Source organism: Rattus norvegicus, chromosome 5, assembly GCF_036323735.1.
Source record: "Rattus norvegicus strain BN/NHsdMcwi chromosome 5, GRCr8, whole genome shotgun sequence".
Classification (NCBI taxonomy): Eukaryota; Metazoa; Chordata; class Mammalia; order Rodentia; family Muridae; genus Rattus; species Rattus norvegicus.
Genome location: NC_086023.1, coordinates 35,913,999 through 36,058,177, shown reverse-complemented (window position 1 = coordinate 36,058,177; position 144,179 = coordinate 35,913,999).

Here is a 144,179-nt window from a genome sequence, read left to right as displayed (position 1 = left end):
TCTTCATTTCTGCCTTTCTTCACGTTTAGCTTCTTTGAGTCTGATGAGAGTAGCATGCATATCCTGTATTTTATGACAAATATCCACTAAAGAAGTGATTATATACCAAGCATTTCTTTTTGGACCTGGGTTACATTACTCAGGATGATATTCTCAAAATCCATCCATTTGCCTGCCAAATTCATTATGCCCTCATTTTTTCCCTCCATCTTTATTAACTTGGGTATTTCTTATTTACATTTCAATTGTTATTCCCTTTCCTGGTTTCCTGGCCAACCTAACCTCTTCCCCTCCCCTTCTCTATGGGTGTTCCCCTCCCCATCCTCCCCCGATTACTGCCCTCACCCCAACAATCACGTTCACTGGGGGTTCAGTCTTAGCAGGACCCAGGGCTTCCCCTTCCACTGGTGCTCTTACTAGGATATTCATTGCTACCTATGAGGTCAGAGTCCAGGGTCAGTCCATGTATAGTCTTTAGTTAGTGGCTTAGTCCCTGGAAGCTCTGGTTGGCATTGTTGTGCATATGGGTTATCAGGCTCCTTCAAACTCTTTCAGTCCTTTCTCTGAATCCTTCAACAGAAGTCCTATTCTCAGTTCAGTGGTTTAATGATGGCATTCACCTATGTATTTGCTGTATTCTGCTGTGTCCCTCAGGAGAGATATACATCCAGTTCCTGTCCACCTGCGCTTCTTTGCTTCATCCATCTTATCTAGTTTGGTGGCTGTATATGTATTGGCCACATGTGGGGCAGGCTCTGAGTGTGTGTTCCTTCTCCCTCTGTTCTAAACTTTGCCTCGCTATTCCCTCCCAAGGGTATTCTTTTTCCCCTTTTAAAGAAGGAATGAAGAATTTGCATTTTGGTCATCCTTTTTGAGTTTCATGTGTTCTGTGCATCTAGGGTAATTTGAGCATTTGGGCTAATAGCCACTTATTAATGAGTGCATACCATGTCTGTTTTTCTGTGATTGGGTTAGCTCACTCAGGATGATATTTTCCAGTTCCAACCATTTGCCTACGAATTTCATAAAATCATTGTTTTTGATAGCTGAGTAGTATTCCATTGTGTAGATGTACTACATTTTCTGTATCCATTCCTCTGTTGAAGGGCATCTGGGTTCTTTCCAGCTTCTGGCTATTATAAATAAGGCTACGATGAACATAGTAGAGCACGTGTCTTTGTTATATGTTGGGGCATCTTTTGGGTATATGCCCAACAGAGGTATAGCTGGATCCTCAGGTAATTCAATGTAGAATTTTCTGAGGAACCTCCAGATTGATTTCCAGAATGGTTGTACCAGTCTGCAATCCCACCAACAGTGGAGGAGTGTTCCTCTTTCTCCACATTCTCTCCAGCATCTGCTGTCACCTAAGTTTTTGATCTTAGCCATTCTGACTGGTGTGAGGTGGAATATCAGGGTTGTTTTTATTTACATTTCCGTTATGACTAAAGATGTTGAACATTTCTTTAGGTGCTTTGCAGCCATTTGACATTCCTCACCTGTGAATACCTTATTTAGCTCTGAACCCCATTTTTTAATAGGGTTATTTGCCTCACTGCAGTCTACCTTCATGTGTTCTTTGTATATTTTGGATATAAGCCCTCTATCAGTTATAGGATTGGTAAAGATGTTTTGCCAATCTGTTGGGTGCTGTTTTGTCCTAACGACAGTGTCCTTTGCCTTACAGAATTTTGCAATTTTATGAGATCCCATTTGTCGATTCCAGATCTTAAAGCATAAGCCATTGGTGTTTTTTTTTTTTTTTTCAGGAAATTTTCTCCAGTGCCCATGTGTTCAAGATTCTTCCCCACTTTTTTTCTATTAGTTTGAGTGTTTCTGGTTTGATGTGGAAGTCCTTGATCCACTTGGACTTAAGCTTTGTACAGGGTGATAAGCATGGATCGATTTGCATTCTTCTACCTGCTGACCTCCAGTTGAACGAGCACCATTTGCTGAAATGATGTCTTTTTTCCAATGGATGGTTTTGTCTCCTTTGTCAAAAATCAAGTGCCCATAGGTGTGTGGGTTCATTTCTGGGTCTTCCATTCTGTTCCATTGGTCTATCTGTCTGTCTCTGTACCAATACCATACAGTTTTTATCACTATTGCTCTGTAATACTGCTTGAGTTCAGGGATAGTGATTCTCCCGGAAGCCCTTTTATTGTTGAGGATAGTTTTATCTATCCTGGGTTTTTTGTTATTCCAGATGAATTTGTAAATTCATACCACATTTTCTATATCTATTCTTCAGTTGAGGGTCATTTAATTTGTTTGCAGTGGCTGGTTATTACAAAAATAGTTGGTATGAACATAGTTGAGCAAGTATCTTTGTGGATTAGTGGAGCAAATTTTTGATATATGCCCAAGAGTTTTATTCCTATGTCTTGAGGTAGAACTAGTCTCCGTTTTCTGAAAAACTGCCAAATTGATTTCCCAATTGTTTTTGAGTTTGCACTCCCACCAGCAGGGAAAGACTCTTCCTTTTGCTCTACCTCCTTGCCTGCCTTTGCTACCTCTTGAGGTTTTGATCTTAGCCACTCTGATGGGTACAAGATGGATCTTCAAAGTTGTTTTGTTTTGCATTCCTCTAATGACTAAGGACTTTGAACAGTTCTTTATGTGATTCGTGGACATTTGATACTCCTCTGTAGAGAATTTTCTGTTTCTGTGTCCCATTTTTTTAACTGGGTTATTGGAGTTATTGGAGTTTAACTTCTCAACTCTTTATAAAATTTGAATATTTGTCCTAAATGAGATGTAGGGACATAATGTCTTCAATTTCTTCCTTAAGGGATTTGATGTTGTAGTCATATAGATCTTTTACATATTTAGTTAGATTTATCGCAAGATACTTTATGTTATTCATAGTTATTGTAAAGTGGGTTGTTTCCCTAAGTGTTTTCTCAGCCAGTTTATCATTCATATAAAGGATGACTAGTAATCGCTTCTTGACCTTTTGGCTAAGATCAAGTGTAAGGATGACTAGTGATTTCTGTGAGTTAATTTGTATCCAATCACATTGTGGATGGTGCTTATCTGATAGTAGAATTTTTGGGTGATGAGTACACTATCATAGTATCAGCACGTATCCATAGTCTCTTAATGTCAATGTATTCTGATACTAAATATCAGATGAGTTCTATTAACTTAAACTTTACCTCTCAAATGAATTTCTTTTGACAAAGGCAAGTCAGTGGTATCATATTATAAGCTCCTCAATAGTGTCCTGTATTTCATTCCTTTTTATATTTTTCAAAATGTTACAATTCTGTTTTCTTTATGATATATTAAAATACTTTCTTTCATATCCCAACTGTTAAGAAATGAACTTTCACATGACTATAGTTGATGTATAAGTCATCTTAAAATCTCATGTGATTTTAATCTTTATAAACTTGATTGGAAATGGAATTAACTTAGGTAGAGAAACACAATTTCGGCATGTTTATGATAGGCTTTTAGAGAGAATAACAGACAGGGAAAGACTGCTCTGAGTTTGGGAGAGCCATCTGTGGTCTGTTTGGTCTGATGGAGGAAAAAATCAGAAAGCCAATAGGGTACCAATACATTCTTTGTCTTTATGTTTGAACTCACTTATGATGTCATCAAGTTTGTTCCATGCTTTCTAGGCCTGATCAACTGAACTCTGATAGCATCCACCAAAGAAACATTCTCTGTGCGCTGACTGCACATGCAATGATAAAGGAAACTAACATCCTTCATATTCCTTCAGTAACTGCCTAGTTTTTCACTGTTTCAATCAAAATTGGAATAAAAGTTCTTTGTTTTTATTTTTTGTAACTTCTGACTTTCTGTTTATCTTAATCCCATGAGATTTTTTTCCCATAAGACTCAAATTAAAAAGTGACTTTCAAGATCAAAGTTTAGTGCTGAAATCTCAATTCTGTGTTACTTTACTCCTTTGTAGAATCTGATATAGACTAGACTCTCCCCAAAATGCTAACTTCCACTGCTCTTTTCTTACGTTGACTTACACTGACATGCTGATTTTCCTCATACCTTATTATTTACAAAGTCTACTTCACTAACTCCACTTTTACAGAACCTGTGTGCTCTAGCACTCTGCATTTTCCTTTTCTAAGCCTACTTACAAATTATGTAACCTATTGTGTCATGACTCAAATTACAACTTACATTTGGAGAACTCTTTTCATTTCCTAAGAATTCATTAGCAACCCCTTATTTTTAGATTTAAATAATCAAACTACCTTCTAAATCTTCCTCCTAGCATTTAGTCTTCTATTGCACTGAGCCATTTTTTTTCAATTCCTCAATTCTGGAATAGCCATTGATGTCTCACTTCCCCTTAAAAGAAGAACATTATTTCTTAACAGATATGTCAGAGTGGCAAAATTTAAACAGATTATCTCAAGGTCTTTCATCAAAAAGTATTTAAAGTAGGATTCATTGGTCTTTGAATTCAATAATACTACAAAAGTTCCATTGTAGGAAAAGATATTCAATTGTCTGTATACATATGCTAGCCTAATAACTTAAATGTAATAGGCATTTAATAATATTAATCAAGAAATTATTTGGACAAATAGCATCTATCAATATATAACATTGCTTAAATTAAAAACATGCAGACTTATCCTTATTACCTGCTATTGCCTATTACATATCACCTGTCAATAATGTTTCATACATTATCACGAAATTTGAAATCCACCTTTCAAGCATTTTACTAATTTCTTAAATTCTCTTGTCTTCTTTAAAATGAGATCTGATAAAGCACATAACCCCATTCTTGACTGTTTGACTCAGTAACTCAGTGCTAGTCTCTTCTCATGTCATCTTCAAAATAAGATCACAATGCCATTTTGATGCTCTTCAAATCGAGTACTAGAAATGATGATATAGATCTCTAAGTAGAGCTTAGATTTTAAATTTACAATATAATAAGTTTTGGTTGCATACATGCTGTTACATTTTAAATGTTTTAAAAAATATGTGTACAATAAATTTTGATCATATTTTTCTCCTCCAAGTCCTCCCAAATTCTCGCCACCTCTCAGCACACTCAACTTCAAGATGGCATTCTCTTAAAAAGAAAAAGGTTTATAAATTTTATGGTCATTTTGGCTGATATTTAAGAACACTCGACATTAAAAATGTAGGATTTGCAAAAAGTATAGTCTGACTAATTGGTGTTAATTGCTGTGTGTATAGGCTAGAAAAATAAAGTCTAGTCTGGATAATTTATGAGCAAAATCATAAAATATGCTCCCTAATATGAAGCAAAATACATCACATTCTAAATTGTATTTTAGAATTATACTTGAAACCAGCGCCAACTTTGAGGTGCGGCATGTCGCAGCTCTCTACACAGCATGACTATGAAAGTTTTGAATTTTGCCAATAATCTCTTTGAGATTTTATATAGTTAAAAAGATATTTTTTCTTTTTTTTTTTTTACATTTTTGCTTGAACAAACCTCTGAACTTTTTTCTAATGAATAAATTAGGAAAGATACCTGGCATTTTGGTGGGAGTTAAAAAAATGGCAGTTCACTTGAAAACAAGATGCCTAAAAACGGGGCCAAGAGCTTTATCAATATGATGAAAAGACTCAAAAGGATTCATTTATTCTACCCCTAAAGTAGGTTAAAGAGGTAAAACATTTCTTTCCTAACAGTTCAAATAATTTTAAAATGTAAAATAAAATTGACTGTTAATTCTAAATGCTCTGCCTACCCCAAGAAGAAAAATATTCAAGTGAACTCTTTCTTTTTTTCTGAAAAGTATTTGTAAATCTGACGGCCCTTGCCTTTGTTTTATTCTATTCACAATAGGAACTAGCCTATGGCAATATTATGAAGATATACATTTATGCCAGAGAACTGTGCTGGGAGAAACATCTAGAATAGCAAATGAACTTGAAAGGAAAAACAAAAGAAAACTTTGAGAGATTTACTTGTTGAGATACTAAATTTTATATCCCATTAAGAAAAAAATCAGTGATTTTCTTAGATTGTAAAGACATGCCTAAACATGGTGATTCCTAAAATGACCTATGAACAATTTTTAAAATAGAATTTCTAATGGGATAAGGGGACAGCTTCGTGAATAAAGTTGTCTAACAAGAATAAGAATCTAAGATAAATATCTATGAACCATATAAATATGCTAGGTGTGGTTATATGCATCCACAACTATTTTCAACATGAAGTTATGACTCAATACAAATGTGCTAAAGGGTACAAAGACAAATGTCACCGGAGAGATTAAAATCATATGATAGATTAAAAAGATAATTTAAAAGCGATATGATAAACAAGAAGAAAACAGACTTTACAAATATGAAGAAATTGAGCCATATAAATCAGAGAAATAATTATGGATATAATTTGGTGAAATTAAAAACAACATTTCCTTAGCCATTTTTGAACTGTTATAAAATAGTAAAAACCACCAATACAATACAAATATATAGTATTAGACCTAAATGTATTTTGGTTTCATTTATAAACCTGTAATGAAAACAAATGTGAAGTAAATATAATTATCATGTTCATAATTATTAAATACTCCCTTATGTATTTGATCATATGATACCTATCTATCCTTCATATGATAGATTTATGTGTATTTATTGAAACTCAGATTTGATGGTGGAAGTAGAATCTAAGAATCACTTTGATTATCTCTATGCTACAAGGTAAATATGGAACAAAATTCTACAACACCCTGACATGACAAAGATATGCTTTTTGTATCATCTGAGCACTCAGTCTCTGTCTCAGACAAAGTAAAGGTTTTGTTTATTTGTTTTTATTTTGTTTTGTGTTTTTTGTTTTTGTTTTTGTTTTGTTTTTAACAGGGTTTCCCTGTGAATTTCTCTAAATTCTTCCTGGTTGTTAGAGTAAGGCCAACACCTAATTTCCTGAAAAGCTGTCCATGAAAAACTAAGCATTAATAAACCAACAAAGAGCTGAAACAACAACCAAAAAAAAAGAAGAAAGAAAAACAAAAACAAACAAAAAAGACAGAAAAACCAAACCCTTACATGATTCTAATTATTTTGTTTTTAGCAAAATATCTGTAAACAATTCTTTATCTCGTGTGGCACAGAGAGTCAGAGTTTATCTATCCACTACTCTGTGATTAACTATTCTTTCTTTAATAGAGAAAGAAACCTCACAATCTACCTAAAAATGTTTTGTTCCTCCACTTGTCATCCCAAGCTTCAGTAGATGTGTCCTTTGGTCTTTTCTAATCTCATCAAGGTCTGCAGTGTGTGCTGCCAATAAAGTTGTATCCCAGAAAGCCAGACTTTAACCCCAGACAGTTAAGCTGGGGGTAATCTGGCTCAGAGCTTGCATTATTTGTCAATTTCCTTGGCTCTTTTGAAGTGTGTAAAATTTTTAATACGGTTTCCTCAGAGACACATGAACACCATGTATTTGGTCTTTTTCAGGTGGACATTTTTTTTTCATCTTGTACCAGTGATAAATGAATACTTAGCCAAAGAAGTTTGATTTCCCTATTGTGGTGTATTAAATGATCCTTGTATTGAGATCTATCAATAAACACAGTTGAAAAGTATATTTGTTAGTATAATTTACAATATCTTTCCACATTTATATTTATGTAACGTAAGCTTTGTAAAAGCTGAGAGATTTGGATTTAGAGGAGTAACTCAATGGTTAAAGCAGTAGATGTTCTTGAAGAGGACAAAACTTAGATTGCCAGTAACATTATGAGTGCTGACACATCTGTCAGTCCAGTTCCTGGGATATTACATCCTTTTATGGCCTGTGTGGGCACCAGGTGTGTGTGGCAGATGTGCAAACATTAATGCAGGAAAAACTCAAATAAAAAAACTAAAAATAAGTAAAATATTAAACTGCTAAAATATTTAGCAATATGTAATTAGTAATTGATGGTTGGTCATCAGATAAAATTGTAGGCATGTCCAAGGTCTATCTTGCAAGGACACAGGTACTCTAGGAGAGCTATGAAAACACAAAAGCTCATAAACTTACTGGGCTGTTTGTTTGCTTTGTTTTTGTTTTTGAAATTTCCTTATCTCGGAAATCTTCTTATGCTTACAGGATTATGTGTTTTTTCCAGCATGAAGTATTTAAATGAAACTATTGTGATAAGCTATCATATTTTCTTCCCCTAATAATTCTCATGCCACTAAGGGTCATCTAACATCACACAAAAAGAAGTTCATCACTACCAAGTTCATTCTTATAGGTTTTAGCCATGCCAAGAAGCCACATGCTGTTGTTTAAGCGTGGGTTTGGTATATCTTGTAACGATTCTTTTGTCAAATTTGATGTCTATTGTGATGACTCAGAGTGTGACCCTACTATCAGTACAGAGTAGAAGTGGATTTAGGGAGCAGCTTATTAGATGACATGGTAGAGCTCTCTGGCTATTGTGTTTTGTGATGGATAGTTTTAATTGTTAAATTGACACAATCTAAAATTGTGTAGGAAAGTTTCAGTAAGGGTTTATCTAAATTATGTTGCCTGGCAGTTTCTTTGGAGAATTAGCTTGATTAAATTCATTGAAGTTGGAAAATCTATCTACCGTGGGTGGTACTATTCCATAGATAAGGGAACATGTATGCCTCCAATCTTTCTGATTATTACTCTGTATAGGACTAGCTCTTTCAAGTCCCTGTTACTTCAATTTCTTCCAAATAATTAACTGTAACTTGGAATTGCAATCTAAAATAACCCCTTTCAACCTGCTACATTTTTTTAGGCTCCATTATCATAGCAACAGACAAAAAGGTAAGAGGGGACGTAGTGCCTCACACTGACTTATGACTTTGTCAGCAAGAAGATCACCTCAGGAAGGCCCTTAGCTTTGTGTCTATACAGGAAAAAAACTATGCTTCTTTTCTTGAAAATGTATAAAAAGGCAAAGAAAAATGAGAGAATAGCCTCTTTCACTTTGAGGAATTACCCATCTCTGCTTCTCTTGTAGTCTGTATATAACCTGTCTTCATAAAAACAGAAAATAAGCTTGATTAATATCTTGAAATCTACACTTTACTTCTTAAAGTAAAAGTGTATTAGAGATTTTGTGTATTTGAAGTTTACATGTCTACAACTTCTTATGGCAGTAAAAAAAACTTTTTATTCAACTTCATGGAAATGTAAAATGATATTGGTAATGTAAAGAAACATTAGCTAGCCATCTTAAAAAAGAGTGAATGTGATTGTTGAGGGGAGGACAGCAATGGGGGGAGGGTGGGGGGGAACACCCATAAGGAAGGGGAGGGGGGATTAGGGGATGTTTGCCCGGAAATCGGGAAAGGGAACAACATTCGAAATGTAAATAAGAAATACTCAAGTTAATTAAAAAAAAAGACACATTTTAATCCAAACTGTAAATTGCATTGACATTTGTTTCTTTTCCAGTGATTTCGGTTGCCTATCAGGCATCAGCACCAGATAGAGGTACTTGTAGGGAAAAAAAGAAGAAGAGCTTTGGATTTTGCAGTGAATTAAAAGAATGTTCAGAGCAATAGTAAGAAACACTTTGTCCATGAAACAGCATCACTGATGAAGAGGGACAACTCCTTAAGTAGCATTTGTCAGTCCTCTCATTTTCCAAAGTGATTACAGCTCTGTGTTGTGAGAAGCAATCAACCACTGCTACTTAACTTTTGTCTGTTTGTTCATACAAACACAATAGGAAAAGGTAAGAAGAATTGCCTAGAATGGTGGATACATTCCCTGTATTAATCCATGTATTCTAATGGAGTCAGAAAAAAATGTTAGGTTTTTATTGGAAAACCTACTTGTCGCCCATAAGACACATTTTCTTTATTTTTTGATAAATATTTTGACATAATGGCAGCATAGCAGTGCATTCCTGAAAAAGAACTTGCTTTTGGAAATAACAGGCATTAGACAAACTTAGGACAAAATAGGATTGCACAGTTATTCACATTTATATGAATGTGAGCCCAACAAACAAATGCAAAGAACTGTATTGCTTTAACAAAATTACACAGGTCAAACTACAGGATAGATTCCTAACATAACAAAAGTATGCAACATCAGCATCACAGAGTAAGAGTAAGAGTAAGTTATTAGAAATGAGCTTGCTTGGTGCAAGGGATGTATTGAATATAGACAGTTTGGGGTTATATACATCAAAGCTACTTATTTTCCACTTTTGACCACTTGTGGTTCTTTGTAATGGTCTCCATTTTCTGCATTTTTTCATTTTATGTGGGAATAAGGGTAATTGCTTGGAATGCAGTTAAATATACTGGTGTGGGAAGGCTGCGGGGGTAGAGTCTTCTCTATGTTCCATAACTTCACCAGCCATAGTAGTTGGCTATGTTTATAGAACCAAGTATATAAGTTGTCTCTAGTGGGAAGGCCTAAGTTCAATTAGACAACTGTTGGTACTGCTAGAATATAACTGTCAGTAAATCATTTTTCTTTAGTATGTCTTGTGATTTTAGTCATTAATGTGGTTCCTGGGTACCACAACTGGTAGGATCATTAATTACTTTTCCCTCATGGCAGCTTCTATTACCACCTTATAGTACTATGCATGCTAGCCTTTGAGGAAGAGGCTTCAGGGTCAGTTCCCGCTTGATTCTGCCATCTTCTGTGTCAAAACTACCTAGTAACAATATGGACTTAACTTCAAATTTTGGCTCTGGCGATACCCCATGTTGTTTTACATGACTCTTAATGATTTCTTTAAGTTCATGAATTTTTTTTTAAAGCAAATGTCTTGATTTTGTAATTAATGATTCTTGGAGAGGTTGTTGTACAGATAAGTTACAACTTTTTATTTTTAGTACTTCCATTTGTGTTTTCTGAAAGTGTTTGATACATACTGGTTTGTAATTATGGGTGGGCAAGGAAAGATCAGGTACTGAGAACAACTAGACTATTTTGTCTCTTCTACCTACTCTTTTCTCTCTCACTTTCTTGCTTACTCTCTTACTTGCTCCCCTTCTCTCTCCTCTCTACTTTTCATCTTAGACTTTATTCTAAAAATAAAAACATTCTTTTTATTGGATATTTTATAATATTTACACTTGAAATGTCATTCTCTTTGTTCCCTCTCCCATACCATTCCCCCATCCCCCTCCACCTGCTTCTATGAAGATGCTCCCACTCCCACCTCAACATACTGGCATTCCTCTACACTTCAGAAACGAGCCTTCATAGGACAAAGAGCTTCTCACATTGATGCCAGACAATGCCATATTCTGCTACATTGTGGCTCAGGTCATGGGTCCGTCTGTGTGTACTCATTGGTTGTTAGTTTATTCCCTGGGAGTTCTGGGGGTTCTGGTTGGTTGATATTTTTGTTCTTTCTATGGAGTATGCAAACCCCTTTGACTCCTTCAGTCTTTTCTTTAACTCCTCCATTTGTGTCCCCATGCTTAGTCCAATTGTTAGCTGCAAGCATCCTGATCTGTATCAGTAAGGCTCTGGAAGAGCCTCTTGAGAGAAATCCATAACAGGCTCCGGTCAGCAAGCAATTGTCGGCATCAGCAATAGTGACTGGGTTTGGTGCTTACATATGAAATGGATCCCCAGGTAGGTCAGTCTCTGGATGACCATTTCTCCAGTCCCTGATCCACACTTTGTCTCCATATTTCTTCCTGTGATTATTTTGTTCTCTTTTGTAAGAAGTACTAAAGCACCTACATTTTGGTATTCCTTCTTCTTGAGCTTTATATGATCTGTGAATTGTTTCTTGGGTATTCCGAGCATTTTAGACATTCTAATCTAAACAGATTTGCACAATTTATCTGAACTTATATTCATTCCCTCTCATTCCTAACTAAATTGTACCCCAATCCATATTTGTGAGAAGTCTTCTGTTAAACAGTATTTATTATTCTAGTACTAGAAGATGACATAGCCCATGTTTGCCCCAAATTCACACAATGGTTCAGAGAAGTGTCTTTCCCCAAGGGACAATATAGATCTGGATGTCTCATCCCTAGTTGTTCTTTGATGAGAAATTGCAGTTTTCTGCCCATTTATGGTCAGAGTCACTATGAATGGACCAATTCCAGGTTTCTATGTAACATCTCGGATCAGTTTATTCACCAGGATGTGTCAAAAGTCAGACACAGCCTATAAAATATCATTAATATTGGACAGAAACAAAGCCTATTGCTATAGTCTGTCTGTTGTTGAGGTGAGCTCATGATCCAAGATGGTAGTAGTCAGATATAAGAGCTGTAAGCCTGAATGGGAAGCTGATAAACTGAGACTATCTTTATGTCTTCCCCTAGAGCTAGAGTTGTTCTAGTTCTGTCCACAGGCAGGCCTAGATATAGTAGCCACAAAGATTGGACCAGCGTTGGACATCAGCAATCTTATGATAAGATACAGAACAAAGATTTGTAGTCATTACTCTGCCTTCCCTCTTGTGAGTGTGATCTTAAACTATGTGATGCTAACTGAGGTTTGAAAAATCTTGATGAAATCAGGTCATAGCTACCTGTACTGAGTCTCGTGTGAAGGTAGTTTGTTTGGTGCTTGGGTAGGTATTCAAATTGGTTTCTATGGAGAAATATCTCCATAGCGTCTTGTCAGCTGTTGGTTCTGCCAAGTAACACTTAGTTTTTCAGTAAGTTGGAAAAACATATTGAATATCTCTTGACATAAATATGATCAGTATTATTTTAAATACAAATTGCAGAGATTATAGAGAACATATATTAAACATTTATACTCAAAGAAAAACCAAACAAAAATCCGCAGTTGTATACTGTGTACTTCATTTCCTTTATGGTATACAAACAATAAATGAAGGATGATCATCTGGAGCCTATAATATGAAAGAAAGCAAAGCAAAGCAACAGCAACACAGTGCTTATCTTTTAAAGGGTATCATTGGAAAATTTAACATTTAGACAAATCAGTTTGGCATATTAAACATAGTCTTTATTGAACTGCATGACACTATTGTATAGTAAATTAAATGTGAAGAATTTTCTACAATTTGAATTAAAATGACATTGTAAAATTACTAATGATTTCAACAAATTTGTCAAACTACCACTGTCTACACCATTAGCCACTAAAATTCATACACTGAACATATTGAGTAAATAAACTCCTCTTTCTTTTCACTATAAATACCGGAGCAGAGGAACAAATGGAAAATCTTGAGTCTTAGAAAAGGACACCAGAAATTAATTAAACTTCCAAGCTTTAATTCATGTCAATGTGCCTTATATATTATAATTATTGAATTAAAAATTGAGTTCTTCATTATCTTTGAAGTAGTATGTAGAAATGGGGAACTACTTATGTGAATCCTTAAGATGAAGACATTATTCATAGTACTTCCGAATACAGTTTGACTTCCCATAAAAGAAAAACAAACTTGCATAAGGATGCATTTCAACAGATTTTATACTCCAAATTCACACAGACCTTATGAACTACACATTTAAAATCATGCCTGCTACTAAAAAGCAGGCTTTCTAATTCATTAACGGTCTCACTTGGATTAATGTCCTATCTTCGCGTCCTCACTCCTCATTTTGGAAAATCATTTTCTGTACTCCAGAACTGTTCTTCCAGTGATTATTACCAAGTTCAATTACATAGTCTGAAGCTCTGTGTAAACAGCCCACACCATTTCTTATGAAGTCGACTCAAAGAACTTTCTGATGTGTGGACGTACTATTTGAATTAGCCTCAGAACTTGACTGGCTTTGCGCTGTATCCCTCATGCTTTCAGTATCAGAGAGAATATTTCTTGTCAGTTTTAAGGGGAAATAGAGTTTCAGAATGAAAGAGTGAGGAAAAAAGAACCCGTGGCATTCAGGATTCGAGGCTGTCTTATACGTGGGCTGCCTCAGACATTCATAGAAGTTGAAGGAGAAATTGGCCTTTCACACTCCAAACTGTCTGTTTCCTATTAAGTTTCTGCTTCTTCATCTCCTTTTCTGTTGTTTATGCCTCTGAAGTTTCTTCTTGGAAGCCACTGATGTGGTGGTAAGGGTAGAAACTTGCTTTAAGCACTCATCATACAAATTAAATTTTAAGTAAAAGCAATTGGTACGACTGCTGAGTAAGTCCTTCCTGTAGATTGCTCAGACACTGCAAAATTGCCTGCTGACTTACTCCATGGGCCAGAGATGCCAGTGGCCTGATAGCCAATAGTATCTATCATAGGTGACATTTATAGTAGAGAATTCTGTGCAGTGGTGCCAAAAGCACACATCAACCTCAAACAGGCTATTCAGGATGAGATGATATATTAAATTGCATGCTGTAGTTTCAATTGAAAAACGAGCGTCTTGGGGAAAATAAAACATCCCCGAAAATCCAGATTCAGGGGAAAGAAAATTGGGAAAGTAACAAAGTGTTTTTTATTTTGATGAAATAAGTATGTGGAAAATGCATAAAGATGACATGTGTCGACTCCTGAAATATAAAGCGTAGCAACTTTTGAATTCTTTCTTAGACACAAGGTATCTATGGTATCGTCTCTATTTTATAAGTGAGGAAACAGAGGCTTAGAGAACATCAAGGATAAAAACAGCCATTAAAAGGGTTCACTCACACACAGAACATGCATTAGTTCAGAACTGGAAATGCATTTCTTTTATGATTTTATACACTTAAAGAATGATGTTTAGACGTCAAATTTCTCACTTTTGAATAATGCCTTCTAGGAGAAAAGAACTAAATACACAATACGATTTACAGGCTCTCAGGGAGTATTCTAATGCCACACAGCTCCCTTTTCTCCAGTGTCTGTACCTATCGGCAATGTGGAAATGACCTGCAGTAGACTTAGTAGAGCATATGCGTTGACAAAATTATGAACTATTGAAACTGCAAGTGCTCTGATAATTTTTCCAGCCTTACTCCATCCCTTCACCTAAAATGGTTCCAGAGTCAATCCATCTTATTATATAACACACTTAAAACTTCAGTTTTGGGCTTAAAGATAGAAATCCAGTTTCCAATTTTTAATTTAATTTACTTTTTTTTTTTTACTTATTCACTTTGCATCACACTCACTGCCCCATCACCCCCTCCCACAATCCTTCCCTCTCTCCCTCCCATTCTCATCTGAGCAGGTGGTGCCCTCTGGCTAAAGTTTGACACATGTACATGTCATAATTTCAAAACAACTTTTTAAGTTTTAATTTAATTTTATGATTTTTTACTTATTCACTTTACATAAGCTCACTGCCTCCCATTCCGTATCACACCCTCCTCTTCTCTGAGCAGGTGGGAATCCCCCATCCTTGGAACTTCCAGTCTCTATGAGGCTAGGTGCTTGTTGTCCCAATAAGCCCAGCTGGAAGAACATATCTCACAGGAAACAGCTCTTGAGATAGCTCCCATTACAACTGTTGGGGACATGAAGACCAAACATATATCTGCTATATATGTGCGGGAGGCCTGTGTCCAGGCCATGTATATTTTATGGTTGGTGGTCCAGACTTTGAGAGCCTGAGGGGCCAGGTTAATTGATACTGTTGCTCTTCCTGTGGAATTCCTATCCTCTTTTGGGCCTGCAATCCTTCCTCCGATTCTTCTATAATAGTTTCCAAGCTCCATCCATGGTTTTGCTGTGGGTGTCTGTATCTGTCTAAGGCAGCTGCTTGGTAGCAGATGTTAGTCATAAAATGAAGTACCATACTACATTCCACAGATCCAAAGAAGCTAAACGAGAAGGAAGTCACAAGTGAGGATGTTTAAATCTCACATAGAATGGGGAATAAAATAGTTATAAGAAGTTATAAGAAGTAAATGTAGGAAGGGAACTGGGAGGGAGGGGGAGAGGAATAGACAGGGTTTCAGGATCATGGGTGGGGAAGGACAGGAGAGATGGGTAGAGGGCCATGAGAAAGAGTGGAAATTTACAACTGATGAAGGTGAGGAAGTGAGAGACATCTCCACAGTGCATCCGAGACATGGAATAAGGGAGGTGTCTAAGAATCAATGGGGATGTCCTTAGCTATGACTCACTACATTGGGGAGACGGAACTTGAAGAGGGCAAACCCCCTAGCCAGATAGAATCTTAGTGGAGGAATAGAGACACCAACCTGCCTACAAAACTTTCAACCGAACATTTATCCTGACTACAAGAAATGCAGGCACATAGATGGAACAGTGACTCAGGGAATGGTAAACCACAAAAAACCCAAATTGCGATCCATTCCATAGGCAAGCACCAATCCCTGACAAGCATGTTTTCCTTTGAAATACTCCACTGAGCAGCTGATTCAGAGACAGTTTTCGTTTTTTTAAATGATTTTATTTTTGGATATTTTATATATTTATATTTCAAATATATCTCCCTTCCCCCTCTCCCATATCCCCATTCCCTTTACCTCCCCCTGCTTCTATGAGGATGCTCCCATTCCTACTCTCCCACTCCAACCTCTACATTGGGGAAACAAGCCTTCACAGGACCAAGGATTTTCGTCCCATTGATGCTGGACAGTCCTGTCCCCTACCACATATGTGACTAGTGTCATGGGTCATTCCATGTGTACTCATTGGTTGGTGGTTTAGTCCCTGAAAACTCTGGTGGGGTTTGGTTGGTTGATATTGTTGCAAACCCCTCCATTCATTCTCACTTTTATTTATTTTGTAGAGGAGCACACTGTTGCTGTCTTCAGACACACCAGAAGAGGTCATTCTCACTTTTACCTTTGATTTATAATATTTGCCTTTCTTATCAGATATTTAGAATTTATTGTCTTAGGCCAATAGATGAATATTTTAGCAAATGTATTAATGTTGTGAAAACATTACAGTTCTGATCAGGAAGTGTCCAGAAATAGTTACTATGAGAGATGTATTGATGTGACCTTAGTAACACGTAATATAAGGTAGCTGCAAAAAAAAAATCATTTAATGTCATATCTGCATTACAGGGAACCTGAGTATGTTTTAGCTGTGGTTTCACTGTATCTAGGTTATAAGTAATAAAATCAGAACCAGAGAGTGACTCCTAATCTTTATTATTAGAAAGAACTACTCAAGTACATTTTGAAGTAGATTTCTTCACACCACACCTCAAATACACCTAAACTTCCGGAGCTGTACACTAGAGTTGAATATTTCCAAATTGCCTGGACTGTTACGTATCTGTTTCTGTTTAAACATTCAAACTAAAGGATGCTATAGAAATTCCAAATTGTGGGCATCTGAAAATGCATTCAAATGTATTTCAGGGAATTCAGTGATGAGTAAATATAAATATGAACATTTAGGATCTCAATGAGCTTAATGAAACTAGAAGAAAAAAATACTCTGGAAAAGGAAATATAATTTCCATGTTTTCTAGTGTAGAAGAGTTTCACTTTCTGCCATTGCAAGTAATAGGTAGGAAGGGCTTAAAAAATATCACCATCATATTACATAGAAATGTGGAGATACAATACTAAATGACAAACCAAAATCAAAACAGTAGCAGCAAAATAAAAGTAAGGCCTGGATCCTGCTGATATATGATCTAACAAGGTTCATGTTAACCTTACATGAGCTGAGGGAAGCATTCTTATTTAGAAATAAAGCCTTTGTAATTGATGCCATATATTACAGTAGAGCTTTGGAAATCCTGTTTCATTTTATGTTATATGATTGATTAAATGGCTAAGATGGCTTCTAAATTTCATTTTGGTGTATTGTTTTATGAATATCTTATAACAGGCTCATGTAAAGTAGAAATGCAATTATTTCACTGAAGAGATGCCTTAGTGCTTTGTTGAGGATATGAATTTGCTTGCCCCTATCTGTGTTTGGCAGTTTACAAATACCTATTTACCTATTACCTTCAGCTCCATAGGATTTGCTGCCCTCTTCTGTTCTCCAAGATCAATCTCACAATTCTGTATAAACACACACACACACACACACACACACACACACACACACACACACGCACACACAAGCAAGCACATATGGACGCACATATGCAAGAGAGAGGGAGGGGGGAAGCGAGAGGGAGGGGGAAGGGAGAGGGAGTGACGGAGAGGGAGGAGGGGTGGAATAGGGATCAGAAAAGACAGAGAAATATTAAGACATATTTAAAAAAACAATTTACCTCCATTTTAACAGGAATATATCAAATGATTTCAGTTTTGCAAGATCTGTCAATACTGAGTGATAAAACTTAATCATGTCTACATTAACTGTGTAAGACCAGAGATTTTGGATGTTTTCAGAGCGTAAAATTGATATGTGATTCTAAGAAAATCATTGATTTAAGATTTCAGTTCCTAAATTTAAATTAAAAGCTTCCTTTGCATCTTAATTGGCCAACGTCTCATCTTAGCCTGGTTGGAAATCAAAACAGAAAATTAAAACTTGGGTGGGCTCTGTTTGGAACTTGACTACTAGAGTTAGCTTTGGCCTAGAATAGGAAAAATATAGCATGGATGTTTGAAGATAAAGCAGGAGATGAAGTCACATTCCATCCAAGCTTGTCTACACTATTGAGACAAGAACATTCTGAAGTCCTCACTCAGACTGACTGATTTAAAGCCTGGAAGGTAGGAAACCCTGTGCTTGACAGACCCCAGTCAAATAAGTGACGAGAACCCGCTCTGACCTCCAAACATCCAGGATGCAGAGAAAAATTATAAGCAAAACAATTTTAAGCTATAAAATACAGTGCTTAAAACATTGTACAAAATTTATGCCAAGAAGAAACAAAAATGAAGGTCTTTATCTATTTAATATTTGAAACCACATTACTTCTTCCACAAGAAACATAGGTCATAATATCTCAATATTTTTTTTTTCGGAGCTGGGGACCGAACCCAGGGCCTTGCGCTTCCTAGGCAAGCGCTCTACCACTGAGCTAAATCCCCAACCCCTCAATATTTTTTTAATAATGAACTGGAGGTAGAGGGGCAATTTGGGCATGCCTTTAGGTTGTGTTAACTTTGGTGAACAGACAGAAAGTATGAACAAGAATCATAACTTTGTTTCGAGATCAGTGTATTTTACATAGAAAATTTGCTTTACTTATAGTTTCTCACTAAAATTGTATTTTGTAATTTCTTCTAAAACCTCTTCTAATTTTTATAATATAAAAAAATGTGAGGTTACTTTAATATGACTGTTCAGAGGCAATTGCCCTTGGTGACTTATGCAAAGTACTTCTCATGACATTCTTCCTGTGACTTGAGACAATTCCTTGCACTGGGATTCATTTAAAATAAAGAAAGTGAACTAAGCACATATATGCATTAATCCCTTCTTTTGGCCACATGTTATGGATATGATGTGACCAGATTGCCCAAACTCCAACCACTGTGACTTCCTCTCTATGATGGGCCTGTTATTATTGGTTGATAAAACAAACTCTTTTTCATTTATTTGAATTATGTAAATAACAACAACAGAAAAAGGAAAGAAAATCACAACTTTAATCTTTCATGGCTTATTAGAAATCTACAACCTGAATGGTCTTACATTTTCATGAACACTACAAAGTTAATTTACCTAATGCATGACTCACATATTCTCTGCAAAAGCATTTATTTTAAAGTCAAGTAAACAAAATTCCACAAAAAACTTTGAGATTCATTTTCTGCATATCCTTTTAAATTGTCAGAGGTTGAGGTGTTAAATACAGTTTTTTCTGTTGTCTTCCATTCATCCTTTAAAGATGTTTTCCACACATCTGCTGGCACTGAGTTTCAGTCAGTAGACAACACAATGAGGAATTTATTTACTAGCTCTTTAGGATTTGTTCAGATTAATCTTCTGATCTGTAAGGTTTTCCTAATACAAATGGGCTATATGCCTTTAGTGCATAAGAAGAATCATCTTTTAAAAAATTGCTTTATTGAATATTTTATACAGTATGCTTTATGTTTCCCAGTTTGACACCTATTCCCAGATCTTCCTTTTGTCCTTACCCATTAAATTCCTCTCTCCTCCCTATCTATCACTCTTCATATTCTTTTCTCTTTTCTGTCCCTCTCTCCCCCTCTCTCAAAACAAAACAACTGTAAAAAAATAACAACAAAAAGGGAACTTCAAAATAAACAAAAAAAAAGATGAAAAATGCTAAGGCAAAGAAACAAAAGGCAACAAAAACAAACGAACAAACAAAAAGGATTTTATTTTTGTTGGTCAGCTCGTGTTGGTCCTGGGCATCAGGTCTATCCTTGAGTGTGATTGACATATCCAGTACAGGTCTATTGGGGAAACTGATTTTAACTCTCCCTGCAGGTATCAAATTGTAGATAGACTCTTCATTAAAGGTGGAATTTTGTGTCTAGTCCTCTTTTCTGTGCTGATTTTGTCTAGTTTTATCCTGTGTAGACATTTTGCCTGCTGCCATAGATCTCTGTGAGTTCATATATGCATCAGTCCTGTTGACCATCAATCATTTAGTTTACAGTGAGTATAGTGACTTTTTTGTTCTCTCCTTTTAAATGTTTTTTTTTTAAACCCTAGAGGTCTCTAGTACAATAGAAGTTTTGGAAGGTATATTTTGAGCAGGGTCAAATCTCCTTGTACTATACAGAGTACATAATACAGTCTGGTATTTTTGCTACATGTTAGCTGTGGTATATATTTCTGCAATGGCTACATCTGATACCATGAGGAGAGCATTCCTTGGTCACTATATCTCAGCTTTAAAGACAATGGATGGTACATGTGCATTTCTATATTTGTTAGCATTCTATTTATTTCTTAGTGGCTAATTCTATGCTAGTCAAATTCCCATTTGGAGTTAATTATTCTTAATGTTAAACCTCATTTAAAGTACTCTATTCTTAAGGGGCTTAGATTGTTTCAGTCAATAAATCTGAGAATGGAGGAATACAGTGCAGCGATTGCATACAATGTACTCTAATGAGCATTAATGTGAGCAAAGCACTGCTACAAAGGAACAAAGACACATGCACACACATACTATTGAAAAGAATCAAGACCAAGATACAAAAGAATCAGGCTATTTTACTCTGCTTTTCTGATTTCTAATGCATCTCAATATTAGTTATTGCTATAGTAGTAAAAATAATTTTTGTGGGCACAAGGACACAGGGAATTTCTGAATGGTAAGAGTACTCTTAAACAATATCTCAGTGACAGCCATTCACTGATGTCCAGATTCTGCAGAATACATCAGTTCTATTTGATAGCAGCTTTCCTAAGAGGTGGAGGTGAGAAGAAAAACACTGGGTTCAGTAACAAAGAAAGGATGGAAACTGACGAAGCAGAGGAGAAAGAGAGGAAGTGCTGAGTTCATTCTTGATGACCCAACTCTAAGTGTGTAATGAACACAGCTGTATAGGGCTATACACAGAGCTGAAAATAGAGCTTTGCAATATATCACTGTAATTATAGTATCAAGGAAATTAATGAATGTGGTAGATGGTAGAAGAGGGGATGGAGAGAAGGAGGGAAGAAGAAGAAAAAGAAGGGGAGAGAGAGATAGAGGCAGAGGCAGAGAGCTCTGTGGCTATGTGTTATTGTAGTTTTGTAAATGTTTAATATTAATAGTGGGATTCTATCCCATCTTAAATAATTCAATTCCAGATAAAAAACAAAAACCTTTTATATCATAATAAGCCTTAATTAGCACTAGAGTTGGGCAGATATCTACCCTTCATGCTATTATGTCTACTTGCTATTGGTTATTTGGACTATGCTATTGACTACTGCTAATAACCCCTTGATATGGCTTGCCATTTTTTTTCCTGGGCTGTGCTTAAAGTAACAGACCTCTATGGCCAGTTCTCAGGATCTTCTCTATACTTTGTCTCTCCTTCCTCTTGGTCCTAACTCCAACTCCAAATCCTAGAAACTACGTACCTTCCTTCTGCCCAGCTATATCCTATAGGCATCTTTATTCAACCAATAGTTTTAAATTAAGGAGAAATATCGTATAGCATCACATTGTATAAGTGAAAAATTCCTAGTCACTGGGGCAAATAGACCATGGTGATGGCAGTATTGAGATTACAGTATGTAGCAACAGATCAAACCTTCATAGGTAGAAGGGAGAAGACTGAAGAAGAGCATGGAAGGGAGAGAGGGAGAGAGAAAGCAAGAAGGAAAGAGAGAAGGAAAAAGGGAGAGGGAAAGAGGGAGAAAGAAAGGGAGCTAGTTTGTTCTTTATCTATGTTGTGCTGTACTTGTACTAGCAGGAGGAAATAAAAGTCAGTAGAGGATGCACCACTGAACTGATCAGTAGAATACCCAGACAGGATTGTTGGGATCTGTAGTCCATTCAGATGCCATGAAATTCTCTTCTTTCCACTGGACTAGAGCAGGTGTAAGAAATCATTAAAAATAGGCACATGCTAAAGACAGTACAAATGGTTCACAGTTATAAATCTATCATTTATGGAAAGAGAGGAACAAGGACCAGGCAGCCTCAGTTATGTGGGGAGTGATAAACCAGGCAATTGGAATACATAAGAGCATAGTGGGTCACTAAAAGCAATGGCCTCCTACAGCTCTAACTTTGGGATACCAGGAGAGAATGCCAGAAATTGCTCTGCAGGATGACTGTGGCCAAGGAAGAGAATCTTTGAATTAGAACTCATTTTCATCCTCAGTGGGAGGATGGGGGGTCGGGAGACAAGTAGATGCCCTATCCTCTGTTTAGGGACAGAAGTTCGGGCACATCACACTTGGGTTGTGGAGCACAGAAAGTTCAACCTTGATGAGCAGATACCCATCTAAAAATCCAGAAGCAAAAGCAAGGTAATACTGATTTTACCCAGCTGTCGCTCATTTGTCTCTTTTTATACTTTTATTTAATATTCAATTTTAGCTTATGGCTTTTGTCCGACTTGATTTGTTTCCTTTTCTTATCTTTATTTTTTTGTGTGTGTGTGTGTGGGGGGGGGAGAATCTCCTAAAGAACTCAGAACACAAGTTGAACTGGCAACTGGAATTCTCACTGTCTAAGGATGTCGGAAGAGTTTCAGGTTTTCAATTTTAATTTACTTAAAATAAAAAAGTGGTTATTATCAAAATTAGGAACAATGTAGTGGGATTAGTTATTATATTTTATAAACTGTTTTGCTGATGCACATCCCTGATACTCCTCTTGATTCTTCTCTTGTAGGGAGTGGTTAAAGATGGCTCCGACATCCAGTGGTCGTTAGTGATAAACACCTGCAATGTGCATGTGTTGGCATTTCTCTGGCAGTTATCAGACTGGAGTGATATTCATGCTAATAAGGTATTTCATACTCCACCAATCCCCAGAGGACAAGTTTACAGCCACAGCCTGCCTTGTATATAAGGTAAGTGCCTTTGTTCCCCGGGGTCCCTGTATCAAGAATGAGGTATTCCTGCAATAAAGGCTGTTGAGAAGAATCCAACGGTGTTGCGTCTTCCTTGCTGGTCAATGTGGGCGCTTCATTCTCTCAATTTTATTTAGCCAGAAAAAGGAATGAAATTTTAACATTTCCTGAAAAATAGATTGAACAAGAGGTCACTCTCCTCTTTATACCTCACTTTTGCTTCTGGATTTTGAGGCAGACATCCTCTTATGTTGGCTGAATATTAAGATGATGTCACTTTCTGAAATGCTAAGTGAAATAACTTATATCAAAAGGCAAATGTCATATAATTCTTTTCACCTGTTGGTGCTTAGAAGGGAATGAATGGGAGGACGTGGTGGTTCATTTGACCAAAATATATAAGAGACCTGAAAGAAAATATATTTTTTAAGCCCATTACCTTGTTCAATGGGTATACACCAATTCAAATTTACTAAACATAATTTTAGCCTTACAGGGATGGTAATTGTGATAGGAAGACATATATTTGTGAAATGCTTCACATTAAACCTTTCTTAATGTATATGCTCATTTTGATAAAAAACAGAATATGGGAGAAATCTATAGACAATAATATGATGCCTCGAAACTATTACTAAAAATTAATACCAAAAAACAATTTCCATGGACTATTACTGAATATCCAAATAATTTAAAGGAAATTATAATTTATAGTCACATAATTTAAAGAGAAAAATCAGATAAAATCCAATACCTCTGTTATGAACACCATACACATCAATAAGAATTTTTCAGTGCCAATTACCTAAATTAAACCAACTTTATTCAAGGTAGATATGCATGCTGTTCATTGATGCAGACTTTCTCTCAACTGTTATATGGACTCAGAGAAATTTTAAAATAAAATCAAGAGGGTTTTGTGAAATTTGATGTGCAAATTTGACTTTCTAGTATTGGCCATTACACTATTTCTATTCCCACATTACAGTCAGAACTTTCTGCTTTCTTATCAGGTTGAAATGTTTATGTCTTCCATTAATATCTGGCCAAAACTGTCTCTGCCTAGTAACTCAGCAGAGCCTACTCATGGAACTCTATGAAAATTGATGTTTACTACTTCTGAAACTGAATAAGCAAAACAGTGGCTGCCTGGACTTCTCTTTCTCCACTTCTCTTTCTTCTTTCATTTTTAAAGATTTATTCAATGTGTACATTGTAGATTCCAGAAGAGGACATCAGATCCCATTACAGATGGTTGTGAGCTATTATGTGGTTGCTGGGAATTGAACTCAAGAACTTTGGAAAAACAGTCAGTGCCCTTAACAGCTGAGCAATCTCTCCAGCCCCTTCTCTTCCTCTTTACTCTGCTCTTTCTCAGAACTGTTTCTGGAGTAAAGCTAATTAAAAGTGAGCAAAATAATTACATGTATAGATCATAATTTTTATTTATAACCTGTATCGTTTATTCTGGTGATGCATTATAATGAAAATCTGACTCTCTATGTTTTATACAGTTTCTTTTGATACATATATGAAATTTATATATAGATTAATACATATTAATTTTATAAATATATGCAAATTAGATACATCTTGTATATATATGTATATATATATATATATATATATATATATATCAATTGACTGGTGTGCCCTCGTGGAGGGTTTTTTTTTAACAGTATATTATCTTGGTTTTGTATCTTTTCAAAACCAAGTATTCCCTAGTTTTCTATTTCTAACTTTCATTATATTGCTAACCCCCTCTTCCTTCATTTTCTTTCTTTATACTATAATTATGAATGAAACTGCCCCAACCAAGAAATTAAACCATGGAATACCTGTATTATCTCAGATGTGCTCCAAATAACGTTTCCTATATTTTTGTTAAATTTTAAAAATGACTAATCATACTCAAGTCTGCCCTGGCTCTGGTTGAGACAAGAGCTCTGCCTCAATCTTTTCTTTCCTTTATTTTTCCTAACTGAACTTCATTTTGAAGACCCTACATTAGCAGCCCATCAACTTACAAATTGTTCTACCTACAACATGTGTTAGGGTTGTAGTGGCACAGAACTTGTAGGAGTGACCAACCTATGACTGGGTCAACTGGAGACTATACTAGTAGAAAGAGTCCTTGCCTGACGCTACCTGGAAAGCCAAGAATCAGAGGCAGGCTAGTTCAGTGGCCTAAGATAAAGTCAATGAATTCATCCCTAATGGTATTTCGCTGTACTTGTAGAATGGAGCTTAACATAATCGTAATCAGAAAGGCTCCCCTCAGCAGCTAATGGAAGCAGATGCAGAGACCCACAGCCCAACATTAGGTAGGGAGCTCGAGGACTTCTGCGGAAGATGGTGATGAAAAAGTAGGAGCTAGAAGTGTTAAGGATATCATAAGCAAAGCCATGGAATCAACTAGCCAAGCATCATAGGGACTCACAGTGACTGAGCCAAATATTGGGGAGCCACCATGCGCCTGACCTAAGTTCTCAGCATATATGTTGTAGTTGGGTAGCTTGGTTTCTTGTAAGATACCTAAGAGTGGGAGTGAGGACTGTTTATGATACTCTAGCCTGCTTTTAGGACCTATTTCTTCTTTCTATGTTGCCCTGTGCAGTCTTAGTATGAGGAAATGTGCCTAGTTTTATTGCTGCAAGTTTTGTTCGTGTCCCCGGGAAGCCTGCTTTTTCTGAAGAGAAATGGGGGAGGAGTGGATCTGGAGGAGTGCAGAGCTTGATGGGGAGGATGGACTGGGAAAAGAGGATGGACAGGAAACTGCAGTCTGGAGGTGATATTCAAAAGAGGACTAAATAAAAGCAAATGTGAAAAATACATTATTTTTTTTAAATCCTACATTAATTTTCATTCTTGCTCTTCATCACATATTGATTATATTCTATTCTAGCATTACAGCAACATTATTATCATCAAGGTCAGTAAAGACAATGAATTATTTTTCTAGTTTAGCACATTTAATTTTCAGTTATTTACAACGCATCTAGATACTTTTCTTTGAAATACCATTTAGGCTAATGGCTAAATTTTAGCAGTATACTGCTTGCCTGGGTTCAATCTAAGAATTAAAAGTAAATAAGTAAATCCATTCACAAATAAACCTTTTCTTCAGAAAGAATAAGACAATGAAGTTTTTGGTTTTTGTCAGCCCCACGGTGACTTGGATGAAGTGATCTCTCAATATTCTTCTCTCCTTTCTTCTATAAAAATCACTAAATACTAAACCATCTGGTGTCATTTTCTTCACATTTTTTTCAGACTTATTTGCCTTAGTAGTTATTTATGTTTCCATGGAAGTATCGATTCCTTGGCCAATTTACATGAGAATATATGGTATATTGCACTCAAAATTTAACTCAGGGTTCAAATACTAAAAATGTTATTATCTGACACAGATATGATATTAAATGTTCTTACTATGGTATGCCAGATTAAAATACAATAGCTAAGGAACGTTTGTTAGTCAAAACTGATTTATGACAATCAGTCATGTGAAAAATGGTTAGGCCTATCATCAGCAAATATTAATCTCAATTTAAATAGCCAGTAAATGATAATACATCAATCATAATTGTTAAAACAAAATGTATTTCTTTTCTATGGGTTACAAGCTACTCATTTAATATCTGTAGTAGTAACTAAATTCTATTTATGAAAAGACTATTATCCAATTGTATAACCCAGAATTATACATTATGTGTGTTCAATTTATATTATCTAAAATGTTTATATCTCATCTTGAGAGCTGTGTATTCCTTGGTCCCTATATCACATTTCTAAGGACAGTAGCTACTTTTTGTTATGCACACTTCTATTTTTGTGAGCATTTCACGTATTTCTTAGTAGCTAATTCTTTGCTAGCCTAATTCCAATCCAGAGTTAATTATCTATATGGTGAACTACAAATGAGATTAGTTCACATATACATATAGTTATGATGACACCATTCCAAGTTTATTACTAATGAATTGAACTCTTACAACAGTTCCATAAGGAAGATGTTATTAATGTGATGATCCTTTCTTCAGATATTTTTATTCCTATGGTAGAGTCTCTTCAGTAGAAACTTCCAATGACCTTTCACTGTTTGCCATAATTTGCTCCATTGAAAAATCTCTTAAGCTGGCAGGATTTGTTCCCCATCATAAATCCCTATTTGGAATGTACAGAAATGCTTGACATTTGCATTCTCTGAACTGTAAGAATAAACTTAAAATGGAATGCACTGTGAAATACATAGTTCATACTTCACAACTCATAAACAAAATGGCATGTAAGTAGATAAGGACAGATATGATATGGGGTCCAGGCAAATAGCTTATATGTTTTGTTTTAGCAAAGAAGAAAAATAGAGGGTTTGCTTTCTATTGTTCCGTAACTTTCACCAGTTATTTTGTGCATGCAGAAGTCAGGTTATTACTTAAAAGAATCATGAAGTAAAAGAGATCAAAGCTAGACTATATTGAAAGAATTAAGTTTCAGGCAAAAGGTAACTGGAACATACTGCCCCATAGAGAGAGAGAATTCTGGATCCAATTCTTCAGAAGAAAAATGTTAAATTTTTTCCTATTTTTCCAATATTATATATTCAATATACTTTGAGAAGATGGAGAATTTTTATATAAGCAACTATATATAGATATAGATATAGATATAGATATAGATATAGATATAGATATAGATATAGATATAGATATAGATATAGATATAGATATAGATATAGATATAGATATAGATAGATATAGATATAGATATAGATATAGATATAGATATAGATATAGATATAGATATAGATATAGATATAGATATAGATATAGATAGATATAGATATAGATATAGATATAGATATAGATATAGATATAGATATAGATATAGATATAGATATAGATATAGATATAGATATAGATATAGATATAGATATAGATATAGATATAGATATAGATATAGATATAGATATGTGTGTACACATCCACACATTTTAAATATATTCATGTATGTGTATGTATATAGCAATTAGACAATGATAAGTAATAAAACTGGAAGATCAATATTAGCAACATACAGATTTACATAAAAGTTCTGAAAATTGTCAATAGTCTGGTATACCCTACTACTCAACTCCCTTTTGTTAACCTATTAAATAAGTTTGGCCAATTTACCACAACTAACAAACCAATATCAATATGATATTATTGGCTGAATTAAGGTCCTTAGTCATATTCACTTGTGTTTTCCTAATGTCTTTTCCTTTCTATTTGAGGATCCCAGGAAGTATGTTATTTTATGTTCATCATCATTCCTTAGCAGACTCTGACAGCATCCCAGAGTATAGATGACTTTGGTGAAATCAAAGTTTTGATGAGTTTGGTTGAATATTCTTTAGACTAGCTATCACTATGAGTTTCTATGATACTTATCTCCAGAGGGTTAATGGGTTTCTAGAAAAACACCACAGATGGAAATTTCTCATATAATACCAAGGCTATAGCGTCAAGATATCAGCACCATTGATGCTTACTGTGATACCCTGCTTGCAGTAGAAGGCTTTAGGCCCCTCCACTATAAAGGTGAATTCTTGCCCTTTTTATATTGTACAATTCAAAATTAATTAATCTTTGAAGACTATACATGAACTTTCCCACTTCTTTTCCATTTTTGGGAGTTTATGTAAAACATTTGCAATTTTTGCATGTAATATCTTTGTTATTCATTTATGTAGGTATTTTCATGAATTTAGAGTCATTTGGAAACATTGTTATGCCATGACTATCTTGATTTGAGTGAACCAGGACAACTGTTGGTAAGAATTATCCATCATTTATTGTCAGGATTAGCTTTGGCATCTAGTCCCTGTAATTCCTTATCTCTTTCCCAGGTTATCATGTTTATTATAATAATGAATTCAGGTGAATGGACAAATTTGGGCCATAGTAATTAATCTTTATTTTTTACATGTTGATTAAAAAATATTTGATGCACACCTGTCAGTGTATCTGGGACACAATGATCAAGGTCGAATAGGGCATTTGCATTTTCATTTGGTAAATGGTTTAACTCCATTTTGAATAAATTTTTAAGAAGTGGTAAAATATTAGTTTGGGCCTACTTTTAAAAAGTATGTGACTCAGGGAAAGTCTTTGGAAGGTGGAAGCAGAAAGATCCCAGGTTCAAGATTATTTTCAGTTGCATACCATACTGAAATTTAACCTGGTACACAAGAGAAAAACAAAACAAAACAAAAAATGTTAAAAAAACAAACAAACAAGACAATAACAACAATGACAACAAAAACCCAGAAGAATTTAGGATTATTGTGAGGCCTAAAAGAAGTACATCAAATTCTTCCCATTGAGCAGAGTAATTTGTCTTCAGCTAAACATAGTGGTACCGAAGACAGCAGTGTCTTCCTCAGTTGAAATATCAATGAGCTGTGATTTTGCCTCAGATTAGAATTAAAAATAATCTTTCCTCACAGTAATATTTCAGATCAGTTTGCACAGGATACCTATAGCAAGATAATGATGCTTTTCAACATGTTCTAATTGGAGACTGTGTCTGAAAGGTAATCACTTTACCCATGTCTTCATTGGAAATAATCACCTAATGAAAACCTTCCTCTCCCTATAACAGGACTTTCATGTAGAGCATCTTCTATAGACAGGATTTGGACATCTCCACTGAACCTCAAAGATGTAGAGTATTATATAACTCTGACACACAATCTGCTGTTTATTTTAACTACAAGAATCAACTAAGTACTCTTTATTTTCCAATATATGCACAATAAAAAATAAGTCAACTGAAAAAGCATTATTATTATTTTAATTCAAAATGCTTCTTATAGGTAAAATTTTGGACAAAATCCAAGTATACAATGTTAGTGACAAATCTATGTAAATTAAGAACAAATTTGATAACCTTTTTCTACATGCTTGAAGCCATGCAAATTAAAACACTGTATATCATTTGTGTATACTATAACAAATAATACACTTCAGTTCTTCTAAAGTGTTGAGGGATGGAAGAGGGAGTGTTTGGAAAGCACTCTATTTAACTAGGAATGACTTGTACCCCTGAATTTTTAATTTGGCATTGGGTTGAAGACATAGTCTCAATCTTCTAAATTTTCTCCTCCTGAAATACAAACTCTGCTTCTTGAGCAAGGAAAAATAATGTTAACTCCAGAATGATTATTCTTGGTTTTTAAGTTCTTCTTCACAAGTAGACCTCAGTGTCGGAATGGGTTTTCCAAACACTTATCGTTTGTATTTACCTGGAATGTATCTTTTTCTACATGGAATGTGAATGATGAGAAATGCTAGATGCTTGTCCTACACAGACAGCAGGGCTCTGGACTGGAAGCTGAACCAAGCTTCTTTCTTGCCCATACCCATTTTCTTACTTACATTCCCCAGGTTTCCTTGAATCAGCGAATCTTCTCGTTTCTTCATTAACTGTGTTAGCCTGCCCTCCTCCTCTGAACCAGTGACCTGAGCAGACATTGGGAGCTGGCTCTGCACCCAATCCTGCAACACTCAGAAGAAGCTGATCTCAAGAAGTTAGACTGCAGGGAGACAACTAACCCTATTAAAAGTGGGGTTCAGAGCTTAACAAAGAATTCCCAGCTAAGGAATGCCAAATGGCTGAGAAACACCTAAAGAAATGTTAAAACATCTTTAGTCATAAGGGAAATGCAAATCAAAACAACCCTGAGATTTCACCTCACACCAGTGAGAATGGCTAAAATCAAAAACTCAGGTGAAAGCAAATGCTGGCGAGGATGTGGAGAAAGAGGAACACTCCTCCATTGTTGGTGGGATTGCAGACTGGTACAATCATTCTGGAAATCAATCTGGAGGTTCCTCAGAAAATTAGATATTGAACTGAGGACCCAGCTATACCTCTCTTGGAAATATACCCAAAAGATGCCCCAACATATAACAAAGACACATGCTCCACTATGTTCATAGCAGCCTTATTTATAATAGCATGAAACTGGAAAGAACCCAGATGCCCTTCAACAGAGGAATGGATTCAGAAAATGTGGTACATCTACACAATGGAATATTACTCAGCTATCAAAAACAATGACTTTATGAAATTCATAGGCAAATGGATGGAACTGGAAAATATCATCCTGAGTGAGCTAACCCAATCACAGAAAAACACACATGGTATGCACTCATTGATAAGTGGCTATTAGCCCAAATGCTTGAATTACCCTAGAGGCATAGAACACATGAAATTCAGGAAGGATGACCAAAATGTGAATGCTTCATTCCTTCTTTAAAAGGGGAACAAGAATACCCTTGGCAGGGTATAGGGAGGCAAATTTTAGAACAGAGGCAGAAGGAACACCCATTCAGAGCCTGCCCCACATGTGGCTCATACTTATACAGTCACTCAATTAGATAAGATGGATGAAGCAAAGGCGTGAAGGCCGACAGGAACCGGATGTAGATCTCTCCTGAGAGACACAGCCAGAATACTGCAAATAGATAGGCAAATGCCAGCAGCAAACTACTGAACTGAGAATGGGACCCCCGTTGAAGAAATCTTAGAAAGGATTGAGAGAGTTTGAAGGGGCTTCAGACCCCTTATGAACAACAATGCCAACCAACCATAGCTTCCAGGACTAAGCCACTACCCAAAGAGTATACATGGACTGACCCTGGGCTCCAACCTCATAAGTAGCAATGAATAGCCTAGTAAGAGCACCAGTGGAAGGGGAAGCCCTTAGTCCTGCCAAGACTGAACCCCCAGTGAACAGGATTGTTGGGGGGAGGGTGGTAATGGGGGGAGGATGGGGAGCGGAACACCCATATAGAAGGGGATGGGGAGGGGTTAGGGGGATGATTGCCCTGAAACCGGGAAAGGGAATAACATTCGAAATGTAAATAAGAAATAGTCAAATTAATAAAAAAAATTTAAGAAACAACATTGCATAAAAATTCTTGCTTTTTGTGGATGGATGAAGAATAAGTCACAGTCCACTCATCACAGGGGAAGCAGTTGTAAGTGAAGATAAGCACAATTGTGGAGGCTCCTAGATAGAAGCCGACTGTTTGATAGAGAACACGTAGTGTGGCAGAATAACACAGTCTTACAGAGGCAATTCAAGTAGTTAGGTCAAGGGGGCAGACTATAATTCACAGATTAAGCATGGCATGCCAACTGACTCTTCATGGGTTTGAAGTAATAGTTTTTATATTTTAAGTTCTCAGAAAAAAGAATAGTACTTCATGAAATAGGCAAGTTCCACATATTTCAAATTTGAGTGTGCTTATTACAGTTTTACTAGAGAATGCTTATTGTTTGTTTATGGATTTTTTGTTATGTTGTGACTTATCTGTAACACTTTACTGAACGACCTAAATTGTTAACTATTCCTCTTTTTAAAGGGAAGCCTTTCTACCCTCAATTTAGCAAATTCATGTCACTAAGGAGAATGAATTTGAATTAAATGAATTATGTTTATTTTAAATTATATGTATGTATTTCTGTCTCTTTCTCTGTCTCTGTCTGTCTCTGTCTGTCTCTCTCTTTCTCTCTCTCTCTCTCTCTCTCTCTCTCTCTCTCTCTCTCTCTCTCTGTGTGTGTGTGTGTCACAACATGTGTTTGGATGCCTATGAAAAGCAGGAGAAGCTATCAGTTCCAGGAGGCTCAAGCTACCTAACATGGTTTCAGGAACGGCCAGGAAGCTCCTTTAGCCATGAAGCCATCTTTCAAATCTCTGCATTGGTTTTAAATTCAGTGAGAAATTTCTATGTATATTTAAGCAGGTGAGTGTCTAATTTTTCCATGTAGAATTCAACTGTAAGAGGTCAATAAAGCAAATGTAGAGATTAATTAGAGGTCAAATGTGATAATGGTGTAATAAAACTAAGACATAGCACTGATTTATAAGAGTGTAGAACATCGTTGAGAAACATGAGAAGCCAAACCTGGGAGATTTGGAAGACTGAACTCATGAGCACTCAAGTGGATCCATCCACCAAGGTGTAAGAATTATAAATAATGAATACTTCTTGATTTGGGTGGAATAGTCAGAGAACTGTTGTTAAATTTATTCATAACTGATAGATGGGTGAGACATTTTATTTAGGACATATGAGAAGTAGAAAATTTCAATTAGGACACATATGAATAGGGCTTGGCTATACACCAAGTAAGCAATTACTAATATAAGTTTAGATTCTAGACAAATAATTTGAAGATCTGTTATGAATGTTTGAACTATGAGCACAGAACTTATGTCTAGTCTTGTGAAAGTCAAGAAAATCCCATCTAGGCAGAGTAGGATCAATGAAAGAGAAAATCCAAAAACAGGTCAGTATTTCATAGACCTTAAACTGATAATCATTGCAAATGAAATTAGGTATCAGTAACTGTAGAGCAAACTATTTGTCCATATTTATATCTGTGAGGTATAACATGTTTTGACTTGTTATCTGAGATAGGATCATTAAATAGCTCAGCTGTGCTAGAGCTCACTCAGTGTAGTCCTGAACTACATATCTGCATGCCTCTGCCTCCCAAATGCTGGAATTAAAGGCATGTACCACTATACCTGGCTAGTATCAGGGTTTTTTTGTTTGTTTGTTTTGTGTGTGTGTGTGTGTGTGTGTGTGTGTGTTTCAGTTTTTTCTTACAGAAGTTATGATTATTGATATTTACTTTAATCATTATATCTACATTGCATTTATCCTGTAAGATATGTATTTATATGTGTTTAACATGTAAGACGTGTTTACTTTTTTTCTTCCCTTGTATTTATCCTGTAAGATACATATTTACATTTATTTAACAAGTAAGACATTTTTTTCTTTTTTCTTCCATTCTTCTTCCTCTGGTAGGTGACACATGTATAAAGAGCCTCAATCTCATGGGAGATAGGTAATAAATAGTATCTTTGGGAAGGGAAAGTTGTGCCCTTGGGTAAAGCCCCTGAGGTCTAGATAGAAAAGTCTAGAGAAAGTTCAAATCGATGGCTCATCCTATCAGTGGCTTGTCTTGCTCAGAAGTACAATACCTCAGAAGACTGGGGCAGAAGGGAAGGGTCAGGGACCTAGCTACACTGAAGAATGGGATACCTGGTCAAGACTGAAGGTTGTAATGAAAATGAATGTTTAAGGAGTCCTGTGAATTTTGACCTTACTGGAGATGAGCTGGGATGCCAGAATTCATCTTGATTAGTTAGGCAGATGAGAATATTGGCCATTTAAGTCACACTTTTAATATAGTTTCAGGGTTCATATTGATTGGATATCAGAAAGAGACAGCACTCTCCTGCCTTAGGTCTCTACAGTGTGGGAGTCAAGGTCATATTTTAGAAACAGAAATGAAAGAGCACTTTCCCTGCATTCTTCAAGCATTTATATAGCTGAAGGTGGCAGACAGCTTTGCTAGTATTCTACATTTCAAATTGTTCCTTTAGTTTTGAGAATTTCACTCATTAGCACAATATCATTTCCCCCTCATTTTGCCCTTCATCACTCTCAATTTCCTTTTATCCAACACATCTCCCGAATTCATACTTTTTACCACAGAAAGCACTAGTTCCAGTTAGCAGTGCTGATATATGCTTGAGAGTGAGGCCATCCATTAAAGTATGGGAAACTTTCCAGTAGCCACAACTTCAAGAAGAAATAATTCCTCATTCTCAAATAACTAACCAATTCTAATAGCTCCTAAGTATGACATGTTTCTTAGAAACCATCCACTTTACCTTTGCTAGGATTTTGCCTGCCTTGATCTTTTTTATTTCTTGGAGTCAGCCACAGGTGCTGTGAGATAGTAATTGTGATAATTTTGTCATATCCAGAAGACAGCGTTTCACAGCACTTTTTCCAGTCCTCTTGTTCTTACATTCTATAAGTTTTCTCTTTCATGGTGACTTCTGAGTTTGGTGTTAGCAGGGTTAATGTAAATGTCCAGTTTAGGACTGAGAACTCAGTCTCTTGTTCTCCAAACTTGGACCAAGTATATCTCTCTGTTGAGTATACCTACTGCAAAAAGAAGTTTCTTTGATCAAGACTGAAAACAAACCAAGTCGTGGTTACATGCATATTTAGAAGGTAATTACTTAGCATGACTATTTAGTACCATACCATTAGCAGGTCCTAATGTTTTGTTTATGATTTGCCAGTCAGGGCCTTTTGGCTAGGATTATAGTATTATGACCCGTCCAGCAGGTCCAGTTACTTAGGGTCCCGAAGAGGCGCTACCTGAGGGTCAAAGTGGGGAGAAAAGAAGAAGACCAAGCAAGGTTCTGTTGTCAAGGTCTAATTTATTGAGAGGAATGTACAGCATTTAAAGCTCTGAAGCAGGAATTGAAGCAGGAACTGAAGCTAAGGGTGGGGGAGTACTGAGAAGTGCCCAAGGATATAAGGTGAATCACTAAACTGCAAGATATTCTCCTTAAACAAAGGGGCAACAGTCTTCCGGGGACATATTCTTTGAAAAGGTCGAGCCCTTCTCAGGAATCTGCTCAGGGCAGGACACTAGCTTTGCTCAGGCTGAAAAATCCTGTGATTGTTCCCTGAATCTTCCTGGGAGAGACTTTTGTCCAACAATCTCATAATCTTACAGCAGCCATCTTAGGGGTGAGCATCTGTGGCCATACAGCCCAGAGTCATGTGACCACCTTGAGCTATACAGTCACAAAATGGCCAGGTCCAAATCCAATACGGCTCCCTACAGTATTCGATATTATATTCTTTTGTGGAGCAGGCTCTACATACAATCAAAACATAGTTAGATATCCCAGCATCTTGACTGTTAGGTTTGAATTGAAGCAAATGGAGTCTAGTACTAAGAAGACCATTGATGCCTCTTTTTTCTAAATAGTTGCATAATACCACAGAAACCTGTAAGATCTAGGCAGCAAGTAAGAAGTTTCACACTATTTTTGAGATTGGGATTTGTCTCTCTATGTCCTTGTCTTACTTTGTTTTTGTTTTTCAACTTGATATAAACTAGAGGTATCTGGGAAAAAGACCCTCAGTTGAGAGAATGTGTTCATCTAATGGCATGTAGGCAGGTCTGCAGGACATTTCCATGATTAATAAATGACATGTTGGGTCTAGCTCATGGAAAGCAGTACATCTCTTGCAAAGTTGTCCTTACTTTTATAAAAAAAGAAAATAGAGAGAAAAAAGAAAAAGAAAGAAGAAAGAAAGAGAATAACAACAACAGCAGCAGCAGCAGCAACAAAACAGATAAAGCAAGCCATAGGGATCAAGTCAAAAGGCAGCACTCTTCCATGTCCTCTGTTTTAGTTCCTGACTCCAGGTTTCTGTCCTACTTGAGTTCCTACTTTTACTTCCCTCAATGATGGAATGTTACCTGGAAGTGTAAGAAAAACAAATGACTTCTTCTCCAGGTTCCTCTTGATCATGTTGCTGTAGCCTAGCAAAAGAAATCTTAACTAAGACAAAAAATGGTGCAAAGAGTGGAGGATTGCTATGACAAGCCTGACAATGATTTTCGAAAGATTGTGGAAGAATCTTTGGAACTTTGGGTTGGAAAAGACAGTCTCTTTTTGAGAGCCAGAGGTCTGTACAAAAGATGGAGGAGTGGGGAGTGAACTTTGGAAGAAGCTTTGGAAGTGTTGAAGGGACTGAACATATTTTAGATTATAAACATATAAACATTATAAACATATTTTAGATTATAAAATTTAAAAGTTATAATTCTTATATTGCTATGCTTAAATTACTATCATGTTATTGAGTTAAGAAAGAAAATGTCATAATATAGTACTGATGTCTTTGTGTATCATCAAGTTGATGAAATTAGCAAGGACTTATTTGTCCTTTCCTTCTTTCTTTTTCTTTTTTTCTGTCCCCTCTCTTGCATGCCAACTAACATAATCAAGAGTCATTTGATTGTTTGGCAAAAGAAACATCTTACTGAGAAAATACCTACATTCACATTCTATGCTGGCAAATTTGTGGGACATTTTCTTGATTAAAGACTGATAAAAGCAGACACAGCCCATGAGAAGTGGTACAACCTCTAAGCCAGTGATCCTGGATTATGTAAAAAAGAAAAAAAATCCAGGGATATTAAGCCAGTAAGCAGCACCCCTCCAGGGCCACTCTTTCAGGTCCTCCCATGCTTGAGTTTCTGCTCTGAATTTTCTCAGTGATGAGCTGTTTCTATCAAGTATAAAGTGAAGTAACTTTTCTTCTCCATGTTCATCTTGTTATAGTATTTTATTTCAGCAAACAATAGAAAACCTAACTAACACAGTTTTATAACAAGTGTAGTATCATCAGCAATAGAGACTTACCATATATTTATGGACCTTAGTCAAGGCTAATGACAATAACTTGCATTTCTTTAGAGATCACTTATGTCTCTTTAAACAGTAACTAATAATGTGTATCCATTGGCTTGTTATGATACGCTTTTAATATAGTAGCTCCTTTCTTCTTGGTACAAGATTGTCTACTTCATGAAGAGTATTTCTACTTGAACTCTTTTTTTTTAAAGTTGATTACCTAAATTTTCTTGCTAGCTACTTGCTGATCCATTTACAATAACTAAAATATGGGATTAATTTTAATCCAGAAGCTGAATGATAAGAAAGCTAAAAACTGGGATATAAATTAGCTGTAGAAATAGGAACAATACTAAGCTTGTAGGCAATTAGCTGAGTCTGGAAAAAAATATACTGACTTAGGTGATTCAGGCCCCGGACTAATACTCTATGTTCTCTTTCATATGTTAGTCCTAGATTCAAAAATTGTGTTTTGTGTATTTAATTTGGAGCAAACATAGAAAGTAGAAAAATAGACAGGCCCTATCTTACTTAAGGTTACTATTGCAGTGACAAAACACCATGACAAAAAGAAACTTGGGGAAGGACGAGTTTCAGTGTTCATCTCTGAAAGAAGTCCGGACAGGAAATCAATCAGGGCAGAACCTGGAAGGATGAGTGATGCTGAGAACATAGAGAAGATCTGCTTACTGTCTTGTTCTTCATGACTTGCTCAGTCAGCCTTCTTATAGAACCTAGGACCATCATCCGAGGAATAACACTACTTATAATAGGCTATACCCTCTTCCATCAATAAGTAATCATGGCAATCCTATGACTAGTTCATGTAGCAGTGTTTGTGAAGTTAAAGTTCTTTCCTTTTAGAAAACTGTAGCTTGAAAAAGGACATAAGCACAGGGCCATTTTCAGGAGAAGATTAAGGGAAGTGGAGATATGTGACAGGTAAAATAAAAGTTGTTGCTCTGGGCTATAAGGCGTAGGCATGGAGAAATATAGAAGGATGGATCAAGTTAGGATGTGAAGGAGAAACCACCAAAAATGAAAGGATCTTACAACTTTAAGAATATTAGAGAGATGGTAGGAAATACATGAAACAAAAGAGCGTGAAGTTCTGAGGGTTAAAGGATTAAACATGAGAATGGTGGGCTGATAGTTATAGTAATTCACACTACGTAGGTTAGCCAAGACTAATTTTATATGGCAAATCTTAATAGAGTCCCAGTAGTTAGTATGCATGCTATATTCTTTAATTTAAAAATGTATTTCAAAATAGGCCTCATAATGCTTCTTCCTGATTTTTTAAAATATGATCTGGAAGTAATTGAGGGCAAACAAAACTTTAAATGTATGATGCTGAAGTAAACTTATTTCAAAACAGACTTTTTAGAGAAACAAAGATTAATGAGTGAAAATCATTTAGCAGATACTTCTGATGCTGCTTTTCTCTACTATGACTCAGCCGCACTGGCTGCTAGGGTAGGTGCTTTTTCTCTTGCCTTCAGCCCCACTCCTTCAAGATTGCTCAAGACAAGGATGGAGATTTTAGAAAGTGAGGTTGCTTGTATCTTCATTTCCCCTTTTGCCTACTTTCTGCTATTCTGGAGCTAGTACTTGGCCTTTTCAAAGATACAGTTTGTTTACCCATAATCCACTATTCACCTTAATGAAATTTCTCTAGTAAGAAACACTATGTGGGTTCCTTATCATCTGCTCTCTTCCCACACTGTATCTACCTAATGTAGATGCTATTTTTTTTGCAGTATTCTCACCTTGTCCTAAATTCATAAAATGTAAAAGACATTTTTTCATAGTTGTTAAGTTGATGACAAAGCTTTGTTCTTTACCCTCTCTTTGGCTATTTCTGTTACAATAATTGGTTGGTTGCAAATTAGCATGGAGACTAAAAATAGACTCATTTGACAGGCAGTACCTGTGGTAGAGAATACTGTCAGTTTGACAGGATATAGAATCACATGGGAGATGGGCCTTTAGGCATGCTGATGGGGAATTATCTTGATTGTCTTAATTAATAGGGGAAATTCCACTTTAATTGAATGTGTCTGGTTGTGGCAGGGAGGCATCCTATCAACAGAAATCATGTATTGTATAAACTGGAGAGAGTGATGCACACATTCATTACTCTTCTTTCAACTGCATTTATTTGTAATGTGATGAATTTACTTCCTTTGTCCCTGACTTCAATGTCATGATGGACTGAGCCATGGGTGTGATAAAATAACACTTCCTTTCTTAAGCTCTTTTCCTTAGGGAGTTTCTTCATGGTAACCGAAAACACACTGAATCAGTGCCATGATTTTAAGAATAGAGAGAAAATGCTGGGCGATGGCCAAGAAGAAGCTTCTGGAAAATAGACTACCTGCATTTGTGTCACAACTACAGTTGCAGAAATTTGTGTAACTTCAAAAACCAATCTATAAAAACTGTATGTGCCTCTGTTACTTTTCCCTGCACAAGGGCATTAAAAAGGACATCTAAATTAAAATACTGTATCTTGCACTTAAATTAGCACCTGAATGGAAGTAGTATATGTGTTTTTAAATATTCCATTAATGTTTTTATAATTACCATCTATTATTTTTAAATGTTTATTATATATATATATATTTTTGAGTATGTATGAATGTATATAGGCATAAATGTGTCTGTGCAATGGCATGCATTTGGAGGCAGACAACAACTCTAAGAGTAAGTTCTCTCCTTTCATCATGTGGGTGTAGGTGATTGTACTCAGGTGTCAGACTTGGCAACTCGTGCCTTTAAGAGTAGAGCCATCTTGCTGAGCCTAAATATATTTTTAACTGAAACATATAGTTGTTCCTTCTGTCTTCATTTACTATTCCAGTTCCTCTAACCGAACTGTTGTGTGTTCCTAATAAGGGGCCATATTTTATTTTCATTTTCCACAGTACTTGCAATAATGTGTTTCATGTTATTGACAATTCATAACTGTTTGCAATATTAAAATGAGTGGACCAGTCTGTAATGTAAAAGTAACTTTTATTCGCCAGGTGTAATTGTCATCTTGGAGTCTTACTGCCAAACAAGGATACCCTTTCTAGGTCTTTCTAAACTCTAGTTGTCTGACTCAACTCAGTTGTTGTGGCTCAAACTCCTCTCTAAGCCTACTGATTCAATCTGGCTTCTCAGCATCTCACTGAAATTCTCTGCTTGGTCTCAAACTAACTCTGACAATTAGTTCAACTCTTCTGGATCCTTCTTATTTTCTGGCTTCAAATGTCTCTGTTGAACTGCACTGAACTGCATGAACTCACAAATGAATAAACTCGACTCCACTGCCCTTCACATGCTGCACTGATGCCAACTGCATGACTCTCTCTTTCTGGTCTGAAATAGTTTTACTTTTTTGTACATTCTCATGAGAGTTGGTTGTATCCTATCTTTGATTCATTCTGTCAAATATTTCTCTGATTTTTCACTTTGTCTGTCCCTCAATTAGATGTCATCTTCAAACAAGGCTCCTTGTTTCTAAAAACTAATATCATCTTCAAGAAGTGTACAAAGGATGTGTCTGTATTCTAGTCAGATGGATTAAAGATGTGTGTCATGTCTGTATTCCAAGTGAATCATATAAATCCAGGTCATGAATGTGATCCCTTGCCAGAGCAGCCATGTTACTGGATCTCTAGGTGGGTTAAGTGCTTGCAATTCAATCATGACATCAGTTTGGTTAATAGAATTCATAAAATACTGGAAGTATTAGCATAGATTGTAATCCCATGCTCCTATGACAAGATAGATGGAGAAAAGTTGAATCCACTGAAATTCAAGGCAAGCTAGCCCAATACACACAACTTGGATGAAAAAGACTCTATCTCGCAATAAGATGGAAGGTAAATAGTGATTGACATCCCAGCTTGTACTCTGTGTTACCTCAGTTACACACATGAACATGTATTGCACACACCGCATCATGTCACATCAAATGGCATCTCATAGTCACACACACTAAATACAATAAATATTGGAGGCTATGAGGAAAGAACAATCTTTATATACTTTAGTGAGGATTTAAGTTAGCGCAATCGAAGACCCAGAAATGAACCCACACACCTATGGGCACCTGATTTTTGACAAAGGAACCAAAACCATCCAATAGAAGAAAGATAGCATTTTCAGCAAACGGTGCTGGTTCAACTGGAGGTCAACATGTAGAAGAATGCAGATCGATCCATGCTTATCACCCTGTACAAAGCTTAAGTCCAAGTGGATCAAGGACCTCCACATCAAACCTGATACACTCAAACTAATAGAAGAAAAACTAGGGCAGCATCTCGAACACATGGGCACTGGAAAAAATTTCCAGAACAAAACACCAATGGCTTATGCTCTAAGATCAAGAATCGACAAATGGGATCTCATAAAACTGCAAAGCTTCTGTAAGGCAAAGGACACTGTGGTTAGGACAAAAGAGCAAGCAACAGATTGGGAAAAGATCTTTACCAATCCTACAACAGATAGAGGCCTTATATCCAAAATATACAAAGAACTCAAGAAGTTAGACCGCAGGGAGTCAAATAACCCTATTAAAAAATGGGGTTCAGAACTAAACAAAGAATTCACAGCTGATGAATGACGAATGGCTGAGAAACACCTAAAGAAATGTTCAACATCTTTAGTCATAAGGGAAATGCAAATCAAAAAACCCTGAGATTTCACCTCACACCAGTGAGAATGGCTAAGATCAAAAACTCGGGTGACAACAAATGCTGGCTAGGATGTGGAGAAAGAGGAACACTCCTCCATTGTTGGTGGGATTGCAGACTGGTAAAACCATTCTGGAAATCAGTCTGGAGGTTCCTCAGAAAATTGGACATTGAACTGCCTGAGGATCCAGCTATACCTCTCTTGGGCATATACCCACAAGGTTCCCCAACATATAAAAAAGACACGTGCTCCACTATGTTCATAGCAGCCTTATTTATAGTAGCCAGAAGCTGGAAAGAACCCAGATGCCCTTCACCAGAGGAATGGATACAGAAAATGTGGTACATCTACACAATGGAATATTACTCAGCTATCAAAAATAATGCCTTTATGAAATTGATAGGCAAATGGTTGGAACTGGAAAATTTCATCCTGAGTGAGGTAACCCAATCACAGAAAAACACACATGGTATGCACTCATTGATAAGTGGCTATTAGCCCAAATGCTTGAATTACCCTAGATGCCTAGAACAAATGAAACTCAAGACGGATGATCAAAATGTGAATGCTTCACTCCTTCTTTAAAAGGGGGAACAAGAATACCCTTGGCAGGGAATAGAGAGGCAAAGATTAAAACAGAGACAGAAGGAACACCCATTCAGAGCCTGCCCCACATGTGGCCCACACATATACAGCCACCCAATTAGACAAAGTGGATGAAGCAAAGAAGTGCAGGCCGACAGGAGCCGGATGTAGATCTCTCCTGAGAGACACAGCCAGAATACAGCAAATACAGAGGTGAATGTCAGCAGCAAACCACTGAACTTAGAATAGGACCCCTGTTGAAGGAATCAGAGAAAGAACTGGAAGAGCTTGAAGGGGCTCAAGACCCCTTATGAACAACAATGGCAAGCAACTAGAGCTTCCAGGGACTAAGCCACTACCTAAAGAGTATACATGGACTGACCCTGGACTCTGACCTCATAGGTAGCAATGAATATTCTAGTAAGATCTCCAGTGGAAGGGGAAGCCCTTGGTCCTGCTAAGACTGAACCCCCAGTGAATGTGATTTTTGGGGGGAGGGTGGCAATGGGGGGAGGGTGGGGAGGGGAACACCCATAAAGAAGGGGAGGGGGAGGGATTAGGGGGATGTTTGCCCTGAAACCGGGAAAGGGAATAACCTTCGAAATGTAAATAAGAAATACTCAAGTTAATAAAAAAAAAATAAGAACAGAAAAACAGTATGAAGATCACCCATAAACCTAAAATAGAACTAGGTTTTGGTCCAGCAACCCCAGTATCAAGACTTCATCCAAAGTAAATAAAATGCTTATGTCAGTGACACATCTGAATTTCCACATTTATGGCTTCAGTACTCACAGTAGTCAAGAAAAGGGAATAAAAATAAATGCAAATTTTGAAAAGATGAAGAAAAATAATAGACACAATGCAATACTGTTCAGCTTCAAAGAAGAATTCAAGCTTGCAATAGAGGCAGCATTCAAAGGTTAGAAATTATGTATATAATTCTAGAAAAATATAGAGACAGAGTACATTAATCCTATTCATATGTTTATTATAACTTTTAATTAATATATGAAACATCAAAATTGGAAATGCTATTAGGGTATTATATAGTATATATTCAGTATATATGAAATATATAAATTTTACAATATATAAAATGTAAAAAACATACCTGTTTTCTTAATCTATATCAAGATCCAGCTATAACACTCACTCTCAAACATATACCCAAAACATTCTATATCTTGCTACAGGGATACTTGATTATCCATGTTCATTGCTGTGCTATTTATTATAGTCATGAATTGGAAACAAGTTATATATCCATCAACTGATTAATTGATGAAAAAGTGGCACATTTATACAATGGAATTAAGGTGTTAAGAAAAATGAAATTATAAAAATTTTCAATAAATCGATGGAGTTAGAAGCAATCATTCTGACTGAGATGATTCCAAGTTAAATAGGAAAAGATGCAGATCGATGTAAAAGCAAGAGGGTTAATTTCCGGGCATGTCAGTGTCAAGCCACAATCAGTCCGTCGAGGTGAGTGACTAGAATGTGACCCGAATGGCTATTACAAGTAGTTCTTACACTTTTTAGGACCATAAGTTACAACAGCAAGGTTACAGTTCGAATTTATTAGCTAAGCATATTGACCTGTAAAATCTATTGACTAGCAAGAACGGGCAGATCATAACACACATTTAAACTCTACCTGTGACTTTCCACAGGGTCAGGTGACTATCAGTCTGTATATTCCGAGAATGTTTTACTCAAGAATGTTCCTGTGGGTGGAGAATGGAACTTTGCCTAGCCTTGCCCCTAAGTGGGTGGGTGTAAGGCTGGCAAAAGCCTTTAGGGTCCTTCAGTTTAGGGTCCTGCATGGTTTCTCTTATATGTGGGTATTAACTTTTAAGCTTCCAATGTGTTTAAATCTGAATAACCACAAGAGTTATGGAGCTAGTAAGGGATGGGGCCAATGAGGAATCTTCCAAGGAATGGGAAAAGAGTCCAGTGTTATAAAAAGACGAGGGAGGAACTTGAATAGGAGAATTAAATAGGAAAGGAATGAGAAAGCAGGGTAAAGGTGAAAAAATGGCAGAAAAACAATAAAGTCATTTGAAAAGCCATATGAAGACGTTCTACTGAAGAACTTTTATAAAATACACGTAAATGAATTAAGTTTAAATGGAGTCACAATAAAAAAATGGGAGACAATGCTACCACTAGACATTTTATGCCACATTTTCTCCTAAGCAATGAAGTAAAGTCTCCATTTCCAAGAATGAATTATATCGCATGGAGCCTATGATCAAAGGGGCCCATGGAACTAGTGCCCTGAATATCACAGGGTATGAATGCCAAAAGTATTGGTTACTTTCCACAACCCAAGAGTGACCAAGCCAGCTCACTTAATGAACAGGTGCTCTAGGCAGGAGAAAGGATTAAAAAGAAAAAAAAATGCAATTAGACAACATTACAGCATGATTCCTGACAGTTTCTGAGGCGGAAATGAGTTTATTTTTTTCCAGTCTGCTTTTATACCAATTTAAGTACATGCAAAGTATTATCTGGGTAAATGAACAAGCAAGCAAAAAACAAAATCCCTTAAACACCTTTCTTGTTGCTAGTCAGAATGATCAAGACAAAAGAAAAGTTACACATGTCTCCACTAAGCCTGCTCTGAGCTTTGCATTAACTTAAATGTAAATGTTGTTAACCAGAGCCTATTTCCTGAATCCTAGCCCAAAGTCAAATTCCCTGCCTTGAGCTTACTTCTTTTGTTCTGGACCAATGGGTGGGTGCTCAGTAAGCACTTTACTGCCTTGTAGCTTTATTAGACAAGCTCTGCAATATGTTGAAAATTGTTGAGACATTTTATAGGAGATAGAGAAGGAGATGACAAAATAAAGTTAGTAAAGATAAATTATCTAGCACAGGAGAGTATAAGTGTATGATAATGTTTTGTGTGAGTTGTGAAACACATTGAGGACTCATTATCGAAATCATTACATCTAGCAGAATATGGAGTCTCTTGCCTGTTGATAATTACCAAAACTTACAGATATTACATTGACCAGATTTTTCACTGCCATGACAAAATACCTGATGTAAATAGCTTAAGGAAGAAAGGATTTATTAAATAATTTTAGAGGTGGTTTTGAATTGTCACTTAGCTACACTATTTCTGTGTCCTGGGGAAATAGAAAATCATGGTGGTAGAACATCAGGTATAGAGTAGCTCACTTCATGACAGCTGAAAAATAGAGAATAGCAATACTAACAAACACTAATTATGTGCTTACCTTATCCATGCCTATGGCCCAGGAGGTAGTACCTAAACCATAATGAGAATAGACCATTACATTTTCTTTCATTCTCTGTGAAAATGTTATTATAAACATACCTAAAGTATGTTATTATAGACATACTTTAATAATTTTCTAAGTATCTTTCAATTTATTTCAAACGGCAGTTAAAATTTTCTCTCATATGTCCACCTTTAAATTTAACAGCCAAATACATATCCTAAACTATAACTTTCTTGCTTTGTCACTAAATGACTAATAATTACTTTTCAGTGCAAAATTCATGTTCTCAAAGTACTCATTCTTAACAATTCAACAGTTCAAAACTCACATTCTAGAATCTCCTATGAGTTTTAAAAGAAGCCTTCAGTGTGACTTCCTATTTCAACAAAACAGTGAGAAATGTATTCTTTAACATACAGTAGTTTAAACATTAAATTTCTATTCTAAAAGGGAGAAATTTGGAGATGGAAAGGAGGGTTGGGACCAGAGCAAGATCAAACCTTGCATGGTAAAATTTATAGCTTGTATTTTCATATCTAGTATCTATGTTTTGAAAACAAACTGTTGGGTTACTTGGCAATAGGGTCAGATCATCTAGTTATTTGGGTAACCAGAAACAATCGCAACAGACTGCACTGTTTCAGGTGCCTCTAGAGCCTCTCTAACCAGTAATTCCTAAGGAAGAAACCCATATTTACAACTGATATTTTCATTTAATTACAAGTTTCTGAACACAGAATTGTTTACTCTAGAGAAACCCTTCTATTCAAACTCCTTCTAAAGTACTGTCAACTAAATTCCAAACTAATAGGGCTTCCTAATGATTATTTCTACATTCCCAGCTTTAGTTCACCCACAGTCTGCCTCTGTTTTCTTCCTATCTTAAAATTATAGCTCCTAGCATCTAATAAGTGTCCACACTTTTGTTTATCTGACATGTTTTTCACTATCCATTCTTATTGTATTTTTTATTTGGATTACAAAATCATAGGTTCCTACGTAGCTTCTTTATGAATGAACACTTCCTCTAGTCCCTGTTTTCTCCATACCAATTGGTCAAATGAATTTAAATGTTTATACATGCCTGCAGTGGGTATTCTTGGCTAGTTCATGAAGTATCTTAAGGGCATCTTTCCTTCTGTCCCATGATTTCTATTTAATGAGATTACTGTTTTTATAAGTCACAAGTTCTTTAGCTCCAATAAGATACATGCTTCTTTTCTGAACAAAGTTTTCATAACATTTCTGTTTTTTGTTTGTTTGTTTGTTTTGTTTTGTTTTGTTTTTACTATAAGTCTTGTTGTCAGTATAACAAAAACAGCCATGCCACGGGCTGTATATGAGTTGCCTTTACCTTTTCCTTGACTGAATAAGTGCCTGTAAGTCCTCTATGCAGAATCTCAGAACATAATGAACTTTAGAAAAGTCTTTGTCTCATTGAAATGTTATGGTCTCACCAATAGTGTAGGGAGCCATATTGGATTTGGGCCTAGCTGCTTTTTGACTGCATGGCTCAAAGTGGCTAGGTGACTCTGGGCTGTTTGACCACAGATATTCATCCTGAAGATGACTGCCATAAGTCTTAAGATTGTTGGACAGAGGCCTCTCCCATGAATTTATGGCACAGGAAGATACATTCAAGGGATGCCTCAGCTCAAGCAGATACCAGTTATCTCCTGAGTCAACACCGGGTGTCTACCACCTGACCTCATCGTCTACTGCCTAACCTCTTTGCCTCCAGCTATCACTGCCTATATCCTCATCTCCCCCTCCTCTGTGTTTCACAAAGGACACTCCCCCTACCTGAAAGCCTTAAAAGCTGTAACGTTCACCCCAATAAACAAGACCTTGACAATAGAATCTTGCTTGGTCTCCTTCTTCTCTCGCCCCTCATTAGGCACAAGGGTAGCGCCCCTTCGGAACTCTGAATAACTGGGTCCCCGCTGGCGGGGGCACAATAGTCTCCATGTTTTTCTAAGCCTATTCCTTCCATGTTTATTGAATGAAATGGAATGAACTTATTTTTGTTTCGCTAATTCACTTATCTCATTGCAACTTCAGAAAAACTTTATTAGACTCTTTAAAATCACCAAAAATATTAACAGTTGACTTATAGTTATTCACGTTCAGATATTTATATAAGTAGTTAATTGAACATTTCTTGTGAAGAATTGTTCCAGTTAGATTTTGCAGTTTACAAAGTAAAAATATGGTTTAATTTTCTTAATTGTTTTGAAACAATGTTAGATTAGTCTTGAACTCAAAGCAATTCCCTTCTGTTTTCTAAGTGCCGGGTTTAAAAGTAGGCACCAGCATGCCAGATTCTCTCATCTGTTCAAATTGTTACAAGGGATGGTTTGATGACTCAGTGGCTAAAGTCACATGTCATGCCACCAAACCTAACTTGAGTTTAACTACCATGGTAGTTACATCACATGGTAGAAGGAGAGAACCTCCTCTGGAGTCCTTTGAGCCTCACATGTATGCTGGAGGATGAACGTATGTAAAAACATGTACATATAATAATCATAAAAAATACATTTTGTAAAAGGAATTCTCAAGATTGACATATGTATAAAATATTATTCACTGTGGAATAACTGAACAGTACATATTATAAAATAAATTATATATCACAAGTTATTTATATTTAAAGATATTTATCTGAACCTTATAATTCCTATTTGTGTCTATTTGCTGTTGGCTCTTTCATAGCTCTCATTCCTTGTAGCTTTCCATGTACTTCCCTATTACATAGTGTAGGATGAAGTATCATTCCACACCATGAAGGTGCTTTCTTGTGAGGCTACTTCACAATCATAAACATCTTTCAAAAGAAATATGTTTTTTTTTAATTTCTGAATTAGAGTAATTTTAAACATTTCTTTAGCTTATAATTGAGCTTCTGTGAGAAGGAATCGCTTCACTCTTACTCTTTGTAACCCTTTCTCAATGATTTTTTGGAAGTAGTTGAACAGTCTAGCTTTTAAATCTTACAAATTTTCCAAATAACAAGCTGTGCACAGCTGGTGTGAAATGATTACTTTTTAGATCCTTAATGTTGTCTCATTTTGAAGAACTGTTTTGTTGCTAAAAAAATATAATGACTCACTTTCTAAATTAAACTTAGTTATTTCAATGGCTACGAAGAAAGTCTGTTGAAGGTCATCATCATTCTGTTCTCTTCCATAGCTCCGGTGTGTCCTCCATTATTTTATCCTTTGCATCTACACATGGTCTTCCAATACTTTTCTTCACTCCAGACAAAGATTTGTTTTCTTTTCTAAAGCATATTCAGGTGCCTGAAAAACTTCCTTAAACAAAATGGGTTATAAAACCTACTCACAGCACACAACTTCTGTAAGTCCCTTTAGCTCATTGAAACTTTATGAGTGAGAGGTTGCACCCTGCAAGAACTCTTGGGAAGTGTGCTCTCAAGAGATCTCAGAGAACTCCACTCTTCTTTTTTTCTCTTGGTGTCACTACTGTTTCCCTCTGTGTCTTGATGTCATTTTGGACTGTCTCCATCCCCTCTCTCCAGCAAGTAGAAATTTTAGACACACTATGTATTCCTCCTGTGGGAAATTAGATTACTGTACATCCAAAAGCCATGACCAAGTGACAATAGACTGAAATCCTCCAAACCATGTGCAGAGATTAATGTTTTTTCTTTTTAAGTTGATTATGTCAGATATTTTGTGACAGGGTTGGAAAGTTGACCAACATGTACAAAGATACTCAGCAACTCTATTTAAAATAGTCCCGAACTAAACTCTATGTACATTGACTGTTATCTATACTGGTTCCATTAATATATTATAATATATCTATAAATCCCTGTCTATATTTGCTTTCTAAATTGTTTTGCAATGACAATTTGTTCCCTCTATCAGTCTGTCTGCTGCTTTTCCTATTATAAATAAAGAGTCATCTTGATAGATATTTGTTTCTGAGTGAAATAGAGTTACATTACTGTACAACTATTTACAGAAGTTGTTCTTTTGGGAAAACTCTTTGTGTATGTGTGTGTGTGTGTGTGTGTGTGTTTATGTATGTATGTATAAAACATAGATAAGAAAATTTGCATATATATGCATGCATAAAAACACAGATAATAAAATTCGTAGTTATCAATACCTTACTATTCTGTAAGTGAAGTATTATTCAAGTTACCTAGTATATTCTTCAGCTTTCCATTCTGAGCCTGTGGTTGATGATCATTTCTCACCTTTGTCTTAAGTATTACGGGATTTGAGAATCCTACCTAAAACAATTGTAGTAAATCAAATAAAAAAGGACCAATAGACTTGTTATTAATAGATGATCAAAGTTAGGAAAAATTGAGTATCTTTGAAACTGTTATTCAATATTTTAAAAGTCCAAGTATGCATACAAAGTCAGTATTTATTGAATAACTTTTTGATTTGTATTCAATATAAAGCAAATAGGTTTGGAGTTTGGAAAAGAAATTGTCATGTCCATCTTACATTATTAGATAAAACTGTTTTAACTAATGATTTTGTATTTTCTACAATAATGAAGCTTGACTCTATATATGTACTTTTAAAAACACAAATTAAAAATTGTTACTTTATAGTGTTGCCAACATAATGGAGATAAAATAATGTATATTTTTATTTAAAAATATCTATATATTTATCAGTTTTTGAAAAACATAGTATGGCTCAGATTTGGTAAAATGACAAGGTGCATCATTAATATGCAATAATCAGTAACCTTCCTACATACTGATGACAAACATACTGAGAAAGAGATCAGACAAACATGGCTTAATTTACGTATATTAATATATAAAATACATAAATTATATATATTAATGAGGTACAATTTAATGTTTAATGCATTTATATATTGCAGAATGTTTAAATGAGGTCAAGTATATATAACATCTACTTTAACTTTTCATTCTCCTTTGAAATTTCTTGAATAAATGTCTTATACTTCTTAGATATAAAGGATTATTTACCAGAATGTAGATATACATTGTCAAAATTTCATATATTGTCAATAACTGTTCTATTTTCTTAGGAAAAATAATTGAAAATTACTTCTTAGCACAGAGATGTTAATAAATTTACTTATCAAGTTGATTTTGTTTTCAGAGTTCCCTGAGTAAAATTTATATGACAAAAATATTCTGAGGAACACATCTTATTATTTTGGAAGGAATCTCATATTGGATAAAACAGTAACACATTTAGTTAAAGCCATTACCTACATTACAATGTTCCTATTACACAGGAGTCAGCTCTTGTGGCTCATACCCCTAAGCCTAGCATTTGGGAAGCTAAAATGGGATATTTCAATGTGTTCAATGAGTTTTAGGTTATTTTTGGTACATAGTGACGTTCTAGCCACTCTGTGCTTTAGAGTGAGTCTCTGTCTCAGAAAATCAGTATGAAGGGCATTTGTACTCATATTTTTGCTGTTTGCTGCTGGGTTTCATTATAGCCTCTTCATTTTTAAAGCTCTCTCTCTTTCTCTCTCTCTCTCTCTCTCTCTCTTTGTGTGTATGTGTGTGTGTTGAAGTGCACGTGTGTGTGTATGCAGAGTGCATATATGTGTGTGTGTGAGGAATGTGCATATAGAGAACAAAGGGAGATAAAGTGTATCCAGCTCAATTTCTTTCCTTATTCCCTTGGTACAGAATCTTACTCAGCCTGATTCTAGGAACGTACCTAAAAAGCCCGTTGGCCTTCTTTCTTTGTCCTGTGTCTTAGTTATGTTTTTCTTGCTGTGAATAGACCATGACCAAGACAACTCTTATAAAGGAAAACATTTAATTGGGGATGGCTTACTGTTTTAGTGGTTCTGTCCATTATCTTTGTTACTGAAAACATGTCATTATGAAGGCAGACATAGTACTGGAGGAGTTGTAAGTTCTACATCTTAATTTGAAGGCAGCCAGTATAAGACTATCTTCTTCAGTCAGCCAGAAGGAGGGTATGGATAACTCTTGGCCAGACTTGAGCATATACATGAGATCTCAAAGCCCCTCCTCCACAGTGACATACTTTCTCTAACAAGGCTAAACCTCCCTCAGTAAAGCTCCACCTCTAATGGTGCCACTTCTCATGGGCCAAGCATATTCAAATCACCACATCCTCCATATTCAGCACTGTAGGTAGAAGCATGCTTACCCATGTCCAGCTTACTAAAAAGGTTCTGGCAATTTGAACTTAGAAGCTCATACTTATACAGCAAGTGCTTTTAATCTCTGAGCTATATTCTCATCCTCTTCTCAAACATTTTAAATCAAGTATATACTTTTTAAAGTTATCCTTCCTAGTCATTTTTTAAATAAATTACAGCAACATAAAACTCCTAAACTGTTTCTCAGGAAATGGATATAAAAAATGACAGTGTTTATGTATAACTATCTTTCTCCAATCTTACATGCACATTCCAATATGGTAGGGCAGATTACATTCCATTCTGTACACGCTTAGATACACTGAATTAGTGCATTGTTTTTATTATATTTCTGCGGATTAAAGCAAACAAAACCCTGGGCATGGTAGTTGAATCTTGTGCCACTTAGCATATCTCCAATTGTTGTTGTTGTTTAATCACACTATGTTTGTTGAATGTAATTTGGGAAAGAGAATGCAAACATACATTGGTGTCATACATGAGTTACTGTATAGAATTTCTGGTTATGCTATTCACTCTTCTTCAACTCTAGCTACATATTATATGTTTAGCATATTCAACATTTATCTTAAATTTTCTTATTTTATACTTTTATATGTGTGTTTTAACATTGTGCTTTTAATATCTTTATTTTAATATTTTTAAATTTCATTTTGTTAATAATAATCCACCCATTCTAATCTCAATTTTAGGTTTTCTCACATTTGTTTATTTCTAAATATTATTGTATTCCAACTCTATATTCCAGTGTTAAGAGAATTTCTTCATTAATTTTAGTTATATTTTACTTAATTTATGTTTTCAATTACTGCAACAAATCTCAATAGCATGTTAGCCTAATCTCAAAGAAATTTTAAACTTCTGCTCATTCTACCTCCTGGAAATCTCCTTTCTACTATGAGTTTATTATAATCATATCTCATATGCATTTTTGTATAGTTGAATTGATATTTTTAATAATTATGAGTATTATTACATGTTTATTTGTGATTATCAGATGCACTACTCATATTTTTATTTTGTTTGAGTAATTTGGAGTTACAGAAGAATATGATGCCCAGGAGTCTGTCAGTTTTTATCCACTGGAGAGCTTTCAATCTTGATTTTCTAAGACATACTTTGAAGGTTGACTATTTTTTAAAAAATGGTTATTTTATTTATTTAACATTTCAAATGTTTTCCCCCTTCCCAAGTTCCCCTCCACAAACCACTTCCCCCTACTTCTATGAGGGTGATTCCCCCACACCCACTTCTACCTCAATGTCCTAGGATTCCCCTATTCTGGGACATTGAGCCTTCATCAAACCAATGCCCTCCCCTCCCATTGATGCCAGATAAGGCAATCCCCTGCTTCATATGCAACTGGAGTCATAGGTCTCTACATGTGTAGTCTTTGGTTGGTAGTTTAGTCCCTGGGAGCTCTGTGTGTCGGGGGGTGTCTTGTTGGTTGATATTGTTTTTCTTCCTATGGGATTGCAAACCCTTTCAGCTCTTTCAGTCATTCCCATAACACTTCCATTGGAGTCCCTGTGCTCAGGTCGGCTGCAAGCATCTGTATCTGTATTGTTCAGGCTCTGGCATAGCCTCTCAGGAGATCGCTATCTCAGGCTCCTTCCAACAAATAATTCTTGGTATCAGCAGTAATGTCTGGTTTGGTGTCTGCATATGGTATACTTCTGGGGTAATCACCATCCTTGACCTCAAGCTATACTACAGATCAATAGTTATAACTGCATGGTGTTGGTATAAAGACAGATAGATAGATCAATGGAATAGAATTGAAGACCCAGAATTAAACCCACACATCTATGGTCACCTGATGGCCAAAGAAGCCAAAACCATCCAGTGGGAAAAATACAGTATATTCAAAAAATGGTGCTAGCTCGAGTGGTAGTTGGCTCGTAGAAGAATGCAAATCAATCCATTCTTATCTCCTTGTACAAAGTTCCAGCCCAAGTGTTTAAGGACCTCCGTACCAGATATATTGAATCTATTCAAAAATGAAAGTGGGAAAGAACCTTTAACTCATCAGCACAGGGGGAAATTTTTTGAACAGAACACCAATGGCCCAGGCTGTAATATTAAGTATAGATAAATGGGATCTCATAAAATTAAAAAGCTTCTGTAAGGCAAAGGACACTGTCATCAGGACAAAACAGCAATCTAGAGATTGGGAAAAGATCTTTACCAATCCTATATCCTAGAGAGGGCTAATATCCAAAGAAAGTGGACTCAGGAAGTTGAATTCCAAAGAAACAAGTAACTATACTTCAAAAATGAGGTACAGAACTAAACAAAAATTCAGAGAGAAGCACTGAAAGAAATGTTCAATATCCATAGTATCAGGGAAATTCAAACCAAAATCACCCTGAGATTCCACCTCATACCGATCAGAATGGCTAAATCAAAAACTGAGGTTGGCAATCTTAAATTAAATCTTACTTTAGTATAAAATATGACTTGATTTTGCTGTTATTTCTCTAATTACTTTTCCTATTTTATGTTACTACAGTTAACATGATCATCTGAGTGACAAATTCACTCACTACTACTTGTTAGTTGACTTTTTTTCCTTTTTTTTCTTTATTAACTTGAGTATTTCTTATTTACATTTCGATTGTTATTCCCCTTCCCGGTTTCCAGGCCAACATCCTCCTAACCCCTCCCATCCCCTTCTATATGGGCTTCCCCTCCCCATCCTCCCCATCCTCCCCTCATTACCACCCTCCCTCCAACAATCACGTTCACTGAGGGTTCAGTCTTGGCAGGACCAAGGGCTTTGCCTTCTACTGGTGCTCTTACTAGGCTATTCATTGCTACCTATGAGGTTAGAGTCCAGGGTCAGTCCATGTATAGTCTTTGGGTAGCAGCTTATTCCCTGGAAGCTCTGGTTGGTTGGCATTGTTGTTCATGTGGGGTCTGGAGCCCCTTCAAGCTCTTCCAGTCCTTTCTCTGATTCCTTCAACGGGGGTCCCATTCTCAGTTCAGTGGTTTGCTGCTGGCATTCTTAGACCTCAGTATCATTGAGGTTCCAGCTGGAGGAAGGAGAACAAGAGAACACCAACTGGGCAGAAAGAAGTCAAAGTACAATTATTTAGAAATAATACAATATTCTTACAGAAGCAATCTCAAAGATTCTACAAGGAATGATAAACACCTTCATAATGTAAGACTGGAAAGGAATCTTAACTACTGGGAGGAATCACTCCCCTCACTATGTGAGACAAAAGAACAGACTTCGATGGAATCACGAGAGGTTTATTTTCCAGCCACTCGACACAAGGGGTTGATTGAAAGTCTAAACAGAAATGAGAAATGAACTAAAAAACAAATCATGCAAGTCTCATCCTTTGCAATTGCCAAAATAATATAAAATACTATGATGTAACTCTATCCAAGCAAGTGAAAGATGTATATAACAAAAACATCAAGTCTTTGAAGAAAGAAATTGGAGAAGACATCAGAAGATGCAAATATCTTTCTTGCTCATAGATAGTGAAGCTTACTTAGCATAGTGAAGATGACCATCTTACCAAAAACAATCTACAGATTAATCTCACTACAATCCCCATAAAAATTCCAACATAATTCTTACAGAACCCTGAAAGAAAACATTCAACATCAAAAAAAAAAAGGCAGAGAATAGTTAGAGCAATATTGTATAATAATCCTTCACTGGTATCACAGTCATTGATTTCAAGCTGTACTACAAAGCTGGTAATAAAGAAACAAACAAACAAAGAAAAAATCCAACTCTGTATGCTATTGACATCAAAACAGACAGGTTGATCAATGAAATTGAACCTAAGATATAGATGTAAATCCACATATCTATGTATACCTGTTTTTTGATAAAGAAGCCAGAAATACACAGTGGGAAAAAATAAGGCACTTTCACCAAATGGATGTCAATATATAAAGATGCAAATAGATCTATATTTTCCCTGTGAACAAAACTCAAGTCTGAGTAGATAAAAGACATCAACATAAAACCAGATATATTGAACCTAGTAGAATACAAAGTGGGAAATAGTATTGAACATATTGTCAGAGGAGACAATTTCTTGCACTGAGCACTATAAGTGTTGGCACTAAGAATCAGAATCAATAAATGGGATTTCATGAAACTTAAAATTGCAGCACAATAAGATAGCAGCTGTCAGGTCTCACATGTCCTTCCTGGGGACAGGATGACATGGTTCATGTGCCTGGGATTGGACCACTGGGTGTGGGCCTCCATGACTGTCAATGGCTGCTGTAGGTGTAGGGCTTATTTGTGTAATAGTGAACATATTTTATGTTCTTCCTTTGAGGAATGTCCTCCCTGTTAATGTTAATGACTCCATGATGATCAGAGACAATTGGAATCTGGAAGGCGAAGGTATGGCTTATGTCTCAGCAAATGGTACAAGCTGGGACCTTCAGGACAGCCCTTAAGACTGTGAGAAAGAATTCTAAAAACATAAAATGTTAAAAAATATATAATTTCTCAACTGTGCAAAAAAATAAAGGTGATATGTGAATTATATGAGGGGCTTCAAGAATCTAAAAGAATAAAAGCAGCTAACTTGTTAGAAAGATACTAAGGAAGGAGATATGGAGATTTAGGGAGTGGTCATAGAAGGAGGTTCCACCAAGTTGAGCTTTTCTGCTTATGCTTATAAAGGCAGAAAGATTTCTGAGCTCAAGGTCAGCCTAGGATAGAGCAAGCTTAAGCCCAGGTGTGGTCAGAATTGTAATTTCAGGACAGGGTCTCACTCTGCTAGTTTATCCTCTGATTAACAGAGGCAGACTGATTTCTGTATTTGTTTGCAATGTTAAAAGAAAGTGAGTGCTTGCTGTCTCCTAAGAAGTAAGTGGCTAGGGTCATGGGATGCTGCTGCATAGAATAATCAAAAGGGGAACCTGAAGTAAATGACTGGATTGATGTGTAAAGTAAAAGACTGGGCTTATGATCTGCAAGAAATGAGTTATCCAGAGAATTTTTAGGAGAGCACAGAACAGCTTGGAGAACTGTCTTGAGCAGAAAATAGAGATCACCAGAGAAAGCAGATTAGAGAGGAAGAAAGCAGAACAGGGAGAAAGTAGGCTGGATAATTCTCTCTAGCAGAACTTAGGCTGCCAGGATTTGACCTTGAATCATTTGTTTATCACAGCTCCCAGATGCTGCTTCTAGATACCTCTCCCTCAAAACCCCTCTTTGAGCTGAGGCTGGTCCTTTACAGGGAGCTTACAAAATTAGAAAAGATTTGTAATAGCTCCACATCTGTCAGAGGGATAATATACAAAATAAATAAAGAACTCAATAAAGTAGGCATCAAGAAATCAAATAATTCCAATTTAAATATTGGGCACAGGCCTTCTCATTTTCATCTGAGCTTGGGAGCTAACCCTGTGTTCAGTGCTATGTACACCAATCCGACCTAGAGAAAGTTTCTTCCCCAGGCATGTTGACATACCCAAGCTCACAGGTAAAATGAAGGACCCTAGGGGTTTTCACCAGTCTTACACTCATCCACCTCAGGTCAAGGCTAGGCCAAGTTCCATTGTCCACTCACAATTCTCAGGAGGAGGATGAACTTTCTTGAAAAATGGCATAATTTACTGATTTATAGTCAGTTACCTGACCCTCTGTTTCCAGATAGAGTTTGAATACATGTCATAATTGCTCATGCTTGATAGCCATTAGATTCAAAGGTCCATATGGTTAGCCAATAAGTTTTTTTTTCATCTTTATTAACTTGGGTATTTCTTATTTACATTTCAATTGTTACTCCCTTTCCTGGTTTCTGGGCCAACATCCCCCTATCTCTTCCCCCTCCCCTTCTCTACGAGTGTTCCCCTCCCCCCATTACCACCCACGCCCCAACAATCACTTTCACTGGGGGTTCAGTCTTGGCAGGACCAAGGGCTTCCCCTTCCACTGGTGCTCTTATTCGGCTATTCATTGCTACCTATGAGGTTGGAGCCCAGGGTCAGTCCATGTATATAGTCTTTGGGTAGTGGCTTAGTCCCTGGAAGCTCTGGTTGCTTGGCATTGTTGTTCATATGGGGTCTCGAGCCCCTTCAAGCTCTTTCAGTCCTTTCTCTGATTCCTTCAACGGGGGTCCCATTCTTAGTTCAGTGGTTTGCTGCTGGCATTCGCCTATGTGTTTGCTGTATTCTGGCTGTGTCTCTCAGGAGAGATCTACATCCCGTTCCTGTCGGGTTGCACTTCTTTGCTTCATCCATCTTGTCTAATTGGGTGGCTGTATATGTGTGGGCCACATGTGGGGCAGGCTCTGAATGGGTGTTCCTTCTGCCTCTGTTTTAATCTTTGCCTCCCTATTCTCTGCCAAGGGTATTCTTGTTCCCCGTTTAAAGGAGTGAAACATTCACATTTTGATCATCCGTCTTGAGTTTCATGTGTTCTGTGCATCTGGGGTAATACAAGTATTTGAGCTAATATCCACTTATCAATGAGTGCATACCATGTGTGTTTTTCTGTTATTGGGTTAGCTCACTCAGGATGATATTTTCCAGTTCCATCCATTTGCCTATGAATTTCATAAAGTCATTGTTTTTGATAGCTGAGTAATATTCCATTGTGTAGATCTACCACATTTTCTGAATCCATTCCTCTCTTGAAGGGCATCTGGGTTCTTTCTAGCTTCTGGCTATTATAAATAAGGCTGCTATGAACATAGTGGAGCATGTGTCTTTGTTATATGTTGGGGCATCTTTTGGGTATATGCCCAAGAGAGGAATAGCTGGGTCCTCAGGGAGTTCAATGTCCAACTTTCTGAGGAACCTCCAGACTGATTTCCAGAATGGTTGTACCAGTCTGCAATCCCAGCAACAATGGAGGAGTGTTCCTCTTTCTCCACATCCTCGCAGTATCTGCTGTCAACTGAGTTTTTGATCTTAGCCATTCTCACTGGTGTGAGGTGAAATCTCAGGGTTTTTTTGATTTGCATTTCCCTTATGACTAAAAATGTTCAACATTTCTTCAGGTGTTTCCCAGTCATTTGGCATTCCTCAGCTGTGAATTCTTTGTTCAGCTCTGAACCCCATTTTTAGTAGGGTTATTTGTCTCCCTGCAGTCCAACTTCTTGAGTTCTTTGTATATTTTGGATATAAGCCCTCTATCAGTTGTAGGATTGGTAAATATCTTTCCCAATCTTTTGGTTGCTATTTTGTCCTAACAACAGTATCATTTGCCTTACAGAAGCTTTGCAGTTTTATGAGATCCCATTTGTTGATTCTTGATCTTAGAGCATAAGCCATTGGTATTTTGTTCAGGAAATTTTCTCCAGTGCCCATATGTTCTAGATTCTTCCCCACTTTTTCTTTTATTAGTTTGGGTGTATCTGGTTCGATGTGGAGGTCCTTGATCCACTTGGATGTAAGCTTTGTACAGGGTGATAAGCATGGATTGATCTGCATTCTTCTACATGCTGACCTCCAGTTGAACCAGCACCATTTGCTGAAAATGCTATCTTTTTTCCATTTGATGGTTTTGGCTCCTTTGTCAAAAATCAAGTGACCATAGGTGTGTGAGTTTATTTCTGGGTCTTCAATTCTATTCCACTGGTCTATCTGTCTGTCTCTTTACCAATACCATGCAGTTTTTATCAGATTGCTCTGTAATACTGCTTGAGTTCAGGGATAGTGCTTCCCCCAGAAGTCCTTTTATTGTTGAGGTTAGTTTTAGGTATTCTGGGTTTTTGTTATTCCAGGTGAATTTGCGAATTGTTCTGTCTAACTGTCTGAAGAATTGGAAGCCAATAAGTTTAAACTACAACCTTGCTGATGCAATCTGTATCCCTAAAAAGTATAAAAACTACTTGTTATAGCTATTCAGGGTCACCTTCTCATCATTCCCCATGAGGGTCTGATTGAGGGTTGACCTAGACATTCAGGAAAATAAACATCTTGTATTTGCGTCAAACTCCATTTTCTCATCTCACTTGGAGGGTGGGTGTCTCCTGCAAGTTAAGACTCACTTCCAGCCTTACATTTTGTGCAGTGGATGAGAAGCCAGACCCCCTATGAAGTCCCAAGGAATGGTGGTCAGAGAAACAGCTCGAGCTTGATGTCAGGTACCTCAGTGGTCTATATCCATGTTGTCTGTATTTATGTTGTCTGTCTTGATTTCATCTTGTTTGGGAACTTCTGCAAGTCTTAGAGAGCCTCTGTTCTAGTGCTGTCATTTCGGCTTTAATGTCATGACTGAGGGGAGTCTAGAAAACACTTCAGGCCCCCCTAGAGAGAATCAGGAGGACTCAGCTACTTTTGGAACCTATTAGACCCAATACAGGTGTGAACGATCTGAGTCACCTAATTACCTAGTTTAATTGCCCGGGCACATGGCTAGGGCAAACTATCTGTGTGTTGATTATGCTTCTCTGCATTTTTGCACTTGGACTTGGACTGACGTTATTTTTGGACATGGGCCAGAGTAAATATACCCCATTAAACATCCTAGTTAGCTGGAAGAATGTTAGGGAAAGAGGACAAAACTCGTCAGTTGTAATAAAGAAGGGCAGGTTAGTTACTCTTTGCTCCTCTGAATGGCCCACCTTTGAAGTAGGGTGGCCACCCATAGCGATCCTTGATTTGTAGGTGATCAAAGAAGTAAAGGAAAGTCTTTAGGCCAGGATCCCTTGGGCACCTAGACCAAGTGCCCTATATAGTTCCCTGGAATGATCTAGTGGAGGACCTCTCTCCACCTTAGATAAAAGACCTTTTGTCTCTGAGACTCTCACAGGTCCTGGCCATGAAGGAGAAGAATCCTGTAAACACCAAGTCTGTAAAGAACAGCATCCTCCAAAACCCTTCCACAGAGCATCTAATACTGCTGTATTCTCGACTCCCTTACCCTCTACCATGGCCCTGATTCTCATTGCTTCTCCTCAACAATCTCTCTTGCGTCCTCATCCAGGATCCCTTTACCCCCCCCCCCCCCATTCCTCTGGCCCCAGCAAGGAGGAAGGTTGGACAGGGACCCTTGGAACTGAGACTGACCATGGGGACCCAGAGCAAAAGTGCAACTTCACACCATACAACAATGGCCTTCCCCCCTCCAAGTCTATAGGCACATAGATGAGGATTTTGCAATCCTCATCTATGCAATAAGCCATGCAATATTTATCTTTCTCATTGGCTGACTCATACAACTGGAAAGTCCAATGCCTCACTTTTCAGATAACCCCAAGGGACTGATTAATCTCTCTGAGACTATTTTATTTACTCAACAACCCATATGAGATGATATTCAACAACTCATGAGAGTACTCGTCATGATGGAAGAGCGAAAGAGGATAATGTAGGAAGCCAGAAAGAATGCCCCTTCAGATATGGGGGTATCATTGATTAACCAGACTGTCATCAACAATGGATTTCCCCTGATTAGACCTGGCTGGGACTTTGCTACAGTAGAAGGTAAGGAACACTTGAAAGTCTACCACCAGACTCTGTTGGCAGGTCTCAAGGGGGCTGAAAGACAACCCACCAATTTGACCAAGTTACATGAGGTTAAGCAAGGACCAGATGAGTCGTCCTCATTCTTTCTAGAATAGCTCATGGAGGCATTCTGCCAATGTACATTTAATGACTCCAGCACTGAAAAGCACAAAGCTACTGTGACTATGGCTTTTTTAGACCAGGCTAGTAGAGATATCAGAAAAATGCTTCAGAGGCTAAAGGGACTATAGGATAAGTCATTGAGGGATTTAGTGCAGATTGCTCAGAAAGTCTACAATAACAGAGAGACAGAGGAGAAGCAGAGAAAGAAAAAGGAAGAAGATGAAAGGGAGATAAAAAAAAGAAAAGTGACAGGAAAGAAATTTACAGAGAATCTTGGCTACAGTAGTTAGGGAAAGCCGAGAAGGGAGGTCCCAATTTACAGAGAATCTTAACTACAGTAGTTAGGGAAAGCAAAGAAGGGAGAGCCCAACCAAAGAGAGGCAGAAAACCCCTTGAAAAGGACCAGTGCACATATTGCAAAGAAAGGGGCCACTGGGCCCAAGAGTTGCCCAATAAATGGAAGCTGGAAGTGGAAAATCTCAGGTCTTATAAAAATTTCCTCAAGTCATGAGGCGCGGACTCTCTCCCCAAGCCCATGGTAACCTTGAAAGTGGAAGGGAAACCCACCCAATTTTTGGTGGATACTGGGGCCCAACACTCGGTCCTCCTCCAAGCTGATGAGCCAGTATCCTGCAAAAAATCATGGATCCAAGGGGTCACTGGGACTAAACAATATTTATGGGCTACCCAAAGAATTGTGTACCAGGCATTCCACTAGTTTATGGTCATCCCTTGCTTGGAGAGATTTGCTCTCCAAGATGAGGGCTCAGATCCACTTCCTTCCTGGGGGCCCTTAGTTGAGGGGACCGACTGGAGAACCTGTCCAGGTGTTTACTATTAGGCTGAAGGACAAATACAAATTGTTTAAGACCAACACCCAAAAGATAGAAGATATTGCTTGGGCTGAAACAGCTGGTTAGGTCTGCATGCCCTTGTGTATGTGGAGTTTATGACCCAGAATAATCCTGTCTCAGTGCAGCAGTACCTGATGTCAGGAGAGGCATGAGACTGAATTAAGCCATACATCTCCAGGCTCCTCCAGCTTGAGGTGGTTTTTAGTGCTGTTCAGCCTGGAACATACCAGTCCTGTCAGTTAAGAATCCAGGCACTAACGATTATTGCCCAGTCCACGACTTAGGAAAGGTTAAACCACGGTAGAATGGCTGATATTCACCCTGCTGGGCCTAACTCCAACACCCTGTTCATTTCTTTGCCACTTTCCAGAATTTGGCACATGTTCTTAGATTTGCAAGATACTTTCTTCCGCCTGATCTTGGCACCCCAAAGTCACGAATTCCTCTCCTTTGAATGGAAAGACCACCATTTAGCTGACATGGACTAGATTCTCCACCAGTTGGGCTTGATCTGGTCACCTTGCTGCCCAATCCCAACTTTGAGCCACCATAGCAGGTGTGCCAAATACTGGCATAAGCCCATGGGTAGAGGAAGAACCTCTTCGACCGTCCTCAGGTAGCCAAGGATACCTGATTTACAGACAAGAGCAGTTCTATCCATGAAGGTCAGAGATAAGCAGATGCTGCCGTGGTGGATGACACAAATGACATCTGGGCTGAACCTCTACTCCCTAAACCACAACTTGTCAGCACAGAAAGTGGAGCTAATTGCCCTCACCAAATCCTTGGAACTTGGGGCCAGCAAATAGCAGGTATGCCTTTGCTAAAGCTCATGTCTATGGGGCTATATACCAAGAGAGTACTGCTCACATCAGAGGGAAAAGAAATAACAAACAAACAAACAAATAAACAAACAGGAAAACTTAGATCTCTTGGATGCCCTGATGAAGCCAGCAACTATGATTATTATTCATTGCCCAGGACATCAGAACGGAAGAGATTCAGTGGCCTGGGGCAATAATCAGGCAGATCAAGTGGCTTGAGAAGTGAGCCTATACCAAGTTATGGGTCTACAAGAGGCACCTTCTGGGAAATGGGATTAGACTAAAGGATGGCCTCACTTAGAATATACGTCAGAAGAAAAGGCCCAAATTGTTAGCTCACCAACTATTATTTAGAGGAAGAAGGACAATGGCACACTCAAGGGGGTGGGAGGAACTATACTCCTCAGAGAAAAAAACCAAAAGACTCACTTGGCCAATTGCACAAATAGACACATTCAGAGGGAGAGAAAGCTCATCCAAGCAGTCAAGGTATATGTAATGTACCTTAGGTTTTTAGCCAGAGAGACAGTAGAACAGTGTAAGGTATCTCAGCAAGTAAAGCCTTATGTAGTCAAGAGCAAACAGGGGAAGAGACCTGGAGAGAATGATCTGGGATATATTGGGAGGTCGATTTCACAGAAGTCAGGAAGATATGGTTATAAATACCTCCTATGGTTTGTAGATACTTTCTCTGCATGGATTGAGGCTTTCCCCACCAAGCAGAAAACCAACGAGGAGTATCATCAAATTAGCCAAGAAAATATTAGAAGAAATTTTCACAAAGCTCAGAGTGCCCAAGGTAATTAGATAGGACAACAGTCTTGCTTTTGCTTTTAAGATAAGTCAGGAATTGGCAAAGATAGTGGGGAGTAATTGGAAGCTCCACTGTACTTAGAGTCCCCCAGAGCTCAGGGCAGGCAGAGAGAATGAACAGATCCCTAAAATAGACCTTAACTAAATTGACTTTTGAGACTGGTGCTAACTGAGTGGTGCGTCTTTCCCTGGCCCTGTTCTACACCCGGAAGACCCTCTACCATTTTAACCTGACCCCTTTGAGATGCTGCTTCGTATATCAATTCATTTGAATTAACTGGGTCTTCTCTGGAGGTATCCCAACCCACTGATAGGAACCTCTTCTTCAGGCTCCACGCTCCATAATTAATACAAAAGATTTGGCCCAAGCTGTCTGTCTTATGTTTCAGGAATGCCAGAGACCCCTCACTGTTTCCAGACTGGTGACTGGGTCTACATTGGCAAAATCTGGAGCAGGTCCTACAACCCTAGTGGAAGGGACCTGTCCTGGTTCTGTAAACCACTCCCACAGTCCTTAAGGTGGATGGTATTGCTGCCTGGGTACAACCTGCAGATGCCCCACTCCCTAGGGACCCCTAGGTGCCCATCTGACAAACCTGGACTGTGATTTTCACTGGAGCTAGAGATGAGGTTGTCTCTGTCATGGCCTCCAAACCCTTCAACACCTGGCGGCTGGACCTCATTTTTGACCTGTGCCAGCTGGTGGCAGGAGACATTCCCCGGGAGCACTGGCAGAAGCAAACTGTCTATATGGGAGAAAGAGGGCTCTGTTCTGGGGCAGGGTTGGGGTGGGGGTTTGCATTCTGTGATGGAACTATCACCTGCAGGATAGTTCCATTTACATTTACCCTTGAGATGGAAGTAGGCAGGCAGAAGTTGACAGATGTGGGGGTCTAGACTAGTTTTATTGAGTGCTGGGGATTCAAGACTACAGGAAATACCTACTGGATCATCTCACTCTCTTGGGACTTGATCACAGTTAAAAGAAATCACATGTGATTAGCCAAGAAAATACCCTGGGACCATATGAGGAGTACCAAACATATTGGGACACCCCCTGCCCAAAATAGTCAGATTCACTTGGAAAGACGAGGAAGCAATGGGATGGCTAAAACGTAAAACTTGGGGACTCATGTTGTGCAAATTGGGGTATGACAATGGCCAAGGTGAACTCCTACACTTGGTTAACCACTCTCAATCCACCTTGCTAGGACCCAAATTGTTTTCCTGATATAGTTGATATTTGGATCCTGCATATTGAAGAAGCTATAGCCTTCATAAAAAGAAAAATAGGTGCAGTACAGCTGATGGTCCTGTACCAACAATATAAGACCCTGAAGACTGGACATATAGAATATGAGTTAGTTACTAGAGACCCCTAAGCTCCACAAGATTGGAGCTTGTGCAAGAAAAAGAGGGAAATGAAGAACCCTACGGGCTTCTATCACCAGCCTTACACCCATCCACCTCAAGTCAAGGCTAGACCAAGTTCCATTCTCCAACCACAATTCTCAGGAGGAACAGGAACATTCTTAAAAAATGGAAGAATGTACTGACTTACAGTCACCTGACCCTCTTGTCCCAGATAGAATTCAAATGCATGTTATCATCTGCCCATGCTTGTTAGACAATAGATTTAAAGGTCAATATGCTTTGCCAATAAGTTTAAACTATAATGTGCTGATGTAACCCGTACTCCTAAAAGTATAAAAACTCCTTGTTATAGCCATTTCGGGTTGCCTTCTAGTCACTTGCCTGCCATGAGGGGTTGATTGAGAGTCAACCTAATGCATTGGAAAATAAATCTCTTGTGTTTGCATCAAACTCTGTTTTCCTGTCTAACTTGGTAGGGGTCTTCCAGTAGTTAAGACTCAGTTTGAGTCTTACAAGACCACTACAAATGCCCCAATACCTGGCCCAATGGGACCCACCTTGGGCCCAGTGGATACAGGAACCTCAGAGAGGCTACAAACATGATCCTTGTGGTTTCCCTCTGCATGCAGGAACTGAGAACATGTTACAGACATCCACACCCCAAAACCTACCCAGAGACAACTTGACCCACAGGAGTGCTGAAACACACAGGCTCAGTGACTCATAGGAGGGACAAGTTTCAGTTAGAGACAGAAAGGTCAGCTAACACCAGAGTTAACCAGATGGCAAGAGATAAGATCAAGAACATAAGCAACAGAAACCGAGGCTACTTAGTATTATCAGAATCCAGTTCTCCCACCACAGGAAGCCTTTGATTCCTCAACATACCTGAAAATAAGATTCTGATCTAAAATCACATCTCATGATGATGATAGAGGACCTTAAAAAGGACAGAAACAATTCCCTTAAAGAAATACAGGAGAGCTTAAGTAAACAAATAGAAGCCCTTAAAGAGGAAACAAAAAAGCTCCTTAAAGAAATACAAGAAAATTCAATCAAACCAGTGAAGGAATTGAACAAAACCATCCAGGATCTAAAAATGGAAATAGAAACAATAGAAATCTGGAGATAGAAAACTCAAGAAAAAGATCAGGAGTCATAGACATCAAGGAGTCATCAACAGAATTCAAGAGATAGAAGAACCTCAGATGTAGAAGATATCACTGAAAATATTGATACAACAGTCAAAGAAAATGCAAAATGCAAAAAGATCCTAACATAAATCATTCAGGAAATCCAGGACACCAGTAAAGGACCAAACCTAAGAATAATAGACTTGGAAGAGAGTGAAGATTCCAAAGTCAAAGGGGCATTAAATATCTTCCACAAAATAATACAAGAAAACTTCCTGAACCTAAAGAAAGAGATGCCAAAAATCCTACAAGAAGCCTATGGAACAGCAAACAGATTGAACCAGAAAAGAAATTCCTCCTGTCACATAGTAATGAAAAATACTTTGTTCAAATGCATAGAACAAAGACAGAATATTAAAAACAGTAAGGGGAAAAGGTCAAGTTACATATAAATCCAGGCCTATCAGAATTATACTAGAATTTTCAACAGAGACACCAAAGTCAGAAGATCCTGGGAAGATGTCATACAGACCAAAAAGCGAACAAAACTGCCAGACCAGGCATATCCAGGAAAACTCTCAATTAGCATAGATGGCCAAAAAAGATATTCCATGACAAAACCAAATTTAAACAATATCTTTCCACAAATCTCTACCTACAAAGGATAATAGAAGGAAAACTCCAACACAGGAAGGGGAATTACACCTAAGAAAAATAAAAAATTAATGGTCTTACAATAAACTCAATGGAAGAGAGTCACACAAATATAATTCCATGTCTAACAACAAAAATAACAGAGATAAGCCATCAATGGTCCTTAATATCTCTTAACTTCAATGGATTCGATTGCCCAATAAAAAGACATAGATACTAATGGCCTGGATAGAGAAAGAAGACACAACATTTTGCTGCTTACAGGAAAGACAACTCATTGAAAAAGAAAGACAGAACATCAGAATAAAAGGCTGAAAAAGATTTTTCCAAGCAAATGTTCTCAAGAAAAAACAGGGAGGAGCCATTCAATTTTCAACCAAAAGTTATCAAAAATGATGAGGAAGGACACTTCATACTCATCAAAAAAAAAAAATCTACCAAGATGAACTCTCAATTCTGAACATCTATGCACCAAATGCAAGGACACCCACATATGTAAAAGAAATGTTACTAAAACTCAAAGCACATATTGAACCTCACTCAATAATAGTGAGAGACCTTAATACTCCACTCGCATGAATGGACAGATCATGGAAATAGACACTAAAAAAAGATACAATGAAACTAATGGAAGTTATAAACTAAATGGATTTAACAGATACTTACAGAACATTTCACTATAAAACAAAAGAATATACCTTCTTATCAGCACTTCACGATACCTTCTGAAAAACTGACCAAATAATTGGACATGAAACATGCCTCAAGAAAATTAAAATAATCCCATGCATCCTATTAGATCACCACAGACTAAGTCTTGTCTTCAATAACAACAAATATAAGAGAAAACCCACATACACACGAAACCTGAACAACTCTTCACTCAATGAAATGAAGAAAGAAATTAAAGACTGTTTAGAATTTAATGAAAGTGAAAGTACAACATACCAAAATTTCTGGGCAAAATGAAACAGTGCTAAGTGTAAAACTTAGAGCTCTGAGTTCCTACATAAAGAAGCTGGAGAAAGCATACACTTGCAACTTGAGAGCACATTTGAAAATTCTTGAACAAAAAGAAGCAAAGCACAAAGAAGGAGTAGAGAGCAGGAAACAATCAAAACAAGAGTTGAAATCAGCCAAGTAGAAACAAGTAGAACTATACAAAGAATCAACAAAACCAGGAGCTGGTTCTTTGAAAAAGTCAACAAGGTAGATAAGTTGTTAGCCAGACTAACAAGAGTGCACATAGACAGCATGCAAATTAACAAAATTAGAAATGAAAAGGGAAACAAAGCAACAGAAACTGAATATTCAAAAATCAACAGATCCTATTACAAAAGCCTATAATCAACAAAATTGGAAAATCAAGAATACATGATCATCTCATCAGATGCTGGAAAAGCTTTTGACAAAATACAACACCCCTTCTTGTTAAAAGCCATGGAAAGATCAGGAAGTCAAGGCCCATTCCTAAACATAATTAAAGCAACATACAGCAAAACAGCAGTCAACATCAAACTAAATGTAGAGAAATTTGAAGCAATCCCACTAAAATTGGGGACTAGATAAGGTTGCTCAATATCTATCTATTCAATATAGTACTCAAAGTTTTAGCTAGACCAATTAGATAACAAAAGGATGTCTAAGGGATACAAATTGCAAAGGACTAAGTCAAGATATCACTATTTACAGATGATTTGACAGTAAATTTTAAGTGACCCCCAAGATTTGTACTGAGAACTTCTACAGCTGATAAACGACTTCTGCAAAGTGTCTGGGTTTAAAATTAACTCAAACTTATCAGTAACCTTCCTCTACTTAAAGAATAAACAGACTAAGAAGGAAATTAGGGAAATGATAGCCTTCACAATAGTCATAATTAATATAAAATACCTTGGTGTGACTCTTACCAAGCACGTGAGAAATCTGTATGACAAGAAATTCAAGTTTCTGAAGAAAAAAAAATCTAAGATCTCAGAAGGTGAAAAGGACTCCCATGCTCATGTATTTTCAGGATTAAGACAGAACAAATGGCCATCTTACCCAAAGCAATTTATATTAAATGCAATCTCCATCAAAATTTCAACTCAATTCTTCACAAAGATAGAAAGAAAAAATTCTCAATTTCATCTGGAATAACAAAAATCTCAGGATAGCAAAAACTATTCTCAACAATAACGTACGTTCTGGGGTAATCCCCATCCATATCCTCAAGTTGTACTACAGAATAATAGTGATAAAAGTCATATAGTATTGGTATAGAAACAGATAGGAAGATCAATGTAATAGAATTGAAGACCCAGAAATGAACCCACACACTTAATGGCCATTTGATCTTTGACAAATCATCTAAAACTATCCAGTGCAAAATGGCAGCATTTTCAACAAATGGTGCTGGTTCAACTGGTAGTCAGTGTAGTGGTAAATAATACAAAAATAAATCAGCCACCAACCCACACTATTCCCAGCACCATTGGGCAAGGTGGGAGGCGAATAGTATTTTCATCTTAATCAGCATAGCATTTCAATCCAACTTGCTACATTTCCAATTTTTATCCCATGCTGTCTCCTGCTACTCTCTGGGCCCTGTAGCAATCTCACTGCCATTGCTATCCCCCTCATTGGTCCTGTCTACTATCTGGCCCCATTATCAGCTGCCCTCTTGGGATTCTCTGCTGTGAACTCTGTTCATGATCCTAGCATCTGATCTGCTTCCCGTGGTTATAGTCTCAACTCCCAGGAAACCATTAAAATCAAAACTCAATAAACTTGCAATTTATCAATAAGATTTATATCAGTAAAGTCTCACCATCAAAATGTCCACACAATAAATTCTGAACCAATTAATATTGATATAAACTGCCCACTTAGGTAAGACAAATTGTCCTATAAAAATTCATCCCTTGCGAAATATTCATAACTACCTGTGTCCCTTTAAGGTCACACAGATCTGGGTTGTCTTTCTCCTCTTTCCAAAACTCTGTGCCAGCCTTATTTTTTCACTGCCAGATCACAGGTCTGGCTGTATCTTTTGCCTCCCCTCAATTGCCTGTAGACAACAAGCCACAGGTCTTCAAGTAGGAGAATGCAAATTGAACTAGTCTTATCTCTTTGTACAAAGTTCAGGTCCAAGTTGATCAAGGACCTCCATATTAAACTACATACACTGAATGTTGTAATAGAAAAGAAAGTGTAAAATAACATTGAATACATTGGTATGGGAAGGAGGGAAATTTTTCTGAGTACAGCACCATTAGCTCAGGCTCTAAGACTAATTATACACAAATGGAATCTCATAAAAGTGAAAAGCTTCTGCAAGGCAATTGATACTACTCCCTGATCTAAGCATAGACAAACCATCACAGACAGCTTTAACAGAAAGGGCAACCTACAGATTGTAAAAAGATCTGTACCAACCCTAGAGTTGATAGAGGGCTAGTATCGAATACATATGAAGAACTCAAGCTGTTAAACCTTAGAGAACTAAATAAACCTATTAAAATTGGGTACAGAGCTAAACAAAGAATTCCCAGCTGAGTAATCTTGAATGGCTGAGAAATGCCTAAAGAAATATTCAAAATTTTTAGTCATCATAGAAATGCAAGACAAAATGACCTTGAGATTACACCTCACACCAGTCAGAATGGTTTAAATTAAAAACTCAGGTGACAGAAGATGCTGGTGAGGATTTTGAGAAAGAAGAACACTCCTCTATTGCTGGTGGGATTGCAAACTGGTAAAACCACTTTTTAAATCAGTCTGGTGTTTCCTAAGAAATTTTGACAAAGTACTACCTGAGGACTCAGCTATACCATTCCTGGGTATATAATCAAGAGATGCTCCAAAATATAACAAGGACACTTGCTCCACTGTGTTCATAGCATCCTTAATTATATTAGCCAGAAGCTGGAAACAATGCAGATGTCCCTTCACAGATGAATGGAGAAAATGTGGTACATTTACACAACGGAGTACTACTCAGTTATTAAAAACAATGACTTCATGTAATTCCCAGGCAAATGGATGGAACTAGGAAATATTGGTTTGCAACCTCATAAGAAGAACAACAATATCAACCAACCAGACACCCCAGGGATCCCAGGGACTAAACTACTAATCAAAGAGTACACATTGAGCAACCCATGGCTCCAGCTGAACATGTCCTAGAGCATTGCCTTATCTGGCATTAATCAAAGGGGAGGCTCTTGACCCTGTGAAGGCACAATGCTTCAGTGTAGGGGAATGCTATGGTGGGGAGGCAGGAGTGGGTTGGTGGGTAGGTGAGCACCCTCATAGAAGCGGGGAGAGGCGGATGGAATAGCGGGTATGCCAAGGGGAAAATGGGAAGGGAAATAAGATTTGAATGTAAATAAATAAAATCACCAATAAAAAGATATTGAAAAGTAAGCATAATATATAAAATAGTAAGCATAGTTGATAAAGCAAAAATCATAGATCTGAGACATTATTTCTCCATTGATTATAGCATTATAATTTGTCAAACCTAGTAGGTTCAAATTGTCAGAGGAAATAACTTTGTTAGCATTGTTTAGTCTGTCTCTCATATGCCCTGAATAAATGTAGACAATGAATTCTCAGCAGAGGAATCTCAAATGCCTTAGACACTCTTAAGGAATTGTTCAACATCCGTGTCCATTAGGGAAATGCAAATCAAAACTACTTGGGTACTATTTCTTACAGCTATCAGAATGGGTAAATCCCAAAACACAAGTGAAAGTTCATCAGAATGAGGATGTAGGGCAAGGAAAACACTTGCTTATGGCTGGTGGGTGTGCAAAGTTGTACACCCAATGTGGAAATCAATATGTCACTTCCTCCGAAAACAGGGAATTGATCAACCTCAAGACTCAGCTATACCACTTTTGAGCCTATACCCAAAGAATGTTCCAACCTACCACAAAGACACTTGTTTGACTATGTTCATAGTTGATTCATTCAAAATATCTAGAAAATTGAAACACCCTAAATGTTCCTCAACAGAATGGATAACGATAGTCTGGTACAATTACACCCTGGACTGTTACTCAGCAGTTAAGTACAATGGCATCCTGAAATTGCAGGCAAACTTGCCTGCTTATCTGTATAGTCCCATTTCCTCTGAAAGAAAGCAAGAACTCTTAACTGACTTGAGCCACCTTTGCAACAGCTTATCATTTCTGTTTAACCATGTAAATGAAGTATGTAGAATTATTTTCCACGGATACTGGAAAAAATGTTTAGTACTCTGTAAAATTTGAGAAAATAACTACTACAGAAAAATAGAAATATGAATTATAGACTAGTACTATAATATACAAAATAAAATATAAAATATAAAATAAAGTAGAAAATTTTCACGTCAGAATTAAAACAGACATAAAATTAATAATATAACAAAGAAATTAACATAAATCTATAACTTACAGCTATAAAGCAAAAGGAAAAAGAAAAAGAAAAAACAACCAACAAGTACCACTAGTCTTCTATAATTCCCTACTAAAGTGAGCATAAAATGAAAGATTACAATTAACTCATTTTGAATCAATGTTACTCTATTTTTGTAGAAAATTTTTGTCTTTCTTAGGTAAGTTTTGGAAAAATAGTGTATTTTGTTATATGGTACTCTATGCAGCATGAATAGTAAACAATTTCATTACATCACTGAAGAACTGGTGTTTTCTGTTTATACTTAATATGTTCATGACTTAAATATACAAAAATTTTGAAAGTGACATATAAAATTAAGTGCAAGTCATATATGTTCTTCTTTTAGAAACATTGGCCAGCCTAGTTAATGTCATGAGATGTGAAACAGGATTAATGATGTGGAAGTGCAAGTTCTCTTTCTGAGGCAGATCTAACACTAGATTATTATCTGATTGTTTCTGATAAATCCATCCATAAGCAAAGTAACTGTATGGTAAAATTCCATGATTTGATATTATATGATTTGATGTGAAGTTTTCCATTACATGAAACACTCTTCAGAAGAAAGAAAGCAACAAAATTTAATAGAATTTTTTGTGGTGGACAAAATTTGACCCTGAAAAATGATTCATTTAAACAATTTTACTATCCACAAAACAGGTATTTTAGAAAGAAGAGTATAGAATCAGTTAATTCTGAACAAATTTATAAGAATTCTAATGTTTCATTAATGTAATTAAGAATAACATCCAAGTTTTCTCTACTACAACTCCAGTTTTTATACAACAAAAATTAGTTTCATCATATGGTAAAACTTAATTCACACCTTGATAATAAATTAAGGATTAGAGAAGAAACTGAAATATTTTTATTTCAGCTTTTCAATATGTCATCTCCATTAAGATTTCATCCTTAGAGAGGAAATTAGTTTATGATAATTCCATTATGGATGTTTGCATCACCAAAAAATGTGTATATATATTCAAATCTTATCAACCCCTATAAAGGTGATCAATTCAAAAGTCAGGGCCTTTGGAGCTAACCAGGCCCTAAGGGTGGAACTTTTGGGATGGAAATAGTCCTCTCAGAAGAAGAGATTTAAGAGACTTTGGTTGGCTATTTAATCATGGGATGATATGACAGATATTCTCTTCTAAAAAGCCAGCCCTCTATTTACAGAGCATACAAGCAGCTTGGTTTTAGTTATCATATCCTCCAGAACTATGAGAATTAAATTTCTTTCAGTCTCCTTTGTTCACAAATTTTTCTATTTATAAAAATATATTTTATCAGACAAAATGAGCAAAGGCAGTAGGTTAAATTACAATGTAATTTTTTCTTTTCCATCATTAACTCATGTTTTTGTTATGTATAAAACTGAATTTGTGTTCCCTAATTTTTCTAGCTAAAGTAGGAATTTTCTCTCAAAACTATTTTTAATACAATATAAATTTGTAAAGTTTAGTAATTAACAAAAAATGAGCACTTCCTTTGTATTTCACTAACATTAAATTAGCTATAAATTAAAACTAATAGTTTTTGTCAAACAGAAATTTCTGTCTGGGAACAGTCCTAAAATATACTCATCATTACAATTAAATATGATTTCTCAAATAGTCAACACTCATATATGCAAATCTGTTCAAACTCAAACTATTGGATTAATTATTCATGCTCATTGCTCTCATTTTATGGTTGCTAAGCATGTATTTTGATGAAGATTGTTCAGTGGAAAAGTGTTATCAAGGCACAGCAGAACAAAACAACCATTTTTTTCTTCCAGAAAATGAGTGTAATAAACATCTTTTACAAATATCGTATTTAATAGTCACCATTATATTTTTTCATTTTTTAAAATTTTTTATTAGATATATTTCTTACTTACATTTCAAATGTTTATCCTCTTCCCAGTTTCCTGTCCATAAGCCCCCAATTCCTTCCCACACTCAGGTATTCCCCTTATTCATCTCCCTTACTGCCCACCCTCCTCATATTCTCCTGCACTGGGGGACCAACTTCGGCAGGACCAAGGGCTTCCTCTTCCACCGGTGGCCCAACAAGGCTATTCTCTGCTACATATGCAGTTGGAGTCCTGGGTCCGACCACGTATAATCTTTAGTGACTGGTTTAGTCCCTGGAAGCTCAGGTTGGTTGACATTGTTGTTTTTATGGTGTTGCAAGCTCCTTAAACTCTTTCAATCCTTCCTCTAATTCCCCCCAAGGGGGTCCTGTTCTCAGTTTAGTGGTTTGCTGACCTCTGTATTGGACATGCACTGAATGTGTCTCTCAGGAGAGATCTATATCCGGTCTCTTTCAGCAAGCATTTTTTTAGCTTCATCAATCTTACCTAGTTTTGGTGGCTTCATATATATATGGGTCACATGTGGGTAAGGCTCTGAATGGCCGTTCCTTGAGTTGCTTCTCAAAACTTTGCTTCTATATCCCCTCTTATGGATATTTTTCCCCTTTTAAGGAGTGGGAGCATCTGTGTTTTGGTCATCCTTCTTCTTGAGCTTCCTGTGGTCTGTGGATTACATCTTGGATAATTTGAGCTTTTTGGTTAATATCCACTTACTAATGAGTACATACCCAGTGTGTTTTTCTGTGACTGAGTTACCTCACTCAGGATGATATTTTCTAGTTCATTCCACTTGCTTATGAATTTCATGAACTCATTGTTTTTGATAGCTGAGAAGTAATCCATTGTGTACATGTACCACATTTTTTGAATCCATTCCTCTGTTGACGGGCATCTGGGTTCTTTCCAGCTTCTGGCTGTTATAAATAAGGCTGCTATGAGCATAGTGGAGCATGTGTCTTTGTTGTATGTTGGATCATCTTTTCAGTATATGCTCAGGAGAGATATAGCTGGGTCCTCATGTATTGGAATGTCCAATTTTTGAGGAACCTCCATACTGATTTCCAGAGTGGTTGTACCAGTTTGCAATCCCACCAATAATGGAGAAGTGTTCCTCTTTTTCCACATCCTTGCCAGTACCTGCTGTCACCTGAGTTTTTGATCTTAGCCATTGTGACTGGTGTGAGGTGGAATCTCAGGGTTGTTTTGAGTTGCATTTCCCTGATGAGTAAGGATGTTGAACATTCCTTTAGGGTGCTTTTTGGACATTCGATAATCCTCAGCTGAGAATGTTTTGTTTAGCTCTGTACCCCATTTTATTATGGTTGTTTGGAGTCTAACTTTTTGTGTTCTTTGTATATTTTGAATATTAGCCCTCTATCAGATGTAGGATTGGTAAAGATCTTTTCCAAATATGTTGGTTGCCGTTTTGTCCTAATGACAGTGTCTTTTGCTTAAAAAAGATTTACAGTTTTATGAGGTCCCATTTGTCGAATCTTGATCTAGGAGTATGAGCCATTGGTGTTTTGTTCAGGAAATTTTCCCCAGAGGCCATGTGTTCGAGACTCTTCCCCACTTTTTCTTCTATAAGTTTGAGTGTATCTGGTTTGACTTGGACTTAAGCTTTGTACATGGTGATGAGAATGGATCAATTTGCTCTTCTACATGCTGTCCTCCAGTTGAACCAGCATCATTTGTTGAAAATGCTATTTTTCTCCCATTGGATGGTTTTAGCTCCTTTGTCAAAGATCAAGTGGCTATAGCTGTGTAGGTTTATATCTGGGTCTTCAATTCTGTTCCACTGATCTACCTGACTGTTTCTGTACCAATACCATACAATACTGCCTAATGTCAGGGATGGTGATTACCCCAGAATTTCTTTTATTTTTGAGTATAGTTTTCGCTAGCCAGGGTTTTTTGTTATTCCAAATGAATTTGCAAATTGCTCTTTCTACCTCTCTAAAGAATTGAGTAGAAATTTTGATGGGATTGCATTGTATCTGTAGATTGCTTTTGACAAAATGGCCATCTTTATTATATTAATCCTGCCAATCCATGAGCATGGAAGATCTTTCCATCTTCTGAGATCTTCCTCAAATTCTTTAGAGAATTGAAGTTCTTGTTATACAGATCTTTCACTTGCTTGTGTAAGATATTTTATATTATTTAGGACTATTGTGAAGGGTGTCGTTTCCTTAACTTCTTTCTCAGCCTCTTTATCTTTTGAGTAGAGGAAGGCTACTGATTTGTTTGAGTTAATTTTATACCCTTACACTTTGCTGAAGTTGTTTATCAGGTTAAGTAGTTCTCTGGTGGCACTTTTGGGGTCAACTTAAGTACATTATCATATCATCTGCAAATAGTGATATTTTGATTTCTTCCTTTCCAATTTGTATTCCTTTGACCTCCTTTCGTGGTCTGATTGCTCTGGCTAGGACTTGCAATACTATATTGAATAAGTAGGGAGAAAGTGGGCAGCCTTGTCTAGTCCCTGATTTTAGTGGAATTGTTTCAAGTTTTCCTCCATTTAGTTTGATGTTAGTTACTGGTTTGCTGTATATTGCTTTTACTATATTTAGATATAGGCCTTGAACTCCTGACTTTTCAGGACTTTTATAATGAAGGGGTGTTGAATTTTGTCAAATGCTTTCTCAGCATCTAATGAAATGATGAAGTTGTTCTTATATTTGAGTTTGTTTATATATAGTGGATTACATTGATGGATTTTTATATATTAAACCATCTCTGCAACCCTGGGATGAAGCCTACTTTATCATGATGGATGATCTTTTCATGTGTTCTTCGATTTGTAAGAATTTTATTGAGTATTTTTGTGTCAATATTCATAAGGCAAATTGGTCTGAAGTTCTCTTTCTTTGTTTGGTCTTTGTGTGGTTTAGGTATAAGAGTAATTGTGGCTTCATAGAAGGAATTCGGTGGTGCTGTGGTTCAATTTTGTGGAATAGTTTGGATAGTATTGGTATGAGGTCTTCTATGAAGGTCTGATAGAATTCTGCACTGAACCTATCAGGACCTGGGCTCTTTTTGGTTGGGAGAATTTTAATGACTGCTTCTATATCTTTAGGAGTTATGAGTTTGTTTAGATGGTTTATTTGTTCCTGATTTAGCTTTGGTACCTGGTATCTGTCTAGAAAATTGTCCATTTCCTCTACATTTTCCAGTTTTGTTTAATATAGGCATTTGTAGTAGGATCTGATGATTTTTTAAATTACTTCCGATTCTGTTGTTATGTCTCCCTTTTCATTCCTGATTTTGTTAATTTGGATACACTCTCTGTGACCTCTGGTTAGTCTGGCTAAGGTTTTATCTCTCATGTTGATTTTCTCAAAGAACCAGCTCCTGGTTTTATTGATTCTTTGTATAGTCCTTTTCATTTCTACTTGGTTGATTTCAGCCTTCTACTCCTCTTGGGTTTATTTATTTCTTTTTGTTCTAGAGCTTTTAGGTGTGCTGTAAAGCTGCTAACATACGCTCTCTCCTGCTTCTTTTGCAAGCACTCAAAGCTATGAGTTTTCTTCTTAGTACTGCTTTCATTTTGTCCCATAAGTTTGGGAATATTGCATCTTCATTTTCCTAAAATTTTAAGAAGTCTGTAATTTTTCTTTTTTCTTCCTTGACCAAGTTGTCATTGTTCATCTTGCATGTATATGTGGACTTTCTGTCATTTTTGTTGTTAAGACCAGTCTTAGTGCGTGGTGAACTGATAGGATGCATAGGATTATTTCTATCATTCTGTATCTGTTGAGGTCTGTTTTGTGACCAATTATATGGTCAATTTTTGAGGCAGTTCCATGAGGTGCTGAGAAGAAGGTATATCCTTTTCATTTAGGATGGAATGTTCTATAAATATCTGTTAAATCCATTTGGTTCATAACTTCTGTTTCTCTACTTCTCTCTTTAATTTTTGTTTCCATTATCTGTCCAGTGATGAGAGTAGGGTGTTGAAATCTTCTACTATTATTGTGTGAGTGCAATATTTGCTTTGAGCTTTAGTCAGGTTTCTTTTATGAATGTAGGTGCCCTTGTATTTGGAGCATAGATATTTAGGATTGAGAGTTCATCTTGCTGGATTTTTCCTTTGATGAATATGAAATGCCCTTCCTTATCTTTTTTAATGACTTTTGGTTGAAAATCAATTTTATTTTATATTAGAATTGCAATTCACGCTTGTGTTTTTGGGCCATTTGCTTGGAAAGTTGTTTTCCAGTCATTTACTCTGAGGTAGTGTCTGTCTTTGTCTCTGAGGTGTGTTTCCTACATGCATCAAAAATGCTGTGTCTTTTTTATGTATCCAGTCTATTAGTCTATGTCATTTCATTGGGGAGTTGAGTCCATTGATTTTGAGAGATACTAAGGAGTAGTGATTGTTGCTTCCTGTTATTTTGTTGTTAGAGGTGCAATTATGCTTGTTTGTCTCTCTTTTGGTTTCATTGCAGGGAAATTATATTCTTGCCCTCTGTATGGTGCAATTTCTCTCCTTGTGTTGGAGTTTTCCATCTATTAACCTATGTAGGACTGGATTTTTAGAAAGATATTGTGTAAATTTGGTTTGTCATGGAATATCTCGGTTTCTCCGTCTATGTTATTTGGAGTTTTGTTGGATACAGTAACTTGGACTGTCATTTGTGTTTTCTAGGGTCTGCATGACATCTGTCCAGGATCTTCTGGCTTTCATAGTCTCTGGTGAGAAGTGTGGTATAATTCTTATAATTCTGCATTTATATGTCTCCTGACTTTTTTTCTTACTGCTTTTAATATTCTTTCTTTGTTTCGTGCATTTGATATTTTAGCTATTATGTGACAGGAGGAATTTCTTTTCTGGTCCAATCTATTTGGAGTTCTGTAGGCTTCTTGTATGTTTATGGGCATCTCTTTCTTTAGGTTAGTGAAATTTTCTTCTGTAATGTTGTTGAATACCTTTACTGGCCCTTTAAGTTTCTCAACTTAACTTTGTTCTATACCTTTTATCCTTAGGTTTGATCTTCTTGTATCCTGGATTTCCTGTAGGTTTTGGGCTATGAGCTTTTTGTGTTTTACATTATCATTGAAACTGTGTCGATGTTTTTAATGGTATCTTCTGCCCATGAGATACTCTCTTCTATCTCTTGTATTCTGTTGGTGATGCTTGTATCTACGGCTCCTTGTCTCTTCCTTAGGTTTTCTATATCCAGAGTTGTCTCCCATTGTTCTTTCTTTTTTGTTTCTATTTTGATTTTCAATTCATTCACCTGTTTGTTTGTATTTTCCTGTGATTCTTTCAGGAATATTTTTTTGTTTCCTCTCTAAGGGCTTCTACTTTTTTACTCATGTTTTCCTGTATTTCTTTAAGGGAGTTCTTTATGCCTTTCTTAAAGTCCTCCATTATTATAAAAAAGTGTGATTTTAAATCTAAGTCTTGCTTTTCTGGTGCGTTTGGATATTCAGTACTTTCTTTGTTGGGAGAACTGGGCTCTTATGATCTTGGTTTCTGTTGCTTAGGTTTCTGTTCTTGCCTCTAGCCATTGGGTTTTCTCTGGTGTATGCTTGTCTTGTCTGTTTCTGAGAGTGACTTGACCCTGCTGTAGGCCTCTGTGTCAGCACTGCTGTAGAACTGTTTTCCTGTTTTCTTTCAGTCTTTCCAGAGAACAGGTGCTCTGATTTTAGGTGTGTTGGCACTACTGTAGACTGTCTTCCAGCTCTAGGTGTGGGCAGGAATCAAAGGGTCCTGCCCTTGATTGCTCCTAGGTTCTTGCCCCCAGCGGGCACAGTTGCCACTATGCAATTCCCTTTTGGGTCTGGACTATGGGCAGAGGGTAGTCTCCTCTGACTTCTCAGGAGTATCCACACTTCTGAGGGTCCAGCTCTCTCCCTCACAGGATTTGGGTGTAGGGAGCTGTTTGGTTATTTCAGTTCGGTCCTGGGCACAGACCAGAACCACGGGTACTGGTGGCTGTCTGTTCCTATATCTCTGTGTCCAGAGGTACTGTGCCGTTTCCCCTTGGACCAGGGATGTGGTCCGAGGTATGCAGAGGTGGCAGTCTGTCCTGTGGTCTCAGGTTGTCTGCATTCCTGGGTGGTCATCTCTTCCCCACCTTCACTTTTTACTTACCTATTTTTACATTTCAGATTTTATTTACCTCCCGGTTTATCCCTCCAAGGTTTTCTCATCCTATACCTCATCCCCGCCCCACACTTGCCCCCAAACCTGACTCCATAAGGATGTCCCACCCCAACACACACACACCAGACCAGACCTCTTAATTTCCTGAGGACTCCAATCTCTTTAGGGTTGGGTGCATCTTCTCTAACTGAACCCCGATCCTGGAGTCTTCTGCTGTATATGTCTTGGAGGCCTCATCTCAGGTGGTGCATGCTGCCTGGTTGGTGATCTAGTGTCTAAGAGATCTCAGGGATCCAGGTTAATTGAGGTTGCAGGTCCCCCTCCAGGGTTGCCCTCTTCATTAGCTTCCTGTAGCTTTTCGCTAATTCAACCAGAGCGGTCAGCAGCTTCTGTTCACTGGTTGCTTGCACATATCTGCATGTGACTCTTTCAGCTTCTCATTGGGTCTTTTGGAGAGCAGTCATGGTAGGTTATTTTTTGTGAACACCCCATAGCTTCAGTAATGGCGTCAGGTCTTGGGGCCTCCCCTTGAGCTGGATCCGACTTTTGGCCTGTTGCTGGACCTTCTTTTCCTCAGGCTCGTCTCCATTTCTATCCCTGAATTTCTTTCAGAGAGGAAGAATTATGGGTCAGAATTTTGACTGTGGGATATCAACCCCATCCTTTACTTGATACCCTGTCTTACTGCTGGAGATGAATTCACTAACTTTCCTCTCCCCACTGTATCACCATTCATCTAGGGCCCCTCCCTTTGAGTCCTTAGATTCTCTCACTCCCCAGGTCTCTGATACATTCTAGAGGGTCTTCCCAACCTCCTTCCTACAGCCTGTTCCATTCTTTCTACTGGCGGTCAAGGCTTCACTCCTTTCCGCCCAACTCAATACCAGATCATGTTCTCCTCTCCTCCTAACCCCATACCCTTTCCCTAACCTGTCCCTCCCTTCCTCTCCCATTGTGGTTGCTGTCTTCCTCCCAAATGGAACTGAGGCGTCCTCAATTGGGCCTTTCAGCTTGTTAACCTTTGTGAGTTCTGTGGACTGTATCTTGGGTATTCTGCACTTTTTTTTTGGCCAATAGCCAATTATTAGTGAGACCCTATAGTGCTTGTCCTTTTGAGTGTGAATTACCTCACTAAGGATGATATTTTGTAGTTCTATCAATCTGCCTGAAAAACTCAGGATGTTTTCATTCTTAATAAATGAGCAATACTCCATTGTGTAAATGAACCACATTTTCTTTATCGATTACTCTGTCGTGGGACATCTTGGTTGTTCCCAGAGTCTGGCCATCACACATAAGGCCACTATGAACATAACGGAACACATACCCCTGTAGCATGGTAGGCATCTTTGGGGTATATTCCCAAGAATGGTATTTCTGGATCTTTAGGTAGGCCTATTTCCAATTTTTTGAGCAATCTCCAAATTGATTTCCAACCCTTAGCCACACTAACTAAAGGGCCCAGAGGCAGTATACAAATTAACAAAATCAGAAATGAAAAGGGAGACACAACAACAGAAACTGAGTAAATTTTTAAAAAAATCAGATCCTACTACAAAAGCCTGTACTCAACGAAACTGGAAAATCTGGATGAAATGGATGGTTTTCTAGACAGATACCACATACCAAAGTTAAATCAAGAGCAGGTTAACTTTCTAAATAGGCCCATATCCCACAAGGAAATAGAAAAAGTCATTAAAAACCTCCCAACCAAAAAAGTCCAGTGCCAGATGGATGTAGTTCAGAATTCTACCAGACCTTGAAAGAAGATCTGATACCAACATTCCTCAACTTATTCCATAAGATAGAAACAGAAAGAACACTAATTCATTCTATAAAGCCACAATTACTCTGATACCTAAACTACACAAGGACCCTACCAAAAAAGAGAACTTCAGACTAATGTCATTTATGAATATTGATGCAAAAATATTCAATAAAATTCTAAAAAACCGAATCCAAGAACACATCAAAACCATCATTTACTATGATCAACTTGGCTTTATCCCAGAGATGCAAGGTTGGTTCAATATACAAAAATCCATTTACATATTACACCATGTAAACAAACTCAAAGAAAAAAATTACATGATCATCTCCTTAGATGCAGAAAAAGCATTTGACAAAATACAACACCTCTTCATGTTAAACGTATTGGTGAGATCAGGAATTCAAGGCCCATACCTAAACATGATAAAAGTAATATACAGCAAACCAGTAACCAACATCAAACTAAATGGAGAGGAACTTGAAGCAATTCCACTAAAATCAGGGACTAGACAAGGCTGTCGACTCTCTCTTTACTTCTTAAATATAGTACTTAAAGTCCTAGCCAGAGCAATCAGACAACAAAAGGAGGTCAAAGGGATACAAATTGGAAAGGAAGAAGTTAAAATATCACTATTTGCAGATAATATGATAGTATACATCAATGACCCCCGAAATTCTACCAGATAATTTATCCAGCTGATAAAGAACTTCAGCAAAGTGGCTGGGTATAAAATTAACTCAAATACATGAATTGTCTTCCTTGATACAATTGATAAACAGGCTGAGAAAGAAATTAGAAAAACAATTCCCTTCACAATAGCCATAGATAATATAAAATACCCTGGGATAACTTTAACCAAATATGTGAAAGAAATTTATTGTAAACTTTAAGTTTCTGAAGAATAATATCGAAGAACATCTCAGCAAATGGAGAGATCTCCCATGCTCATGAATTTGCAGAATTAACATAGTAAAAGTAATCCTCATACCAAAGGCAACCTACAAATTCCGTACAATCCTGATCAAAATCCCAAAAGAATTCTTCAAAGACATGGAAAGAGTAATTCTCAGATACATCTGGAAAGGCAAAATGAACGAACACACAAATAAAACAAAACAAATAACCAAACAAAAAAACAGAATAGTGAAAACAATTCTTAACTGTAAAAGAAAAGTTGGGAGAATCACCATCCCTGATCTCAAGCTTTACTACAGAGCAATAGTGATAAAAACTGCATGGTAGTGGTACAGAGACAGACAGGTTGATAAATGGAATAGATTTGAAGACCCAGAAATACAACCACACAGTTAAACAACTTGATCTTTGACAAATAAGTGAAAAAATATACAATGGACAAAAGAAAGCATCCTTAATAAATGGTGCTGGTCTAACTGGATGTCTGTATGTAGCAAAATGAAATTTTTCCTTTTTGTCACCCATATTTGTCACCATGCACAAAGCTCAAGTTCAAGTGGATCAAGGACTTCAACACAAAACCTGATACACTGAACCTAATAGAAGAGAATGTGGGAAAGAGCCTTGAACTCATTGGCATAGGCAGAAATTTCCTAAACAGAACTCCAATGGCTAAGGCTCTAAGATCAAGAATTGATAAATGGGACCTCATGAAACTGGAAAGCTTCTGAAAGGCAAAGTACATAGTCAATAAGACAAATTGGCACCTCACAGATTGGGAAACAATCTTCACTAAACCCATATGTGATAGAGGGTTAATATCCAAAATATATAAAGAATTCAAAGAGCTTGCCACCAAAAAACCAAACAAACCAATCAAAAAAAGGTATAGAACTAAAAAGAGAATTCACAATAGAGGAGACTCAAATAATTCATAAATTAAATGTAATAAGATGATCACATACATGTATGCTTTTGTCTTTCACTTGAATATGCATATATAGGATCATTTCAGACATTTTCCAACTGCAAGTCAACTACCCAACTAGCCTTAGGTAGTATTTAGCAGAGTGAATTGAGTATCAAATTAATAAACTAATTTTAGATAAAAACATATAATAGAAATAAAACTGTCTTTAACTTGAATGGTGACATGAACGCTAAAGGTCTGAAATAAGGCAGCTGCAGGAACTATGGTTCTTTTAGACTTGCTTTTGTCCTAAGGTATTGAAAGTTAAAGAAAGGATTTGAAACAATTATTTTGGTGATTTGCAAACTAGTCATCAGAAATAAAAGAGTATGCTTTAAAACCTAGGAGGTATTTCTAAAAAATTAGATCAAACCTGCAAAGTGCTGTGTATGATTGTCAAGTGGCGTTTCACATGTCTTTTTTGTTTTCTGTTTTTGTTTTTTGAATCAAAGTTGTCTTGGTTGGCATCTTGGTTGCAGTCTTCCTACCACACCTTCTGAAATCCATGATCTTCATGCATGCCTCACAATGTCCGATGTTCGTTCATTCTTTATTGAACAGAATTTGATAATTTTAAAATATTATCTTCTGCTTTGACCAAGTTTAATCTATGTATTTAAAGTGTATAGCTGGTCTATAAAATGCTGTTGCATAAGCACTAAGATGCAAGTTCAATTTTCAAAACTCTCTTGGAAAAAAAAAACTGGTGGCAGCATGACATTTTAATTTCAGGATTGGAGAGACAGTGCCAAGGGAATACTTAATGCTCACTTGGTCACTTGGTCTGCCAGCCATCTACTTTACTAGTTCCAGATCAATGAGAGAACCTGTCTCAAAATCAAGGTAGACAGTGCCCAAGGAACAACACTTAATGTTGATTTTTGGCTTCCATTAGCATAGACAAAATCAAAACCACTTCACACACACACACACACACACACAGAGACACTTTTTTTTTCAATTTTCTTACTAACAAAATGTGAAAGCATGCTGACTATTGTTCTGCTAAAGAAACAGTATTAAGATGACTACTAATGACCTATTAGTATACTAATAGATCAATGAATTGCATAACCCTCATCAGGAAATTAACACAGAGATCCACAACTGGAAAATGTACAGAGATGGGAGACTTTGAAACACTCATTTAAAAATTTGATACATATACAGCCACCAAACTAGATAAGATGGATGAAGCAAAGAAGTGCAGGCCGACAGGAACCGGATGTAGATCTCTCCTGAGAGACACAGCCAGAATACAGCAAACACATAGGTGAATGGCAGCAGCAAACCACTGAACTGAGAACGGGACCCCCGTTGAAGGGTTCAGAGAAAGACTGAAAGAGCTGAAAAGACTTGAGACTCCATATGAACAACAAAGCCAACAAACCAGAGCTTCCAGGGACTAAGCCACTACCCAAAGACTATGCATGGACTGACCCTGGGCTCCAACCTCATAGGTAGCAATGAATAGCCTAGTAAGAGCACCAGTGGAAGGGGAATCCCTTGGTCCTGCCAAGACTGAACACCCAGTGAACGTGATTGTTGGGGGGAGGGTGGTAATGGGGGGAGGATGGGGAGGGGAAGCCTATATAGAAGGGGAGGGAGAGGGGTTAGGAGGATGTTGGCCCGGAAACCGGGAAGGGGAATAACAATCGAAATAAGAAATACTCAAGTTAATAAAGATTAAAAAAAATTGATGCCTTTATCAAACCCTTCCCCAAGGTTTAGGAATAGTGTATGAGCCAGAATTGGTAGATGCTTCCAAGGCAGCAGTATCTTGCATACAGAAAAGACTGACTCACATATGGATTCACATGAACACTGACAGAATGCATAAGACTTGTACACATTGAAATAAGAAAAATAAAAAAAAAACATTAATGGGAATTGGCTAAAAAACCCATCCCTAACATAGAAGATTTACAATGGATGCTTTCTGGGAAAAAGAAAATCATATTTCTCCAAAGGAAACGTCAGTGGGTAAATAAACCACACTTTATGTCAGGCTTGGTGCTCAGGTGTAGTTATTCAACATCAAATAGACTCCATATTTTCTTTAGCTTTGGTTGGTTAGTTTGTGTTTTTGTTGTGGTGGTGGTTGTTCATGTGTGTGTGTGCCTGTGTGTGTATTTGCGCATGTGTTCTGCTGCTTTTGTTCTATCTTTTGTTTTATTTTAATATAAATTTTGGTCTTTATTTTCTCTTTTGCCTTTTACTTTGTCCATTTGATTTTCATTGTTCTTTCTGAGAGAGAAAGGGCATGATATTGAGTAGGTAAGGGGATGGAGAAAATTTGGTAGGAGTTGGGGAAGAAAGATATGATCAAAATATGTTGTATAAAATAATTTTAAAGAAAATGTTTTAAAATCTGTAAAAAATGGTAAAAAAAAAAGTAAAACGGTATTGAACAATGCTTAAAACGCTGATGATACTGAGGTTATTGTTACCATGGTTTTTGGCTTTGTTTAGTCGTTTTTGTTTTTGCTTTTGTTTGTGTTTTTTGTTTTTTGTGTTTGCCTCTTCTCAACACAACAAGGAAACAAAACAGAAAATGCAAATGGTTAAGACATTACAATTTTACAATATGATACCATATAAAAACGATACTCGGAATTAATAAATGTATTTTGATTAATGTGAAGATATATAAAAGGCTCTATAAATATTCCTTAATTATATTAGGTATTTCTAGTGGTACATATACATTGAAGATACCATTTGGTTTTCCCAGAATAGAATATTTGCATTTCTTTCTCTGTCTCCATCTATGTTTCCATCTTCATTCATGTCTTCATCTCTGTGTCCAACTCCACCTATGTCTCCACCTCCCTTTATTTCTTCATGTTTTTCTGTTTCCATCTCTCTTTCACCACCCTGCTTCCCCACCTGCATTCTGCATATTTATGGAACACTTCACAATGCATCCTTCTTACTTTAAATGATTACTGAGCTTTTGGAAATGTATTCTAATGTACAATTTTTCTTTATGCATATTTATCAAAGTATATGATCTATTTAGTCATCTTCTACTTTCCTAATTCTATTCATTTGCCTTAATACCGTCTACTAAATTCTGTCTAAAAATGCACTGCTTTATTTTAATATCTTATAGTTTTTATAATGAGAATATGATATAACTTCATTACTTCATATTTGTTCAGTAGTAACATAAAAATTGGAAATCATGAGAATTTAATATGAACAAGGAATTGATCTGATAGATTTGTTTAAGGTGAGGCCTTCAATAATGTCTATCTCAAAAATATAATGTATTTAAAGCAAAAGAAACATCTACATAATAAACTTATATATGCATAAAATATAAAATATAGGCTTCTATATGGCTTTTAAAAACATTCTTATTGTTAGATTTCCCTTCTCTCATCCTGTCTTCTATCCTTCCCTCTCATATTTTTAAACACTCAAACTTTCCCCCACATTGTTCCTCGTTTCCTCTTCATATAAACTTAGTTCTACAGTTGTTCCTTCTATAAGGGATTTCTTCTTCTTCCCTGTGATTGACCCCTTTCTACTTTCCTTATTCTACTTGTATACCAAATCAAACACAAGTGTCTAGAGCCTCTATGCTGAGGTCTATACACATGAATGAAAAAATATGGTGCTTGTCTTTCTGAGACCCAATTTTATCTATCACTCAACACATTTTTCACCTCCATACATTTTTTTTAGAAAATTTTATAGTATTATTTTTCTTACAGCTGAAAAACATTCCACTGTATGTAGATACTATATTTTTGTTATTCATTAATCAGTTGATGGGAAAATAGGTTGTTTTTATGTCTTAGCTATAAACATAATTGAGAAAGTGACTCTCTAAATGAAATAGAATCATTTGGATATATGCACAGGAATACCATAATTGAGAGGCATGGTAGAACTATAAGAAACATTGATTTTTACAGTGGCTGAAACCAATTTGTACCACTATCAATAAAGCACTAGTCTTCTATGTTCCTCACATTTTAACCAGCCTTTGGTTTCTTACTCTTAACCTTTCTGACTTGGGTCACATGAAATCACTAAGCTTTACTTTGCAGTTCCTTGATAGCAAAGTGTATTAGTCATGGCTCTCTAGAGTGACAGAAATTATGGAATGTCTCTATATATTAAGAGAATTTATTGTGATGATTGAAAGTCTGCAGTCCAACTAACCCAACAATGGGCAGCTGTGGATGGGAAGTCCAAGGATCTAGCAGTTAGTTGCTCAGCACCACAAGGCTAGTTGTCTGAGCTCGTCTTCTCTAGAAGTGGCTTCCAACAGATGTTCTGGCAGTAAGTGCAAGCAGTTGAAAGTGAGTGAATTTTTCTTAATTCACTGTCCCTATGTAGGCTTCCAGCAGAAATGTGGCTCAGGTTAAGGGTGAACCACCATGCCCGGATGTCAAATTTGCTTTGTCCCAGGCTGACCTTGAACTCAGAGATTTGCTTGCCCCAATCTTCTGGGATTAAAGGACATTATAGCACTACCTTGTCTGGACCTAAGTTTTTCCTGGCCACTATGCCTCAGATCTCCATGCCAAGATCCAGGTCAGAAACTTGTCTTCCAGCCTCAAGATCTGGATCACAGTTGTGCCCTTTAATTCTGTATTGTAGTTCATTCCAGATATAGTCAAGTTGACAACAGGAATACTATTACACCAAGGATAAGTGCACTTTTTATAAGGCAGTAATTTTGATTTATTGATAGTTGCAAATCCATTAGACATCGATGTTCACACAGGAAAGCATGTACATTTGAAGATAAATGCTTTAAACAGTTTTCTTTTGACACTACCAGTGTCCTATGCTTACTACAAACCAGATTTGGTACCTCAGAAATGTACATTTATATTTTTGCTCATAAGTTTCCAATATAGCTCTCTGCTCTGTTGCTCATGCAGATTATGGTCATTTGGAAGGGAATAAAGTTCTGAAAAAAAACTGTAACATGTATTTGTGAAGGCCATCAGCTTTCCCAGCAAAGAGAAGGCTTTAGAGGCAGTCCATGTAGCATACATAGACTTACTTAACACACGGTGCCTGAATGCTTCAAGTACTTTAAGATATTTGCTTTTTAGAAACACAAAGGAAACTTTTGCCTTACAGCTCATATCTGATCAGTACAAAGTTATTAATGACAGGACAGTAAATGGAAGTCTTTAACTTTTTCCTAAATACAATTTTTATGAGTTTAAGTGAATACACTAATTTATTCCCCACTTATGAATCCAGTTGATTTTGCAAGCTCTTCTGTGTTCTCAAAGTCAAGTTGGCTTTGTTTATTTGTTTTGTCTGAATGTATTCTTTTTCATTAATTAATTTATTTATCCACTTTATATCCTGGTCATTTCCCTCTCCCAGTTCCTGCCTCACACGGTCTGTATCCCCATTGTATTAGCCCCTTCTCTGAAAGGCTGCAGTCCTCCCATCTTCCCTAAGTATCTCACCATCCCAGCACATCCTCTCCCAGTGAGACCACACAAGGCAGCCCAGTTAGGGGAATAGGATCCATACTGGCAAGAGCTTTAGGGACATCTCTTTCTTCAGTTTTTGGGGGACAGATGTATAGACTGAGCTGCACATCATATATATATATATATATATATATATATATATATATATATATGTATACACACACACACACACACACACACACACACACACATACAGGGGCCCAAGGTCTACACTGTGTGTGCTCTTTGATGGTAGTCCACTCTTTGAGAACTCTCAAGGGTACAGGTTAGTTAGTTCTGTTGGTTTTCCTGTGAAGTTTCTATCCTCTTTAGAAAACTCTTCTGTGAGAGTCACCAAGCTCCACTCAATGTTTGGTTATGGGTCTCTGCATCTGTTTCAGTAAGCTACTCAGTGGAACCGCTTAGAGGACAGTCATGTTAGACCCCTGTCTGCAAGTATAACAAAGTATCAATAATGCCAGGCACTGGTGATTGCCCATACGATGGGTCTCAAGATGGGGAGGTTATTGGTTGGCCATTCCCTCAGTCTCTGTTCCATTTTCTTCGAACATTTCTTACAGTCAGGAGAAATTTGGGGAGGAAAGCTTTGTGGATGTGTTGGTATCCTTATTCCAACACTGTGGGGAGGGTCTTGACTGGATACAGGAGGTGTCCTTTTCACTTTTTATGTATTACTGTTATGAGTCTTCGTGAAACTCACCCCCACAGACTCCTGGGAGCCTACCTACCCCAAGTCTCTGGTCTAGAGATCCACTCCCACCCCAAGTCAAAGATCATTCACTTGTCGTTCTTGTCACACAGGTCTTTCTATTGCGTGGTTAGAATTATATTAATATATTTTGCATTATTTGTGGCTGCTGTGAAGGATAATATTTACCTAATTTCTTTCTTGACCTTTGATCATTTGTATAAGGTAGGGTTATTGGGTATTTTTTATTTAATTTTATATGTATTCACTTTGCTAAAGTTATTTATCAACTGTTGAAGTTCTAAGTTTTGGAGTCTCTTGTGTATACTTTCATAACATTCATAAATAATGATAGTTTGACTTCTTTATTTCCAATTTATATCTCCTTGATCTCCTTGTGTCCTTTTATTGCTCAGCTAGAACTTTAAATACAATGTAGAATAGATATGGAGAGATTGGTCAACCTTGACTTGAGTTTAGTGGAATTGATTTAATAGCATTTCCGTTATATTTCCTTAGGGGTTATGGGACTTTTTAAATAGTCTACCTTTTCTTGATTTAACTTTGGTAAGTAGTGTCAGTCTATGAAATCACACATTCTGTTCAGATTTTTCAATTATGTTAAGTACAGTCTTTTGAAGTAAGACCTAATGTTTTTGATTTTGTTCTTTAAATACCTTATTGTCTGTTTTTAGGTCTCCCTTTTTATTTCTGATTTTGTTAATTTGGATACTGTCTCTGTGCCTCTTAGATTGGTTAAGGATTTGTCTATCTTGTTGATTTCCTCAAAGAACTAGCTCTTGATTAGGTTGATTCTTTGCATTGTTCTGTCTCTAATTGATCGATTTAGCCTTGGGTTTGAATTTTTTTTGCAATTTATTCCTCTTTTGTATGTTTGCTTCTTTTTGTTCAAGAAACAGGGTATGCTATTAAATTGCTAGTATGGTACCTCTCCAATTTCCTTATGAAGTTATGATAGTTCTATGAATTTTCCTGTTAGCATCATTTCATTATGTTTCACAAGTTTGGATATGCTGTGCATCTATTTTTATTGATTTCTTTATTTTACCATAAAGTAGACAGTTGTTCAGTTTCTATGAGTGTCATTTCTCTTTTTGCTGTTGTTGAAGATTAGTTTTCATCCATCATATTCATATATGATTCAAGGGATTATTTCAATTTTTTATATCTGTGTAGAGGAATATTTTTGAGAGTTATACTTGAGGTACATTCTGCATTTCCTTCACGTGTTAGATTGTATTTCACTATATTTCTTTGCTTCCTTTTTAATGGCCTCTACCTGTTTGATATTATTTTCTGGTATTTCTTTAATGGATTTTTTTATTTCCTCTTTGAATGAATCTATTATAAGATTTAGGATTCTTCTTATAGTTAGGTATATTAGGATAGTAGGAGAGCTAAGTTCTGATGGAACCATGTGACACTGCTTTTGTTGATTGTGTGCTGGTTATCTCTGTTGTTAGCTGGCCTGTTAGTCCCTGGATGTAGCAGGCTTCTGGTACTGGCTGAATCAGATGGCAGCAGGCATCCCTAGAGGGAAGCGGATTTGTGGCCTAGGGAGTAGAATGTAGGTCTGTAATTACTGGTGGAGCTTTGGGCTGGAAAATGGAGCACAGAAAGGTCAGGCCAGACCTCTGGGATCCTGGGTTTCCCTGGGGCTCAGCAGTCAGGAGACTGAGTGTGGGTACTTTTCCTAGTTATCCCTAGTGGCAGCAGACTTCCAGGGAGGCAGGTAGAGCTGTATTCCAGGGAATGGAGTATTCATCTGAGATTGTAAATAAAGGTGTAGACCTGAAGATGGAACACAGAACTGATGGGACAGACCTCTGGGCTAACATTTTACCCATTCTGTATGCTGCATGTTTAGTCAGCATTTTTTATAGTAAAGAAGCCTTTAATTTTCATGAAATTTCACTTATTAACCATTATTATTATATCCTGACTAAGTGGAGTTGTATCGAGAGGCTCCTAATGCTCATCTTATTTCTGGGAAATACTCAGCCTTTCTTCACATTTCAGAGTAGACTGGTAAGACAGGATACAGTCCATAGTAGGTTATTCATTTCTGTATATGTTGAAAGTGTTTATTAGTTGAGATCTTGTGACTCAACTAGCAAAATTCAAGCTTACTGTTGACTTAACATAAGCCAAGTTTATCTGTAATCTACAGATATCACTGAACTCACTGTCATCATAAATCTATGGAGTAAATATTGCTTTTTATTTTTGATTGGCAATAAAAAATAAATGTAAGCCAAAGAAGTAGTGTTAGCTGAATAAAAGAATCTCTTTTATAGAGAGGGGTAAGGATGAACTCACCATTCTCTGACATATTTTATTGGGTCATCTTACTCCTATCAGATCATTAGAACCCTGATGGTATTGTCTTGACAAATTCATAGTAAATATTGCAACCAAAGAGCATTTTCCTAAGAATGTTTGCTCCAGAAAGAAGGGACAGCATGCCCAAGAGTATCTAGACCTAAAGAGGTAGATCAGATATTTGGGAAAGTAGAAACTTGGAAGATTCTCATGGATCCCTGGCCAGCTGTGTGGAAGGAAGAAACAACTGCTTGTAGGAGGAGACTGAACAGTGGAGCTTCAAAGATTTGCAGACTGTGGCCTTGCCGGCCAATTCTGGATGAACTCCAGGATGGCCACTTTTATAAGTTATCACTTGTATTAGGATGGATTTTTTCAATTATGGACATTTTTAAAAAAAAAAAAGCTAGTAACCCTTCATCCATACTCTTGTTATTAACGTTAATAACAGTTAATGGCTTCATTAAGTTAGACTTTCGTCTGTGATAGGTTCCCCTTCTCGGGTGGGCAAATGCATGTCTCCAAGGTGGGGAAAAAACATTTTACCCAGTAATTTTAAAATATTAAAGAGAGTGAACAAACACTAGACTTGCAGATTTCATCTGGTCATCTTTATTAGGATGTTTTTAATGGGCAGGTGAGATGGCTAAGTGTGCATACATGCTTGTGTACTGGCCTGGTGAGCTGAGTTAAAACATTTCATTTCATAGAGTATAAAGAAAAAATAGAGTTCCTAGAGTTACTGTCTCATCCCAACATGTACTGACATTCACATGGGGACTGCATCCTTGTATGTACTTATACACACACATAGCCATGCAGACACACACACACACACACACACACACACACACACACACACGTGCATGTGCAATGCACACATTCACAAACAGAAAACATTTTATACACATAAAAACTTAAAATATGTTAAAATGTATACAGATATGTGTATTTTAAATGATTTGACTGTGTAAATTAAGATACTGGCTAAACTGGAATCACAAAATGATGAGAGAAATGTAAGTGGAAAAATTTAAATGTCATTGATTCTTCTTCTGAGGAATTAAATAAACTCATTGTCCAGTTACTCGTGATTAATCTTGTAGAGAAAATGCCAATAAATAAAGAAATTAGGGGTTGAGAGGAAATAGAAAATACTCTTTATAGTGAGGTGAGAAAATAAATATTTAAAAATACACTAGTAAAAAATACAGAGCAAGGTTTTGAAAAACTGAGAGACATGCATGGAGTTTGTCATTACCTATCCCCTGGATTATCTGTTAATATTTTAAACAGTCTATTATGAACTCTTGATAACTCTAAATCCTTAGCTGCCATTCGAATTATACTAACTAGGACCAACTGCAGTAATAGAAATCATTTTACATAGATAATTTCTACTTACCCAGAGCCACTGTGGTTTAAATCTCATTTGCAGTTTATATGATTTTTTAAGAAAATTTCAGTTAACTGTTATTAGGTCTATTATCCAATGACACGCATTTCATTCAGTAATACAAGCAGCAACACATATTTACTTCTTTATCTTTAATGGAATCTATTTTGAGTGGTGGAAAACATTCTTTATCCTGTTGGAACTGCTCTATAATTCTGCATTCCAGCTTTTGGCAATAACAAAGAAAAGCTTTTTGAAAGCCTGTGATTATAGTTGTTTTATAAGGACAAATCATGGCAGATAATTCGAGGCTATTAGGCCCTTTTCATTCTGATAATTATCAGGTACTTAGTGCTTTGTGAACATTTCCAAATTAATGGATTAATTAGTCCAGTTTTGCAAGCCAGGTCAGTCTCATCAGATATTTTGTTTAAAAATCAATATAAGAAGCTTTACTTAGAACTCTTCAATAGTTGCAAAGTTATAATGTTTGGGGATATTCAAGACTGAAGAGATCATTACTGAATGTTCGAAAATTTTAATGTATTATATTGTTTTTTGTAAGAAAGCTGATTACTTTCTTATCATTTCTAAATAAGTTCAATATATTATAAAAATAGCATAATGCAGTTTTCTAAAGATCCATAGTGGGAACGTTTTTGCCTCTGTAAAGGTTTCTAATCATCACTCAAGGGTTTGTGCTTTATTAATCAACTTTACAGAGTAAAGGACAAATAAGGAGAGTCTCAGCGTGATTCATGTAATGCAAAGGCTAGAGAGTGTAAAACATTAGATTTTATTGTTAAAGATATGCAATTCACGCATGAGGTGGAATGATTCCTAGTATGAAAGCATGTTATCTTCATCACTATCTTCAAAAATGCCAATGAACAGCTGTAAGATCCTACCCTCTAAGCACGACGGACAGTGTCATTCTTACCAAATCTGCTGCACCTGGACATGAAAATCTGATCATGATACCCCCTCCAGACTAGGCCCATTGATGATCTCTCAGAGAAAGAAGGAGTAGAATACAGGGGATTGTCAGACTTGCATCTGAGATCTCGCTCCTTCCTCCTGCACATTCTTAACAGCTGATGCAATTCTACCTCAGATGCATATGTTCTTGTGATTTCAGGGGGCTTTAAAGTGTGGAAGGTTAACTGAAAGACTCCATATACAGTTATGGGGAAAGTATAACGCATACTAGAGTGAGAACTTTCAGTGGTAAAGCTATGTTGGGTTATTTATGTTTCTGTAATGCTTTGCCAGTATTCCTTAAGCTCAATAATCTTCCATTGGTTCTCTAAGGTGGGCTTTCATAGAATAATCCTCTGGTGTATCCATGGTTCTCTGTAGAGGATGAGTAGACATATGCTCCAGTTTCCTCTGGAAAAATTTACAAAACACACTTCAGTGGTAGAAGCTAGTACATGTTAGACCCTAGGTTTAATTCCTAGCTCATACAAAAAGAAAAAAAATACATTTTTGTAAAATATGATGGTATATCACTTACATCTCATATTTAAATTCAGTGATTTAGCATTCCTTATGTATTAATATCATTAATCCTGTTTCCAGGCGTCTAAATATTAGCAGTTAAGTGTTTATCTCCGTTTTCATGATTTTTGTACTTGTGGAACCCAAATTATAAGCAGTATTATTTAAAGAATTGAAAAACACAATAGTTTATCTTGGATTTCTAATACAAGGATTCCATGCTCTTTTAATGTGGAATATTTCATAACAAAAAGCCAATAACTAATTTCAAGATATCAGTATGATTTTTATTTTAGCTAAAATTATTTACACTAATTTATTTTGATGTTTTTTTTAATTATTCTGTTTACTGTTTGAAACTTACCAGTGTTTCTGTTGGTTTTTTTGTTTGTTTGTTCTGTTTTTTCTGTGATAAAGTAGCCTATGCTGAACAAGTCTTATTGAGAGCGTTTCTCTTCGGAATTTGAGGCTACGTTGTAACTGATCTAGAAAGACATTTTTTTTCTTATGAAAATAGACTACAGTAGTAGAACATTGAATTTTTTTTTAGAAGAAGCATGTCAAATCCGCATCCCATTTGTAGAAAATTGGCTGTAGAAATGTAATGGTAACTTTATATACCATGACTTTGTGTTAGCTACGAACAATGTTTGCTTGGCTTACTGATATATGTGTACTCGAATATTTTATTTAGAAGACAAAAAACAATTCATTTATTCTTTTTCTAAATAAATATCAGTTTAATTCTCAAGTTTAAATCAAAGTCCTACTTATCCCTGCTATGGGTTCTGATGATTCACTTACATGCCCTTAAAGGGTGTTATGATTCAAATTCTGATTCCACAGTGGTGATATTCAGAAATACTTTTCATCCTTTCGGAGATGGGTCTGGTGAAATTCTATCAGACTATTGGTGGCATGCTTCCAAAGATAATTCTGTAAGTCCTTGCATTCTCAGAGAAGTCTCTATAAAAGGAACAAGGCTGTTCGCTTTCATTGCTCTCTGCTTCCTGACTGGAGATATCTGTGCTCTCTTCCATCATCACAATATTTATGCAGCCTTCATCAATTATAAATGAACCCATGGAGGTGCACTGACTTTTAACCTCTCCAGACGAGGAGCTAAATAATTATTTCTTATAAAATAGCCTATCTCAGGTGTTTCTTATAAAAAGCTTACTAATAAATTTTAATAAATTGCCAACTTATATTGAAGTGGATTCTCAGTTTCATAACTTCGGGAATCAATGTAGAGTCTTCCTTAGGAACAACAGAAGCACCTTGGCAGGCCTTCTTCCCATGTGTTGCCACAGCAATTACAACATTAGTTCAGCAGAGGCCTATAAGCATTATCTGTGTCCCACTCTTAATTGTCCATTTCTGTAGAGGACTTTCATTGAGAACGATCTCATTTCAGTATTATCTGGTTGAAAAAAGTCAAAAGAACAATAACATTTAAGGAAACCATGCAAAACTCAAATGTCAATATCTATAAATTAAGTGCCGTTGGAATGTGGCCATACTCACTCATTTCTATATTGCCTATGGATGCTTTTTGCTACTGAGCCAGAGCCCCATACTTGCCAAAGAACCTTTCTGGTCTGTAAAACAGAAGATATTTACTGTCAAGCCATTTACTGAAAAGTGTTCTGCAGGAACTCTGAATCCTGCTCTGATTCATGTTCTTGAAGTTTCCTGCTCTGGGAAGGTGGCAAAAAACAAGGAAGCTAATACGTTGTATAATAGCTGTTAGGAAAGAAAAAGGTAAGAAACACTCCTGCTGATTTCAGCCTTCTCCTGCTTTTATGTGGGACTCAATCTGCTGTGATGGCAAGCATCAAAATGAAGAACAGCATTGAAGAAAACACATTTTGTCCTGCAGAATGCATTTGTAAGCTTATCTGATAATTTCCTTATCGTAATTTTATGCAGACATGTGAAGTATTAGAACCTATTGTTCCATTTTTATTTGTCGAGATAATGTCACTTTTTATACTGAATTATGGCATTAAAAGAAAGTGAGTCACATACTCTTACACAAATATACGTATATGTTTCTCTTTGCATGTGAATGCATATTTAGAGACATACTTATATAGGTATATTCATATGTGCATTTAGTCAGTCATATGGATGTATATATACATGAATTTGCAAATGAATATTAACATGCATGTGCACCCAAATTAAAGTTGAGTAATTGTCATGATATTTTGTTTCATGTGTTATTTATATGCTGATGTTAATTAGTACTATTAGTGCTTCTGCTTTTAATATCGATTTCTTATTAATCTTCAATAAAATTTTTCTATTTAACCATGTCTTAAACAAAAAAAAGGTAATTTGTTGTATTTGCTTGTTTTATGAATCAGAGTTTCCTGTGGCCATGTATGAGTGATCACTCTGTCTCACCCTCTCAAGTGCTGGAATAAAAGGCCTTGGTCACCATGCTAGGAAAGAAGTTTTAAATATTAGATGTCAAGCCTGAAATTGTTTTTATTTTTGTGTTTGTGTGTTCAGATGTATGTGTTTGCACATACGTTTTTGCAGGTACAGGTACATATGTCTCCTTATACAAGCCTAAGGCCAAGATCACTTTTCTTCCCCATTCAACTTAGTATAATTTTAAAATTTTATTAACATTCTTTCATATAATATTTATTTGGTATTTCTCTCCCAAACACTTCCAGATCTTTTCTACTTCATTACCCACCCAAACACATGTTCTCTATATCTCAAAAAAAGTCATAAAAATCCAGGAAAAGAACCCAATACAAAACTCAAAACAAGCAAACAAAAAGAAGCAAAAGAAAAACTCTGAAGCAAAAAGTACTGGAACGAGCAACAGTGATAAAAACTGCCTGGTATTGGTGCAGAGACAGTCAGACAGACCAATGGAATAGAATTGAAGACCCAGAAATGAACCCACACACCTATGGGCACTTGATTTTTGACAAAGGAGCCAAAACCATCCAATGGAAAAAAGATAGCATTTTCAGCAAATGGTGCTGGTTCAACTGGAGGTCAACATGTAGAAGAATGCAGATCGATCCATCCTTATCACCCTGTACAAAGCTTAAGTCCAAGTGGATCAAGGACCTCCACATCAAACCAGACACACTCAAACTAATAGAAGAAAAACTAGGGAAGCATCTGGAACACATGGGCACTGGAAAAAATTTCCTGAACAAAACACCAACGGCTTACGCTCTAAGATCAAGAATCGACAAATGGGATCTCATAAAACTGCAAAGCTTCTGTAAGGCAAAGGACACTGTGGTTAGGACAAAACGGCAACCAACAGATTGGGAAAAGATCTTTACCAATCCTACAACAGATAGAGGCCTTATATCCAAAATATACAAAGAACTCAAGAAGTTAGACCGAAGGGAGACAAATAACCCTATTAAAAAATGGGGTTCAGAGCTAAACAAAGAATTCACAGCTGAGGAATGCCGAATGGCTGAGAAACACCTAAAGAAATGTTCAACATCTTTAGTCATAAGGGAAATGCAAATCAAAACAACCCTGAGATTTCACCTCACACCAGTGAGAATGGCTAAGATCAAAAACTCAGGTGACAGCAGATGCTGGCGAGGATGCAGAGAAAGAGGAACACTCCTCCATTGTTGGTGGGATTGCAGACTGGTACAACCATTCTGGAAATCAGTCTGGAGGTTCCTCAGAAAATTGGACATTGAACTGCATGAGGATCCAGCCATACCTCTCTTGGGCATATACCCAAAAGATGCCCAACATATAAAAAAGACACGTGCTCCACTATGTTCATCGCAGCCTTATTTATAATAGCCAGAAGCTTGAAAGAACCCAGATGCCCTTCACCAGAGGAATGGATACAGAAAATGTGGTACATCTACACAATGGAATATTACTCAGCTATCAAAAACAACGGCTTTATGAAATTCGTAGGCAAATGGTTGGAACTGGAAAATATCATCCTGAGTGAGTTAACCCAATCACAGAAAGACATATATGGTATGCACTCACTGATAAATGGCTATTAGCCCAAATGCTTGAATTACCCTAGATCCCTAGAACAAACGAAACTCAAGACGGATGATCAAAATGTGAATGCTTCTCTCCTTCTCTAAAAGGGGAACAAGAATACCCTTGGCAGGGAATAGAGAGGCAAAGATTAAAATAGAGACTGAAGGAACACCCATTCAGAGCCTGGCCCACATGTGGCCCATACATATACAGCCACCCAATTAGACAAGATGGATGAAGCAAAGAAGTGCAGACCGACAGGAGCCGGATGTAGATCGCTCCTGAGAGACACAGCCAGAATACAGCAAATACAGAGGCGAATGCCAGCAGCAAACCACTGAACTGAGAATAGGACCCCCGTTGAAGGAATCAGAGAAAGAACTGGAAGAGCTTGAAGGGGCTCGAGACCCCATAGGTACAACAATGCCAAGCAACCAGAGCTTCCAGGGACTAAGCCACTACCTAAAGACTATACATGGACTGACCCTGGACTCTGACCTCATAGGTAGCAATGAATATCCTAGTAAGAGCACCAGTGGAAGGGGAAGCCCTGGGTCCTGCTAAGACTGAACCCCCAGTGAACTAGACTTTTGGGGGGAGGGCGGCAATGGGGGGAGGGTGGGGAGGGGAACACCCATAAGGAAGGGGAGGGGGGAGGGGGATGTTTGCCCGGAAACCAAAGAATTATTATTAAGTATTAAATAAATTAAAAAAAAAAGTACTAGAACAAAGCTAAAAGCACACAAAAAGGTATGTATTTTGCCTTATGTTGATCATCTTCTCCCGGGGCAAAGGACTGGCCTGGACTTTGTGACTATACGGGAGAAAACTGATTTTCTCTTTCCCAGAAATTAGCTTCTTTTTTAGGTGTGAAATTTTTGTCTACTTCCTATTCATAATGCTGGGATTTAATCTGGTTTGAAACTATGCAGGTGCTGTGTATGCTGCCTGTCAAATTCCCCTCTGTGTGTTTATATGTGTATCACCACTGTAGCATCTGGACATTACTGCTTCTTTGAAGGCATCCCTCACCTGTGGTTCTTACTCTCATTCTGCTTTTTCTTTGACATAGATCCCTGATCCTTGAGATGGGTATGGGTAATAAAGACATACCATTTAGGACTGAGTGTTCCAAAGTCTATCATTCTTTGCATGATTTTCAGTTTTGGTTCTCTTTGTTAATTACCTTCTATTGCAAACTCATGCTTCTCCTTGGCTCAAGGCCAAGATCAACAAAAGAAAAGAATTCAGATGTTGTTAAGTATGCAAGAAAAGGGGAACACTTATTCACTGATGGTGGGAATGTATAACTATAATGGAATCAGTCAGAAGCTTCCTCAGAAATGAGAAATTGTATCAACCACAAAGTCTAGCCATGCTACTCTATGGCACTCTTTGGCACTTTCTCTTTCATTAGATTCAATGTATCTGGTTTTATGTCAAAGTCCTTGATCCACTTGTTTTTGAGCTTTGTGCAAGGTGACAAATATGTATTTATTTTCATTTTTCTACAGCCAGACATCCAGTTAGATCAGCACCATTTATTGAAGATGCTTTTTTTTCCCATTGTATATTTTGGTTTCCTTGTCAAAGGTCAAGTGTTTGTAAGTTTTTAGTTTTATTTCTCAGTCTTCAATTCTATTTTATTGATCAACGTATCTGTCTCTGTACCAATACCATGCAGTTTTTATCACTATTGCTCTGTACCACAGCTTGAGTTCAGGGAAGGTGATTGTCCAAGCACTTCCTTTATTATGAATTGTTATGATTGGTTTTCCCTATAGCCATCAGCAGACAAACCAGAAGATGGCATTGAATCCCATTACAGATGGATATGAGCCACCATGTTGTTGCTGGAAATGGAACTCAGGAGCTCTGGAAGAGCAGTTATTGCTTTTAACTGTTGAACCATCTCTCTCCTTATCAGTCTGTTTCTTGAGATTAGCCCTGGTGTCATTCAGTGTACGAATCACTCTTTCAATATGAGCGATGACTCCACTCAAAAACATCTCAAGGTAAGCATTTTAATGATAGAACCTTACACAGATATTCCTCTCAGTACATAAGAATTCAGAACATGTACGTAGAAGCATAAAAATGAGCAATAAATGGAATCTACTATATTGCCTGCAGGTTTTATTTAGTTATTTGAACAAAGTATTTCAAGCCTCTTTCCATTCTGTCATACAAGAATTTAGTCACTTCCACAGATTAAAGCTGAAACACATGGGGCAGAGGGAGGCACAATATGATTCTTTCTCTCTCCTTCTGTCATCTGAACTTGAACCATGAACCACAACCCACAGCGGAGGGAACAGACTGATAACAACCTCAAGCCTTTAGTGGTTCAGAGTAAAACATGGAGTAGAAAATAGGGAGGCGGGTCTGCTAGAGACAATGGAAACTGTTTGGCTTGAACATATTTGAAAACAGTACTTTTCTTATTAGAAAACTTTTGACTTTCGCCACTGTTATGAAACTGATTAATTAGCCTTTCAAACAAAAAATAAAACTAATTATATGCCATGAGGAAAAAAAGAGTTGTTTTCACTATTCTGGGTGCTTTGCCTTTTCAGATGAATTTGAGATTCTTCTTTCTATGTCTTTGAAGAATTGTGCTGGGATTTTGATGGGGATTGCATTGAATTTGTAGATTGCCTTTGCTAGGATGGCCATTTTTACTATGTTAATTCCGCCAATCAATAAGCATGGGAGATCTCTCCATTTTTTAAGGTGTTCTTTGATTTCTGTCTTGAGAGACTTATTCACTTTACATCTGCTCACTGATGCCCTTCTCTGTGAGACTAGGTACTTCATCTCTCACTAAGATCAGACAAGGCAGCCCAGGTAGAGAACATATCCCAACTACACGCATCAACTTTTGGGATAGCCTGTGCTCCAGATAATTGGGATTCTCATGAAAACCACCTACACATGTGTTACATATGTGTGGTGAAGCCTAGGTCTAGCCCATGTATGTTCTTTGGTTGGTGGTTCAGGTTCTGAGAGCACCAAGGATTTAGGCTAGTTGACTTTGTTGGTCTTCTTGTGTATTTCCTATGCCCTTTGAGACCAAAAATCTTTTCTCCTATTCTTCCATAAGAATCCCCACTGCTTGGCTGTGGGAGTCTGTATCTCTCTGAGTCCTTGTGGGTGGAACCTCTCAAAGGACAACATACTCCTCTTTGAAGCATACCAGAGTATCATTAATAGTGTTAGGAATTTGTCCTTGCCCACGGTTTGGGTTTCAAATTGGGCCAGTTATTGGTCGACCACTCCTTCAGTCTCTGCTCCTTCCCCCTAGCCTGTGTTTGTTGTAGACATGATACATTTTGGGTTGAAAGTTTTTTGGGTGTGCTGGTGTCTATCACTCCTCTGTGGTTCCTGCTTGTGGACTCTTCAGGTTCCATATCCCATATGTTGTGAAATCCAGCTAATGTTACCCACAACGATTCTATGTGCCTCCCTTATCCCAGGTCTCTGTCTTGTCCTTGAGATGCCCCTCACCTCTTCAACCCTGTCAGTTGTACTTTTCTTCTCATTTTATGGGCCTTTAGCCATTTCTCCTGTCCTTCTCCACACCTGATCCTGAAAACCACATTCCCATCCCCATCCCTACTCTCTCCCAGTTCCCTTCCTCCATCTGCTTCTTATGACTATTTTAATCCTCCTTCTAAGTGAGATTCACCTTCCTTACTTGGGCCTTCCTTCTTGTTCTTCTAGGCTTTGGAGTGTAGCATGGCACCTCTATTGTATGGCTAACTGAGAGCCACTTTTAACTGAGAATATATAGTACACGTTCTTTTGGAACTGTGTTACCCCACTCAGAATGATATTCTCAGGTTCTATTTGTTAGCCTGCAAAATTCGTGATTTTTTTTAAATAGCCGAATAGTATTCCATTGTAAAACTACTTTATGTTAATTTTATACACTTGTCAGAATAGTCCTATAGACTAAAAAATGTTCTTATAGCTTATTAATTGCCTTTTAGAAAGTTGTATCAGTATTTTGATCAGCAATTAATAAATCTTTAGGTTTGACTTGGATTTCAACTAATAACAAATATGTTTGAAATGCTTTTGATCTCCTTTAGGCTGACTGATGTGCTTAAAACTTAGAAAAAAGAGAATGTTCTTAAATTAAGAAATTCATTGCCTTAAATAACACCAAATTATCTAAGAAACATTCTTTCAGCATAGTTTAATTAAAGGAAAAATTTAAAAAATTGAACACTGGTTCTTTTAATTCAATGTAATATTTTTATTATTTATTTGAGGTCATATGATGTAGTTTGAACATATTCATGATCCATTTCTTCTCCAATTCTTCTAAGGTACACCCTTATATCCCATCAACATTATGTCCTTTGTTGATGTTATTATTTTGATGACCCCTAAAGTTTAATTTGTGCAGCTCATTTATTCTTGGTTTTGAGTCATTCAAGAAATCATGATCAATCTACCAGAGACCACACCCATAAATAAGCCTACCTCCTTCTTGAGCTAGAGATGGGAGCTATTCTGTCCAAGCTAGAATAGTCACAACAGCAGTGAATGCATGAAAGTACTAGGTATGTCATATCCAGAAGACACAAATTTCATCTGGTTAGTCCCAAACTCAAGGTCTAGCAATCTTCCTTTTTACTCTTCTTTAATTGATTCTGAAACTTGGTATGTCTGTGGGTATGTGTGTGAGTGTGAATGTTTGTGTGTGTGTGTGTGTGTGTGTGTGTGTGTTTGTAGAAGATTTTAAATTTGTTCTTTTGACAATTTCAGCTTCATTATTCTCATGTCACTAAACTAACTCAAACATGTACCACTCCCAAATTCTTGTTCTTTTTATTTTACAAAAAAAAAATTGTATCACTGAAGCTAATTAGCATTGTCCATGTGTCCAAGGGATGATAGAGGTGTTTATATTGAGGTTTCTGAATTATTGCAAAGTGTGTAGAATTCTAAAAATTGAAGAAATAGAGCTGAGGATTCTTGTGACATATTAGTGAAGTTGGTTATTGAGAAAATCTATATAATGGATATTATAATTTAAATGTGATGAATTAATATTAACTGCCAAATTAAAGATTGCCATATGAATAATATTACATGAAAGATAAGTTATCATTTGAAATCGCAACAAGTGTGAGAAACTCCTTTACATCAACATCCTTGCCATGTGTTAGTCTTCATAGGTGTTTTACTGTTAAACAAATGAATTTCTTTTTTATTGTTTTTATGTTATATTGCTTGTATTTTATTGTAACGATACTCTATTTTGATTACCTGTTTTATCAGTGTTTGATACATGGTAGCTTACTATTTATTTTTTTAAATAATTGTACAACATGATGGTTGTTTTGGTATAGTTCTAATATTGTGATATTTAACATAGATGCCTGAATTTGTTTAGTGCCTTTTTATTTTCATTTTCTAAATTGGCTTTTTCATATGCTATACTTCTTCCAAAAGCAACAAGTTAATTTCTTAAAGTCAACTTTTTCTTTTAATGAGAGTAGACATATTCATTATTGCTTAAAAGTTTTATCTCACTGAGATATTTAATATGGTTCTTTAATAGAAACTATTTTCTTTTACAATAGAATTGCACATATATAATTGCATTCATTGAAAAGATACACTTGAGTCTTTAAGTAGTTTAAAATAGATTACATTGTAAAATGAAATATACTATATATTCAGAGTCATTCTAAAAATTTCACTGTAATTTGAAAATTAGAATATATATTTCTGTGTTCTAAAGGCAAGTGATATCTGGTCCCATTAATGTATAAGAGAAAAGCTGTGGGTGAATAATGTGAATAAGTGGGAAAATAAAAGCTGCTCAGTTCTTCCATCATGGAAACACCAATGAATAATCATCAGTGCACAAAATAGTATACAGGGACCAGAGAATCTACGAAAAACACCACAATGCCCAAGAGTTACAGAGCCATAAGACAAGGCATACTGATGAAGGCAGGGAGGATATTATAAGATTATTTGCATTACCCATTTCTTCAGTTTCTGGTATAATGTGGAGGGAAAAGAATAATCACATTGGTTGCCTAGGACTAGACCTCTCCAAGTGAAACTTTGTGATGTGAATCAATTCTTCAGCTCCCCAGTGCTAGGCTGGGCCTCTTAGTCCCAAGCTTGTTAACAACTCTCTAGGTCTCAGGAGACAGTTATATCAGGTTCCTGTCAGCACGTACCTCTTGGCATTCCCAATAGTGACTGGGTTGGTGACTGCATGTGGGATGGATCCTCATGTGTGGCAATCTCTGGATGGCCTTTCCTTCGATCTCTGCTTCAAAATTTGTGTCTGTATTTTCTTCTGTGAGTAATTTGTTCCTCCTTCTAAGAAGTACTGAAGCATCTGCACTTTTGTCTTTCTTCTTCTTGAGCCTCATAAGGTCTGAAAATTTTATCTTGAGCATTCCGAGTTTGGGGTTAATATCCTCTTATTAGTGAATACATATCACATGTGTTCCTTTGTGACTGGGTTACCTTCCTCAGGATGATATATTCTAGATCCATCCATTAGCCTAAGAATTTCATGAAGTTGTTATTCTTAAAAGCTGAGTAGTACTCTATTGAGTAAATGTACCACATTTTCTGTATCCATTCCTCTGTTGAAGGACATCTAGGTTCCATTTTTAAAAATTTTATTTTTCTTGGATATTTTATGCATTTAAATGTTATGCCCTTTTCCCCTTCTCCCATACCCCATTCCCCCTCCCTGCTTCTATGAGAATGCTCCCACCCAGATATACCCACCTCACAGCCCTGGAATTACCCTACATTGGTAAAAGCAGCCTTCACAGGTTCAAGGGCTTTTCTTCCTATTGATGCTGGACAATGCCATTCTCTGCTACATCTGTGGCTGGAGTAATGATTCCATCCATGTGTACTCATTGGTTGGTAGTTTATACACTGGGAGCTCTGGGAGGGTTTGGTTAGTTGACAATGTTGTTCTTCCTATGGTGTTCCAAAGCCATTGAGCTCTTTCAGTCTCTTCTCCAACTCCTCCATTGGGATCCTTTTGTTCAGTTCAATGGTTAGTTGCAAGCCTCCTAATCTATATAGTAGGAGAGCTCTCAAGAGACACTTATATCTGGCTCCTGTGAGCAAGTTCTTCTTGGTATCAGCAGTAGTGACTGGGTTTGGTGGCTGCATACTGGATGGATCCCCAGATGGGGTAGTCAATGGATGAAATTTTCTTTGGTTTCTGCTCCATTCTTTGTCCCTGAAATTTCTCCTGTGTGCGTTTTGTTCTTCCTTTTAAGGAGGAATGAAGCATCCATATTTTGGTCTTCCTTCTTCTTGAGTTTCATATGATCTGTGGATTTTTTCTTTGACATTCCAAGCTTTTGGGATAATATTCACTTATCAGTGAGTGCATACCATATACATGATTTTGTAACTGGACTATCTCACTTGGTTGATATTTTCTAGTTCCATCCATTAGTATAAGAATTTCATGAAGTTGTTGTATTTAATAGCTGAGTAGTACTGCATTGTGCAAATGTACCTCATTTTCTGTACCCATTTCTCTGTTGAAGGACATATGGGCTCTTTCCAAATTCTGGCTATTATAAATAAGGCTGCTATGAACATAGTGGAACATGTATACTTGTTATAATGTTGGAGTATATTTCAGGTGTATTCTGAGTAACAGTATAGGTGGATCCTCAGTCAGTACTATCTCCAATTTTCTGAGGAGCATCCATACTGATTTCCAGAGTGGTTGTACCAGCTTTCAATCCCACCAATAAGGGAGGAGTGTTCCTATTTCTCCACATCCTTGCCAGCATCTACTGCCACCTGAGTTTTGATCTTAGCCACTCTGACTGGTGTGAGGTGGTATCTCTGGGTTGTTTTGATTTGCATTTCTGTGATGACTAAGGATGTTGTTTTCATTAGGTGCTTCTCAGCCATTCAGTATTCCTCATTTGAGAATTCCTTGATTAGTTCTGTACCCCATTTTTAATAGGTTTATTTGATTCTCTGTTGTCTAACTTCTTGAGTTCTTTGTATATTTTACATATTAGCCCCCTATCTGATATAGGGTTCATAATGACCTTTTCCCAATCTATTGAATGCCATTTGCCCTATTGACAGTGTCCTTTTCCTTATACAAGCTTTACAGCTTTATGAGGTCCCATTTGTTGATTATTGATCTTAGAGCACAAACTATTGGTGTTCTGTTTTTTTTTAAATTTCCCCTGTGCCTATGTATTTGACGCTCTTCTCCAGTTACTCTTCTGTCATTTTTGGTGTATCTGGTTTAATGTGGAGATCTTTAAACCATTTCAACTTGAGCTATGTACAAGGAGATAAGAGTGGGTCAATTTGCATTCTCCTACACACTGACCTCCAGTTGAACCAGCACCTTTTGTTGGAACTGCTGTCTTTTCCCCATTGATTAGTTTTAGCTCCTTTTTCAAAGATCCAGTGACCATAGGTTTGTGGGCTCATTTCTGGGTTTTCAATTCTATTCCATTGATCTACCTGCCTGTCTATCTACCAATACCATGCAGTTTTTAATCACGATTGCTCTGTAATACAGCTTGAGGTCACAGATAGTGATTCCCCGAGTTCTTTTATTGTTAAGAATAACTAGTTACTGTTTTTGTTGATTTTTTATAGTTGTTTTTATTTCCTTTTGGTTGATTTCCGATCTGAGTTTGTTTATTTCCCATGATCTACTCCTCTTGAGTGTATTTGTTTCTTTTTGTTTTAGACCTTTCTGGTGTGCTGTCAAGGTACTAGTGTATGCTCTTTCCAGTTTCTTTTTGGATACACTCAGAGCTATAAGTTTTCCTCTTAACACTTTTTTCATTGTGTCCCATATGTTCTGGTATGTTTTGTCTTCATTTGTCTTTAACTTCTTTATTTCTTCCTTGACCAAGTTACCAATGAGTAGAGTGTTGTTCAACTTCCACGTATATATGACTTTTTTGTTGTTTTGATGTTATTGAAGACCAGCCTTGTGATAGGTTTGCCTTTATGTTACTTGTGGTGATCTGATAGTATGCATAGGATTATGTCAATATTCCTTTACCTGTTGAGGCCTGTTTTGTGACCAATTATATGGTCAATTTTGGAGAGGGTACCATGAGGTGCTAAGAAGAATATATATTCTTTTGTTTTAGTATGAAATGTTCTACAGATATGTGCTAAATCTATTTGGTTCATAACTTCTGTTAGTTTCACTGTGTCTCTGTTTATTTTCTGTTTCCATGATCTGTCCATTGATGAGAGTGGGAGTTATAGTCTCCCACTATTATTGTGTGAGATTCTATGTGTGTTTTGAGCTTTAGTAAAGTTTATTTTATGAGTATGGCTGCTATTGAATTTGTAGCATAGATGTTCAGAATTGAAAGTTCATCTTGATAGATTTTTCCTTTTCGAGTATAAAGTGTCCTTCCTTGTCTTTTTTTTTTTTTTTGATAACTTTTGGTGGAAAGGCAACTTATTTGATATTAGAATGACTACTCCAGGTTGTTTCTAGCGACCATTTTGTTGGAAAATTATTTTCCAACGTTTTACTCTGCGGTAGTGTCTGTCTCTATCACTGAGGTGTGTTTCCTATTTTCGGCAAAATGCTGGGTCTTTTTTATGTGTCCATTCAGTTAGTCTATACCTTTTTATCAGGTAAGTCAGTCCATTGATGTTAAGAGATTAAGGAAAAATGATTGTTGTTTTTTGTTATTTTTGTTGTTAGTAGGAATTATGTTTTTGTGGCTATCTTCTTTTGGGTGTGTTGAAAGAAGATTACTTTCTTGCTTATTCTAAGATGTAGTTTCCCTCCTTGTTTTGGAGTTTCCCATCTATTATCCTTTGTAGGGCTTTATGTGTAAGAAGATATTGTGTAAATTTGATTTTTTGTGGAATATCTTGGTTTCTCCATCTATGTTAATTGAAAGTTTTTCTGGATATAGTATCCTCGACTGGTATTTGTGTTCTCTTAGGTTCTATATGACATTTGCTCAGGATCTTCTGGCTTTCATCTGGTGAGAAGTCTGATGTCATTGTGATAGGTTTGCCTTTATGTTACTTGCCCCCTTTCCCTTATTGCTTTTAATATTTTTCTTTGTTTTGAGCATTTGTTATTTGGATTATCATGTGATGGAAGTACTTTCTTCTCTGGTCCAGTCCATTTGGAGTTCTGTAGACTTCTTATATGTTCATGGGCATCTCTTCCTTTAGGTTAGCAAGGTTTTCTTCTAAAATTTTGTTGAAGATATTTACTGGCCCTTAAATTGGGAGTCTTTGCTCTCTTCTATACATATTATTCTTAGGTTTGATCTTCTCCTTGTGTCCTGGATTTCTTGGATGTTTTGGGTTAGGATCTTTTTGGGTTTTACATTTTATTTGATGGTTATATCAATGTTTTCCATGATGTCTTCTGTCCTTGAGATTCTCTCGTCTGTTTCTTGTATTCTGTTGGTGATGTTTGCATCTATGACTCCTTATCTCTTTCCTAGGTTTTATATCTCCAATCTTGTGTCTCCTTTTGATTTCTTTATTGTTTCTATTTCCATTTTTAGATCCTGGATGGTTTTGTTCAATTCCTTCACCTATTTTGTTATGTTTTCCTGTAAATATTTAAGGGATTTTTTTTCTGTTTCTTGTTTAAGGGATTCTACCTGTTTTTCTGTTTTTCTTTAAGGAAATTATTTATGTCCTTCCTAAAGTCCTCTATCATCATTATATGTAATTTTTAATCCAAGTATTGCTTTTCCAGTTTGATTGGCTATCCAGGACTTGTTGTAGTGGAAGAATTGGGTTCTGATGATGCCAAGTAGTATTGGTTTCTTTTGCTTATATTTTTGTGCTTCCATCTCACCATTTGATTATCTCTAGTGTTACCTGTCCTTGCTGTCTCTGACTGCATTCTCTTCCTTCTTTGATTCTGGTTGTGTCAGAACTCCTCAAAGTCCAGCTGTCTCTGTGATCCTATGTTTCTGGGATCCTGTGATCCTGAGATCCTGGTTTTGTTAGATCTCCTGGGAGTCAAGCTTTCTCTGTGATCCTGTGTTCCTCTGTTCCTTTGCATTTCAGAACACCTCCCATCCTTTGCATGTTAGAATACCTGGGAGTCTGTCTTCCTCTAGTTGTTGTGGTATTTAGTGGGGAGCCAGCTCCTCAAGGGCTGCTCAGGGTACTGGTAGTTCACATAGGCAGGAAAACCATGCCACTGGCTAGGCAGGGTTTTGTGCATCCCTGGTCTCAGTTACTCCTGGTGTTAGGGCATTTGCTGTGGCCTCCTCACCTCTGATACTGAGCTTGTTAGAGCACCTGGAAGTCAGGCTTTCTCTGGGTGTTGTGGGAGTAGATGTGAAGCCAGTGCCTAATCTGCTCAGGGCAGTGGTTCAGACCAGAAGGGACAGGTGCTCCTGTCTGGGTGGGGGTTCCTGCATCCCTGGATCCAGGTTGTCCTAGTTACTCCCCCCTTTTCTGATTTTTTTTAATGATTCGATATTTTAGTCCGTTATTATCATGGTAGGGAACATGGCAATATCCAGACACATATGGTTCTGGAGAAAGAGCTGAGAACTCAATTCACTAGCAGCAAGGAGGTGATTAATGTGTTTCATACTTGGTATGGCCAAACATTCAGACACAAGAATATCTATGGGGCTGGATATTTATGGGGGTTACACATTTTCAAACCACCAAAGTGCCAAAATTCTGAAATCCCTGGGGAATTAGCAATTTAAAAATATTTTCCGCTACATAGAAAGTTCAAACCTGCTGGGGATACCTGGGGCAATAGGTTTATTTTGCTGTTGTTGTTGATGATGATTGTTTCTTTGTTTTATTTTTGAGTAATTTGGATTAGTAACTGTGTAGTTAAATCTTAAACTGCAAATAGCCCCCAATAAAACTTCATGAGTCCTTACTGTCAAATATAATAACAGTTTTGAAATATAAAAGGGAATTTTGAGACCTTTTACAGCTGATAAATAGTACAGTGGATGGATATAAAATTAACTCAAACAAATCAGTAGCCTTCCTTTATACTAATGATAAGAAAGAAAATTGGGAGACATCACCCTTTACAATAGTCACAAGTAATATAAACTAACTTGGACTGGCTTTTGTCAAACAAATGAAAGATCTGTATGACAAGAACTTTCAAGTATGACAAGAAAGAAATCAAAGAACACCTCAGAAATGGAGAGATCTCACATGCTCCCCCCTTAGGATTAATATAATAACACTGGCCATTCTTCCAAATGCAATCTACAGATTCAATGCAATTCTCATATAAATTCCGATACAATTCTTGAAAGACATAGAAAGAACAATTCTTAATTTCACATAGAAAGACAAAAAATCAGAATACCCCCCCCAAAAAAACAATTCTTACAATAAAAGAACTTCCTGGAGAATTACCATCACAGATCTCAAGTTGTACAACAGAGCAATAGTGATAAAACTACATGGTATTGGTAGAGAAAGACAGGTTGATCAATGGAATAGAATCGAAGACCCTGAAATAAAACTGCACACCTTGGACAATTTATCTTTGACAAAGAAGCCAAACATATACAATGGACAAAAGAAACACCTTCAATAAATGGTGCTGGTCTACCTGTATTTTGGTACATAGAAAAAATGAAAATAGATCCATATTTGTCAACTTGCACAAAACTCATATTCAAGTGGATCAAGGACCTCAACATAAAACCAGATATACTGAATCTAAAGAAGAGAAAATAGCAGAGAGCCTAGATCTCATGGACATCAGGGTTGGAGGTAGGTTGGGATCCTAAACAGAACTCCAATGGCTCAGGCTCTAAGATCAAGAATTGATAAATGGGACCTCATGAAACTAAATTGTTTCTGTAAGGCAAAGGACAATGTCAATTGGACAAATTTACAACCTAATGATTGGGAAAAAATTCATCACTAGCCCACCTTTGATAGAGGGCTAAAATCCAAAATATATAAAGAACTTAAAGAGTTAACCTACCAAAAAACCGAACAACCCAATCAAAATATGGGATATAGAAGTAAACAAAGAATTCACAGTAGAGGAATCTTGAGTGGCTGAGAAGCACCTGAAGAAATGTTCAGCATCCCTAGTGATGAGGGAAATGCAAATCAAAATGACCCTGAGATACTATCTTACACCAATCAAAATGACTAAGATCAAAAACTCAGGTGACAGGACATGTTGGCAAAAATGTGGAGAAAGACCACTCTTGCATGGCTGGTGGGACTGCAAACTGGTACAACCACTCTGGAAATCAATCTGGATATTTCTCAGAAAATTGGAAATGGATCTACCTGAAGATTCAGCTATACCACTTCTGAGCATATACCCAAAAGATGCCATACCACAAGAAAAGGCACATGCTCCACTACGTTCAGAGCAACCTTATTTGTGATAGCCAGAAGCTGGAACCAACCCAGATATCCCACAGTGGAAGAATAGATACAGAAAAGGTTGTTCATTCATGCAACGGAGTACTATTTAGCTATTAAGGAGGGCATCATGAGTTTTGTAGGCAAATGAATAGAACTGGAAAATATCATCCTGAGTGAATTATCTCAGACCCAAAAGGACATGGATGGTATGTACTCACTAATAAGTGGACATTCGCTGAAAAAGCACAGAAAATACAGGAAACAATCCACAGAACTCAAAAAGGTTATAAAGCTATAGGACCAAAATAAGAATGCTTCAATACCACTAGGGAAGAGGAAGAAACCGGGAAGAAGAGGGAGGAGGGTTATTGAGTGGGAGAGAGGAGTGGGTGGGACATCAGAGAACTGGAACATGATCAGGTATTGGGGTTGGGAGACCTGGAGTGAAGTCCCAAGGGCCAGCAGAATGAATGGAAATATACAACACTGGGAGATGGGAGGTGGAGGGACCCTCTAGAATGTATCAGAGACCTGGGAGGTGAGAGAATCTCAAGGCTCAAAGGGAGTGACCTTAGATGAAATATCCAACAATGGGGAGAGGGAACTTGTAGACTCCACCTCCAATGGAAAGACAGGGCGTCAAGTGGAAAGATGAGGTTGCCATCCCACAGTCAAAAACTCACTCAGAATTGTCCCTGTCTAAGAAAAACTGCAGGAACAATAATGGAGAAGAGACTACCCAACAAGAAGCTCACAGAAACAGAAGCATATACTTACACCCAACCACTGGATAAAAACTGACAACGACTTTTGCTGAATTAGGGAAAAACTGGAAGAAGCTAAGGAAGAGGGAGACCCCTTAGAAAGACCAAGAGTCTCATTTAACCTTTTCCCCTGTGATCTCTCAGACACTGAGCTGCCTACTAGGCAGCTGGTCTGACACCCCTCCACCCCAAACACACACACACACACACACACACACACACACACACACACACACACACACACACATGTACACAGCAGAGGACTGTCTGGTCTGGCCTCAATGACAGAAGATGCACTTAACCCTTGAGAAGTTGGAGACTCCTGGGAGTGGGGAGGTCTGGCGGGGTGTGGTAGTGTGTGGGATGTCCTTGGGGAGTGAGGGCCAAGGAATGGGAAAAGGAACTGTTGGAGGTCAGAGCAGTAGGGAGATAAATTCTAGACTGTTAAAAAGATTGAAGAAAATAAAAAGAAAATTTAGAGTTAAAAACTTGATCTTCATATGTAAAGGAACTCCACAAAGATTTTATTTTAACTGATTATATAGAAGAAATCTGACAGAGTAGGGGAGGTGGAATGATAAAATCAGAGTGTCAAAACAAACAACAAAGAACATTCTGCCAGTCAGGAGAAATAATATAACTGAGAAGTTTCCTTGGTGAGGGGCAAAGACTATACTTACTTATCTGTGGGTATAAAGACAAATGTTTATGGTTTGTTGCTAGGGATTGTGCATAGCTGTTGCAGATTCTTCCCTAAAGAGGGGAACATGATCAGGTATTAGATAAGGAAAAAGAACTGTAGCCCTGAGGACCAGAAGAAATATTGGAAACCGGCAAACCTTTGGAGGTAGGACGTGGGGGTACTCCCCAAAATGTAGCACAGACCAGGGAGGAGACTCTCAGGATTCAAAGGGAGGGACCTTAGAAGAAATGCCCAACAGAGGGGAGAGGGAATTAGTAGAGCCCACTCCAGCACAAATGCAGGGCATTAAGTGAAGGATGGGGTTGCCATCCCACAGTCAAAACCTCTGACCCATAATTGTTCATGTCTAAAAGAACTATAGGGACGAAGTGAGAAGAGCCGGAGTAGAGGAGGTCCAATGACAGGTCCAACGTAGGAGACAGTTCCAAGGGAGTTCCCAAGGCCTGACACCAATCCTGAGGCGATGAAGTGCACACAAAAACAGGGGTGTATCATGACTGCCCTCTGAAAGACCAACAAGCAGGTGAGTCAAATGCAGATATTTGCACCCAACCAATGGACAGAAGCTGCTTACTCCTGTGGTTAAATTAGGGAAAAGCCGGAAAAATATGAGAAAGAGGACAACCCTGTAGAAGGTCCAACAGTCTCAATTAAACTGGATCCCCAAGATCTCTCAGTCACTGGTCTACCAACAAGGAAGCATACACCAGCTCATATGAGGCCCCTAACACATATACAACAGAGGACTGCTGGGTCTGGATTCTGTTAGAGAAGATGGTAACCTTCAAGAGACTGGAGGCCCTAGGGAATGGAGAGTTCTGCTGGGGTGGGGGATGGGGGTGGAAACATCCTCTTGGAGATGGGAGTGTGGTGTGGGGGGAACAGAAGGATGTATGGGATGTTGAACATTCAAGTGTAGACAGACTGGGAGGGAAATAAAATCTGGATGAAAAAAAGATTAAATAAAATTTAAAAAAGAAATTTATAAAGGGAGAGTTTTAAATTACCATTACATAATACATCACTCACAAATGCACAAATTTATTTAAGACTTCAGAATATTTCAGGCAAAATACGAACACTATAAAGGACTTATATATCTACTACATATGAGAAAGATTGTTAGACAGTAGCAGGACAATGGACAGAACTAGATAACATCATATTGAAAAGTTCTTACATTGTTCCTCAAGTGACATTACTTCAAACAGATCTTGGGAACTTAAAAACATGATATACATGGTAAAGGAGCGACCACTTAAAAGGAGCCCAGAAGAGACAAGTAAAAGCAATATAGAAGGCATGAAATGATAAAGAGAACACAATTCTGGAGCATATAAAAAAGATGAAATAAAATAAACCAAAAGCAACCAATCAAACAAACAATGAATTCACTAACACAGAGTAGTTACCTAAGTACTGGACAGCATTTCTCCCATGTTGAACAGGTCTTAGGTCCAATTGGAAAGTTGTTGGTTACTGCTAAGTTATGTCTGTCACTACTTCACTCTTACCATGCTCGTTAAAATATAATTATCACTGATGTTTTTCTGAGTATGCAGTTGGTTATCTCCTTTCTTTGCCCTCTGGTACCAGGAAAGCTAGCTTTCAAAGATGGGGCATTTATGTCAGTTCTAGTTCAAGGATCTTCGGGCCTTTGTTCTGAAGTGAATGATGTATTCTGTAATAGGAACTTTTCCCCACTAGGGAAGCAACTTAATGCCCAGCAGTAGCTTATATGTTTTGAGAGTCTTTGGGCCAACCATAATCAATGGAATAATTTTTGTTGTAATTTCAACATTAACCTTTCATGACTGCCACTCAGCTGTACGATTGTTTTGCTTTCCAAAACTATCATGCTGTTACTGAGGCTGTAAATAAAACCTGTAGACTTTAAATACGAGTGTACCTACCATTATAAATCAGGCGCATTGCTGACAGGCCTGCTAATTTTCTTTTGTGCTGATTTGTAAACTAATTAACAATCAAGTAGATAAGATAGCTTGTTGAGTAATATACTTTTTACATTTTTATATGTCAAGGATGGACTAGGTGGATGCTTATGTTATCCTGATCCATATAGCTCACGAAACATATTATGAAAGTAGTTCTCAGTGATATCTGTTGAGTACTCATTACCTTTGTTTTGCTTGTGTATTTTTTCATGGAAGAATTAGTAATTGAATCATAATTGGATTGTTATTTGGTTCATTTCTCTTTATTTGATTACTTTTCCTTCATCTCATTTTCCCCTAAATTGACTTGGTAAACTGAGCTGTCAATTGTTTTAATCTAAAAAAATTACTATCTTCACTTTTCATTCTGCTTAATCCTTCTTCACATTTTGCATTCTTATTAAGTTTTTAATATGTCTGAAAAAGACAGTCATTTTCAGAAAGAACACATTTAAATACTTCATATATTGACTTTAAATGGTTCATGATAGCAAATATTTTGAGAATGACTGATGACGATGATGTCCATTTTATCCCATTGTGATTCTTTTTTATTTAACCAGTTATCTAGCTAAGACACACACACACACACACACACACACACACACACACACACACACACACACACAAGCTTTGGACAATTGACAAAAATAAACTTTTTGATTATTTATTTATAACACTCCTGAGCCCATTTACACAGCCAGTGTTTACAGTAGACAAGTGGTCATGGGTTCAAAAAGCACTATGTGGAACTATGAGAACTATGTGAACCTTATAAAAACTGGATGCACTACATAGAGTAACTGACATGATCAAGGTTCTTAGGTGATTCCCAAAAGCTTCCATATCTTTACCTTAACTCAAAATAAGAGAGTTACATTAGGAGGATAATAAGAATATACTTGAGTATAGCTTCTTTGCAACCATAGAAATGGAAAGAATTTTTATTTGGATATAACATTTTGGTGTTAGTATAAGTAACCCAAAAGAAACTGTCAAAATACTTGAAGCATCATGTGATATTAGGGATTTTGGTTTTCTCTGATTGCCTAATACATGCAGAATTTTGCAGCTTTGTTCCATTGCTTAGCTCATAACTGAAACTATAAAATATGTTACTATGCTTTGTACATTGAAATTATTAACTAAAGTTTTATACTGTTATACACAACCCCACATTCTTCCGGCTTTCTCTGTCTCTGTACTGTGACTAATACATTATACAAATTGCTGACAGACAGTTCTACCTAAGGCTGTATTGCTCAGTGCCAGTCACTGAAGTGTGTTCATTTCCAAGAGCTAGGATTCATAGCTCATGACTCACCAACTTTAGTCATATTTTAGAAAACCACTAGTCATACAATTTAGTAGACAATGACACTCTAAATTTCATAAGTGATATAGCTTTATGTCAATAGGTATCACGTGTCCTATACTACAGAACACAGAGAACCAATCATTTACTTTTCCACTCTAAAACTTAGATCCACTTCTCAATATCTTAAACTGATTTAACATTTATATTTATGTAGTTATAGTATTTTAAGAAAAAAGATAAATTTATTCATATTTATCTAGTTAGCATTGTTTCTCATAAATGTCTTTAAAATGTTACACTGTGCAATTTTGCTAAAAAGAATTTCATTTTTTAATCACTCCCCCAGAAATTTATTATTTTAAACATAAAGAAATTTTAAACCAAAAAGATTACTATTTTTCTAGATTCTGGTTCCCAGTTACAATTTGTTTTCTTGGGCAGATGCTTGGTTTCTTTAAATATGCAGAATGTGAGGATTTTCTCTAATACTTGGTGTTAATTGTTCTAACAAAAATTAGTTTTGTGGCTTTGAAAGAGAATCCTTAAATCTGTAAATTTCGTTGTCAAAAGAATTTTAACTATGATATCTACTTCATAGAAAACATGTATAACTGTTCATAATTTGATGAATTTCATCAAAACTGCATTATAAAGCACCTTTGGTTTAAATTGAACCACTTTGTAGTGGTTTGGCCCCCACAGAATGTTTGCTCCACAGTAAGTGACACTATTAGGAGGAGTGTCCTTGGAGGAACTGTAACACTGCCAGGGGTGGCGAGGTGGGGTGGGCTTTGAGATTCTATTCTCAAGCTCCATCCAGCACAAAAGAGACATTCTTCTTGGGTGCATTTATATAAAGGTGTAGAACTTTCAGCTTCTTCTTCTTTACCATGTCTTCCTGGATGCTGCCATCCTTCCTGCCATGAAGATAATGGATTGAGCATCTGAAACTGTAATCCATTCCCAATTAAACATGATTCTTTAGGGGTTGGGGATTTAGCTCAGTGGTAGAGCGCTTGCCTAGCAAACGCAAGGCCCTGGATTCAGTCCCCAGTTCTGAAAAAAAAGAAAAAAAATGATTCTTTAAACTGTTGACTAGTCTCTTCAAAGACATAAACAACAAACATAAGACAGAAGTGGTCCAGGGACTGGGTTATTTCTATGATGGGTCTGACCATGCTTTTGTTCTTAAGAATGTGGATGGTGGGATTTTTGTAAAGCAGCAAAATGCTTTACATGGGGCTTAGAACTAATAAAAGGGCACCAGCAAGTACAATGGATCAAAATACTATGTTCAAGAAAATTAAATGGAATAAAGGGAGTAGTGACAAGATCCCACCCATCCGTGCTTATTGTTTATATATTTGCAGTTGAAGAAAGCATAGTTATGTCATATTAGGCAATCTTATTACATGTTTTTTGTTTTCATTTTGGAGGTTTAATCTGAAATGAAGTACAAACCATAAATGGATGGCACACCTGTGGTCCAGCCCTTGAGGCTGAGAAAAAAAGTAGTGTTTTGTTCCAGATCTTGAAGCACAGTAACCATGAAAATCTTAAATCAGGAATGAGGACACCATTAATCCCAGGAGACAAAGAGAAGCAGATCTCTTAGTTGAAGGGCAGCCTAGTAAACAACAATTTATAAGTAGAGATATGTTTAGGTCCAGAAAGTTGTGGATTGTTCCTTTAATCCCAGAACTCAAAAAAGACAGTGGCTTACAGATTTTTGAGTCCAAAGTTAGTCTACAGAGCAAGCTCTAAAACAGCTAAACTTAGACAGTGAAGGAAATAATTAAAAACAGAAAGCTGGTGAAGATATAACAAATGGGCTATATTGAAGCTTCAGCATGTAATAGAACTCGGTCAGCAGCTTTAGCCATATGGATCTAGCATTAACATCAAGAAGAGAGGGCACTGTCATTAGGACAAAATGGCAACTAACAAATTGGGAAAATATCTTTACCAATTCTACATCTGATAGAGAGCTAGTATGCAAAATATACAAAGAACTCAAAAAGTTAGACTCCAGAGACCCAGATAACCATATTTAAAAAATGGCCAGAGCTAAAAAAAGGATTCTCAACTGAGGAATGTCAAATGGCTGACAAGTACCAAAAGATACGTTCAACATCCTTAGTCATCAGGGAAACGCAAATCAAAACAAACCTGAGATTCCACCTCACACCAGTCAGAATGGATAAGATAAAAAACCAGGTGACAACAGATGCTGGCAACGATGTGGAGAAAGAGGAACACTCCTCCATTGTTGGTGGTATTGCCAACTGGTACAACCACTCTGCAGATCAGTATGGAGGTTCCTCAGAAAATTGGACATTGCATTACCTGAGGACCCAGCTATACCATTCCTGGGTATATACCCAAAAATGCTCCAACATATAACAAAGACACATGTTCGACTATGTTCATAGCAGCCTTATTTATAATAGCCAGAAGCTGGAAAGAACCCAGATGCCCTTCAACAGAGGAATGGATACAGAAAATGTGGTACATCTACACAATGGAGTACTACTCAGCTATCAAAAACAATGACTTCATGAAATTCTTAGGCAAATGGATTGAACTAGAAAATATCATCCTGGGTGAGGTAACCCAATCCAGAAAAAACACACATATGTATTCACTGATATTAGCCCAAAAGCTCGAATTACCCAAGATACAATCCACAGACCACATGAAGCTCAAGAAGAAGGATGAGCAAAGTGTAGGTGCTTCACTCCTTCTTAAAAGGGGGAACAAAAATATTCATAGGAGGGGATATGGAGGCAATGTTTGAAGCAGAGACTGAAGGAACTGCCATTCAGGTGTGGTCCATATATATACAGACACAAAAACTAGATAAGATTGATGAACCTAAGAAGTGCATGCTGACAGGAACCGGATATAGATGTCTCCTGAGAGGTACAGTCAGAGCATGTCAAATACAGAGGTGAACGCTAGCAGCAAACCATTGAACTTAGAACGGGACCCCCATTGGAAGAATTAGAGAAAAGATTGAAAGAGCTGAAGGGGTTTGCAACCCCACAAGAACAACAATACCAACCAACCAGAGCCTCCAGCTACTAAACCACTACCCAGAGACTATACATGAACTGACCCGTGGATGCAACTGCATATGTAGCAGAGGATGGCCTTGTTGGGTACCAATGGAAGGAGAAACCCTTGGTCCTGCCATGGTTGGACCCCCCAATATAGGGCAATGTTGTGGGGGGTGGAAATGGGGGATTAAAAGGGAGGGGAACACTCTTGTAGAAGAAGGGGAGGGGAGTGGGATAAGGGTCTTATGTCAGGGAAACCGGGGAAAGGGAAAAGCATTTGAAATGTAAATAAAAGATATGCAGCAAAAGAAAAAAATAAAGGAAAAGAGGTGTTTACTAGGACAACTGATGTTGGTTAGCTGGATTTAATATATTATCCATGAAAAAGAAAATACTAGAGTCACTAAGGGAAGACCTGGGAAGTATTTTCTGAGAGCACAAAGGATTGTTCCAGAGATAACCAAGGTTGTAACCTGTGCTGCAGCTCAACTTGGTAATATATAATGATAACCCAGGTGGTACTGGTTTTAAAGGCATGGAGCGGTCAAGCCGAACAGCTGATGCGTGGCACTGTGCAAGGCCAGGAGGGGCCATTGGTGTAAGTACAACCTCTTTAGCAGTTGATGGTCCATGACTGAAGAAGTCATGAAAAGAAGTTGAAGTTTTGCACCATTGAAGAGAGCCTTGGAGTCAGTATTGGTGAAGCCTAGTTGTAGTGGCACACTCCAGCCTTCTGGAGATGTCAGTACCATGGGATGACCACCAAGAACAGCCACAGCAGTGGAGTGCAGTAAACTGCAGCCTAGAATACTAAAGAGGGCAGTGCTGGAGAAGTGATGCAGGCCCTTTGAAGGAGCCCAGAAGATCATATATGTATCCTATACATTAAATCAAGAAGCTGTAAATGTGAAGATGTCTTGGGGACTCCGAGATATTAGAGATGCCCGATCTCTGGGATGCCTCCCGAGGAAGGCTGCTAACAAGGAGGGAAACCAGCCCAAGAGAAAGAACTTTGTTCAGTTAACAAAGATGAAAGGAGTTAGAGATCTGAAGAGCACTTTGACATCAGACACGGAAATGCAGAGTTTGGAGTTTTCCCAGCTGGTATTTGAAGTGTAAATTTCTGGTTTCCTTGGAAACTCAGTTGTGTCACAGGAAGTTTTTCTAGGAGCTCTCATGTGAGAGGATGTTTTGCTGAAATAGACACATGAGAGGATGTTTTCCTGAAGTAGACATGTGAGAGGGCATAGGATGCTTTTGCTGGAGCAGGTGTTTGAGAAGGTGGGTGATGTTTAGAAAGAATAAAAATACAACCCCATAGAGAGTGAGATGACATCCTTGTATTGCTATGCCTTACAAAGCTTTGCTACTCATGCAACGCTTAGCTGGTCTTCACTTCATACCAAAGATCTTCTTGTATTCTGACTTATTCTTGTCACATCCCCTGATTGCTGCCAATTTGGTGAAGCATTGAGGTTTCCACTGGATTGACCAATTGCTAGTGATTTGTGTTTGGTGATTGCTATTGTATTAGACTACTCGTATTCTGGCAATGAGGACTGGAATTGCCCCAAGAACTACTTCTACACCTGTCCACAATGCCCTTTTCCTATTAACCTTCTTTCTCCACTACCTTTGGAGGGCTAGATGGGAAGTTTAAGCATTTAAGAACCTTAATTAAAGTAGGTTTAGAAAAATATAAGCCTTCAGGTGTTTGGTCTTGCTTTGGTCTAGTATTTCGTCACTATGAGATATTGGAATGGTAATGATCTGTGTTTTAATTTTGATTTTATTAGGGTTTAATGATAAGTAATTGGAAGCATATCAGAAGAGACTTTGAATCTTGAACTTTTAACATTGCTGAGACTGCTATAGACCTTGGGGATATTTAAATTTGGACTAAATGCATTTTTCATTATGCTGTGGCTGGATATGGTCCTCAAAGAGTCATAGTTTGCTCAAGTCTATGGGTTCCAGGGAGGAGAAAATAATAGTTTGAATAGGTTTAGTCCACAAAGACTCGTATCTTTTAAAGTTTGGCCCACAGGGAGAGACACTTTTTTAGGGGGTATGTCCTTTATGAAATAGATGTGGCCTTCTTGAAAGAAGTATGGCACCATGGGGGTGGGCTTTATGGTTCTTTTCTCATGCTCCACACAGAAGAGAGACTCTTCCTGACTACCTTCAGATCAAAATGTAGAACTCTCAGCTCCCTGTCAAGCACAATGTCTGCCTAGATGTTGCCATGTTTCTTGCCGTGATGTTAATGGACTGAGCCTATGAAACTGTGAGCAAGCCCTAATTACAGGTTTTCCTCTATAACAGTTGCTTTGGTCATGGTATTTCTTCACAGGATTGGAAACACAAACTAAGACACACCTCACTAAGTCTTTATGCTATCCTATAGGTGCATATTTTTGACATTATATTAAACAAAATTGAATTTTCTCAGAAACTTTCTTTTACTGTTCTGAGATCATGGCTCAGTTTGCATCCAGTGCATTTATTTGGAAATCCTTATATGTCAAATATCAAAAAATACCACCAATGTGCTACTCAATACTAAGTTGAAATGTAGCTCAGGGATAAACTTTGGTAACGTTTAGTACAGGTTTGAGCAAGATGAAAATTTTATTCTTCTGAGTTAGTAATATGCATTACTCTATTTTCCTAAATGTTTTTTTTTAATTGAAGAAATGGTCCTTTAAACAAAAACAGTGTTAACACATAAGGCTCTTCCTGAAGCATCCCCTCTACAGAGAGAACAATGTCATTCTTCAAGCATGGAAAAATAGATTTCAGAGCTATACAGATTCTGAAAGGTAAAAACAAACAAACAGACAAACAAAAACTCTAATGATCAACTGACTGTGGATGGTAAATATCTAACCATAGCAAAAATATCAGCGCACAAATGAGAGTGTTTCGGAAATGTGATATATGGTGCGCAGAAGAGCCTAGAGGTTCATAAATAGTAACATATCACTAATCCAGGTCTGGTAACTCACATATACTCTAAGTTCACAATATAGTTTTAGTATTCTCAGAGTATTAAATCTTTACTTTCCAACATTAGGGCAGAAGAGATGCCTGTGTTCTACTGAAACACAGTAAGACAAGCAGGAAAAACTTCCTGAAATCTAGGCTGATTCGTGATTGCCCCGAATTCATGATTTTTCTCTGCTAACACTTTAGGGGACATATGGTTCTACTGAAAGAGGGATTCCATCACACATATGGTGGGGTGACAGATAAGAGACTTCTAGAGTAGGATGCCGAGATTTGTAGATATATTTGAAAATAAAACTTTTAAAAGTGTAACATAATATTTAAATGTAAAAGTTTAAAAACCATCAGAATACAGCTTGACAAATGACCACAATGTTAACACCCTTGATTATCATGAGCCAAAATGAATACTGAAATATTTCCCAGTCATCCTTGTAGATATCATTTACCTAGAGGTGGCAAGTGATCTGACTCTTAGCTACATACAAGAACTTCATGTTTTATATTAATTATACTATACAGAACATACTCTGTATCTGGATTCTTTGCGACACATTTCACTTGTGAGTTTCTTCAGTGTTATATACTTTAGAAATGGGTTTATTCCCATTGTTGTCTATTAATTCACAACTCAGGAATTCTACTCCAAGACTTTATGCTCTCAAGGTCACTATATATGCATTTACCTGATTTACCGTGTGTGTGTGTGTGTGTGTGTGTGTGTGTGTGTGTACATGCATGTGCTTGTATGTGTAAATACAATATGGTGATGCAAGTCCTTTGCCAATTGTAAGCATAGATTTGGTTCTAGAAGATACTTCCCACAATTTTCCTTGTATTTGTCTCAGTGAGTACTCTGCCAACTAGTGTATAATGATTTAGTTGCTTCATATTCTTGAGTAAAATATGCTATTTTTCTATCCTTTGTCTACCAGGATTTCCCGTCACTTATGTCCCATTATGAATGGTGGTTCTATTAACACAATTCACCAAACTAATAAAATTGATACTGTTTTATATCTGTATTAGATTTATAGTTTTTCTTTGTGAGCTATCTCATCAGACATTTCTTTGTATACGGAGTTGTAATTTTTATATCAGTTCATGTATATACCCTTATTTAGACTGCATATTAGATATTTGTTATTAGCATTAATTATAAATAATTTTTACATATCTGTCATTTGTATTTAAACTCAATTAACCTCGTCATTTTAAAGCGTTTTTAATTAAAATTGGGAATTCCTAAATAACCATAGTCTTACTTTTATTTGAAAATATTCCTCTTTAAAGGAAAATTTTGCCTACACTACGGATTTGAAGGATAACCTTCTCTATCATATTTTCTTTTAAAAATCTTTATTCTTAAACTTTATACATTAAAAACCACCACCAATATCTACCAACATCTATGACACTGATATTTGTGGATAGTGTGAGTTAGAATTTTAGATTTAGTTTCTCAGAATTGGGAAGGATATTCATAATTTATCCAGTGTCATATTCTGAAATGTCCATCATTTACCCATTGTACCAGACAGAGCGATCATTGCTAATAGATTCTGATGTCTTTATCCCATTCTTCAGCAATTGCTTTGCAGTCAATCTTCACATTTTTAACTTTATCTTGATTGATTTCCCTAGCTGTGTGTTGGTCCACCCATTTTTTAGAAACTAAAAATAAAATATTCAACAACAGTTAGAAGCTCCTTTGTGAAGCTGACATTCATGCATTGCAATAGTAAAGCATTGCAAATATAAGGCACAGCACAGGAATACTTACTGCATAGAAAAGAAAGAAGACAAGTAATGACTGCAAGGTGTCAATGACCTGTGGAGGATGCATTGTAAATCTGTAAAGGACCTTCTGTGAGGTCTTCCCAGAGGAGTGAAATGAGAGCAAAGGTTTAAGCAAGGTTGGAGTCATCTGAATATGCTATGAGAATAAAGAGTTGCAGAGACAATGATGATATTATTGAGGCAAATACATTAATATGTTTGGGTGTGCAAACCCAGCACTTTAAAATGCATACCCTATTCTGATTTTAATTGTATTTAGCAACAGTTTCTTTTATAAACATTCTTCAGTTCTTGTGACTTTATAACAAATGCTGTAGAAAGTTTGGTAAAGACAAAAAGGAAAAGAAAAGTCATGTCAAAATGGAGATGATATAATCACAAGCTACAGATAAACCAGAACTGTCTTGAGTTTTGAGGATAATATGAAGATCTTCCTAAGACCTTTGGAAGGAGTGCTCCCTTGGTGATGTCATGATTTTTGACTCATTACATTTTATCCTAACAAATTTCTTGTAAATTTTACATATTTAGGAACTGAGTCCATGTGTAATGTGTGAGTAAGAACCCATAATTTGGGTGCTTCTAAGGTGAGATGTGAGAGGAGGTCAAAGGAAATCTGGTTAGAAATATAAGAATTAAGACAGGAAAGGAAGAAGTCTATGGAAAGATAAATAGACTGGCTTGGATTGCAATTGAGGTAGGACATTAATTGTTGTGTACCTACACATTCTGAAATTCCATAAAGAGTCACAGAGCTTGGTCAATTTCATTGGCCTATTTACAGCCTGCTGACTCTTAAGGGTATTTCATTGTTCTATTTCTGCTAGTTTGTGAATCTTTGGTTCCTAGGTTGCAATATCTGTGGCTTTAGACTTTTGATTCCAAGGTTCCTATCTTGGCTGAAGTTTTACTCTCTCTCTCTCTCTCTCTCTCTCTCTCTCTCTCTCTCTCTCTCTCTCTCTTCCCCTTCCTTCTCAAAATCTGTGCTTATAGTGAAGTGTTTTATGTTAATCTCAGACGTTTTCTGGGACATCTCATACATTTTCATGTCTAATATTATGAGTGAACTGATTTTCAACAGCATATCTGAGCTCCAGAGCTATTTCACAGTTTATAATAAGATCAACCTATTCTTATTTGAAATATAATACTATATCCATGCTTTCCCTGCTTCAGTGTGGTGCCATCTGGCACATTATTAGTGCAAGACACACTGAGGTTTGATACAACTTGCATATGACTGGGATAGACACAAGTTTTGATCCAAAAGCTGACATTTTACTATGATTAGTTTGTCAACTTAATGTAACTCATTAGAATAATAGAAAAATATTATGCTTTCACTAAAATGCAAATACTATTACACACAGTGACATTTTAAAAATAGGAATCATCAATGCTATAGCTATACTTCACTGATATCTCTTAGAAACTTACAAAAAGATCAAGGGCAACAACATGGATGTTGTTTTCAAAATTAATTTCTTTGTCATGAAATTTAGGAATATCCTGGGTAAACTGTAAGGTTTCTGTTTGCTGTTGCCTTTTGCTGTATTTCTCTTCTTTTTTCAGCTTAAAGAAATAATTTCAAATTCAGGGAATGAGTATGACATTCTTTCCAGTTTTGACTTTTAAGACATCCATTATCCTTATGTGCAACATTCAGTGTCTCAGCTATAGCTATCTGGAAGTTTATTAGCTTCAAACACTGTATTTTCAGTACTTAATTTTTCCTTAGAATACTGAAATAATGATTATTATAAGCTTCTTAGTTTCACTTGGATAAATTTAATTCCAAAGATGATGGTTGGAAAATGCTAGCTACACAAAGAGCTATATTGTTGAAAGGAATAAAAGTTTGAATAACAATTGAAATTGGGTTTGAAAGCATTTTATTTGATTTTGTTGAAGAATGGTAATGTTCTATTTCTGTACACAAATTATTTTATAAAAAGTTCACTGAAATATTTTATTATTCAAAAATGATATAAAATTGTTGGAGATGAGAGATAATATTTTGACTTTAGGGAGTCATTATTTTAATATAATCCAAAGACGTAGTTTGGTTAAAAAATCAATAACATCTGTTGAAATAGCAGGTCATCTTACTTTTTTACCTGTGTAGGAATTTTTGCCATATATTTATACCTAGAGTCAACAAAGAAGAGATATAATAATAATATTCATTTTGTTTTTCAAAGTTAAGTTAAGGCTAATATTACTCGATAGTAAATGATAATAATTTTTTTTTACATTTTCTAGTCATTCTCCAGAGTGGTAGAATAGAAAAAATACTAAATTTGTTTTAGAGCTTCTTTCTATAATCTCAAGCATTCAATATATCTGCAAAAGTGAAATAGTAGTCCTCATATCAGTATGGGTAATCAACAGGTACCTAATTAGACATAATGTCTTCTAAATAGGGTAGAATGAATTCATACCTGATATTATAACCCTAAACAGCCTATCCATGGTTTGTAGGGCTATATGAGATCCTACTACTGGCACTTTCCTAAACTAATATAATTTCTAAAAGCATTAAATAACTTTTAAATAACTTTCCTTAGAGAAATAGGTCAGTGTGGCTCTCAACCCTCTTTGAAGCTTTGTTTCCCCTAACCCCCCGCTTATTTTTTCCAGATGGAGACAAATTTCAGAGAGCTATAATTAGTAAAATGCAGAGGACAACTGACCATTGGTTTCCTAGTCCTAAGTGACACATTTGTAACACAACATTTACACCTCAGGCTTAAGGAACGTCATGGGAGGGGGATCTAGGATATCAATATTTCTGTTGTAAAATAGTGTTTCAATGTATGACAAGGAAAGAACATCCAAAAGCTCTCAACGATATGATTGCCAAATCAAGAACAGAACAGTAACATCAGTTGACAAATACACATTGATGGGGGCGGGTATCTCATAGGGCACCATTCCCAGATATAGACCATTCCCATGGTCAATGTTGAGATAAGGTGTGATAGTGCTCACCTGTTTTCCTCTTCCTTGGGATGCCAAGATAAGACATCATGGACTTGATACTAAGGCTATGTAGTAAGATTTTCTCACAAATGTGAACTCTATACAATAATGCGAACTCACTATTTTACAGTACTAAAACTTTTGTTGCATTAAATTTACAGGAGTCAAATTAATATATTTTTGAAAATATAATTTTTGTGGACATCCATGCACTCTTAGCTGGTGGTGTTATTTTGGTTCAACCTGTTATGCTGACATTTTTTTTCTGTCTTGTGATTGCATATGTGCGTGCTATCTCAATTGCTGAGTTCATATATACAACTCCCCAGCTGCATCAAAACAAACAGTTTCCTTGAGAAGTTATCAAGTACATGCTCTACAGTCTCTGTGTTTTCTCTTCAGAGAAGATGCCTGAGCCATGTTGGGAGTTGTCATCTGTTCTGTGACTTTCACTTTCCATATGTATTTTTAGTTCTTTTAAGGTTATGTTTGACATTCAACTATTCCAGGACACCTATATTATTGGTTTTCTATAGGGGTGATTGCTCGCTATCTTACCACTCTAAGTAAAAACAAAATTACTGTGAAAGAGCAGAGTGTCTCACTGAGGAAGTCGTAGTAATTGCCCCCACCACCACCACAGTCCACCTCAGAGGTTTCCTTCGTCTTTCATGCAGTTAGGGGTACTCTTGAGACCGCCCCAAGTTCCCTGCAAAGAGCCTTAAAATGTCAACAACATATATGAAGGCTGATGTATCACTCACACTGCCATTTTTCTTACTAGGGAGTATTCACTGCTAACACTTCATGAGGTAAGAAGGAGTCCACTCTTAAACTCAATGAACCCAGTATTTAAGCTCAATCTCAATTTCAAAGTATCTTTTTCCATTACAGGGAGTATACTGATGTCAGGAATCAGCTCAAGGATATATTTGAGGGGTAACTTTCTCCAAATACATTGGCGTCAACATAGGTCATTTAAAGTATCAATCTATTGTATTATGATGTCAGAACTTGACATGTCATTACCTGAAAGTTCCCTCATTATTTCATCTAAATTAAAACTAGTTTGACTCTGGGCTACATCTCTCAGTCCATGGTACTGTACATGTGAAGAAGAAATTCTGTTTTTTCTAAAGTAGAGATGACATTTTAAGGCTTAATGTAACATCAATATCAATTTTAGATGTGAATGGGAGAAAATGGGAGGAAGACGCGTTTATGGTCTCAAGAAATTCTAAATGACAGTGGAACCAATTCCATTCCAGATTAATGACCAGGAAATGATTTTATGTGACTAGTAGCTGTGCCCTCTGGACACTTAGGTCTATGTTCAGAGTCATCCGTGATATATTTTAGAAGATGTCATGTATTAAGCAAAACTCTCATCATCTTTGTTCCTGCTTATAGAATTTTGGGTTTTGAGAGCTTTACTTCATTTCACACTCTGTGATCTTTCCCATCACACTCTGCAGTGTGCTGGCTGACCTAACATTCTTAAGAACCTTGTACGATTTATTTCCATGTTACAGATCTTTATGTCAACATTTTGATCCATAGATTTTCAGGTGGAAAATCTATTACCTATTGTTGGCTTCTGAGGGATTGGAGAGACCATCTTTTTAAGTTTCCCAGCTGTTTTCTTGTTTAATTGAAGGGATCTGTGAGTCAGACTCTCAATCCTTTCATCCTCTTTGTATTACAGCTTATCTAATGATTTGATTCAAGGACCTAGCAAAAGGTTGTAAACGCAAATCCACCTATACTTCAAGGCACAAGCTGTAAACCTCTTATCATTTGATCTTCAATCCCTTTGCCTTTTGGATAATTTGAATAAATCTCAAATCCCTGTGACATATTTTGTTTTGCTTCAGCAGTCGTGGCAGTCTTTTGCTGGTGTCCTTGACCATTTTTCATGGCATGAAGAAATCAGGCCATGTCTTTAATATGGGCTTCCAGATCATCTTAGTTTTCCTGAGACAGTGTAATGATTAATATTACCAGTTGATCATGAGATTGCAATCCTCTTGCCTTAACCTATCAAGGGCGACATACGTAAACCACTGTCGCGCGCCTAACATCTCGACAGCAAGAACGACGCGCGGACACCAGGATCCTTCTGCAGCAAAGCGTTTATTGCATCTTGAAGAGGAGAGAGCGAGCCCCAGAATGGCGCTGCTTATATACACCCTAATGTGGCGTGTCCACGCCTGATTGGTTGCTTACCCATGATCTCATTAGGCACGCCCCGGAGCGGGCAAAGACCTGGCACGAAGGCACTCTTGCACATGCACACACAGTTAACTTCTTGAAAGGAAGTCGGCTGGCGCGGCGGAGGCCAGCGCCATCTCGTAATGGCGAAAGCTATCCCAGCTTTCCACGTGGGGCGCAGTGGAACCCAGCACCATTTTGTGGTGGCGAATGTTATTGCGGCCCTCTACAAACCACCAATATAGCTCAATATTTTATTAATACTTGAAATTGCACATATACATCTCCCATTAAACTGAAAACATTCTGTGATTATGTGTCACAAAATTCTTTCAATTCTGAGCAGATATTACTAAGAGACACTTGTTAAGCACTTCGATTCAAATAAATTGATTTTTAACAACTTATTCAAATTATTACTAGCTTCTTCACCTGTTGGCTATCATATCGGGCAAATGCACCATCGTGGAAAAGTTTAGTGATGATTTCTCAAACTGGAAAGGTAACTGTAAACTTTTAAGTGGAAGCTACAGAACAGAACACATTATTATTTTCTTCAGCTAAAGAAATATGTTTATATATATTTTATAAATATATTTATATAATTTTTATAAATTCTAATTATTTTTCTAAAAGGTATCAAGATGTTTCATTGAGAAGCATTTAAATGATAAAATCATGAAAGTATTTGCAGTATAGTGAGTGGTAGCTTTCTAAATTCCCCCAAAGGGGGTCCCGTTCTCAGTGCAGTGGTTTGCTTCTAGCGTTGACCTCTGTATTGGACATGCTCTGGATGTGTCTCTCAGGAGAGATCTATATGGCCCTTTCAGCATGCATTTTTTAGCTTCATCAATCTTATCTAGTTTTTGTGGCTGTATATATATGGGCCACATGTGGGGCAGGCTCTGTATGGCCGTTCCTTCTGTTGTTGCTCTAAACTTTTCTTCCATATCCCCTCCTATGGATATTTTTTTCCCTTTTTAAGAAGGAGTAAGAGCATTCTCATTTTGATCCTCCTTCTTGAGCTTCCTGTGGTCTGTGGAATGCATCTTGGGTAATTTGAACTTTTGGGTTAATATCCACTTATCAATGAGTACATACCAAGTATGTTTTTCTTTGATTGGGTTACCTCACTCAGGATGATATTTTCTACTTCATTCCATTTACCTATGTATTTCATGAAGTCATTGTTTTTGATAGCTGAGTAGTACTGCACTGTGTAGATGTACCACATTTTTTTAACCCATTTCTCTGTTGAAGGGCATCTGGGTTCTTTCCAGCTTCTGGCTATTATAAATAATGCTGCTATGAACATAGTGGTGCATGTGTCTTTGATATATGTTGGAGCATTTTTTGGGTGTATGCCCAGGGGAGGTATAGCTGGGTCCTTAGGTAGTGGAATTAGGTAGTCCAATTTTCTGAGGAATCTCCATACTGATTTCCAGAGTGGTTGTACCAGTTTGCATTCCCACCAACAATGGAGGAGTGTTCCTTCTTCTCCACATCCTCACTAGCATCTGCTCTCACCTGAGTTTTTTATTTTGGCCATTCTCAATTATGTCATTTTCATAGTCTAACGTCTCCAAGAAATGCCATCAAGTAAATTCATTAACACGTAGGAATTTGTCTTCAAACTACAATGTCATCCATCCATGAACTTGAGTTCTAATGATAAAAATCACCTAAATATTTCTTCATTTCTCTAGACTACTGAAATACTGAAGGTTTCGACACATCCATGTGACAAGAGTGAGAATAATGACTGATGGTTGGATGGTAAGAGCACTTAAGATATACAAATAACACAAACAGATTTGCATTCCTATTTAAAAAGGTTTCCTTCGCATAAGATTATTTAATACAAATGCTTGTTAAAGATATAATTATAGTAGACAGGTTCCATTTCATATGAATTTTTGTTACCTTTCAGGAGACTTAACAGAGAATGAGCTTCTTGTTGAAATAAAATATGAGAAAGGTTCCATTTTTATTAACATCCTATCTTTTGTAAGCAATTACATTAATTTCATGAAAACTCCAAGATTACAATGTCATATTTACTTTTAAGACCATTGGAGTTAAAGAGAAGGCTAAGGAATTGAGAACAAATACTAATCTGCGAGAAGACCCCAGTTCTTTTCCCAGATCCTGGCTGGAGTGACAAGGACTATAATTCCAGATCCAGAAAAGTCAAGGGCCCTGACCATAGGCATGAGCTCCACATATATGTGCATACACACACATAAACACAGAAATGCACGAATAGGTTTGAAAGATACAGTACTATAGTTATTGGGACATGAGGATTTATCACATATCAGAAATTATACTTTTTATGTACATATCAGACTCTTGACTAAATTATAGTAACATATATTATTTACCGGATTTGCTTAAACTAAAATGGAGCATACTATTTTTATTTCACCACTTCCAATCAATCAATTAACTTAATGATATATTGTGATTATAAATACAGAAGCATAGAGTATGTTGATGACTAATAAAGTATATACAATATATTCTGAATACAAAAGGAATGGGTAAAAAATAATATGAAACTAACAAATAAAATAACTTACGGTGGAAGCACACAAGGATTTAACCTTTCCTTTGAAATAGTTAAATGTGAGGACTTACAACAGAATAGCTACATTAGAAAGGCTGCCTCTCCTGCTGCTGAATATGTTTCTCAGTTCAGAGGGGGTGGCATTACATCCTACATCATCGCTGTACTGCAATCTGCTCCTGACAGGACCATCCATCTGTTTAGCCTGAACAACCCTGCAGTTGCTTATGTGCTTATTCACAGATGTAAGTAGGAGGTTGACTACAGGTTTTCTGACTTATACTTGAATCCAAGCTAATGTGACACATTTGGAAGCATAGCTGCACATGTTCTCGTTTAATTGGGAATTTTCTCCTTTGACTTTCAGAATAACATAGAAGCAAAGACTGTGCTAAAGAGACCTAGATTCTGAGCAGATCACATTCTGCTTGAAGAGAACTGGAAGTATGATATGAAGGGAAGGGCTCTCGAGAAGCAAGGGGTTTCTCTGAAAGTGGTGAGCAGCTGGCATCTTTTATAAATTTTCTGAGTAGACTTGGCAGGAGGTCAAAATCTTGAGATGAGTCTGTGGGTTCAATATGGTCCATGAATGGCTCTGGATTATACAACACGTTTAGTAATTACAACTTATTCTTTCCATGAGATGTGATAGACATTTTTAATATTCCCATAATACTTGAGTTGTATTTATATTATATTAGAGCTTTGAAACCTTAAATTATTTTCATAAATGGAGTATCATTTTTTGTCTTGCTTATGGTTGGGCGTCTCAGTGGACGACCATAGCTCATATGTTACACTTCATTCATCTTTCTAGATTGAATCACGACGGCCATTTTGCTGTGTTGGGCAATGCTTGATGTTTGACAAAGGCTAAACATAACAAACATGTGTCAAGCCTTTCAAAAGGCTGAGGCTATGGAACAGCACTCCGCATGATTTATGATGCTGCATTTTGTGCTTGAAATTATTTTGACTGTTGAAGGTAATTGCTTTACAAGGAAAACCTTGCCTCCTCACTTCCCAGAACATTTAGAGTTGAGGCATATCATCCAGGTACAGCTTGTTTGTGCTGTTTTCTTTGAAGCTTCCTTAGCATTTTCACGAGGGGTCCAGCTCCAATGTTACATACTGAATACATCCACTGTTGATCCTCCCAGCCAACATGAGTGACTAACCTCAGCTTTGGTGTCACAGTGCTGAGTCTATTGGTTGTTACCATGCTTTACAATTTGAATCGAGTAGTGACTGTGTGTGTCCATTTCCTAAAAAAGATTTTATTAACTTTCTGTATTACTATTCCCCAGTAAAGTATAGGAAGGAAATCAGAATCTCAATGAGTGCTTACTGGGTAGGATTTTAGGTATTCATGAAATAGATGCAAGCCCCAGTAAAGCCCTTACCTAATTATACCTGGAGAACGCAGTTTAGAAGCAAAAGGCATTTTTCAAAATTGTATATTTTATATTTCCTGCTCTGTCATGATTCTAAATGATTTCTTAATAAACATGCATATGGCAATAACTAATAGAGTCTGGTAAGAAATCCAAGCAATTTAGAACTGTAGTGTGTAAGAAGTGAATGACACACAAGAAGACATAGGAAGCAAGTGAAACAGCACTTATCTGGGAAATAGAAACATGTTATCAGACATCACCGAGTACATAGATTTTTTTTTTTTATTAACTTGAGTATTTCTTATATACATTTCGAGTGTTGTTCCCTTTCCCGGTTTCCGGGCAAACATCCCCCTCCCCCCTCCCCTTCCTTATGGGTGTTCCCCTCCCAACCCTCCCCCCATTGCCGCCCTCCCCCCATAGACTAGTTCACTGGGGGTTCAGTCTTAGCAGGACCCAGGGCTTCCCCTTCCACTGGTGCTCTTACTAGGATATTCATTGCTACCTATGGGGTCAGAGTCCAGGGACAGTCCATGTATAGTCTTTAGGTAGTGGCTTAGTCCCTGGAAGCTCTGGTTGCTTGGCATTGTTGTACTTTTGGGGTCTCGAGCCCCTTCAAGCTCTTCCAGTTCTTTCTCTGATTCCTTCAATAGGGGACCTATTCTCAGTTCAGTGGTTTGCTGCTGGCATTCGCCTCTGTATTTGCTGTATTCTGGCTGTGTCTCTCAGGAGCGATCTACATCCGCCTCCTGTCGGTCTGCACTTCTTTGCTTCATCCATCTTGTCTAATTGGGTGGCTCTATATGTATGGGCCACATGTGGGGCAGGCTCTGAATGGGTGTTCCTTAAGTCTCTGTTTTAATCTTTGCCTCTCCCTTCCCTGCCAAGGGTATTATAGTTCCTCATTTAAAGAAGGAGTGAAGCATTCCCATTTTGATCATCCGTCTTGAGTTTCGTTTGTTCTAGGGATCTAGGGTAATTCAAGCATTTGGGCTAATAGCCACTTATCAATGAGTGCATACCATGTATGTCTTTCTGTGATTGGGTTAGCTCACTCAGGATGATACTTTCCAGTTCCAACCATTTGCCTACGAATTTCATAAACTCGTTGTTTTTGATAGCTGAGTAATATTCCATTGTGTAGATGTACCACATTTTCTGTATCCATTCCTCTGTTGAAGGGCATCTGGGTTCTTTCCATTTTCTGGCTATTATAAATAAGGCTGCGATGAACATATTGGAGCACGTGTCTCTTTTATATGTTGAGGCATCTTTTGGGTATATGCCCAAGAGAGGTATAGCTGGATCCTCAGGCAGTTCAATGTCCAATTTTCTGAGGAACCTCCAGACTGATTTCCAGAATGGTTTTACCAGTCTGCAATCCCACCAACAATGGAGGAGTGTTCCTCTTTCTCCACATCCTCTCCAGCATCTGCTTTCACCTGAGTTTTTGATCTTAGCCATTCTCACTGGTGTGAGGTGAAATCTCAGGGTTGTTTTGATTTGCATTTCCCTTATGACTAAAGATGTTGAACATTTCTTTAGGTGTTTCTCAGCCATTCGGCATTCCTCAGCTGTGAATTCTTTGTTTAGCTCTGAACCCCATTTTTTAATAGGGTTATTTGTTTCCCTGCGGCCTAACTTCTTGAGTTCTTTGTATATTTTGGATATAAGGCCTCTATCTGTTGTAGGATTGGTAAAGATCTTTTCCCAATCTGTTGGTTGCCGTTTTGTCCTAACCACAGTGTCCTTTGCCTTACAGAAGCTTTGCAGTTTTATGAGATCCCATTTGTCGATTCTTGATCTTAGAGCGTAAGCCATTGGTGTTTTGTTCAGGAAATTTTTTCCAGTGCCCATGTGTTCCAGATGCTTCCCTAGTTTTTCTTCTATTAGTTTGAGTGTGTCTGGTTTGATGTGCAGGTCCTTGATCCACTTGGGCTTAAGCTTTGTACAGGGTGATAAGGATGGATCGATCTGCATTCTTCAACATTTTGCCCTCCAGTTGAACCAGCACCATTTGCTGAAAATGCTATCTTTTTTCCATTGAATGGTTTTGGCTCCTTTGTCAAAAATCAAGTGACCATAGGTGTGTGGGTTCATTTCTGGGTCTTCAATTCTATTCCATTGGTCTATCTGTCTGTCTCTGTACCAATACCATGCAGTTTTTATCACTATTGCTCTGGAATAGTGCTTGAGTTCAGGGATAGTGATTCCCCCTGAAGTCCTTTTATTGTTGAGGATAGCTTTAGCTATCCTGGGTTTTTTGTTATTCCAGATGAATTTGCAAATTGTTCTGTCTAACTCTTTGAAGAATTGGATTGGTATTTTGATGGGGATTGCATTGAATCTGTAGATTGCTTTTGGTAAAATGGCCATTTTTTACTATATTAATCCTGCCAATCCATGAGCATGGGAGATCTTTCCATCTTCTGAGGTCTTCTTCAATTTCTTTCCTCAGTGTCTTGAAGTTCTTATTGTACAGATCTTTTACTTGCTTGGTTAAAGTCACACCGAGGTACTTTATATTATTTGGGTCTATTATGAAGGGTGTCGTTTCCCTAATTTCTTTCTTGGCTTGTTTCTCTTTTGTATAGAGGAAGGCAACTGATTTATTTGAGTTAATTTTATACCCAGCCACTTTGCTGAAGTTGTTTATCAGCTTTAGTAGTTCTCTGGTGGAACTTTTGGGATCACTTAAATATACTATCATGTCATCTGCAAATAGTGATATTTTGACCTCTTCTTTTCCCATCTGTGTCCCTTTGATCTCCTTTTGTTGTCTGATTGCTCTGGCTAGAACTTCAAGAACTATATTGAATAAGTAGGGAGAGAGTGGGCAGCCTTGTCTAGTCCCTGATTTTAGTGGGATTGCTTCAAGTTTCTCTCCATTTAGTTTAATGTTAGCAACTGGTTTGCTGTATATGGCTTTTACTATGTTTAGGTATGGGCCTTGAATTCCTATTCTTTCCAGGACTTTTATCATGAAGGGGTGTTGAATTTTGTCAAATGCTTTCTCAGCATCTAATGAAATGATCATGTGGTTCTGTTCTTTCAGTTCGTTTATATAATGGATCACGTTGATGGTTTTCCGTATATTAAACCATCCCTGCATGCCTGGGATGAAGCCTACTTGATCATGGTGGATGATTGTTTTGATGTGCTCTTGAATTCGGTTTGCCAGAATTTTATTGAGTATTTTTGCGTCGATATTCATAAGGGAAATTGGTCTGAAGTTCTCTTTCTTTGTTGTGTCTTTGTGTGGTTTAGGTATAAGAGTAATTGTGGCTTTGTAGAAGGAATTCGGTAGGGCTCCATCTGTTTCAATTTTGTGGAATAGTTTGGATAATATTGGTATGAGGTCTTCTATGAAGGTTTGATAGAATTCTGCACTAAACCCGTCTGGACCTGGGCTCTTTTTGGTTGGGAGACCTTTAATGACTGCTTCTATTTCCTTAGGAGTTATGGGGTTGTTTAACTGGTTTATCTGTTCCTGATTTAACTTCGATACCTGGTATCTGTCTAGGAAATTGTCCATTTCCTGAAGATTTTCAAATTTTGTTGAATATAGGTTTTTATAGTAAGATCTGATGACTTTTTGAATTTCCTCTGAATCTGTTGTTATGTCTCCCTTTTCATTTCTGATTTTGTTAATTTGGACGCACTCTCTGTGTCCTCTCGTTAGTCTGGCTAAGGGTTTATCTATCTTGTTGATTTTCTCAAAGAACCAACTTTTGGTTCTGTTAATTCTTTCTATGGTCCTTTTTGTTTCTACTTGGTTGATTTCAGCTCTGAGTTTGATTATTTCCTGCCTTCTACTCCTCCTGGGTGTATTTGCTTCTTTTTGTTCTAGAGCTTTTAGGTGTGCTGTCAAGCTGCTGACATATGCTCTTTCCTGTTTCTTTCTTCAGGCACTCAGCGCTATGAGTTTTCCTCTTAGCACAGCTTTCATTGTGTCCCATAAGTTTGAGTATGTTGTATCTTCATTCTCATTAAATTCCAAAAAGTTTTTAATTTCTTTCTTTATTTCTTCCTTGACCAGGTTTTCATTGAGTAGAGCATTGTTCAATTTCCACGTATATGTGGGCATTCTTCCCTTATTGTTATTGAAGACCAGTTTTAGGCCGTGGTGGTCCGATAGCACGCATGGGATTATTTCTATCTTTCTGTACCTGTTGAGTCTCGTTTTTTGCCCAATTATATGTTCAATTTTGGAGAAAGTACCATGAGGAGCTGAGAAGAAGGTATATCCTTTTGCTTTAGGATAGAATGTTCTATAAATATCCGTTAAGTCCATTTGGCTCATGACTTCTCTTAGTCTGTCGACATCACTGTTTAATTTCTGTTTCCATGATCTGTCCATTGATGAGAGTGGGGTGTTGAAATCTCCCACTATTATTGTGTGAGGTGCAATGTGTGTTTTGAGCTTTAGTAAGGTTTCTTTTACGTATGTAGGTGCCCTTTTATTTGGGGCATAGATATTTAGGATTGAGAGTTCATCTTGGTGGATTTTTCCTTTGATGAATATGAAGTGTCCTTCCTTATCTTTTTTGATGACTTTTAGTTGGAAATTTATTTTATTTGATATTAGAATGGCTACTCCAGCTTGCTTCTTCTGACCATTTGCTTGGAAAGTTGTTTTTCAGCCTTTCACTCTGAGGTAGTGTCTGTCTTTGTCTCTGAGGTGTGTTTCCTGTAGGCAGCAGAATGCAGGGTCCTCGTTGCATATCCAGTTTGTTAATCTATGTCTTTTTATTGGGGAGTTGAGGCCATTGATATTGAGAGATATTAAGGAATAGTGATTATTGTTTCCCTTTATATTCATATTTGGATGTGAGGTTATGTTTGTGTGCTTTCATTCTCTTTGTTTTGTTGCCAAGACGATTAGTTTCTTGCTTCTTCTAGGGTATAGCTTGCCTCCTTATGTTGGGCTTTACCATTTATTATCCTTTGTAGTGCTAGATTTGTGGAAAGATATTGTGTAAATTTGGTTTTGTCATGGAATATCTTGGTTTCTCCATCAATGTTAATTGAGAGATTTGCTGGATACAGTAACCTGGGCTGGCATTTGTGTTCTCTTAGGGTCTGTATGACATCAGTCCAGGATCTTCTGGCCTTCATAGTTTCTGGCGAGAAGTCTGGTGTGATTCTGATAGGTCTCCCTTTATATGTTACTTGACCTTTTTCCCTTACTGCTTTTAATATTCTTTCTTTATTTTGTGCGTTTGGTGTTTTGACAATTATGTGACGGGGGGTGTTTCTTTTCTGGTCCAATCTATTTGGAGTTCTGTAGGCTTCTTGTATGTCTATGGGTATCTCTTTTTTTAGGTTAGGGAAGTTTTCTTCTATGATTTTGTTGAAGATATTTACTGGTCCTTTGAGCTGGGAGTCGTCACTCTCTTCTATACCTATTATCCTTAGGTTTGATCTTCTCATTGAGTCCTGGATTTCCTGTATGTTTTGGACCAGTAGCTTTTTCCGCTTTACATTATCGTTGACAGTTGAGTCAATGATTTCTATGGAATCTTCTGCTCCTGAGATTCTCTCTTCCATCTCTTGTATTCTGTTGGTGAAGCTTGTATCTACAGCTCCTTGTCTCTTCTTTTGGTTTTCTATATCCAGGGTTGTTTCCATGTGTTCTTTCTTGATTGCTTCTATTTCCATTTTTAATTCCTTCAACTGTTTGATTGTGTTTTCCTGGAATTCTTTCAGGGATTTTTGTGATTCCTCTCTGTAGGCTTCTACTTGTTTATTAATGTTTTCCTGTGTTTCCCTAAGTGTGTTCATGTCTTACTTGAAGTCCTCCAGCATCATGATCAAATAGGATTTTGAAACTAGATCTTGCTTTTCTGGTGTGTTTGGATATTCCATGTTTGTTTTGGTGGGAGAATTGGGCTCCGATGATGGCATGTAGTCTTGGTTTCTGTTGCTTGGGTTCCTGCGCTTGCCTCTCGCCATCAGATTATCTCTAGTGTTACTTTGTTCTGCTATTTCTGACAGTGGCTAGACTGTTCTATAAGCCTGTGTGTCAGGAGTGCTGTAGATCTGTTTTCCTCTCTTTCAGTCAGTTATGGGGACAGAGTGTTCTGCTTTCGGGCGTGTAGTTTTTCCTTTCTACAGGTCTTCAGCTGTTCCTGTGGGCCTGTGTCTTGAGTTCACCAGGCAGCTTTCTTGCAGCAGAAATTTGGTCTTACCTGTGGTCCCGAGGCTCAAGTTCGCTCGTGGGGTCCTGCCCAGGGGCTCTCTGCAGCGGCAGCAACCAGGAAGACCTGTGCCGCCCCTTCTGGGAGCTTCAGTGCACCAGGGTTCCAGATAGTCTTTGGCTTTTTCCTCTGGCGTCCGAGATGTGTGTGCAGGGAGCAGTCTCTTCTGGTTTCCCAGGCTTGTCTGCCTCTCTGAAGGTTTAGCTCTCCCTCCCACGGGATTTAGGTGAAGAGAACTGTTTATCCGGTCTGTTTCTTTCAGGTTCTGGCGGTGTCTCAGGCATGTGTCCTGCCGCTCATGGGCCCTCCCCCACGGGAGCCCAGAGGCCTTATACAGTTTCCTCTTGGGCCAGGGATGTGGGCAGGGGTGAGCAGTGTTGTTGGTCTCTTCCGTTCTGCAGCATCAGGAGTGCCCACCTGACCAGGCGGTTGGGTCTCTCTCTCACTGGGTCTGGGAGCAGAGAGCTGCTGCCGAGTACATAGATTTTTACCTCTCTTGACAGATATTTGATTATTGTGAAAGGGGGAATGAAATGCAGAGGGAAATCTCTCTAGTAGGAAAGATTCCCATTCCTATCAGCCTAGCTTGCCTCTTGCTTATTTTCCACTAAAGGAGAAACTTATTTCAGAAGCTACTATAACATCTAATGGTATATAGGCACAAATACTACTCTGGGCATTTGGTGTTTGCTTTGCTGCATTGTGCTTCACTGTATCCCAAAGGAAGGACAGATGGGAAGGGAATACTCAAAATCTCTCTCTTTTCTTTTTCCTTATCTCTCTTACACATGTATATTGTTTTGGAGAGTGAGAGAGAGAGAGAGAGAGAGAGAGAGAGAGAGAGAGAGAGGAGAGAGAGAGAAAGAGAGAGTTTGTATGTAAATAATCACAACAGAACTATAGCGAGAAAGAGATAAATCTTCGGAATTAAAACAATAGTTTTATCACAAGCACTAAGTCATTTCTGAAGAACTCAAATATTTTGTTAATGGAGACCTGGTATGATTTTTATCATTTGGATAGCAATGTGTCTTCTTATTTTTCTTATTTCCACTAATTTAGACTCACATTTGAGTCTTAATGGCTTAAAGATAAGTCAAATTCCTAATTCACATTGAGTATGAAATTCAGCATTTCTTAAATAGTGTTTTATCTTTTATTTTTAATTAATGAAGTGGCCATTGAACAATCTCAAACATAGAATTGTATACATTAAATCAATAATTTATGGTAGTTTTCTATCACAGCATTTCATGGGTTGAAACTATTGTGATTTAATATTAATAACACTATGACTCATTTTTATAAGTATTTTACATTTGTGAAATATTTAGTACTCTATATGTACTTAAGTATTTTTCACTTCTATATTATACTATCCTTTTGAAATTAACATAAATAAAAGGAAGATGGTGAAAAACAAATTTCTAAACCATGTATACTAAAGCAATAATCATAGTCATCTCTATGATACTAGTAATGGCGCCTCTTTTACTGATTTTGCCATGGTTCGGAGTTTCTGTGTCCTGTATATTTCCTTCTCATACCTAAGAGTTATCATGGTGGTTACAAGATCGCACCAAGTGAGTTTTCCAGAGATTGTTTATTCCCTTTTAATAAATAAGAAGAATTTAAGGACAATGTGACTTCAGTGACAATTAAAACACATATTGAGGCAGAATCAGATATCAAAGTTCATGTTTGGAACTCTGAGTAATCGAAACATTATCAGAAGACACAAATGGAGAATATAATAGATGTACATGTAATGTAAAATTAATCAAAGTTTGGAGAATTATTGAGCAGTTGTCTCAATAGACATGGAAAACAAAAGAGCATTTCATAAAAGCATTGTGTTACAGAACCAGGACAATAACACATTATTGTTTTATAGTATATAATTGGCCTGTTTTAATTTGTCTAACTTGGATTACAGGGAAGTAATATCAAGTAAAACTTTCAAGTTTACTCTTCAATTTAGTATGTTTAATAGCCTGTATATTATTTTTAGTCCTAAGTGCATTGAATTATCATTAATCATAGATACTAACAGTCTTAATGCAGACTATATATTCAATATTTTTTCTTTTGTGTGTACACATATATATGTGATGTTCATATAGTTGGTTTATGTGTATGCTTGTATGGATATCTACAATGTACATGAGTGTGTGCACAAATGTGTGCCCATTTTGTGAATGCAAGAGGTCATATGGGTATAAACCTGGATAACTTTACAACTTATATTTAAGGAAGAACTCCTGACTAAACCTGTAGCTTGTTGATGTCCTGAGGTTAACTGGAAAAAAGTGCCAGGAAATCCTCCTGTCTACAAGTACCTTTTCCAGGGCCATGGTTACAGATGATTGGTGCTGAAGATATAAACTGAAATCTCCATACTTACATAGCAGTCATTTTAGCAACTGAACCATTGCCATAGCTCTGAACACCATTTCTCATTAAAAGGAAATAAAAATAGAAGACAATACATTAAATGCTTCATTTGTACATTTTTACTTCTGTTTGAATCAGAATATAATCTCTGTTTAAGTTAAAAATATTTGTTGTAGTATTTCATATAATTATTATCAATAGTCCTAGTTTATAAAAACATTATTGTAAATTCTAATACTAGTCCCCAAATCCCTTTTTTTTTCTTGTCGTAATCTCATGGCTCCTTCTCTTACAAGTGGCTTTCAACATTGTATCCTGACATTTAAATACATACTTTGGTACAACTTCTGACTATTGCACAGATGATTTCCTTTTATGAAAAATTAGATTTTTTCCATACAACATCTCCTGATAATAGTTTCCCTATCCTCTAGTCTTATCTATTCTCCCACAGTTTCTCTCCCCTAAAAATAGAAACCCTTAATGTCTCCCATTAGAATAG